Genomic DNA, 144179 nt, shown 5'->3' with positions numbered 1-144179 from the left:
TTGGCACTTAGGGCCGGCGGTGAACTGTTGAAGTTCGTGGGGAATAACATTTGGATCCTCGTAGTAGCTATTGGAGTGGTACTCCTGAAGAAGATGAAGGGTTGATCTTATCCTTGTGTATTACTGGTGGCTTATCGTCGTCAGGCATCCGAGGCGTCCTCGACTGGGGATAAGTAAAGATGGTATTCGCGCCGCCTTGATAATGCGGAACTAGCGGCAGCACGCTCATGGTGCTAATGGGCTTATGATTCCAAGTAGCATCCGTTGGAGGATCTTTTGACGGGGCGGCATTTATCCGAAGGTAGGCAACGTCGTTGGGAAGAACCTGAAGCTTCGCATATTGACAATTGGCTATCATGTGAAAAGTTACCGGCGTTAAGTCTTCTCCGCTTCTTGGAGGGGGTTCCGACGAGAAATGGGCTGGGTTCCTGTCGTTATCTTTTTTTCTGTAGGGTAGTAATGGATGGTTATTCTCATCAACGATCCTAAACCCGACATTACACGAATACCCCGTCGAAATGCTAATGGTACACATGATCAATCCCAGGCCCCCAACCTTCACCCACAGCCCGGTGTCATGCCAATGCTGTTCTAAGTAGTCCTTCTCCTCCAAAAAATGTAGAAACCAATCTTCCTTCGCGTGTGGGTTCATATATTTCAAGAATCAAAGATCCTCCTAAAGGCTCACCACCGTAAGAGTGCTAATGGTCTTGTGATTATAAACCGTATCTCTCTGATTTTCTATACTATTTATGCAAACGCTCCCGGTGTCATCTACGCGCATTTGCAGCTTTACCTTCCCACGGCAATCGGCGACCATGTGGAAAGTCCAAACCGATAGATTTTCGGCGCTGGCTGGGTTGGGCTCTACGGAGAAATGCGCAGGCTCCCTGTTGTTTGTCTTATTTCTCATAGGCTGCAGTACGCCATTCTCATCCAGGAACCTAAAGCCCACGTTGGCATGGCTGCTCGTACCAATGCAAATACTACAAAGGATCAATTTCTTTCCTGAGTAATTCAAATTCACGGACATGCCCGTGACATCAACCCAAGATGCCTGGTTGTATTTTTTCTCGCCTGCGTAAGTCGTATAGACACAATCTACTCCAGCTACGTAGGGGTTGTTCATCGCCATATATAATAACTCAGACCAACGCCTGCAGCGGCTAATCCGGCTTTTAGTAAGTTATGGTCATATTCCTCAGGTATCGCAGGCATAACCTTCTTTGATGGTTTCTTAACTACAGGTAGCTTCGTTTCGTGCGATTTTTTTGGCTTCTCTACGAAGTGAGGAATGTTCCTAACAGTGTCAGAGTTCACGTCATTCACCCCAAACTTCATGTCCTTAGTAGCTCGTTGAAGTTTGTTGTTGTATCCTACTACAGAGCCAGTATTTATAGATAAGTTACTAGGCATTAACCAACAACCCGGGGCTACTGCATAGTCCAACCTTGCCTTAGAATTTTGTATAGCTAGTTGGTAACGCTGTACGCCCTTGCTAATTTCGCCCTCCAAGATTGAACTTTCGAATAGAATCAAAGCTTCGGCTCGCGTCTCTTCTGCGGCACCCGTATTTCCGATTATGCTGGATCGGGTGTTTACCTGAGCCCCAAGGATAGAATACACGTAAGCTTCTATGCTGCGGTTCAAACGGGCAAGACCAGCTCTAGTTAGTCCTTTACCTTCTGGAGATATGAAATTAAGATATTGCTTCGTTTGCTCGTCGTTGGTAATCTTAATAATCAGTGGATTGGCCCCTGCATACTTACCGCCCTCGTCTTTGAACAGAGGTCCGTCTCTGACTTCCTTAGTGGTCTTGGCATTTGGTTCAAAGAAGGTGCTACTGTCGTGAGTTTCTTTGTGATACCCAGTATTCCATCGTAGATTCAATGCATGAACTTCCTTATCACTTAGCTCGTGTCCACCAATCCCCCAATAAGCCCAAATATGTCCCAAACCATTGTTAGCACCGGCAGTGCATCTAAAATCCTTCCCTACAACACCGAACTCCTTACAAAGCCTGTTATAGGCTGGAACGTTGTATTTATTATCTCTTGGATAAAACGTGGCATCTCCCGGTAATGCAGTAACGCCCATCTCATGCAGTATTCTTCTAACCGTGAAGTGAAAATGAAACATAAATATCGAATTCTTCATCAAGTTTGCGCTTACCCCACAACCGCTGGTGGCACACCAAACCGCAAAGTTTAGTTGCTGCGGCCAATAACGCATGTTAGGACCACTTAACCATTCCTGAGATTCCTTAGTGGTGGTATGAACAATGGGAACGTTTTTGAAGATATCTCGCACCTTTAACGGAAAGGAATGGTTGTTAGAGATCCGCATGTTCAACGTTAGGTCCAAGCTTGGATGTTCATTAAACGTAACTGCGGGTATCGGATAAGTACTGGTACCAAGCAATAATTCCTTTGACCAACCTTGCACGGGTTTAGGCTTAAGATGCTTCAGCTGAGGCGTAGGTTTCAAATCCTCATTGCTGTACATCCTAGAGCCGTTATAGTAAATCCCATCGGGTCTTCTTTCGAACTTACTAGGGTCTGCATGCGGAAACATCTTCCTAAAGGCCCTCCAGTTCCAGTAATCCCGGTTGTCGTGATGTGGCTGCTCCTCAATATTATTCCCAAAAGCGTCGTACATTAGTATATATAATGGATGTTATACCATCAGCTCCTCAGTTGTACCCAGATGTTCCCAATTATCACACTACGGCACCAATAACGGATGCTGAAAACTTCAGGCTCAATAAAGCAAATTTAATCCTGGCTTACTTGGAAGGGCAGACAAAACACTACGAAAAAGTCCGAAAAAAGTACGTCAGAGCCCGAAGTACGCTACATAAGATTGCGATAACTTCAGGATCCATATCCGTTGTGCTAATGGGCTCCGGCGTTGCTACTTCGCTTACTGGGCCGGGAATAATCGTTGGAGTTCCTTTAGCCGGCGTTGGGGCAGCCTGTGGTATTATTTCTGTTGTTGCTACGGGCATTATGAAACAGTTGTCAAGCAAAATATCCAAGCATGACACGACAATAGCTCTGTCAAGGGCTAAAGTAAATACGATCACTGACCTTGTCTCAAAGGCTTTGCGTGACAGAAAGATAGACGACGTAGAATTCTCGCTTATTCTGACCGAAGAGGAAAAGTACGAGAAATTAAAGTCGGACATAAGGAATAAAAAAACAGTCGTAAAAGATCTTTCCGAGAAATCTCGCAAAAAGATCTACCAAGAAGCAAAAGAAGAGCTTCAAAGAAAGCTTGCTCAGTAAACATCTGCTTTGAAAAGAGCGTGACGGGATTCTATTTACATATCGAACGTCAGTTTAGAAATTACGCGTAATATAAATTCAGTGAATTATTACGCGTAATATAAATTCAGTGAATTATTACGCGTAATATAAATTCAGTGAATTATTACGCGTAATATGAATTATTTGGCGAATTATTACGCGTAATACGAATTATTTGGCGAATTATTACGCGTAATATAAATTCAGTGAATTATTACGCGTAATATGAATTATTTGGCGAATTATTTGGCGAATTATTACGCGTAATATGTTATTGTCGCCTCGAAATCCATCCTAACAGGGGGTGGCTGGGGTCTATTTCATAAAATATTTCGTAGATTACGTTAGGGTAATAAGGAATATCCTTATCCAGCCGACAAAACGTCCACTCGGCTCTGCTCATATCAGAAACCTCGGGAATAGACTTACCGGTAATTTCAGACAAAAGATAGGGAATAGCTTTGTAATATTTCCCTAGTTTTAATTTTTTCAGCGTTTTCCGTAGACTTTGCGGGGTTGGCTCTTCTAAGTGGTCTATGATTTTCTTCTTTACTTTGTTGTCTAAATATACCGGTCGATAACCTTGGATATGACTCATCCAGTCCCTAAAGTATTTTATTCTTTTGTATGGCGTTTTCTTACGACCTCCATTGGCGTAATACTGCTCTCTGGTAGCATTTGGTATGGCATTGCGAATATTTTTACCACACTCGTAACACTGTGCTGACGTGTCGTCTTCTATTTGCATTTTCTTACCACAACACCAGAAACCCTTGGGCTTGGGTATGTTAACTTTGGATCTTAGGCAAATTATACAGAAGTCATTGGCGAACTTTTTACATTCATGCATATATAAGACAAATATTCCTAACACAGCAGCAGTAAGGACTTGTCGCGCGGGTATTTCCCGCTGCCGGCGCCTTCCTTAAACCGCCTGTAAAACCCGTAAATCTTTGACATTGACCGCGAGTCCCCCTTACTGCTGCTTGTGTATAAAATCGGAGAATTATTAGGGTCCGCCACTTTGCATTTTAAATATTATGAGGACTCGTTAGTTGCGAGTAACCGATTTGAATTTGGTTTTTCACTGCCGCCAGTCAAAAAAAGGAACCGGCAGCGACTAATAGAGAGACAAAAAAAAAAAAAATTCCAGCTTGCAGGGCTCGATGCAGCTCGCAACAACCGAGTCCGCGTGTAAATTGCATGTTCGCCGGACATGGATTCATTTGCTGGAAAAAGATGCGTTCTAAAAGCTTCGACTTCGTATTTTGAAATAAAAACAAGAATCAAGAATAGGTTTGATCTTAATAATTTGCTTCAAACTCTGATAAATTATTTGGAGACTGAACTTTCCTCTAGCAAAATACATATATTGTGTAGCATATTGAACTTTGAAGGTTTAAATTGATGCGGTTAGGCCTCCTCACAGCGATAATAATTTGAGGTCAGTTTATTTATAACTACAGTACATGTAGTTATAGAAGTTTATGGACGAACTTCCAAGTATTTCCGACATTTCAATTTCGAGAATATTCGAAAGTTTCAAACTTCCATATTAATAGACTATCTGACTAAATGTACGTACATTCGGTCGATGATTATGCTACGTTTTTCAGAAAATGCTGCTCATTTGATTAAAAAGTGATGTCTAGTTTTTGGGGCACTTTCACTGCAAATGTACTCGGCACATGTACTGTAAATGCTACGTTCTATAAACCGCAGTAAGAACGAAAGAGCGTATTGACCGCGTCCATTCGCGTCCATTCCGCGTACAGTTTGCGTTCACCGAACGCGGTAAAGACGCGAAACAAACGCGTTCGCATGCTGCAATGATTTCAGGCGGTACTGTATATTTTAGAAGCATTTTAAATGGAAATACCATGTTTCGACGTTTACGTAACGTCATCATAAAGTCAAATATGAATAAGAAAATACGAACTATGCATATAAATCATGAAACAATGAAACTAATTACAAAAAGAAGCTATATGTACAAAAATAAAAGATAATAACAATGGAGTAATGACATTAATAAAAGCAAAGGAAGGTAAAAATGTCATTAAACAAAACGTTTTGCATTAATGGAATCACTTGGAACATTAAGAGATGTTTTAAGATTCCTAATAAAAATAAATTAGCCATAAAATATTTTAATGAAAAATATAAAGTTATGGTTCTGATGATAGTATTCGTTTTCTTTCGTGGCTGTTCGTGGAAGGGTGACATGGCGTTGTCATGACAAGAAGTATAGTGATCTTGTGCTTTGGTGCTTGGTATGATGGGTGATGCAGAACTTGTGATTGAAGGTGCTTGAGAATGAAGGCATAGCAGTGGCGTAGCTTATTTATTACATTCTGGTTGAGACGGCCAGGGGAGTCCAGTTAACATGAAAAGATTGTGACAGCTGCTTTTAACTTGATGGCACAAAGAATGATAAAGACGAATGACATGGTGCAGAGAGCAGAATGGCACGGAGTTTGAGCAAACGAAAATGCCAGGGAGCAAAGAGCAGTTTGCCATAAAAAGTGGCTTGAAGTCATACAGGACCTTGATATAATATATGGTAGTCGAGGATTCGATGGTCCAGTGGAAGGGTAAATGGCAGAGATCTTGGAGGTGGGATGCTTGACTAATGTGGCTTGAAGTCGTACAGGATCTTGATATTATGTACAGTGCAGTCCATAAACATGTGTACATTTGACCGCGGTCAAATCGCGAGCAGATCGCACCACATGCTCGCAATTTGCACGCATTTTGACCGCAAAATGATCGCACCTTTCTCTATTGTTGTTCGCAATTTGCTCGCGATCACACCGTGCTCGCGTGCATAGTGCGCGAGCAAAATCATGAAAAGCTAAATATCAGAAGAATTTCAGAATTCCTAATCAAAATCATATTTTCCATCTTCGTATTCTTTTTTCCAAGCAGTTGGTCGTGTTAGGGCAAATTCGTAAAGAAACGTTCAACAAACTCCGCCAAGAAGGAATAATCATAAGGCTTTAAAGCTTTCGGTGTTTACATTACATTTAAAAGTTACAATATTCTTTCCAGGGTATATTTTCTATGGCTTCCGAGATTTGCGGTACATATCTTTCTGTAAACGCAAGCAAACAACGCCGCTTTAAGTTTTCAGATTTCTTCGCCATAAAGTAACGCATACTTTGCTTTCAGTGGCTAATCTTTATTATAAGCCTACTCTGCATCATTCTCTTTTTCATTTCAGGAACGTTTTTATACTGTAAATAAGAGGGCGATGAAAGTTCGTGAAACATCACGATCTAGCATCCCTCCGAAACAAATGCAAGTTGTGAGGTTTCTCGACTCGCCAAGTGAAGCCGAGTTTTGTTACGAATATTCCCTTGCTTCATTGAAAAGATTGTTTATAGAAACACAAAACTTAATATCCAAGTTAGTTTATTTAAACTGGAAGGTAAAATTACGAAGGAAACCAAATTGTTCAAATGCTAAAAAGCCGACCAAAGAACTGTTGTGTGGTGTTGTTGTGTGGCAATACGAATGTTTGGCATGTCAAGCGAAACCACCGATCAGCCGGATGGCACTTCGATTTTCATTCATTTATGGTTTAGAATTCTGATTTGCATACGTCACAATTGGTTACCTTGGTGACTGTCAAATAACTCTATTTACAGTAATGGGAGTTGACTGGTTTGTTATAATAACAAGTCTGTTATTATTGCGATATTGTTCGGTTTGGCGGTCAATAAAACTTCGAAGTAATTACTGAAGACTGCAAGATTTATGTAAAAACAATTTTATTACAGAAAATGATGTTTTTTTTTTCATCTAATGTAAATAAACATCTTATGATATAACATTAACCCTAATTTTTCTTATTGAATCTCCTTAAAAAAGAATCCATTGCCTTTCGGCATTCAGTCCACAATTATTCCTGTTCTACAGGGGCAACAGGATAGTACTGCATTACTAAGGGCTTAATCTTAGATACCTTTTCAGGATTCATTGCCTCTTTTCCGCGGCATCCAGCGACATTTCTGCCCTTCATTTCGTCATTCGTAAAAAGTTTACGCAATAGGCGCACAGCAAAATTCATGTGGGAAGAAGCCATACTTCTTAAGATGGCAGGAGAAAGCTCGTTCTCATCTGGTGTTGCGTTGTTGTGAAGGAGGTGTGAAATGAGCCGTTTCGAACGTTGTTGTGAAGGTGTGAAATGAGCCGTTTCGAACGATGATGGTGGACACATCGGAATTGGCGATTCAGGTACGTTCTGTAATCTATTTCCTAGTATTGGCTTGAAGTCATACAGGATCTTGATATAATGTATGGTAGTTGAGGATTTGATGGTCCAGTGGTGGGGTAAATGGCAGAGATCTTGGAAGTGGGGTGCTTGAGTAATGTTGACACATGGACTTGGTGGTGTTTGATGAGAACGACAAACATAAAAACATTGCCTAGAGAAAGGAAAAGCTAATTTAACATAGCTAAATTATTTTTAATACACATTTCGATCATAGGGGCAAGAAAAAAGGCTGATGTACAACAACATAATAATAATAATAATAATAAATATTTCTTATATAGCGCCTCTTCCATAAATGTCCAGTGGCGCTTTACAATAAATTCAAAACTAAATTATCGTAAAAAATACTAGACCTAAAAAAGAAAAATTAAATCAAGAGCTAAAGTACCTTAAAATTACTTAATAAAATATTAATAAAATCGCAGTAATATCCCTAAATAATTCCTAAAAATATATAAATAATCAAAAAGTGTTCTAGTTTTTGACGTGGCTTAAATAAAATCGCTATATACCGATTTAAACAGATGCGTTTTCAATTTAGACTTAAAGCATTCTAAAGATTGGCATAGTCTTATATTCTGTGGCAGGTCATTCCATAATATAGGCGCAGAGATAGAAAATGAGCGTTTGCCATACGATTCTAAGTTATAAATTGGAACTACTAATTTCTTATCTGATGCTGATCTTAGAGTACGCCTAGGTGTGTAAACTTCTAAAAGATCAGTAATATACTGTGGTGCTAATCCAGCTAAAGCCTTATAAGTAATTAGCAGTATCTTATACGTAATTCTTTCCTTGATCGGCAGCCAATGTAGCTTGAACATTATAGGTGTTATATGGTCTCTTTTCTTTGTTAGGGTAACTACTCGTGCTGCTGCATTTTGAACCTTCTGAATTCGCTCTAGCAGAGTGTTACATTACAGGTTTGACTGCTTACCTTTACCTGGGTTGTGTCACCAGTATTACTGGGGCTTTCGCTCTGTAGAGGACACCCACACAATTTCATTCCATTCATTTTATTCCAATAAATCTCAAGTTAATCTCACAACTATCACAATCTTATTCTGAACTCAACTTGACTAATAGTTCCTATGCATTCTTTTTATAGTGATTATTATGAAAATCAAATTGACAGGTCAGAATTATCCATTATTAACCAAGAATTTCCTCATCAAATCAGCACGTCAACTTATCACCTTAATAGAAGTTATTCTAAAAAAATTGTTTAATTTGGTTTGCTTCAAAGTAAGCAGAATTATGAAGACATATCAGAAAAACATCCCTGGAATAAGCTCAGTTTTTGGCAGGCACCAAGAATTAGACATTTTTAAAAGGGTAAACTTAGCTCACTACTTTCTCTAAAAATTGAAATTAATCCAGTTTAAGAAAAAAAGACATGACACAAAAAAGACTAGGATGTTGGCTTAAGAAATATCCATATATTTTAATAATTCTGACGGTCAGATGATGTGTGAAACAGATTTCAATAAGATGTAAAAATCGTAAAAATCAGCTGTTTGTGATAACTAAAAAAGTACGATAATGCTTGAAAAATTCTCAATCGTGAGTGATGAAAGCAAATAAATAAAAAAATGATCTTATTATCCTCCTTAACATGTTTTTACTTAAATTTGGCCCTATAATTTTGCTTTCCATGGCATCCAAAACTACCCCTTCCGTAGGAAAAATTGGATTGTGTTTCCTCGCTTAAAATGAAAAAAGAGACAAATGCACGAATTTCATCTATCTGATAAGTTATTTCTTTGGTAGAAATTTGGTGAAATTTAAAGAATCCGCATTTTCCGTGATTTTGTCAGGTCTTACAGTCAACCCCAGTCAAGACAAAGGTCATGGTCTTTTTAGCTGGGACAATCGCACTGACATCCAAAGCAGTTTTTCTTGATGAGCTTCACAATTTGCTCGCCAACTGTATTTGCATAGTTCTGCAACAACAGGTCCTCCATCTTATCTCGTCTCTCCTTTCCCTCTACCTCATCACAGCTTGAGATCTGGTTTCTTGCTCTTGTACTTTGTTTTTATCTTTCTTTGAGCTTCATGTACATTTTCCTTTTTCTTAGTTTGGTTTTGCTTCTCGTTCTCTTTTTCTTTGTATCCCTTCTTCTGCTGTTGAGAACTTTGGCTTTTGATGAAGTTTAGTACATGGTCTTCAATTTCTGTGTAGTGATCATTAAATTTTCAGAAGTCATTCAATTTGATGTACCAACATTGCCCAACGGTATTCTCAGCTTCTTCCTGGTTTGGAGGTGAATCACAGTCTCCAATAAATATTTTCTTACTGCCATCTTCATTGACAATCACCAAGGCATAGAAATCTTCGTGAACTGATGAGCAAGTGATTCTGCTGGTCTTGATCAGGCTTTTAAACTCCCCTTTGCATTAAAATATATTGAGGAGTTGATTTAATACCGAGTTGGCTTAAGTGGAGTACAACAAAAAGTTACGGAATAAATCCTTTGTTGGGGTTTATTAAACTGGACCAACTTAAGAGGGCGTCTCTGTAACAGCGTGCCACTCGATCTGGGCTCGAAAAATAGATTTCTTTTATATTCCTACCATCGAAAGTACTATCTATCCTCACTACAAAATTGCAGTTAGAATTGTTCTAAATTCTTTTTTTCACTCGCTATGCGAATTTTTGTCCATCGACCCCAAATTAGTGAAAGACGCCGATTTTCGAGGTCGGCCGAGGGCTATTTTCAAAGTCTGTTTTCTCGGGTTTCTCTGCACATAAAAGCTAATTTTTCTATCCAGAACTTTAGTCTAGTGTAACTTCTGCATAAAAACAGTAATAGTTGTTTTTGGAATGCGCGAATATTCTGAAAAATAATCCTAACTGATCGAGACTACTGAAAGCGTGACATGGAAAGCTAAGATTATGAGACCTCGAATATTGCATATTTCTCATTTGTGGCACCTAATCTAGCCCTAAAATATCATTCAACCTTGAGATAAGAATCTCTTTTATAGATGTGTGCAATAAAATTTGCGGCACTTTGCGTTTCTACGAAATAAGCTAAGGTTCAAATTGTTCTATTTTCAGTAATTTCCTTGCGTGACACGACAGGTCGTTGGGTCTGTGATGGCTACTTCTTTGCTCATTATCCTCAATACCATTACCTAAAATATAATATGATGAATTAAACCTTAACTTTACAATAATTGTTCCATTATAAAAGATTTCAATGATCTACGGCTTCATTTAATAGTGTTTCAATAAGCTGTTTTGAAATTTCACCGCACAATAATTTTTTTTTATTTGCATATCTCGAGGTCGGGAGGTCAATCGCTGTTTGTTTTTTTAATTGTAGTAAATAAATTCTCGCTTTATCTCGAAAGATACTAAAGAGATCCAAAAATGAGAAGTGTTCTTACCTGTAGAGCTGAATATTTCTAGTTTTTTTAGATGAAGGTAACATATCATTCATATCATTGTAAGTAAAGGATGTACTTGCCCGCGTTAGTAGCGTTATTCACTGTGTTATTGATCAACTCTATACTTATATTTGTAGTATTTGGAATACTGAATCTATGTCTTTGTACTAAATATCAGTGAGTTAGACTAGGACGTCTAAATTGAAGACTCTTGCAAAAATAAAATAACACAAAATAAAATAAAACAAAATAAATAGCTCTTATTAACCTCGTTTGCTCGGTCCGTACCGTAAGTTATGGACCGAGTTTTTTCCACTGCCTTATGGCCCAAGCGCGCACCGCGCGGGCCATAAAAAAGTGGAAAAAACGAGGATCCATAACTTACGACACGGACCGAGCAAACGAGGTTAATAAGATATTTATTATATGGCAAGGCAAAAAGAGGGGAAGATCAAAAAGGGGCGAAACAACAAAAAGTAAAGTTGACAGCGCATGTCAAACGAGAACTGCATTGGAAGGGCTTCCTGTACGTGCCAAAAGTCATGTAGTGTTTGAGGCGCTCAAAAGGCGAAGTTTTAGTTTACTTTGAAAGAATTTAGCTAAAGTTTAAAGTTTTCCGAAATACTAGTTAACAAAAGTGAGGCTTTATTTTGCAAAACATATAAATGCAAAGCAAAAAAGGCATCAAAAGAAGACCTCAAGAACTCAACATGAGATTGAGAAGAAAACTGTCGTACTTCAAACTTCAAGATATTCACAACCAAGATGAAAAATACTACAGCCTTCCGCTTGTTTTCCTGCCTTTTATTGAGAAACAAAACTCAAAAACTGTCTCCAGAAATGAATGAGAAGCTTTGAAAAATTACGGCTGGCTGAACATGGATAGTTTTCGTCAATTTTCAACGTTTTGACTGTTTGAAGCGGGCCGCCATATGTACAATGGCTGAAGTCATGAAGAAGGCACACTTTCGACTCAATTAAAAAAGGTACTGCCAACTCTCCTGTCTAAAAATACATTCAAATTCAAGTGGGGGTGAAATATTACTGAAATATGGACATACTTCAAGAGCGGATGAGCCTAGAAAACTGCTTTTAACGTTTACGAAAGAAACTACTGGCTTCTTCACCCGATCAGATAAGTTCAAACTGGACGTTGTTAGCTCACTGAAATAACAAATTTACGTTAATTCTACGGTAAACCTATCTTTATTTCATTTACTGAATTAGCCGCTGTTCGCCACCCTTTAGTTCGTAGTTTGACATAGTATTAGCTTTAGCATAGTTAGTTTTTCTAGTTTTTTCTAGTCGTACAAAATCGCTCAACTAATGCCGTGTAGAGCCTTGATCGAAAGAGTTTCGCTTGTATGAAAGAGTTGTCGCTTGTTTGATAAGTTTTACATTAAATGCCAGTGACTTTCAGTTATCTTTGATTATTTATTGAAGGTTTTCCGACGATTTTCATCCAGAAATATATTTTTTTGATAAAGATTTGAATGTTTTAAAAGATTATAAGTACGTACACTCAGTGAACCATTTCATTTTTCGGTCCGTACCGTAAGTTATGGACCGCAAATTGACCAATCATAGCGCGTGAAATTACCTTGCCATATAATAACAATGCATAATAATTGTTTAAAAATATACATCTTTTAAATATAATACAAATAATCATTATTACAAATACAAATATATATTTAAGAGCGAAATTCAGTCAGAGAGAAATGAAACTATATACGATAGGTTCCGCCGAGAACCAGACGAAGCTTCTTATATATCACTTGTTCAAGAGACACCTTCAACACTTAGCATGAGCTGAGCTCTAAAACCAAGAACCGGATCGAGCTGCTCGTTTTACAGAAAATGTGCGGTCGTATTTGACAGCAAAGTTTAACCTGGGTGAGAGGACTGGTAGAAAAGCAGACCCTGAACAAGCGCGAGAAATGAGAACGATGAAAGGCGCTTTGAAAGAGAAGAATGGCTATCGAAGACCCAGATTGCAGGATTCTTTTCACGTCTTTCCACTTCTCGAAAAAAATCCACAGTACGAGATATTACCGTGACCAGTCCTGAGAAAAATGTACGATCTTTTGTAGAAGAGGAAGACATTCAGGATGTAATACCAGAGTCAGAACGTATGAATCTGTTCAAGGGCGGATGCAGGACGGGGGGGAGGGGGCAAAGGGGGGCTGAAGCCCCCCCCTTCAGCAGAAAAAAACGATGCTTTTTTATATTGTTTTCCGTTGTGTTGACGGAAGAAACTCAATTAGACCCCCCCCCCCACCAACTCAATTAGCCCCCCCCTTGCTGTTACGAGAAATTGATCATGAGCATAGCATATTGGCCTGCAACACCCCATTATGACACGTACGATCTTTGCGCCTACTATATCAAAGAAACAAGATCTCAGCCTTCAATGTTGCAATGCTGAAAAAAATACTTAATCACTTTGAAGTACAGTTTAGATCTAAAGGCCTTAAGGCAGAGCTCGTGCGTTTGGTTGGCGAAGTCATTAAGGAATGCAAGTGTTCTCCGCAGTAGAATCAGTAGTGCTAGCTAGCTATACCGCAAACCGGTTGGCTCAGCTAGTTGGTTGAGCATCGGGACTTTCTTGCGGGAGGTCGTGCCTCGAGTCCCAGCCGGACCAACACTCAGGGTCTTAAAATAACTGAGAAGAAAGTGCTGCCTCTGTAATTACATCTGCAAATGGCTTTCAAGTGGCTCGGATGACCACTTTAAATGGCGGTCTCGTCCCTTCACAATCATCATTACTAACCAACATCGGAGGGACGTAAAAGAACCACTGAGGACGTAAAGGAACCCTGGCAGTGACCAACCTCAGTGCCTACACTTCATACTAACCATCTCTCATGCTTGTAGATTGCACAAAAAGCAATCTGTCATTAACAACTCAATGTAAAGCGCCTTTGATCATATTCATATAGAAAAGGCGCTATATAAATTCATAAGATCATTGTAAGCATTTAATCTTAGTTCAGTGAGTACACAACAGGCGCGGCCGAAGCTGAACATTAGAGAGTTTTAGATTGACTTTTTTTTCTCCCCGCAAAAGGCAAACGTGACCACGTTTTCATAGTTTTCCTTTATTTTACTTCACCTTTTACAAACTTTCTCACCAAGCGCAAATACTCTTTTGTTTTTCTACTACTTGGATTTTTTTGCGATTCTTTTTCAGTCATTTAAAAGATTTTTTTACTGGTCAACTGACGTTTCACGTTTGCCGTGAACGTAAATCTAAAACTCTCTATTATCCATTGGAGGACTTGGAGGAGCACGTCAAAACAGACTGTACTGATTGACTGTTTTAAAATCGCCTTGAAAATAATGTTAGTTCCGAACTCATGTAGATAACCAAAGAATTTGCTTTTGTAATGAAGATGATGATGATGATGATGATAATGATGATGATGATGATGATAATGATGATGATAATGATGATTTATTAAATTATAATAATAATAACATTAATGATATTTATAATAATAATAATAATAATAATAATAATAATCACAACAAAACAACAACAAGAGAAAAGGCCGTCCACCAAAGATTTCAGGAATATCAACCACCACAGATTCTGAAAGAATGCTTTAGACGCAACCATAATAGCTTGGCTTCAAAGTAGTTGAACTTAATCGAGTAGAGGGAGAGCTGAATGTTTCTCTAAGAGAAATGAGCAATACATTGATTCATTGATTGAATAATGATAATAATAATAATAATAATGGTTTATTTGAAGCATATATCTACAGAGTAGCTCTATGTCTTCAAAATTATTGGAGGAGCCAGTACCCGCAACCCCCACTTCCGAACCGCCGCCCCTGTATGATCATAATTTTCACTTGTTCTGTAGTTATGAATGACTTCATACGTTTGATTGCACCTGTTGCAAAAATCGTCATCTCAGCCGAAGAACAGTCAAGACTGCAAAGTTTTTTTCGACAAAATGATAGTATATGGAGTTCGAAAATATCGGAAGGACGAAATACCTTTTCACAATAGAAAATGATGGATAATTTATAAAGGAAATAAACGTTGAGAATGTTAAATGACTAATGACAAAGATATCAATGATATATTTGCTACAACTTAAAAAAAACTAGAAATATTCAGCTCTACAAACAAGAACGGTTCTCAGGTTTGGATCTTTTTAGGGTGTTTCGAGATATTACTAAGCGAGGATTTCTTTACTAAATTTACTATAATTAAATAAACAAATAACGATTGACCTCCCGCGGAGCTCGAGATATTCAAATAAAAAAATTATTGTGCGGTGAAATTTCAAAACAGCTTATTGAAACACTATTAAATGAAGCCGTAGATCATTGAAATCTTTTATAATGGAACAATTATTGTAAAGTTAAGGTTTAATTCATCATATTATATTTTAGGTAATGGTATTGAGGATAATGAGTAAAGAAGTAGCCGTCACAGACCCAACGGCCTGTCGTGTCACGCAAGGAAATTACTGAAAATAGAACAATTTGAACCTTAGCTTATTTCGTAGAAACGCAAAGTGCCGCAAATTTTATTGCACACATCTATAAAAGAGATTCTTATCTCAAGGTTGAATGATATTTTAGGGCTAGATTAGGTGCCACAAATGAGAAATATGCAATATTCGAGGTCTCATAATCTTAGCTTTCCATGTCACGCTTTCAGTAGTCTCGATCAGTTAGGATTATTTTTCAGAATTCGCGCATTCCAAAAACAACTATTACTGTTTTTATGCAGAAGTTACACTAGACTAAAGTTCTGGATAGAAAAATTAGCTTTTATGTGCAGAGAAACCCGAGAAAACAGACTTTGAAAATAGCCCTCGGCCGACCTCGAAAATCGGCGTCTTTCACTAATTTGGGGTCGATGGACAAAAATTCGCATAGCGAGTGAAAAAAAGAATTTAGAACAATTCTAACTGCAATTTTGTAGTGAGGATAGATAGTACTTTCGATGGTAGGAATATAAAAGAAATCTATTTTTCGAGCCCAGATCGAGTGGCACGCTGTTACAGAGACGCCCTCTTAACTGCCTTCGAAGTTTACTCCCATTAAAGAGTGACTTTTACTCTATATGAAAGTTGTTTTGAAAGTTTTTACAGAGAAATTAACTCTTACAGAGTGGTTATAATTCCAAGTCACCTTTAAGAAAAGTAAAAGTGAGACCTTTTCTAGAGTATATTTCTTCCTTGCTTTTTAAGATGCATCAACTCCTACTGTTCGTTTTCATACTTAGATACCTCTCATCTTGTAATAAAACCTCTGAACTCAAATGTCATGCTGGATGACTTTGGCGACAGTACGGCCACCTTAACCATGCCATTTAATAGCTCTATCGTAGTTGAGCACGCCACCCCAACAAACCAGCGGTGTTGTGATGAGCTTCGGATAATTTGCTAAGAAATGTACAACAAATCTTGGACTGATCACAACATTTTGATAGATATCTTTTTTATACAAAGTTTTTTGTAGTCTTTTTTAATTTTGATCGAACACTACATAGCTTTTGGATGTATGAATTGATAATGATAAAAAGTTACATGGCTCATCAGTCAAAATACAGTACGTCGAGAGAACACTGAGTTAACAAAACCTCTTACATATATTTCGTATATGAATGCTTTATTAATCCACTTGGATGAAAGATGTTGATTTGAAGCCAAAATCTTTGCAGTACAAGATTTTTTATGCTGTCCACAATATGTGAGGAGGCTCTTGTTAAAACACTGTATGTGAGCTATTCGTACGGCAGCCGATTTCGTTCTGTAGTTCTTAAGTATATTATATTAAAAAGTGTTCAAATTTTAACTATCCAGTATCTTCGCTTTTTAGAGAATAGAAAGCGAATAACTTTGCAGACTTATAAACTTATGGCTATCAAACAAGCACCGGATAATTCAATGATCACGACTAGCAGAGTCTCCTGACACATGGCTTCAAAAAAAGAATTCTGCGGTGACCAGCATGAAAGACCATAAACATTAACTAAGCTTGTGTGAATGTGTCCTTACAACAAGGGGTTGTCTCTGCTGCGATGAAACAGGCTATTATTACAACTGTTCTCAAAAAAACCCTTCCCTTAATCAAGAAGAATACAGCAATTACAGGCATATATCAAACTTAATGTTGCTGTCTAAGTCTTGCGAGAAGGTTGTAGCAGCGCAGCTTACTCGCCATCTGCTGAATAACAACATTCAAGAGCTCTACTAATCTGCATACAAAACGGGACACAGCACTGAAACTGCCCTTCTTAGAGTCTGGAACGATGTTCTGGGAGCAATTGATAATGACAGATGTGTTATCTTGTTGCTACTAGATCTTTCAGCTGCTTTTGATACGGTCAACCACCCTATTCTTCTTGAAAGATTAACAACACCAACTGGAGTAGATGGTACTGCACACCAGTGGTTCGTTTCTTATCTGTCAGATCGCCAGCAATATGTCTCCATAGAGAAGTCAAGATCTTTAATCCGAAATTTATCCTGTGGCATACCCCAAGGATCAGTGCTGGGGCCATTGCTGTACATAATCTACACCCTTACTCTTGGGTCCATCCGCCATCGACACGATGTTTCCTTGTCGTCTGTATTTGATGATATGGAAAGACCTTGTGCCAAAGTTGAAGACTGCCTGCGTGATATCAATAGCTGGACGTTGCAGAACAATTTAAAATTAAACAACGGCAAGACCGAGGTATTGATCCTCCACTCAATGCATCAACCAATGCCACCACTAAAGTGTGTTGTAGTTGGTGATGCATCTGTCAACTCCACTGATAATGCACGAAACATTGGTGTCTTATTTGACACGACGATGAACCTTGAGAAACATATTAATGACATTTGTAGAGTTTCGTTTTATCATATTAGAAACATTTCTCGTATCAGAAGATATCTTAGCTTTGAGTCTGCAAAGGCATTAGTCCACGTATTCGTTACATCTTGTGTTGATAATAACAATGCATTATTATATGGATTACCAGATTATTTGATTAAGCGTCTTCAACATGTGCTCAACACTGCTGCAAGACTAGTAACATTAACACGTAAGACAGACAATATAACGTCTATTCCTTATGAGCTACATTGGCTCCCAGTAGAGCATCGTATCAAATTTAGGATTTTATTATATACTTATAAAATAATCAATGATGCTGCACCTGAATACCTTAATGTCCTTTTAAACCATTATGTACCTAAACGTAGTTTAAGAACACAGCACAAACTTATCTTAGAGCAGCCTAGCTATAAACGTAAATATTATGCTCCCATGCTGTGGAACAAGCCTCCAGTTTATATTAAAGAGAGTTCTTCCTTAGCTATTTTTAAAAAGAATATAAAAACTTATTTGTTTAAGGATGCCTTTAATTTGTAGCTCTTTAACATTTAGCATTTAGGTATTACATAAACATAGGACAGTTTGATTCAAGTTCTTTGAATTACCAAAAATTCGACTGATTAATCAAAGGTTTACAATATGTTTACGTTTGTTTGGCCGTACGAACGGTCACTCCGTTTCTATCTCAGTGGCTTTTTTAAGGTAAAAGCAAACTTTGTTGCACAGATACTGGCTTCAAACAAATCCCCTGTCCTCCATGTGGCTTAAAAAAGCATTTAGTTTGAATTTCTTGCTACAAATTTAAGGTATTAGGATACGAAAAATGACGATTTGCTCGAAAAAAAATTTTTTCTGAAATTTCGTAACTTTAAACTTTTGTCTTTCATGTGTTAGTGAAACTTCTTGCAATATTTGATTGGAAAAACCAAAATGTTGAGACAAATCGAAATCGTGACTTTATCAAGACCAGAAATGACCCGTCGCTTGCAATAACGTTGAGTCCAAATGCTCCTTTGTCCTTGCAAAAAGATCACGCATTGCGATCGTCCTGAACAACAGATAATTTGACAAGTGATGACAAAATGGAAGGCTCCAGGTGTTTTGGCCAACACCATCGTGGCTCCCTGCAGCTTCCGGCTCCAAACAAAGAAATACAATTTTCTCGAACTCTATTTGCCGCTAAAACTTCAACTTCGAAAAGCTAAAAGGCCCTTGGATTTCATTCGATTTTTCTAAAATTTGGAGAGTTTAAAAAGAAACTCATAACCCAAAAAATGGTGTCTCCGATTTTTGAAATTTAATTTCTTTCCAAAGTTATGACGCTTTTTACTCTAAACAACACTCCAAAAGCAATCGTCGAACTTTGATCAAAAATAGCGAGAGATATAAAACAGATATCCAAAATCTGGGACACCCTTTTTGAGCTTATTATCTCCTGAGTATGTTAAGACATTTTCCGCAAACATAGCTTAAAATGTACGTGTCCGTTAACGTTTTTACTGAGGCATGGTCAAATTTCGCTTCGAGGACAATAACGTGAACAACAATTTAAAAAATCGTATTTTCAAGATTACTTTATAAACTATGTTTATTCAGCTCTCAGAAAATGTATACTTTGTTTGTGTTATACTATAAAGCCAGCGCGTTATTTACGTTTGCGCGCATAGTGGTCGTAAACGTATCCTAATACCTTAAGCAATTGTGTAAACTGGAATGTTCTTTCTCAGTGGCTTTTCTGCGGCAAATTACGAATTTCTGCCTTCAAAACACTGTTCATTCATCCAAAAGGTATGTAGTGTTTGACCATGTTTAGAAAGACGAAAAAAATACTTTGTATATCAATGATATCTATCAAAATGTAGTGATCTCTTGAAGATTTCTAGTAAATTTGTCAGCGAATACTTTGAAGCACGACCTGATAGCCTCGTTTGAATGATAACTTCATAGAAATGCCACTGGTTTGTCGGAGTGACGTGCTCAAATGAGATAAGAGCTATTGTGCATGGCAGGGATATGTCAAAATCTTCACTCAGAGAACTGGAAGGGTCAAGAAGAAGCTGGTGCAAATGACGTATAAAAGAATGACCTAGCATCAAAACCTGGGGCTCGGCCATAACTTTTTGAAGAGAGAACAGTGGCATAAGAAAAATTACCTAGAGGAAAAGTAGATGCATCTAGGTATCTTAAACTACATACAAAGGTGGTGGGTAAAATGTTTCAGTCTTGTTCTTCGTAGAGCTGCTGAACTTGAGCGAAAGAAAGTAGCGAATGAGGGCATATAGCAAAACTTCACCCTTAGTACCCTTTCAAGTCACATGTCGCAAATTACGTTTCACAAAGAGCACGTGGTAATCCTGCCGTAGTTAAGCGGAAACCGCAGTTTACCCCATCCTGTGATAATGTACAATTTACAAGATAACATATGACGCTTATGGGATTAGCAAAGGTATTAGCGCTGCATAAAAATGCCATTATATTTGGAGTATAATGTTTGGTTTTTACACTCTGAACAGTGTCTAGTGTGCAAATTTTTAATGCAAGCAAAGAAATCTTCAGGATTTGGTTCTACTTCATCGTTATCAACTACAATTATGTTTCTGCACATAATGCAAGTTCCTGTTTTCTCAGAAAATAAAGCAAAATAGCTACTTTATTGTTTCCATAAGAGGAAATAAGAAAACAGCTATGTATTATTCTTTATGATCCGAGCAGTCATTTTCTCTATTTCTTCTTTAACAATTTTTTTTACAAGCCTCATTTTCAACAGGTTCTGGTTTCAACAACCAGGGCTGGTTTAGCGTATGTGAAGTATATAGACAAATACCGTTTAGAGTTGCCAAGTTGATTTGCCAGCTAGGATTTCTATTTACTTTGACCATTCGCTCATTTCTGTATACTTCTCTTAGGCGGTTGATCTATTTGTAGTAATGAAAGATTGAGGCAAAATGAGGTTCAAGTAGAGAAGCACGAGTGACTTGAACACATCGTAAAACTTTAGTTTTTTACTTCTGTAAGATACTGATGTCTATAAAATCGTAGCTGATCAATAAGCACGTGCCAATTATCTTTCTTATGTTCAGGAACCGCGAGACGATAATTACCGCAGTTTATTAAAAAACTATCAATTCTGTTACGTAATTCTTCTTTCAATTCTAAAGGATCGTGATTTCTAATATTTTCACGAGCATAGATTTTGCTGTCTTGGTAATGGCTCTAAAAAGTAAAAAAAAAAAAAAAAAAAAAACTTTAACACTGATATTGAATATTTGTGATTGAGGATTCCATAGCTATATGGCGAGAAAAGGGAAGGTCAGTCGCGGCGAGAACGTTTATGTATGTCATGAAAGCGAGGTTCCGAAAATAAGTGGGTGGACCAATGGACGAAAAGGACGAGTTAGTGTTTTATTGGTAGCGGATAAGTATAGTGCTGATGTCAGAATCTCCCTTATCATCCAGTGGTGACATTCTACTTTTTCCTTATCTTGTCAAACTTTAAGATGTCATCCAGTGGCCTCAAATCTTTATGTACTGTTGAAGATTTATTTAGCGCCAATTTCCTTTCTTTGCATACACGATCTGTATTTGCTGCTGACGCACTTGCTTCTCCAGGAACGTATTCCCGTAATTTTGTAATTTTATTTTTCTTTTTTCTATTACATTTCAAAACAAAAATTAATCTTATTCAAAAATCTTAGTCCAGAATTGCTAACAAAATGTTCGTTTTACCCAATTATCATAAAATTAAAAATTCTTCACTCGCAAAATGGCATCTTCCAAGAATAGATGAACTATGTCTACAAAAATATTGTTGCTGTAGACATCGTGTTCAGTTTGGCTTGGTGTATCGTATTTAACATGTTAATATGATCAACTGCGCATTAAATATAGGTACACTAAAATACTAGGCATAAAATCTCTAAAAATAAATAAATAAATAAAAATTCGCGATGAAATATTTGAATCTCTATTTGTATTAAAAGCATTTTGATTTGGAACATTTCCTGATGAATTTAAGAATTGCGTATCATGATTACGTAGAGGTGTGAAGTGTGGAGTTGTGGTTTTAGGGGGTGTTGAGGAAAGAGGAGAGGGGGAAGGGGAAGGGGAGGAGGGCTTAGTGGAAGTTTCTTCGCTGGCTAGGGAAGTAACTAATAGGGAGAGTTGGCGGTCTTGGAGTGTGGTTAGAATGTATGTTTTGGATTTAAGGATTGCTTGTGCAGTGCAAGTGTTCTTGTGAAAGGTGAGTGAAGTGTCAAGTAGGGTGAGTCCAGTATTGTGTAAAGTGGAAAACTAGGTGTTGAGGAGTTCTGGAGGAAAGCATTCATTTCTCGCAAGAGGGGATTTGGTTACCCGGGCTAACTCGACTTTCTTCATGATGGGCTCGTCTTGTCTGGTGTATGTAGTCATCTTTTAGTCAGAGATTCGGTATCTTTAGGCTTCTCTGGAGTTAAACTCCAAGGGTTAGCATTTTTGCGAATGAAATCATAAAGTTGTCCCAGATTTCTTACTTTTCGAGCGCAAGGATTACAGCACCGATTGGAATAATGGTTGCTATCCTGCACAAGTTTAATTCCAAATCCCAAATGTTTTTACATAATTCAACTAATGATTTAATTATGTGATTAAGAATCATGACTTCATTTTTCAATTCTTGAATAATTTTCTCCTGATTCGCCAAATCAACTGCGCTAGTTTTTTTAGATTTTTTTATCGCGCGGGAAGGTCTTCCTGGCAAATACAATCTCTTGTACTATTTTCTGTTCTTCTCTTTCGAGCCCTTCTGCCAAAGCCTTCCTTACCTCTGAGGTAAAGAACAAAGGAATTGTTCCTATGATATCTCTGATCATCCTTATTTAATAAAGAAATGTACGTAAAGATGAGATTCAGGCGACAATTAAAAATAATAACATTAGTTATTTTGCATTTAACATTCACTTGCATATCATATTCATCATCTCTACATGTATTCTCCATTTTTTTCCTTCTTCAACCTTTGTATTTTGTTAATCACAGTACTGGTAGATGCAGTAGTTTGCTACACTGAAATACATGTCTATCCTTATATACATTTTTCCAAGTATCCTGCAGTTCAGAGTTTTCCGCATTTTTGAGAATTAACCAATGAGCTTGCAAATTCCGTGCATTTTTTGTAGTAAATAGTCCAAATATTTGTACTATCAACTTAAAATTCTAAGAATGGTATTGAAGAATTTGAAATATTTATGAACGCACTATTTAGACATATACTATATGTAGTACGGGGACCATACTATCCCCCACAATTTAAGCTTCAGTGACATCACTGTAGACGTTAAGTGACGTAAGACTCGCCTCGATGTTGATAACGTATGGCGCTGATGTTTTCTTAGAAATATTAGGCATTGAATTTCCAAATCCTAGCATTACGGAGAGACTTTCTCCAAACATCACGGAGTAACCTTGCATTAGTGTTATGGCAACGCGTCAAGTGTGAAAGCTATGTCGATGCTATCTTTAACTTTCTTGTCATCTATTGCAGTTTTGATCCCTTCAATAATATCATCAGCCGAATGCAGAGGAGGATAAACTAGTATCCCAAGTTACTTTGCGAGTTTCGTTTTCCAATATGGCGTCGCTTTATTCTCGTCTGTAGCGGTGTGCGACTTCCACTTTCCGTAGCAGCCGTTACGTGACCTGTACGAGGCAAAAACTCATGAACTTGTATTGTTTATTAAAAATTCTCTTAATCTACATACATATTTGTTTGGTTTTGCGCCAATTGTAAGAGTTATATCGCTCGAGTTCACTTTGTCACAGCGGTGTCATATCTGATGTCATATTGGATTTTATATGGTACATCAAGTAAATGCTGCTTTTCACATATTTGAGTATTTTAAGTTTAAGCAACAAATATGTGTAATTCAGATATTTAAGAAAAGCAAAACCTTGGAATGACCAAAAGTGACCCATGATTTATAGTCTTTTGGACAGTCACAATTGAAGTATATTTACGACAATTTATCGCAAACGCGACTCGTAAAAGGTGTGATAATTTTTGCCTATTTCATACAAAACAAAAATATTTAATAAACCTTACTTACTCCTATACTAGATGTAGAAGTAAGGCGAATAAGAGCTGGGCTACGGACGTTATTGAACAAGTAATCCGTCGAAGAGTTGTCACTCGTTGTTGTTGGAACAAGAGCGACACGTCTCTCTCTCAATTTCTCCAAAAAACCGACGTGAACGAGTCTAAAAACGACTTGTACTCCTTCAAGGCCAGGTAAACAAACAGAAAAATCATCTTTTGAAACGCAATGAACATACAATAATGAAATATCTTGAAAAGAATTTGCCGAGTATGAACACCGCCATCTTGTTGTGCACTCTAAGCCGGTCAAACCAAAGTGATGACGTCACGAAAAAGTGATAATATAGTATCAAACACAATGCATTCTGGGATACTAGTGGAACCTCCTCTGAGCCGAATGGTAGTATCCTTCCTCCACGATGTACACAGTCGGAAAACCAGTTGGATCGGTGATATAAGAATGATTTTCTTTTCTATGTACATTATTCCAAGATCGTGGATATTGAATTTCTCTCAAACCCACCTCGCATTCTCCTGAAAGCTCTATTGGTTGTGGAGGTTGTACACTGAAATTCGCCAAAGGTTTCGCCAAATAGCCGGCCCGAAGTACTCTCATTATTGCGTTAAAATGATTCAATGAAAATGAAACTTTGGTATTATGATGCTAACATATTGTGGTTAATGTTGCGAAAATTAGAAAAAATTTAACTTTCTTTATTACATTTGTTCTGTTTAGGGATTACATGCATCATGTCACGTATAAATTTTGTTCAAAAAGTTACGATTTTTAAAAATATCTATACAAAGTTTAAGATCGTATTTTCAGTTCCCCATTTCGAGAGTCAGATTGCAAACGAGAAGAAAAACAACCAGAACTATTGTATTTCAATAAATCCTTTGGAGGCAATGGGGTCTCAATTTCTGCCAATGTATGAGACCATATCTCTCCTAATTTGTCCATATCTACACTAGCAATGGCTTCGTCTAAAAACATCTCCAACTGTTCCGTGTATAGTGTAAGGATGAAGATACCGTGGTCTATCTGACTTGTTTTATCAAGCTTGCAACCATAACATTCAAGTTGGACGATAATACCAATTTCTTTATCCACTGCTTTAGAGTAGATCAGCCATAGGTTCTTCTCAATCTCTACCTCAGTGATTTCAGAGTCAAAATTCAATCTTCTCCTGGCTTTTGGTGGAGGGATCTTTAGTCTCAGATCAGACGGTTCGGTCTTTCAACGCGTTGAATTTCATCATGATCATCTCGTTGTTGTTGTTGTTGTTGTTGTTAACGTTGCTCTTCGACTTGTTCTTCATCTACTGCTTGTTCTTGTTCTTCTTCATCTTCTACTTCTTTTTCTTCTTTTTCTCCTTCATCTTTCTCGTTTTCTTCTTCTTCATCCTCGCCATCTTCTTTTTCTTCTATCTTTTGCCGTTTACTGGTTTCTGATAGGCTGTCTTCTTTATCTCCGTTCTTTCTCTTCAAAGTAGTTGGAAGTGAAGCGCGTTGAAGGGAAGCTGAAAGATGACTCATTAGAGTACCATCAGGGTTGCATTCGAGCATCAATCCTTGATCGTAATCGCCAAAGAACAGTGACTTACTAGCTTCGTCTTTTACTTCTACTGAAGCATAGAAATCTTAGTCTACGTAAATCCACATTTTTCTTTATCGTACTTCCTCTTGCTTTCTCTATTATCGAGTGATTGCACTTTGCCCTCTCTTTCAAATTTTATATTCTAACACACATTCCAAAGTATGTATCCAAGTATTTATTAAGATTTCAATTTTATATTTATCATTGTTATTTAGACATTGTACATTTTCATCACTTGTAAAATCACACTCGAGTGATTGCGCTATGTGCCCTCTCTTTCAAATTTTATATTCTAACACACATTCCAAAGTATGTATCAAAGTATTTACTAAGGTTTCAATTTTATACTTATCATTGTTATTTAGACATTGTACATTTTCATCACTTGTAAAATCACACTCGTTTGTCAATTTTTCTAAGTCCTTTGAAAAAAAGAAGAAAAAAATGATAATAATATTAATGATGATACAAAATTTATATCGCGCTATTTCCTGATGCTCAATAGCGCTTTACAATATATCTAAAACTCATAAACGTTAACATAACTAATTTACGGGAGCAGTACACGTTAAATTAAAAGAAACCACAAAACTAAAAACAAGAAACTAATCAAAAAACTGTTTAAAAAGATGTGTTTTTGTATTGTTCTCAAAAGTAGGCAATGAGCTGCTCTGGCGGACATGATCTGGAAGAGCATTTCAGAGTTTCGGTGCTGCATATGCAAAAGACCTGTGACCATAATTTACCATTCATGCAGGTGGTTGTCTCAGCAGATTTTTAGAAGCAGACCTCAGGTTCCTTGACGGTTTGTATGGCTGTAATATTTCGGTGATGTAATTAGGTGCTAAGCCATTAAGCGCTTTTTATGTCATCAGAAGGATTTTGTAATTAATGCGCTGAATAACAGGAAGCCAATGAAGCTGCATTAGCACAGGTGTTATATGGTCATACTTTTTAGTATGACTAATAAGACGTGCAGCAGCATTTTGAACATTTTGCAGTGGGTCAATTAAGAATTTAGGCAATCCATATTATAATGAGTTGCAGTTATCTAATTTTGAAAACCGGAAGTCACGTGATTGAAAAAAAATAAAAACCGGAAACCAGAAAGCAACATATTTGAGCGCGTGTTTGCAAAATTCATTCACGCGTTCTCTTTCACGAAACATCAGATTAAACATGGTATCTTCGCGATTTTCTTGTTCTCTTTGACACTTGGTATGATAATAAAGCACTTATTTACTGGGACCTCGGGAAAGCAGTATGTTTGCCTCGGGAAACATCAGCGGTCTCGGGACCAAAAAAACAAAATGTTTCCCTCGGTCCCAGTAAATAAGTGTTAATTATATTCTTATTTGACTGACGGAATGCCGATTTCCATGTCGTGACTGTTGTCTCGATCAGCGCGTAGCAACGAAAATGCTAGTAGCGGTACAACAACATTCCTGCTTCTATATTTTAAGGAGTATAAACAGGACTCACCCCGTTAACTAAGGCAGTAATTGCAAGTTACTCACTCCTAAACCTCCCCTTCATGAAAAATAAGCGAAAATTTACATTTAGCAAGAAAAAAGTACCTGTTGACTGCTGCAAGGGAAAGATCTCTGTCCCATGATTCCTTTCATTAGTCGCCAAGTCTTCCTCGTTCGATCGGGAAGCGGGAAATTTGCCCCCGACAACTCGTTCCCAACAACGCGTGACCCATATCGGCTTCCGTACATTTTGCTCGTCATCAAACTCGACTTTTTAATAAATCATCGATTAGGGTGGCTGACTAGTTTAGCAAAATGTTTTTTTTTTTCTATAAACAACTTCTCGTCAACAAATTTAATGCTGTATGTGTCTAGTGTCAAAGGCTGTGTAAAAACGTACGGCCTAAATAGATCATATGGCAAAGAAATGTAAAGGTAAGATTTTTGGTTAATTGATGACAACAAAAGCACGCCTAAGGCCTTTTCTTGTAACAAAGGTTTTTGAAAACCTATTTTTTAACTGTTGTTTCTGGAAGTGCAAAAAAGGTCTTACAAAATTTTAGTGTCTTTACTTTTTACTTTTACTTTTATTTTATTCAAGAAGTCAATACGAGATAAAATTACACATAACCTGCAAATAGCTATGGCTAGTCATAACAATACAATATTTACAACTACTGAATAAATAATTTATAATATATAAGTGTATACGCGTCTATGTCTTTGGAAAAAAGAAAGGTTATTGGAATAAAATATTTACAACTACTGAATAAAAGTTTTATAATGAATAATTAAGAATGGATTTTATCTCCTCCTGCTCATGTTGGAGCATTCTCACTTGGACAGACAAGTTGCGAATGGCTTTGAGAAGCTGACCGTAATCGATTGACGTTGCCTCCCTTTTATTTGAAGTCGTGGTCGTCTGATCCAAGTCGTCATCAGAGTCGTCGGGAAGTAAGACTTCGCAATTCTTACCAGGAGGGCCGAACGAGTGGAAAGCTGTTGATAGTTTACAACCAGGGCAGGTACTAGTACGTGTCTTACGTTTTGAGGCTTTGGAAGACATTGTAGAGAAATAAACGCGAGTAAACGGAGAAGATAATAAGCGATGTGAACGATCGGACGCAAACAACGAGAAAGAACCACGAGGCCGAAAAACCGGGTATTCACGTACTCTACCATTCCACATTAACTTATATTTAATAGATATAGAAATATAGATAGTTATAGTGCCTTTACTTTGAATACTACATCTAGACTGAAGAACCAAACATTAAATTGTTCATATCTGTGGAAAAGGCACTGGACAAAGAACATTGAATTATATGTAATTTCTATGTAAACATTACAGTGACAAAGATTCAATTTGAACAGTTCAAACTTAGTTTATTATTGCATATGGATACAACTCTTCATAATACATTTGTGTGAAACATGTAGTTTTATTCTAAACAAATGATATAAATTTTATTTTGAAATTATGCAGTATTATGCTTGTTCTAATCCTATGAACTAGTTCTAAGCAGACATGGTGTTGTTAGTACCATTTACTAGCAAAGAGGTCAAATCCATTTCATGGTTTGGGACAAGCAATTTATCATCATTTAACTTCATTATTTCAGCATTTTTCTCCAACACTGTTTCCCATATATGGCATGGGATAGGTAAATCACATAACTATGCAATAAGGGGCCCCCTAAAGTTACTTAAAATAAATGAAACAGTCCAGAATTGATTTACTGATCCTGCCATAGAAAGTGGGACAGTTTTTGCCCAAAATGAATCCTCCCTAATTCTCTTAATGGCCCTTTCTACATGCACTCTAAGCTTAGCAATATCTTCTGTCTCCTCTATTTCAGTTGGACTAAACTGACCTTTCGAACTCAAAAAAGGTGGGATGTTTAGAGTAACACGTTTTTCAGCTAGAGCAGCTTTGATCGTAAAACCTTTATCAGCCATGACATCATCTCCTGGCTCTAACAAATCTAAAATACCACTTAATTTAGTAATAGCAACATCAGATATTGAACCAGTGTATAAACTAGATATAAATGTAACTGCTCCATGAGGGGCAATTCCCACAAGGGCTTTGAAGGTGTTGGTTGATTTATATGACGAATAAAGCTGTGACTTTAATACAAGGGAAGAAGGTGACTGAGTTTTAATCTCAGTGCAATCTAAAATGACTTTGGTATTGGCATACTCGTCTTTAAAGCATGCAGGCCTTCTTTTTTCAATTTCTTGCTTAGATAACCAAATGGGAATGCTTCCCAAAACAAAATATAAGAAGTTGACCCAGGCAATAATTAGTCTACTTATAGTGGGAAGTGAAGCATGAAATCTTACACTAAGGTCATACTCGGTCAGACCACACCTTAGCCTACATAAAAACATAAACAATTCATCAATAAGTTTTAGAGTCCTTGGTCTACCTGCTCTACTTAGATAATTTGAGGCCTGGACATAATATGGACTTCTCATTTTAGATGCAGATGGCTTGATAAAATTGTAAAAAATATAGAAATACTTATGACTGGGAAATCCAGTATAGTGCTGTATACTTTTGTTATCTTTACCAAATCTTTCTATGCCAAATTTTTCCATTGCCAGCTTTTGCTCCAATTCTTTAATTTTAGCTTCTTTCTCTTTAACTGTCTGTTCTAGTTTATCTATCTGATTTACTTGGTCTTCTTCTTCTACAGCATGGCTTAAGATACAAATAAAAACAACACATCACAAGACATGTAAAAATAAGTCTTCTTGAACTTGTTCAAAACAACAAATAGATAAGCTTACACTTTAATTAAAAAATATATCAAAAATTACCTATCACTAGTTGGATCATCATTTTCACATGTATGGAAATCAGTATTGTGAGTAACAGTGTCAGAGGAAGGCTTTGGAAGGTCAACTTTAATAATTGGACGACGTTGTGGCGGAGGAGCTGTCCAAGGAAAGATGCTAGGCACTGCTTCCGATTTTAAAAGTTTCCTATTAAAGGTTAATCTAAAATCAGACTTCTGAAAGTGCCTAGAGCACACATAAGTCTTAGAAGTTATCTGTAATAAAGAAAGGAGAAAAATAATTGACAAACAAATCTAAACATATTAAGATGGTCATTGAACTATATTATTGACAAAGGCAACACTCGCCAAGAACCAAAACAAACAACGAAAAACACGTTTTAAAATTACCTTAAAGTCCGGACCGGGGTCTCTTCTTATTTTTACAATCCATTTTTTTCTCCTATTAGGTTCTGGGGGGATTTGATGAAAGGAAAGCTCCGGGTTTCTCCTTTTATCCCCGGAGCATTCAGGTACACAACAGTGTTCGGCCGCCATCTTGAATTTCCGAAGCGGGAATAGCCTCGTTCTCATGCTGCTCATTAATATGCGCATAAATATTAAGAAGGATGAATGAGACGCTTCATGATGACAGATAAAAGGTATCCCGTTTGTGTTTACTTTTTTTTTTTTTCATCTGGACATCAATGTTTTATGAAATAAATCATAAATCTTGAGGAATAAAGACAAGGGATGGCGTTCTATAAACTAGTTGTTACTCCTGTGATTAATGGTGTGTGACAGGATTAGCATCATTGAAAGTGAAAGTGTTGTTTCCTAATTGGTAAGTCTCGGCTCTTTTACCTGCCGGATCTTGCATACAAGTCATTCACTAGTAGCATGTCTAAGCGAGTAAGACCTTGCCCGGGATTTTATAAATCCATCGTTCCGAATGATTTCCTCAAGGCAATTAAGGCACGGCTTTGACCCGAATTTAACCCCCAGCAGAGTATCGCGGCCAAGAGGCCTGGAACCTTGTTGTCTAGCAACGAAATGCCAAGCGAAAGGATCGAGTCGGCGGCTGGTGAGGCTGTCCAAACGCATGGGATTTTTGTTTATAAGTTTAAACGTTTTAGATCAAAAGGAATTATGTCCTTTCAAGACAAATGTGTGGATTTTCTTTGTTATACTGTCTGTGTGATCTACTGTGGATTGGAAAGCCGATCTAATATAAGAAAGGTGAGTTATTATGAGCTTTAAATGTAAGCTTTAATACGTGTTTGTTCGATCTTGCATGCTTATAAGTCTTATAAGGTTGAGGTCTTGTAACTTATATTTAAACTTGTAGATTTAAATACACTGAAACATTAAAACTCACTTTAATTTTCTATTAACCAGTCTTTCTGGTCGTTTGCGAGCATACCATCGACACATTCTTCTTCAAACGTATTTTTACATATTAACTTAAGTAGCGAAAGTCGACTACAACATCCCGAACGGCATAGTATTAAGTTTACTTAACTTAATTTTATTAAGATTATTTGTACAGTTAAAAGTGCTTCAGGTATAGCTCACGTATGATCGAATTTTCCACAGTCGATTCTCTTCAGGATCGACTTCGCACGCCTTTTATATAGCAGGAGGATCTCGAGTTAATAATGTCTTTATTAAGCTTATGTGTTGTTACTTGTTTTATTTATAACGATTGAGTCAGTATACACGCAGTTACTTCGATATAAATCAAACTCATAATAAGTACTATACATTATTAACATCCAATCTCATTTAAAATAAATAAATATAGCCGGATTGATATCAAAATCTGACATTTTGTTCATTGTTTTGATTATTGAAATTATTTAATTTCTAACATAAATACTATGCATGGATACCTGAATTTAATATGTACAATATAATAAATGAATTGGTGTATATGATTCTCTTCATATAATTATGAAAAGTCAATTTTCCATTGCTTGAATAAGGCTTTTGCATACTTGATTTTCTGTAATAAAGAACTGGCTGTTTTGTCTGCCTTCATTACTTCGTATGTTGGTGTACAGAGGTCATTATAAAAATATTGCTTCTCCCACTTTTTTAGTTCTTGCTTTGCTTGGGTGCTTTGTGCTAGTACTTTGGTTTGTATTTGTGCCAGCATATCTTTGAATGTGGATTCCAACTCCTTTTTGGTATCTGTGGGATAGCTGTTGTCACGTTGTGCACTTTTCAGTTGTAGATATTTATTTTCAAACTTAGAAACATCATCTATATCTCCAAGAACGACTTGTACTGCTTTCCCGATGCGACTACTTATCACTTTGTTGTCATAAGACTTAGATAGGTTCTTCTCTGGTGTTGTAGTAACTATAGTGTTTGTCAGTAATCGTGTGTCTTCTCCTGTTATTTCATGTGCTTGAGAAGAAGGAGCTAATGCTGAGTTAAGTGTAGGATCAGTGTTTTGGCTAGTAATTACATGTATATCATCTAAAGCTATAACTTCATCAGAAGCAGGTGCTATGTCTATCACTTGTTCTTCATAAATGTTATCATCAGCAATGTCCATTGCAGGGTCAGAGAGTCACTGCAGTCATTAGAGCATTGGCCACTTTCTTCATTTATGGTTGTAGTAGTAATTATCATTTCACTTGCATTGCTGTCTTCATCATCAGTGATATCATCATGAGTACTGTCAACATATTCAGGAATCTCATCAAGTTGCTCATGATCATGGACACTATCCAAAAATCTAGTGTGTATTACAGTAGTAGTTCCATTAGCTTCGTCAAGGCGTAGGATGTGTGTGGGTATTTGGATGTTCTGTTGGATGCATCTATACCAGCATTCCTTGAGGTAGGCTGCTTCTGATGCAAGAGTGCTGGATCTAAAATGGTGTAGGGGAGGCCCAGTTTCATTTGCAGGGGGCTGGATAGAGATGTCATAGAACTCAATGGCATCATTGCATTCATTCCACCATTTCCCTTTCCCTTCTAAGAGGAAATCGCTGATTTGTTGCAGATGCGCTAGCCATTCACGGCTGTGCGTTTGTATGATATCCAAAGGAATCTTTGTATTTGAGGGCAGGGGCAGGCATGTTGATAGTGTACTGATGGTTGATTGCTGTATGGCGACAGAGTCTTCTAAATCTCCCATTTCTTTTTCTGCTTTAAGGCGAATTAGCATATTTGGAATCACATGGCCAGGATGGTAGTTGCTGGTGGACTTTGTTATTCTTTTATGATGGTTGAAAATTCGTTCTTGGTTTTCGGTGTGTGCAGACTGGCCTGATATGATTCTCAGCATTGTCGCAGCATGCGCAGACAGGTTATGGAAGTAGACACCATACAGCTTTCGTAGGGTAAGTTTCTGAGGGTTGGCAATTAGGTCTTTAAGGAGGATGGAGTGGTACCACACTTGGTTGCAAAAACGGAGTATCGTGGAAGGGGATCGGTTTTCATCGGGCAGGTAAAGGATTCTCTGGATTTCTACTAAGGAGTCGAGAAGACTGAGAACTTTTTCTGACATTACACCAGACTGGTGTGCATATCCAGTGGTCTTGATTAGGGCAGTACGGTAGTCCACTGTCCTTTTGCTTTCTTTGCTGGCAAGGCATGTCTCAATGGATTCCTGCAGCACTTTAGATTCTTCAGGAGAAAGATGGTGGGGTAACTCTGTGAGGACATTATTAATGTGGTTTCCAATATCATGTAAAGGCTCAGCTGGTAAAATTTCATATTTGTCAAGTCCAAGGTGTTGAAGTGAAGCTAGTGGAGTATTAAACAGCAAAGCTGGTACACGCTGCATTCCACACATTTCATCAGTCAGTAGGGTTTGCATTTCCTTTTTTGTCTTTCCATCATATATGCGGCGAGAACCCAACTCTTCCTCTAGCATTTTTTTTGTGAGATCTTATAGTGGCTTGGCTTTTTTCTGAAGGGATTTCCTTTTGGCAACGCTACCAGATAGAACTTTCTTTTGCCGGTCTTGTAGAGAATTCAGTTGACAATTCAAAACATGGTCAAGATCATAGACCATGTTAAAGAATACCCCACAGCTTGAGCAGAAATAATTACCACCTTTTTGGTGGCCAGCTTCAAATGCTCTCAGGGGGCTGTCACCATGACAAAATCATACTCAATATTCTCATAAGTTATATTTTCTTTAAGTTCTTCGATACACTGCATTCTGGTTTCTGAGTACATCAACTGCTCACAGTCAGCACTACCACATCGAGCTATAAAGTGTACCGTTGGTGTTTCGACGATATCTTGCACACTCAGGTCTTGGCCAGTTTTCAAGGCATATTCGTCATTAGTTAGGAAGACAGCTGGGTCATAGAGACAGGTGATGAGGCAGACTAGATACCCATGATTGGCCACTGAAGAATTGTCCAACCATACTTGTAAGTTACGGGTCTTCTCCATTGTCTTCAACTTATCCTTCATTTCTTCTTTAGTCAGCTCATTTAGCTCATTTATTGCATCTAACCTTTTCTTTAGATCTTGCTCTGATAGATTTTCATAATTGAGTTGAGTGCTCTCCAGTGCCCTGAGAAATGGCTTGTGGGCTTCGAGCATGTTTTGCCTTATCTCCTTGAGAGGAATTTTTCTACCATAGACAGTAAACTCAGATTTGATGATTTCTTTTTTTTCGTTTAACACAAGTTTGTCATACTGAAAGAAAAGAAAAAAGAAAAAAAATATAGCTTAATTGAAGTATGATTTATATTGCATGCATATAAATGTATAATGTATTTAATAATAAGTGTGTAATACTGTATGCCTCCTTCGTGAAAACATTGTATATATTAGCCATTTATTTTTTATTCCATTTTTGTTGATTGTCTTAAGCTTGTGTGTTTGTCAATAAATATTACCTTTCTTGGGACAATCATTTCACCAATGGTGTACTCTCCAGATTCAAGTTTCTCGATAAGTTGTCTTTTTATGACTTCTGGGTGTACCTCTGTAGGTAAAGATGTTTCTCCTCCAGCACCTCTTATCTTCCTCCTTCTTATAACAGGGTTGGTACGGCCTTTGTGTTCAAATCTACTTATATCGACGTTATTCGACACCAGCCATTGTTTAACAATCTGCCCACCATTTGCAGCTAATGTTCCATTTTTGTTCTTCACATTGTAGCGGGTAGCTAGTTCTCTCCAGCTTACTTTATGATTATCATCATAGCCTTCCACCTCTGCCTGTAGACCTTGTTTATCCCATTCCATTGATTCAATATTTCCTGTATGGTCTTTTTCTTTCTTTTTCTTTGCTTCTGATGCCTGGTTCTTCACTTCTAACAGATGTTTTCTTTCTTTTGCAGACTTCTTTGTTTCAAATGAAAGAGCCATACGACTCCGCTGCCAGCTTTTCAAAGATTGTCTCCCTCCGTAACACCTGGTATTTTAATAAATAGAAAGAAAATCAATTTAATTATTCTAAATTAATTGTTAAGTTAATAAAAATAGAAAATTACAAATTAATTAATTATCATTAATCTATAGCTGATATGTAATAAGATGACGAGCAGTTTAAAAATATACATTTATCACTGAAATCTGCATCATGCATATGATTATTTGACATTTCAAAAACTCATAAATTGTTTATAAACAATTCAAAAGAATTCATGCATGATCTTGATGAGTGCTACAAAGGCCAAATTACATAATAATTATGCATTCATGAATTGTATTTTTGCATTTAATGTAATTTGTCCTTTAAATTTGTTTTACTAAGAAACCATAATTTAAAGAAACCATTTTGAATAGTAACTATAGCTGTTTTGATAATTGTAATCCACATTATGATACATGTATGTCAAAAATGCCACTGAAGCTTTTCAATCTGTATAATAAAATAATATTATAAGTTACTGAAAGTCAGAATTATGCTTCACTGACATATAATTGTACATGGATGCTAATGATCATTTAAAGAATTATACACCAGTAATCATGCAAAAAATAAATAAACTCAGATGTAACCTAGCTTATTATGAATATTGTGTAATTTTTACTAGTGCTTACTAATCTGATCATTATTAAACAGTCAAAACTACATGCTGTATATGTGATTAACTAATATTATTTACCTTAAAAATGATGTATCCTTCATATGGTTTTCCATGTTTTCTTTGTCTCTTTTGTACAATTTCCTTAACTCCAATCGACGTTGTACTTGTATCTTATTTTGTAAGCTTAGCTCAGTGTTTTTGGACAATGCTTGGGCAAATGTTTGTTTGAAAATACTCTCAAATTGAGGAGCAACTGCATCATAGATAGCTTTGGCAGCACACTTTGCATCATTTTGTGTTGGTTTAATCACAGGTTATGGATTTCTCAATTTTTCACTTTCAGTATTTGCTGAAAATACAGCGCTTAATCGAGCTTTTCCTAATAATCTTACTGTCCGTACAGGAAAAAGTGCTTGTATGGCAGCAAATCTGATAGAGCATCCTTTGCAGTTTGAAAAGGTGTGCTCCTTCTTTTGAGAAGATGAGAGAGAGCACCAGTTTTTGAGTGAGAAGTGTTCTAGATACCTGGATTTTTCGTGCAGTTTTCTAGTGTTCCATTTGTTAAATGCACCCTTTAGTGATGGTAGATGTTTTTCAAAATGTGCAGGGTTTACTTGTAGTTTTCCTTCTCTAGTATCAGTAAAATAGCTTTGGAATAAATTATATTCTTCTGACTTCACTCTTCTTTTGTACCTTGTAGGGCTTTCGTTCGGTTCTTTCGAGCTGCTTTTACTGACTTCTCGTGAAACTTTTAAAGCCACAACTTTAGCAAATCCACATGTATTTGGACATAAAAATGTCCCAGACATGACAATTAGTCGTTCAACTTGATAAATTTTATAATATTTTATGTTTTCGATCGAATATATATGCTTTAAAGACTACACTATTCCACAACTACAAACGCAGTAAAAACTTCCCGCCTGAATGAATTCTAATCTCCCGCCTTTTAAGAATGACATGCGCAGAATTCACAATATGTGTGGATTTTATTACACATTAACATCAAACTTTGAAAATTTTAGAAATACACTTCCTTCGCTCAAATGCAAGTTAAAATCGATCAGCTTATACTTACAATCACATTGTTTTCTTCTGAAGAAATGTGTTTCTGCTTCAAAAAAATCCTAAGTTTACAAAGTCCACTTTAGTATATTAGATGTTGAATCATTTTTAAGTCGTTGAGAACGATTTTCTTTGAGATACAGCTATTAATTGTACAGAAAGCTCTTCGTTATGTACTATTTCTGACGGCCATTTTGGTTTTTCATCCACGGTAACCGTGGAAACGTATGCAGACCGCTGGATGATTTTGTATGAGCCGCTGTGTTGAAAGAATCGAAATGGCGCCCGAGCACTTCACGGAACGGCATTAAATACATGGCTTTGAAAAGATGTACATTTAGCACAAACGTCTTACTTAACCCTTTTTTTTAACTTAAAATACAATGAACTACCGGTGACTGATTAGAAATTTTGGTTTTTATAGCTCAAAGAAAGACAAAACTGCATGTTTTGTTGGCATATAAAGGAAAATTGTTTCAAATCTAATTTAAACGCAAAATTACACCCGTTAGCTATGACAATACCGTGTTTTCTAATCATGTACCTATAGCCTCATTTATCTTGAAGTGTATGGACATCAAACACTATAACTTAGAATGGGACAAATATTTTTTCACACCCCTTCAAAGAAAGACGTTTATTTGTATAAATTAAATTAATTAATAAAGTCACGTGACCTCCTCACCACAAATTTCGCCTGTACAATTCAAGTCCTTATCTATATCTACCCTTCCTGCTAGATTTCTTTGAGACACGATGTATACAGGATTTTGAATTTATTTTTTAGTGAATTAATTCATTTTTTTGAGCATAACCATGCCTTAATACCCCTGAGTCGGCGTTTTCTGCACCAAGTATAAACCAAAATCAAAAGTTGTTGTGCTATCAGAGAGCTACGAGGTTGAACGAGTTGTAGCAAGACGAAGCCTTGGGCCCCGAAAACGCGAGTACTTCATAAAATGGAAGAACTACAGCTCAACAGATAACACTTGGGAGCCAGAAGAACACCTTCCCGAAGAACTCATAACTGCTTTCACCCAGCCAGACATCGACCCTGTTCGAATTGACGAATGCAGAGAACGCTTGGCATTGCTCCTCGAAACATCGCTCAAATCGAAAGCCATGGAATGCAACGAAGTCCTCGTAATGAGACACGAAGTCGTCAGATGTCTTTTTCCAAGCGTCCCGTTAGATCTCCAGCACAAGCCACATGACTTAAGCGAACAAGAGCTGATAGACGCTGGTTTGGGACCATTTTTAAGAATGTTCTTGACCGTAACTGGAGGAGGTTGCAGCGTTTCCACACCATTACAACTCAAGTTAATGATCGGAAAATCGCCATCTACAAAAGACGAACGTGGCAAAGACAAGGCTTCGAGACCGGTCGAAAAGATAAAAGTTTCCTTTCTGAAAAGATATCATACAGCAGACCGCGGATAACACTCTCGATTTATACAAAACAACGGCTTTTTTCAAAGCCAAAACCTAGTTCAGAAGTTCAATGACGACTATTGCTTGATACCTTTAAGTTACTTTAATAAAATGCTATAAATTTTACATCCTTTTTTTTTTTTCTTCTTCTTTTTTTCTAACATATATTTCACTGTCTTTTTTGTTTCTTTGATGGCGGTGGCGGTGGCATTTCATTCGTCTTGGTTGTTTCTATCAGACAATTTTGAGATTTTAGTATACATTGAAGTCTTTCGCAATACATCTCTCTGAAACTAAAGATAATCTTACCTTGGGGAGGAAACTGTTGAGCTATGAAGACAAAGTTTCTCAATAACATCAAATCCCTACAAAAATGGTTTCCGTAATACGTGGTTAAGGTCTTGCCTATACATGAAACACAAATTAAAATGATCTTACCATCTCAATTTGAAATTTACTTGAAAAATTCTGATGATGACAATTATTATGCTACTCTATTTTGTAATGGCCCACCCTTTTTAGTTGTCAAATATTATCAACAGCCCATCCCTTTGAAGGAGTTCAAAATTATGTGACCCACCCCCTGATTTTAAAAAAATGAACAGTTCCCAGATTAAAAACAGTGTTTTCACCAATAGTTTTACCTTTTTTTTCCCAGGAAGTGAACTAAAGTCCCTTACCCAAATGTTAGGGTTTTCTTTTGTTGAAGCTCAAAACATTTTACAGTGCAACCCGCAAAAGAATGACCACATTTGATGTATTTGCATGATCGCATACTTCCATGTACTGGCTCTTGGCTACCAAACCGGCAGCTTTCACACTCCTTTTATTTGGTAAAGCCAACAAGCTCCGCATCGAAATGTGTCGGTTTAACGTACGAAAGCCCGTGTATAGAAGTATGCGAAACATTTTATGTAGTCATACTTTTGTGCCTTGCACTGAAACAAAAATTGATTATAAAACATGACGGCCATTGTGGTACCGTTAACAATGGATACTAATGAGAAATCTTTTGTTAAATGGTACCAACATGGCCACGATGACGTAACGTGCAAAAGAAGAGTAGATACTAAATAGGGCTCACTTGTATTAAAAGTAAAATAGACCGGGGTAGGATAGCAAGAAAGGTTCTTTTTTTTTTTTTTTTTTTTTTTGCTCTCGTCTGAAGGTAAATTTGATTAACTTATTAAATAGAGTAGTCGCTAAGAGAATAACGCCGGCGCTGCTTGGCATGGATAGAACAGCGGTTAATATTCATGGCGTACGGCTGATTCAAACCAGAAAGACAGTTAAGGACGTTTACTGTTGTAAGTGAACCCTATTTAAGATCTCTTTAGGAACAAACATATAGAGTGCGAACAATTAATCCGTGAAACACTAATTACTAAATAGTACAGAATAGTGTTAATTAAACAATAGAGTGCAAACAATATAACCGTGAAACTTTAGTAATACTAAACAGCACAATTTCATGCAAATTTCATTGTTGTCTATTGTTTAATTAGCACTATTTTGTACTATTTAATAATTAGTGTTTCACGGATTAATTGTTTGCACTCTATAGTGTGCAAACAATATAACTGTGAATCTTTAGTAATACTAGACAATAATAATAATAATAATAATAATAATAATAATAATAACTCCATTAATGTCTCGAAATTCTTCTAGCCTGGCACAAGCGCCCTACTAATCGGGGAGACAAAAATAGTTCAATTTCATACAAATTCCCATTGTTTTCTATTGTTTAGTTAGCACTATTTTGTACTATTTAGTAATTAGTGTTTCACGGATTAGAGTGCAAACAATATAACCATGAAACTATAGTAACACTAAATAGCACAATTTCATGCTAATTCCATTGTTTTCTATTGTTTAATTAGCACTATTTTGAACTATTTAGTAATTAGTGTTCTGTTCTGTTCTGTTCTGTTCTGTTCTGTTCTGTTCTGTTCTGTTCTGTTCTGTTCTGTTCTGTTCTGTTCTGTTCTGTTCTGTTCTGTTCTGTTCTGTTCTGTTCTGTTCTGTTCTTGGTTGAAAAGCATTTACCATTAGCTTCCCTTGTTATAGATCAACCAACACGGCGCTCGTTTCATTGTTACGTTATTAATATATCGAGGGATTTTAGTCCCATGGCTGCACAAACTGTATATGGTAGTATTGACTGGTTTCTTATACCGACTTTTGAGGGGCATTTTTTATAAATACGATAGTTTGTTGTCCTTTACTGCACATGAAAACTATTGTGTTTATGCAAAGTAACCTTCCAATAGACGACTCGCACTAACGGGTTACGTGACTCTACCTCCCTTAAAACGAGCAAATGGGTCAAAATTAACTCCAGAAAGAGAAATAGCACCTAAAATGTAGTAAGAGAGCGAAGTTTCAGCTCGAAATGTTGACTTTAGAGGAAATGTTATTCATAAAGAAATCAATATTTTATAAAGATTTGTATGGGAAAATATGCTGGGTTGCAAGAGGTTGCAAGCCAACACTTTTCCCCTACGAATCCTTATAAAATAGTCTATTTTATATTTAGTGCCATTTATCCTATGTTCAATATTATGAGCTAAATTTTCGCCCTTTTACTAAGGTTGAACTGCTCTATCCATTTCTAAAGTTCGTTTTGATACAAATAGGTCAAAACCAAATGCTTTATGGGTCGTAAGAAACCAGTGAATTACCTTAGAAATCAAAAAGAAAAAGTTCAAAACTTCATTCTTTTTTAGGGTTTCCAAGCTATACGATAGGCCATTTTCAAGATATAATCACATGACTATTACTGGATGGCAAAAAAATTAAACTTCCTTTATTCAAATAACTTTTGATGGATTACTAATGTCATTTTCAACACCATCTCAAAAATGCTTCAATTCCCCCTTTATAATATACTTTCGATTTCAAGATATCAAGCATTTCAAAGTTTGTGTGCCATCCAGCAAAGCCTTCCCTAAGGGACCTTTGGCTGAATTGATTCGTTATCAAACTGATATATCAGCACGTGACTGCTTGTTGCAAATGGCCTATTTGTCGACGTAACAGCGGCCATGTGGTTGTATAGTCTGAGTTTCTTGGTGTTTTGAAACCCCTGATGAAACGTTCTCGTTCGTTTGCGATCATAACCAGGGATACCACAAATATAGTACAGAATTCCAACTAAGTGAAAAGCATAATAGTCGATAATAGACAGCACTTAAAGGCTCGGAAAAAAGACTCGATGATCATAGGTTTTGGTATTTGACTTGGAATTTTTCATGAGACTACGATTTCAAGATCTTAGGTGTCAATAAGTTTACAAAGATACTCAACATTTCTGTTCGTGTACAATGACCTTGAGTAAAAACAAAAATAGTATTTCTTTTTCAATGTGACAAATGCTGCTATGTTTATCCTCGGCTGAAAAGGGAAAAACATTGTCTGGATTTTTTTGATAACGTCAACTAGAGGTTTGATGAGAGCCATTTTCTGGGGAAGAAATAATATAGCCTATTTACACGACACATGAAAATTTCTTTTTTTCTTTGGTTCAGTCATGAACATTTCCATAATTACAACCAGCTTTGTCTTATCTATAGGTTTCATAGCAACCAAATACAGTCAATGTCATTAACGTTGTCCACCGAAAAAAGAATTTACACATTTACACATTTAGACTAAATTGAGCCAGAACTTTAAATGTAAAATTAAACTCGTGATTTGAAAATCCAGAATGCCTCGACCATTAACTGAGGATATGAGATGGAGAATTGTACTTCAGCGTTTGATGCCAGTACGTTCGAGGAAACACATGATATTTCTTTTAGTCTAAATGTCTAAATGTGTAAATATCTAAATCTCTTTTTTCGGTAGACAACGTCAATGACATTGACTGTATATCTATTTATTTAACTAAAAGGGGTAAATGATAATCAGAATATTTACTAAGGCTGCGTTTACAGGGTACCGGACGAATGTTTAACCGGCCATAAATTTGACCTTTACATACCCTTTATACAGAACAGTCTCTTTTGAATCGTAAAACAAATACGTTCTTTTTACATTTAACCGGACCCAAATTTGCATTGCTACGCGTACGAAGCTTTGTTTGGACAGCGCAGTCCTGTGTGAACAGAATACCTAAACGTACAACTTTGACTGATCAAAAACCGGTACCCTGTAAACGAAGCCTAAGTCTGTAATGGGAGTTATATTCTTTTCAACTCAAATACCTGCGTACTCTGAAAATTGGTTCAAGCCTTTTAACGTTAGTGTTTCTTCAACTACAGCTGGTCTTCCAGAGAGCTGAAGGTGTGCACTTCACCCCTCTCTCCATTTTTAAGACTATTCAAAATTCATCTACACGGATAAGAAACAGACGTGGAGATCCCGAGAATTTGAATTAGAAACTAAGTATAACGTTCCCAGCATACATAGCGTTCCTGGCCCGCATAGCGGCCCTTTGACATCCTCTCATAAGACTCGTCAGGGTTTCTCCCAATAAAAATTCGCCACATTCAAAAAAACTCTTTATTAACCAACCAATCACGGAATGACAAATAATGAAAATACTTATTTATTCTCTTGAAGTTTGGATTTTTATACTAGTCTTGTTAGGACACTCCAAGGGAAGGAACACGCCAAGTGCAGACTGTGCTTCTTAAAGGTAAAATTAGCTTTTAGGATATTCTATTGAGGCCAATACTGCTGTAAAGATTTGCAATATCTAAGCTTATATGCATCAGAAATGAAGATAGAAAAGTAAAAATGGCCTTAATAGGATATATTTTCTCTATAGATTACTGGCACATGCTGCTGAAGAATAACTTTACTAGATTGGCTTTTTCTGATTTTGTACAATGAAGAAGTATTCCTTGCAAATGATCGAATGTACATGTGCATTGTCTCTGAGTGCGTTGACCGTATTCTGTCCCAATTTGTTTCATTTGGATTTGATGTTTGAAGAAAGGGGAGATTTCATTTAACATATATATGGCAACCACATCGAAAGGTTCCTGACTCATAACATCAGCTCTTGTTATGATTAAGCCTTAAATTTTCACTCAAATGCTTGTTGTTTGTTATCACTATTCACTACTACAATTACGTATTGCGTTGGCGCAGCTCAACGGGGTTAAAGTATCTATCAAGACTTACATGCTCTCTCGGGTTGATTTCAAAGCCCTTATACGTAAACACAGGATCCTCGTAAAGAGATAAATAACCACATAGAGAGTATCTATAGCTCAAAATGACTGAAACGTTTGGTGTTGTCATAGGGCATTATAACCAGCATAAGCATACTGGTCAGAGAGGTGACAATCCTCTCTCTATGGGTGATAATTCCCTAGGCCGCCGAGGGGTGATAGTCCCCTTCAAAGAGAATAGCTTGGTAAAGGGTGGTCGTAATTCTCTCTCTAGGGGTGATAATCCCCTAGGCCGCAGTGGTTTGGAAAGAGAGGTGAGAATTCTCTCTCTAGGGGTCATTTCCCCTTGTCCGTAGTGGCTTGGTAAAGAGGGGTCATAATTCTCTCTCCAGGGGTGATAAGCCGCAGTGGTTTGGCAAAGGGAGGTGAGAATCCTCTCTTAAAGGGGTGATAATCCTCTAGGCTACAGTGGTTTGGCAAAGACAGGTGATAATCCTCTCTTTAGGGGTCATAATCCCCTCTCTAGTGGTGATAATCCCCTAGGCCGGCGAGGAGTGCTAATTCCCCCTAAGGGTGTTGATCTCCTAAGTGAGCCTGATCGTTCCAATGGCCACCAAAAGTTTTTGGGACAAAGAGTGACGCTGTTTTAAAGCAGTGTTTCAATTAATTGCGTATTTTTGATTTACTAAATGCACAAGAAGAACTCATTACACAATATAGAAGAGGATACTCGTAACGGCAGTTGAAATACAGTAAAATGTTCACAAAACACAAAAAAAGTCTTGGCGTTAATCAAAACCAAAATATTGTGTCTGTCGTACCGGAAAGCAGTGATTAAGCTAATTTAGTGAAAATACGCAGGTGATTATAGAAAATCTCGCGCGCCGATTGGTCAAGAAACTCGCACTATCACACGATAATCACCTCGAGCGAAAATCCAAAATGGCGGCAAGCCGCTTTGTTGCTGTTACCGTTTTCTTTTTTTTTCTTTTCATAGAATCACCTGTGTATTTATACTAAAACAATTATTTGCCTCAGTCTCAGTTATTATTGGGGAATATTTACCTCGCCGCTCGAAGAGTCGCGTCTCGGTAAATATTCCCCGATAATCACTTCGCCTTCGGCGAATAATTGTTATATAGGCCCCTTGGAGGATATTCCCAATGAAGCCCAATTCAGAGAACAAAGCAATAGAATCTTACTCTCACGAGAACTGAAATTTATTGTTTTTTTCCCCTGAGTTGAACCGAACTATGGTAACGACTTGAATTGTTCCCTTTTTACTAAAAACCGCTTCATAGAATTTCTTTCAAACTTTCCCACTTTGTAGGCAAAAATTTGGTTTACAATGTCTAAGAAATCGTTATCAAAGTTTAGGTTTTGATTTCGTAGTAGCTGCTGTGATGTAAAGTGAAGGACATCACAATTCCGATGCTAGGAAGAAAACTCCGAATTCAACCAAATTAGCATCCGTGTAATGTACAATGTGATTAGTTTATGTGTAGTAAGTGTGCGAAAAATCATGTTTAATTTTTAGCCGTTTCAACTCAAGTACACGCGTACACGCACTTTAAAAGCTGGGTCGAGCCACCTTAAAACAGAGCATTGATAGAAAAAGGGGATAAAGCGCGCATGGTCAGTTCTCTGGAAAACCAGCTAGTAATGAACACTGACTTGCAATAAGTCAAAAATCATGTTTAATTTGTAGCCGTTTCAACTCAAGTACACGCGTACACGCACTTTAAAAACTGGGTCGAGTCACCTTAAAAAAGAGCACTGATAAAAAAAGGGGGTAAAGCGCGCATGGTCAGTTCTCTGGAAGACCAGCTTGTAATGAACACTGACTTGGAATAAGTTCTTTGAGTTTACGTTTGTATTTTTAATAAAAAGTCCTGGTGTTCTACCAATAGCTTTCCCGCTATAATATGAATGAATGAATTATGAGATGGTGAGATAAATACGACTAACATTTTCTTGTTCTCTTTAGGCTATTCACATACTTTATCTTTCCGTGGGGAAAAAATGATTTCGTTACAGTCTTGGGTCCTCATCTGCGTAGTCGGTATTGCAGTCATGGAAATCAAAGGTACCAAAAATTTTCCATTAATAGTGTTAACGCCACTTATTCATTGCTACACAACATTATTGACTATCCTGTATCGACGTAAAAGCATAATTTTCTAAAGGATGGTGCCTTCAATTGTTAGCGTGCATACATAAGTAAGTACTGCGCATCTACATTAAATTGTTCCCTCGAGATGTCAAAAGAAAAAATCGCAAATGAACAGGGACTACAATTCAGATGGAGATAGAAAGTGGAAAAAACAATACGATATATTGAAAAATTAATCATTATTATTTAATTCGAGGTGAAGATTTGCACGAAATTTTAAAATAGCGTGGGATGATGGGGATTCCATTTTTCTGCGTGCACATCCAAATTTAAGGAACTTGACGGGCCACTATACCAGAACACGAGTATTATCATGCATTGCTATGACATTTTTTTTTTCAATAAAAATTTATCAATTCGATTATTTTCCCCTTTAAATATAAAACTGTCTTCTCAATTTTACTGAATTTGCGTTTTCAGTTTTGTGGTCCATCATGGTCTATTAACATTGGTTTCCTATTAGTTTGCACCATCCTTAAGAAAGTAAAGCTCAAGTTTTGCTTAATGCCTAAATATATTTTTATACAATTTTGCTTAGTGTGCTACCAATGAAAAGTCGCACAAACGTCTAGCACAATTCCTAATTAGCTACGCCCACGGTCTAGATGTAAAGGTTAAAACGCTAGGGCGAGGCTTTCCATTGAAATTCACGACCGAGGGATAGGGTCTTTCGTTTTAACTGGTTTTAATAAATAAATAAATAAATAAAAACACGCCCTATTTCTATTGTTTGATTTTTTCGATGGAAAACTTGTCCCAGGTTTTAAATTATTAATATCAATGCCGCCCCATCTTTAAATCTAGTTTAAATCTAGGTTTTCCATCGCAATAGTCCACTTCACAGTTCCCAGCGCCATCTTGAAAGGTTGCCGTGCCTTTGCATCGAAAAGAGACGAACGGTGAGCTTGCAATGATAGAGACCTTTTTTAACACCTTGGACAGTTATTCACATGACTCTAGCATTGTAAGCTCACCGTTCGTCTCGCTTCGATGCAAAGGCACGGCTACCTTTCAAGATTGCGCAGGGAACTGTGAAGGGGACTATTCAAACCAATAGAAATAGGGCGTGGTTGGTTTTTGAAGCTTCATTAAAAGCTCCTAAATTACACTCTCCTAAAGGATCGTACAATTACACAATCTTTCCAAACATCACTCGTACCTATCTCACCTATCATCAACAAAGCCCTTTCCCATAGAATACGTTCTTCAGTAGCAAATAATCGACAGATTTGACAGAAGAATCTGAATAGGCGTTATTTGCAATTTCACTGTCAGTTTCGTATGCATCTATGCCTTCAACCCTGCCGAACCAAACCGTCACTATTGGAAGTACAGTTGAATTCAAGGCTACGGATAACGACGGCGGAAGGCGTTTTATGTGCATATTTGGCATTTCGTATCCCGGTCGATTTCTTCCAAAGCCAAGGCTTTTAACGGTACAAAACCTTGGCGCTAAACCAGTTTTTCTGCCTGGCACCGAGAATGATAACAGGGTTTCGTTCATTGGAGATATGAATGTTGGCAAAGTTTGGTTCAGGATAACTGATGTTAAAGAAGAAGATAGTAACACATACAAATTACGCTGTTCAAACTCCGAGGGTAGGGATCATGTAACAATGGGACTGAAGGTCTTGTCTGGTAAGTAGCACTTTTGAGTAATATATGCAGTTATGAGTGGCTGTGTTGTATGCGATATATACAACTAATTGAAAAAACGTCGGTTTCAAAAAAAGGTTATATCATCAAAGCTAAGACCGAAGGGGAGCATGTGAAGACCAACTAATTTCATGCGTATTGCAATTTTCCCTTCCTGTGCACATTTCGTGCATCATGGCTTTGGCATGTTGTTTATGTTTGCTCTACTGTGCATTTTTACATGTCTATATGCAAATATAATACACATTTTGGAGTAAGCAAAATCCTTTTCGGTCTTAGCTTCGATGATATTCTCTCTCTCTCTCTCTCTCTCTCTCTCTCTCTCTCTCTCTCTCTCTCTCTCTCCTCTCTCTCTCTCTCTCTCTCTCTCTCTCTCTCTCTCTCTCTCTCTAAAATTATATTATTTATGTTTTTCTATTAGTTGAGAAGAAGTGGGAATTGGTTGGCTGCTACGAGGATAACAATGATCGCGCCTTGGTCTATTTGTATATCATTTATTTTCTCGATTGAACCCCTATTAATAGAAACTTCAACAACTCAACATGAACCCTTCCACAGTACAATATGTCTTTTATATTTCTATAGATGAGAAGGAGTGGGAACCGCTGGGTTGCTACGAGGATAGCAGTGATCGCGCCTTGTCGGTTTATCACGGACAAATCAAATTCGATGATTCACCAGGAGGTTTCAAAAGAATGTTTGAAGAGTGCAAAAAAATAGCAGAGGAGAAAGGGTTTGAATACTTTGGAATACAGCACAAGACAGAATGCTGGGGGTCACCTAATGGACAAGAAATAACCTACAACCTTCACGGTTGTAAAAACAACTGCTTGCGTCACGATGATGGATTTGGAGTTGGATCTAATTGGTCTAATTTTGTCTATCGCCTGAAAAAAGGTAACTTTCAAATAGATGTCTTAAAATGTAGACTTTATTGCGAGGTTGTACTGGTATGGTACTCCATGTATGGAACAAACCGATGCATCACCAAATACATTTGTTGGTAGGGATCAAAATAATGCCTCTATACGACGTTCCTATCTTATAGCAATAATAAGATAATTTTGGTAGAAGTCTTAGTACGTTCACTACTGAACAACTTTATAATCGAACCTTCAACATCCTATCTAATCTTTTTGAGGTTTAATGCAATGGTGGAACATTTGACTAGCATTCCTTGCTAGAATTTTAATATCTCAAAAGTGGCCAGTTGTCACTCTTTACTTTCTGCTATCCAGTTATTTATCTTTCATTATAAAATGACTGTTATAAATCTCGCGTTCTGATTGGTTGGCCGCGCGTGATTTATGGGAGCACACAGCACGCGCGCGCTTTTTCAGCTGCGTCATTCCTATCTAAAATAACGGTTTTCGAAATTTGTATTTCATAAAAGAAATAAAAAAAACTTGCGCGTTTTCTATTTCTTTCTTAATACTTTTTTACTCTTTTATATAATTATTTTGATTTCGTTTCGATATGTTCCATTCACGTTCTTTCGAAAGCATGTATTTTAAATTTTGCAAAACTAATTTTTGTTTACTTAGATTGGAGCGATTGCAAAGATGGATTCCAATACAAACTCGTGTGCAAGCAAGATACATGCTACGAATGCCCTCCCTACAACGTTAAGATAGAAAAGTCTGAAACTAAAAGAGAATGCTAAATGTCCAGGTAGGTTTCATTCCTTAATGTAGAAAAGTATGAAGCTAAAAGAGAATGTTAAATGTCCAGGTAGGTTTCATTCCTTAATGTAGAAAAGTATGAAACTAAAAGAGAATGCTAAATGTCCAGGTAGGTGCTAGCAACATGCAACATTGCATGCCACAAATTTGAAATTGAATCGCGCTCTACTCTTGCAACTTTGCGCGCAACAGATTTCATCATTTGAACATGGATGCAACATTGCGTGCAACAGTTTGAAAATTCCAGCCAATAGACTTGCATCGCTGACCAAATTTCTTAGCATAGCAGACTAACACAAGCGATGTTGTTGATTTTGTGTATCACCCCGATTCAAATTTTATTTGCTGCGTGCAATGTTGCACCGTGTGTCCGCAGCTTAACTTTACAATAGCTTCAACTGGTTTATTTTTTTCTTTCAGGAAAAACGCTCCAGAGTTGCAGACAAAAAGGAATTCCTTAAAGAATTGGCTTTGAATACATAAAAAACAATAGCACAATTATTAACGCTAAGACTGTCATAAGGAACAATATTGGAAACTATTAAAACTGGTAGAATTGATTGTTACTTAAGATGAATAAATTGAATTAAAAGGTCCACGTATCATTGCTTAGTTTTTGATCTTTCTTCACCCGTTTTTCTTCTTCTAGATTGACTTAAGGTGGAACCAAACTAATTCAAAGCGAATTTGGGACAATTTTATTCTCACTCGCTTCGCTAAAACTAGTATGTCATTTTAACTGGATTTTTCATATAATGTGCTTGGATTATCCTAGATTCTAACAGTGTATTTTATTTTAAGATTTTTAAACGTGTTTAGCCTATTACGGCCGAAAATCAAGCAGTGCTATTTTTAGTTTTCGCTCTGAATTAGTTTGGTTCCAACTAAATTTGTCTCAATACCATGTTGAAATGTGGTATTAAGCGATAGGCGATGAGCAAACAAGATAGGTCATTCCAAGATCAAAGAATAAGCAGGAATGACTTATGTTTCTTTAGTTATTAGAGTTTTCCGATTTACCGGTACAAACGCGGTTTTGGCACTAATAGTACTAGACGATAATACCAACTTTAAATGTTTCAAATTATAGCACCTAAAATTATCTGTTTCTAGGTCGTTTTTAAGGTGGCTGGACCCCCTTACGCTTGACCGCTACCTTCCACGTTTGGAACGCTGGTGCATAAACGTCTTTTATCCGATTGCAAATCTTTTTTGCACATAAGTCACATAAAGATTGAATCAATGTTTGATGCAGTTTTTAATGAGATCGGACGTCATAACACGTGATTATGATGGAATATTTGTTTTCGTTTAGAGAACAATTTTAGCCTAGCAGAGCGTTCAACACTAAAATGCTTCTTACCACATAATTATATACTAGATGCCTCCATTTGTAGGGTTTTTTGAAAAAATCTATCTAGCTCATGCAATATATATTTATCTGCTACGCGGTCCACATATTCTCATCTTTGCATCATTATTACCGCGACCTAACATCTATTTCACCCCGTCCTGCTCTCAGTCTGACCTCTAGCTCAGCTGTTAGGGCATCATAGATTATAAATCAGTTGCTTTTAAGCTTTGAAAATGGTGATTTTGCATTATGCATCTCATTAGATATTTGTATAAATGTATACTACGTTTCTGCAATCGAGTGTATATACAGTCAATTCAAAAAATGTTGTCGTCGAGCAACTCAAGCTTACGCGACTGGACCGAAAGGAACTCTGGGTAGTAATCATTGAAGCCGAGTTGACTCCATAATTTTATCTGATTAGTTATGCCTGGTTTACAGCACGAACCTTCGTAGGCGAGCGGGAAGTGTTGAAGGAGACGTTTTTTAAATGCCTTCATATATTCGAAATTGTGAACTGAATCATAAGTACTTTGTTTTTGTTTCCTTAAACCCAAAGACATGCATTTGATGGATTTGATGGATATTTTGACAGTCATTGAATGAAACAAACAATAAATAAAGCGATTTTTCTGTTTTGCATATCATTAAACATACTGAATAAATTAGATATATGTATAAATGTATACTACAACGTTTCTGCAATCGAGTGTATACATATATATATATATATATACATATAGCTCTTCCGCATAAGATATGATAACGATAGCGGCGTCAATTTTATTTGTCGTCCAAATTCATTAAAGAGCATATTCAGTAAAAAGTTTTGACTTTAAATCATTTCGAAGTGTAAAACATGGAGGTAAAAGGTAACAAGACAGCTATACTGACAATGAAGATTTCAGAATAAACATTAACAATATTTATATTTAATCCGCATGTGCGGGTAAACTGGCCAAGCTACAATGAGCAAAATAAACTAAAACCCAGGACCTCGGTTAACTTACTGGTAGTTAAATACCACTTAACGTTCACTGAGCTGTCTGTATTCTAGTTTTTTTATTCATTGGAGCTTGAGCTGGAATCAGCAATGGTATCTGCCCATTTTTTAATGGCCTTGGAATGCTGTACGGCAGCCTCAGTTGCTGCCGAAATCAATCCCGTCAGCGACTCCAAAACCCCTGAAAGCTTTTCCTTGTTGTTGCTCTTTCTAATTCTTGGGCAAAAATAGAAAATTTTACCTTTGTCGACAGAACATTTTGTTGTATATTTTAAAATTTAAGTAATTACATTATTACAATTTTTACTTTACCTCTTGGAGGTACTTTCCCTTTTGGAGGAATTAGATATAAGCTATCATCTGAACGTAGATTATATCATGTATGTGTCCTTTACATTGATTAGCTCGCAAAGGTACCGTGGTGCGAGTCCATGAATAGCTTTGGAAGTCATTACTATTTTCTTAAACTGAACACGTTCCTCTACTGGCAGCCGTGTAGTGACTGCCAGACCACCAGATATATACATTTCTCGTTTCCTCTGATCTAGCTGTTCTCGGTGTGTTACTCTCACATATCTCTCGGGTCTACGAGATGAATATGGCTAATTACCTTTGTTCTCGGTATGTAACTGTCACCTATCCCTTGGACCTGCGGGATGAATACAGTAAAAACCCGCGTGGAAAGAAATAGATTTTTCCAAGTTACCCTAAAATTGTTCTTATATATATATTTTATATATATATACAGCCATTTGCAAAAATTATGGCCGTTTCAAATATACACACAAATATATCAAAAGTTTATCAGACACGTTGGGATATCTTTCTTGATATTTTTTCAGAAAACCCCCTAGTGATAGACAACTCGGGAAAAATATCAGGGATGATATCCCATAATTTTTGATATATTTTTGATATACTTGTATGTATATTGGAAGCGGCCATAATTTTTGCAAAAGGCTGTATGTATATATATATACAGCGATATGCAGAAATTCTGATCCAACCAAGTATATAGTATATAACTATATCGGGTGCATTTAAAAAAGGGCAGCTCTAGGGGAAACCCCTTCAGCCTTAACTGCACTCGAATCCTTCAAAGTAGGTTTGGAATTCTAAAATCAAACCGAATTCCTGACACCCTAGGCTCTTTCGAGCAAGTCCTGGACCAAGAGTGAAGAGTAAGTTCTGGGGGGGATGGGCATCCCAGCATAATGACCTTCTTAAAAAACAGGTTAGATATATATGTATATATATATATGGCGTTTACTGCAAAATTAGGCTATTTAGGTTCTTATTTATCTTCTTACAGGTTCTTATTTTCTTAAGAATAAAGCGACTGGTTTTTGGTAGTAGTGGTCTCTTGTTTCTGTAAATTATGCATACATTTTCACCAAATGACTGCAATATAAGCAAATGCAAACCCTATATGCAATTTAAAGCTATATAGTGTGTAATTTACTTCGTAGAACTTATTTTCTTATATTTTTATATATTTTTGTTTTGAATCTATTTAATAAAATAAGAACGTTCTTTGAAATTCTAGCCTAAAACAGATTCCTATGTAAAGGGGGTCAAAATGGTAAATTTCCTGCAAAAAGATTGAACTTTTAAAAAGAATATGTAACGACGTGCTAAGTATCACTAAAATAATGTTTTCATTCATTAAGTTTTATTTATTTTTATTCATTTTCTTTTTGGTCATATTTTCTTTCGTACCTTTCTGATATTCCGTTTTTCTTTTTCCCCTTTTCTTCTAATTTTCTTACATTTAAAATCGGGAAGATATTTCTATTTAGATGACATGACAATTTTGATTAATTAAGGTTTAAATAACAGTTCAATTTTAGTTAAAACTGTTTTGGTGTGTGCAGCTGTAAATTCAATATTTATTTGACATGAATATCACTATTGCATTTGAAAACCGATATCTGAGAGTATGAGTCATTTTAGTAAAAATTTTGAGATTTTAGTGAGTTTGACCGAGAAAAAGCCATTTTAAAGTTGAATAGAAATAAAGAGTTTAGGACGTCTCTTTGGTAATGGATTATTTGCTGTCTTTCTTCATTAATTTTGAATTAATTGTATTTTAAAAATCTCTTGTGCTCAATTCGGAAAATGACAGAATAAGAAGAGAGAGAGAGAGAGAGAGAGAGAGAGAGAGAGAGAGAGAGAGAGCAACTTCTGAGAAGAGAAAGCCATGGCGTACATAAAACAAGCAATCATAGTGCTATTCTTGATTTTCTTGCATATAGCTTTTATCAAAGGTAAGAATACATAAAACAAGAGAATTCGAAATAAACTATTACGAATGAAAGGCTAACGCTTAAACTAAATATGCTAAAGAACACCTAGCTGTAATATCGTAATACAATCAAAGGTAAGAATACATAAAACAAGAGAATTCGAAATAAACTATTACGAATTAAAGGCTAACGCTTAAACTAAATATGCTAAAGAACACCTAGCTGTAATATCGTAATACAATTAAATACTTAGTTTTTCTAATATATTTATTTGTATAGGTAATAGGACTACATGCTGTCCAATTTGGAAATAATTGGATGAATCAAATTCCGAGGACAAAATTGGAAGAGGCCGATCCGGTCGAGTCCAATGCAGAGGAAGTTTTTGAATTCAATTACTTCCAAATTGGACAGACATGTAGTCCTATTGCAGATTAATTATATCATCCCTGATGGCTGATCCCACTAAGTTATAGTTTTCGCTCGAAAGAATGCGAATGGAAGCGATCCAAAGTAATCTTTAATTGGGCAGGAAAGAGAATTTGAAAATAATAAAATATTCGCTTACTTGGGATTATAGAGTGATGATACAATTAAGTGGGTAATTAGGGGTACAAAAACCTACATTTTTGCAAGTTATCCTAAATATATCAAATAGGTTATTATATATCGAGTGTTTAGTGTGTAGTTTGCCATTTTATTTTAGTCATCGGTTTTAGTGTTTCCTATAATGATCTTAATAGTACTCTAAACCTATTATTTTACCCTGTCCAAATTATGGTACCCTGCTGGCAGTCTCCTTGAAAAAAAAAAATAATAATAATAATAGATAATATAATAACTTTATTTTTATATAGCGCCATTTCCATTTCTGTCCAATGGCGCTTTACAAATTACGCTTTACGAATTAATTAACAAAAACGTGTAGAGTTATTTGCTATTGTTTGCAATGTGTTGCCCGCGCTCAAGTATAATAACCACTGTTTTGTACAAAAAAAAAATAAAAAAAAATAGAAGCATATAGCTGCGATTAGACATTCGACGCTGGGCTCGAAAAATACGGCCGCTTTCACTCGTAAAATTAGAAGGCTGTGATAAACATTTGGCAATGTTATAACCTCCATATATTAAGAAATAATTTTATATTACTGCATTTATATTTAAACAAAACTGGATAATTTATTTCTTTGTATAAAGTAAAGACTGACCTTTTTGATATTACTATATTGGTTTACAGTAAACCCTGCGTTTGTTTGCGTTGTTTGGGCACCGCAATCAAGCTCGAGGGATATCTTACTCCTCGAACGTGTCCAGCGCCACAAAATTTATTCTCAGGTGCCAATCAGATCTATCTTACAAAGACAGGCTTGTCAAACTTAACCTACTACTACTGTCTTACTGGCTTGAATATTTAGATCTCCTATATTTTTTCAAGTGTCGCCTTAAGGTTAATAATATTGATCTATCTAAAAAAGAAAATCTACTAGCTTTAGCTGTTGTATCACAGCGTGGGACAATCACAACAGAGCTAGGCTCCAAACTAGGTGAAAGCCCAAAGATCGAATTAGAATTTAGTAGTTGATTTTTGAGGAGGGAGGAAAACCGGAGAACCCGGAGCAAAACCCTCGAAGCACTGGAGAGAACCAACAAACACTCTAACTCGGGTCACATTGGTGAGAGGCGGCACATTAGCAGCGCACGCCACCGGTGCTTCCCATATTTAGTTATGTTACCCCATGTTCGCTTTCATCCAGATCCACAAGAAGCACTATCCGTACAGACTACAGGGTTAATTCATGCAAAACGTCTACCTACAGGGATTCCTTTTTCCATCGTATTGTAGTCTTGTGGAACTCGCGGCCCTTTATGATTAAGTCTTCTAATTTAGTTTCGTCTTTTAAAACACTGCTGCGATCTCACTATTTTTCTCTTCCTTTCCGCCGTTTGATCATGATTGTATCAGATCTTATAAAACCGTTTGTTCCAAATGCCGATCCACTAATATCTCTGCTGTTTGCTGTCACTGACGCCTCTAGTATATATTTCTTGTTTTAGATTTACTTTCATTTTATATTTTAATGTATTTTTGTCTAAATGTAGTTTATATGTACATGTATCTTGTCTCAGGCTGAGCTCGCGTGGACTTCGAGTCTTTTCCCAGCCTGTGCAAAGTTACTAAAAAAAAAAAAAAAAAAAAAAAAGAGCCCAGCCTGTGCAAAGTTACTAAATAAAAAAAATATAAAAACCTAGATTTTAAGAACCTGTAAAGTTAGGATTTTCCATTTAGACTCCTTTAACACATAAGAACCTGTTTTAGGCTAAAATTTCAAAACCATGTTCTTAGAAAATTAGGAATAAAATAAATAAAGCTCTACAAAGTAAATTCCATACAGAGTAGATTTAAAGTGCATATCAGTTTTCGTATTTCCTTAGAATGCAGTCATTTAATGGAGAAGCTTTTAATGCTTAATTTATATAAACAATAAACCACACGTAGCAAAAGCGAGTCGCTTTTTTCTTAAGAAAATGAGAACCTGCTTACGAACCTGAATAGTCTAAGTTTGCAGTAAACACAATTTATATGTGCTTATTTCAATAAAGTTAGTCACCTGAAAAGCTATAAAGCTGAGGCCGACAAGGATTATGGGTAGATTCACTTTACACGTTCAACCGCTTGATAACTGTTCATCGACTTGCAAATCTTTTACCGGTTACAGTCTCACCTCTTCTGAGCATCATCGAGCTGCAGTTTGTATTAAAAAAGCTTTGTATATATATGCTTTTGTGATATGAAAAGTTTTCCATGATGCTCAGTGATCTCAGCTTGAAATAAATGTATATACTTATTTCAATAAAGTTAGTCACCAAAAACCTAGAAAGCTGAGATCGCTGAGGATCATGGGAAACAATTCATTTCAAACAAGTAAAGCTTTTTTGATACAAACTGCAGCATGAGGATGCTCAGAAGAGGTGAGACTATAACTGGTAAAAAAATGAGCAAGTTCATCAACAGTTATCAAGCGGTCGAAACATGTAGAATGTATCTACCCATAATCCTTGTCGGCCTTAGCTTTATAGATTTTCAAGTGACTAACTTTATTGAAATAAGTATATGAGAACCTTTTAAGGCTAACTTGGAAAAATCTGTTTTGTTTCAAAATTTAAAAAGCTCATATTAATTCTTATTTGTTTTTGTTCAGTTAGGTGTATATATCTGCTGTGGCCTGTTATTTCTTATTTTAGCTTGGTTTCGTCGTAATTTAATTCTCGTCTAGTTGAATATTATATAGTTTGAAGATCTTGTAATTATCATTTTAATCTCTTATGTATATTTAACAAACACTCATAGATGTCCAGCTTCTGTCCTCTGATTGATCATAAATGACGTCTGACGTTTTTCTTTTTCTTTAGGAGAAACGTGCAAGGAGTCAGAGTTTATGGAAGAAAAGCCTGGCAGCTACCTCCGAAGTCACGTCAAAGAAACCTTTCAAACGGAAACAGCCTCACTGTGCCGAATCATGTGCTACCTTGATGGCGTATGCATGTCCTATAACTATAACCAAACATCCGGTCATTGCGAAATCAATGATTCTGATCACTTTCTGTATCCCGAGGACCTGGTCAACAAAACTGGATATACGTATGTTGGAACAAAAGGTAACTCTTCGACAATATATTATGCTAATCAATTGAACTAATTTGCTGAGGGAAAAGTAATTTGTTGAGCATCGTTTTAAATAAATATATTTACCATATTTAATGATGTGACTCTATATGGATTTATTATTCTACTGTCTTCCTTTTGCGAGTTTCAAATCATTTTGTCCCTTTTAAAGTATCTATGAGATGAGCTACGTCTTTCTTCGAATACGGATGTTTTGGGAGAAGGCGTAAATCAGTTGTTTAGTGCGCGTCCTCCAGAGCTAGAGTTCCAAGGTTCGATCCTCTGAAGCTCAATAACTGTTCCGTCTTCTCCATGTTCTGTGTAGCTTTAGCTTTAAGGACGGTGCCTACTATTGTCAGCGCGCACACTTACTGCGCATCTACATGAACTTAGATTCCCGTGGGTTTCAAAAGCAAAACACTCAAAGATACAGAAAACGTCGGCTTGGGACGAATTTAAACGAAAAAGAACTGCAAAAATAACTATTTATTTATGTAGTCAAAGATAGATCACAAAGTAATCTTCAAGAATTCGAATGTTTTTTGACGAAAAATCATATGTTTTTACTTCCTAGAAAAGGCAGTATCGATCGCCTTGGATCGGTGAATAATAAAAGAACGTTTTCAATATTTCCATACAGATAAGCTTAGTTTGTTTTAAAGTTAAATGAAAATTGTAAAGGCATCACACATTACACCAAATCTCAACCATTCATTTAGGTTTTCCTACAAGTATAATTAAATGAAATGAACTTTTGTCGTTGAAAAGACCTCGTATTATATAATGTCTTTCAATCGCTAAAAAATATATACTTATTTCAATAAAGTCAGTCACTAAAAACCTAAAAAGCTGTGATCGCCGAGGATCATGGGAAATATTTCATATCGAACAAGTAAAGCTTTTGACACAAACTGCAGCAGTTGAGGATGCTAAGAGGAGGTGAACTTGTAACTGGTAGAAGATCTCAAGTCCATGAACAGTTATCAAGCGGTTGAAACATCTAAAACGCATCTACCCATAATCCTTGCCGGTTTCAGCTTTGTAGCTTTTCAGGTGTGACTAACTTTATTGAAATAATTGTATTCAACAACGTTCACGCAAAAGTATATACTGACAAAGAAAATTATTATTTTGATTTATCAAATATGTCTCTTGCACTAGTGAAGTTAAAAACTAAAACTGAAGCTAAGTTTTTATTTTACGAAAGTTTTTGCCTGGTTCTTGCTTTGCATGCACGACTGCCGTGAAACATTCATAAAAAGCCGTCCTTTTTCCGACTTAAAAAAAAAAAAACTTTAACATACCATTTTTTAAGGAAATCTTTTCTTCTACACAGGAAGTAATTATTAATTATTATTACTAGAATTGAATAAGTTTTCTGGTACTTTGAAGGCTTGAAATAACGCTTTTTTTCAGTTCTGCTTGTAAAACCACGAAGAGATGAAGGACCTGCTGCAAACACGCTTAAACAGAGCTGGTCATGCTATTTCGTAACGCCGCGTCACGCTTGTCACGCTTTTAGCACACGATTTATACTCAAAAAATGCTTTAAAAAACGATAAAATTTTAAAACGCGTGGGTATCCCCATTTTTTTCGTCTAAATTATAAGAGAAATACTCAGATAACTTTTTATACCAAAATTTCTAAAAATAAAAATGGTGTTGGATGCAAATGTAAGCAAATTTGTATTATCCCTTCAGAACCATATTTCACACTTTTGAGGGCAAAATTTGGTTTAAAAAATGGTTTCTTATATGATACATAAAAGTTTATATAATTGATATAAAGAACACAACTAGTTGTTTATTTGAAACAAGTTTCAGATAAAATCTATCAAAACAACTTCGAAATATGATAAAAAAAGATGCGTAAAAAAGTGTTCGCTTATCTCGCTTAGATGCGTGGGTACGGCTACCCCCATTTTTTTCCCCCGCATTCCAGTGGCCTCTTGGGTGAATTAAATGATTGGCACAATTTGAAAATAATAAAAATGGTTAGCGTATGGTCCAACACTGATAAAACTAGCCTAGATCGTCTTTTGAGGCTTCAGAAACGCGGTGCACGTATAATTCCCAAGAGAAAGGTTAGGGATTGTAGTTCAGCCAGTTTACTTAAAGAATTGGGTTGGGTTTCTTTACCAGAGTTTTTGTTTTGCTATTTAGGTTGTAAATGTACCTATGATTACTTTATGAGTAGTACCGCTTAATATCGTCACGTTTGCTGCCTACATCAAACTGACACAACATGACTAAAGTCTAAGTAGGAAACTCATGTGGTTTATTTAGGCTCTAGGCATTTCCTTTCATTACAACTTATTTTTAGCTTGATTTAAGAAAGGATTTTCTCTCTTTTCAATGATCTATTTATATAATTTAATGTAATTTAACATAAAAGGAAATGTGAATAAAGATGTATTGTATTATTGTATTGTAGGGTGGGAACCGCTGGGTTGCTACGAGGATAGAAGACATCGCGCATTGTCGGTTTATCTCGGACAAATTAAATTCGATAATTCAACAGGAGGTTTCAAAAGAATGTTTGAAGAGTGCAAAAAAAAAAAGCAGAGGAGAAAGGGTTTGAATACTTTGGAATACAGTATAAGACAGAATGCTGGGGGTCACCTAACGGAAAGGAAATAACGTACAATCTGCACGGTTGTAAAAACAGCTGCTTGCATCACGATGATGGATTTGGAGTTGGATCTAATTGGTCTAATTTTGTCTATCGACTGAACAAAGGTAACTTTCAAATAGATATCTTATAGTATCGCGATTCACTAAATAGGTTCATATATTTCTCAGACGACAATATTTTGTGGTATTGTCGTTTCAAAATTAAGGTTTCTGATAGGTTAGGAGCGCGTGCTTTATGAGATCACACAGCACGCGCGCGCACATTCAGCTGCTTTGTTCCTATCTAAAATAACGGTTATCCGGTTAACAGTTTATGATACTCTTTTATTATTTTGATTTCGTTTCGGTATGTTCACTTAGATTGGAGCGATTGTAAAGATGGATTCAAATACAAACTTGTGTCGAAACAAGGTACAGGCTACGAATGCCCTTTATACAACGTTAAGATAGAAAAGTCTGCAACTAAAAGAGAATACTAAATGTCCAGGTAGGTGTCTTTCCTCGGCTACGCCTCGTGGATCCACACTACTTTGACAATGTGATGACGAAATTTATCGTCGATAAGAGGACAGACACATAAAAAACTGGTGTCTATTTGTTTTTACAATAACCTCTCTTTTATAGTGATCAAAACAACAAACACAAAGAGCGCGCGCTCGTTGACGTCAGCTTTATCTGTGTCTTCTTATAGATGATAAAAAATAACCTATCAGCACGCGAGAAATTTGTAAGTTATTGTAAAAAAGAGAGTGGTAAATTGCCTAGGTGTATTGCGCTAAGATATCAAACTGAGTGTGTATAAACACGTTTACGCGTCAGATTAGAGTTTTACGCCACTGATCGGACTAGATAGCTCAGTGGTAGTATACATAGTAGTCGCGGTAGGTACTATTCGTGAATGGCTAAAGGCACGTACACACGGTGCAACATTGCACGCAACATTGCAGGAATGTTGCAGCTTGTGTCTACCCGTGAAACGTGTTGCACGCAACATTGCATGCAACAAATTTGAAGTTTAATCGCGCTCTACTCTTGCAACATTGCGTGCAACATTTTGAAAATTCCTGCCAATCAGCTTACACCAAATGCACAACCGCTGACCAAATTCCTTATCATAGTAGACGTACACACTCAGCACCATTAAGGCATGGCTCTTTTGAGGAAGTGATGGAAAATCAGTTATTTATTCATATCTTTGACAGTTTACTATGAATCTTTCTCAAATTTGGCTCGTAGTAGTAATTCTTCAAGGCAAGCAATTACCGCATATCTGTTACAATGGAAACCAGGTCACGTGACCACAAGGCCGCCATCTTGGATTTTTTAAACAAATCGTTTGTAGTCGTATTGAAACTACTTCAAATATCCTGAAAATCCATATTCCTTTTGATATTTGGAATACCTATATGGATCTAATTGGATATCTTGGAAATTATATTAAGTTTAATTTCTAGAATATTTTTGATTTTTTGGAAAATACAGAAAATATTCTAAAAATTAAACTTAATATAATTTCCAAGATATCCAATTAGATCCATATAGGTATTGCAAATATAAAAAGGAATATGGATTTTCAGGACTTTTGAAGTAGTTTCAATACGACTACAAACGATTTGTTTAAAAATCCAAGATGGCGGCCTTGTGGTCACGTGACTTAGTTTCCATGGTAACCAAGGCTCTAAGGTTCCTTCTTTTCACAAAAGACATTAACTTGCCAAGTTTGGGTAAGATTCGTAGAAAACTGGCTATGGTATAGCCAAACAGTTTTTCATCTGAGAGCCATGCCTTAATCATGCTGAGCAAGCGATGTTGATGATTTTGTATGTCACCCCGATTCAAATTTAATTTGTTCCGTGCAATGTTGCACCGTGTGTCAGCACCTTAACTTTACAATAGCTTCAACTGGTTTATTGTGTCTTTCAGGAAAAACGTTCCAGAGTTGAAGACAAAAAGGAATTCCTTAAAGAATTGGCTTTGAATACATAAAAAACAATGGCACAATTATTAACGCTAAAACTGTCATAAGGAACAATATTGGAAATTATTAAAACTAGTAGAATTGATTGTAACTTAAGATAAATAAATCGAATTAAAAGGTCCACGCATCATTGCTTAGTTTTGGTCATCGTCACTCGTTTTTCTTCTTCTTGATTGACTTAAGGTGGAACCAAACTAATTCAGAGCGAATTTTGGAATTTTATTCTCGCTCGCTTCGCTAAAACTAGTATGTCATTTTAACTGGATTTTTCATAATGTGCTTGGATTATCCTAGATTCTAACTGTGTATCTTATTTTAAGTTTTTTAAAGTGTTTAGCCTATTACGGCCGAAAATCAAACAGTGTTATTTTTAGTTTTCGCTCTGAATAGCGTAGCGCAGCCGTGACGTCATAAAAACGAAGCCGACAAAGGCGAAATTCGGACAAACAAACTTACAAGTTTACTTTCAGCAGATAATTTTCACAGCCGATAGCAGTTGATCTTAGTTCACATGGGTTATTATTGTAACTTTAAGTAAAAATAATAAAATCGGTTCGTATAATCCTCGTAGCGGTTTAACAGAATGCAATGTTGGTCCGAATGTTTAAGCTATTTTTAGAATGAGCGCGCTGAGCTATTATTAGTTTGGTTCCGCCTAAATTTGTCTCGATACGATGTTGAAATGTGGTAATAAGCGACAGGCGAAGAGCAAACAAGATAAGTAATTCCAAGATCAAAGAATAGCAGGAATGACTTGTGTTTATTATTATTATTTTTGTCAATAACACAGAGGCCTAGGTTGCTGTTGAGGTAGTGTTTTTTGTGAGAGGAAATCACTAGTATACACGACTTTCAAAAATGGCCGCCACACTCGGTTGGGACTAGGGACAATTGAATGGAAGCGAGGTAACTAAGGCCACATTAATAAGCAAAGTCTACTCTGTACGATATTTTGTGTCAAAGTCATTCACCCTTACTTCAATAGACGCTTAAAAGAACTCGAATTGGTAAGATGAATGACTTTGACACAAATTATCGTACTGAGTAGACCTTCTGTTTGCTAATGAGGCCTTACTTACCTCGCTTCCATTTAATTGTCCCTAGTCCCAACCGAGTTTGGCGGCCATTTTTGAAAGTCGTGTATGAGTTTAGATGTATGCCCATCACAGTTCCTTTTGGTCATGCAATCGCCAATCGCCAATCACCGATCCCTATTTGCGGTTTGTCCCGCTTCAACCTTTTTTAAAAATAGCGATATAATATATGGTCATCGATGAAATACAATGTTGGTGGATTTTTACTATTTATTGCCATGCCTAAGAATTCTTACCAATGGTGTTATTTTCACATGTGAGGCTATCACTTCTTAGTAATAGAGTAACATAGATATTTCATCGATGATTATGGATTCAGTGAAACATGAATATTTAATAGAGAAAAAAGGGGTTACAGGCTTTATACCCGTTTTCATAACTACTCACTATCCGGATAACTTCCTCTTAATCCAGTCGTCTGGGTTTCCTTCTTCCTTCAATGGGATTTTCAACGGTCTGAGCTATAGTAAATTCTTGATTCACGACAACCAAAAACCCAGCCGTCATGGGCCGTGTTGGTCGCGTGATTATGAACATGAGTGTAAAAACTTAAAAGTAACGGGAAAGCTTAGTTCTATAGTTTTCATTTGCAGTTTCCTCATATGAGAACGTCAGCGCTCTATTGAAAAATTTTCCATTATTGTATCAGTTGATATAAACTATTAGAGCTGGACAATAAAAGCCACCATTCAAGTTCCAGGTCAGTGATTCAAAGAATAGAAATAAGTTTCTAAGAATTACGTCATATATATGCCATTCTTATACTTTATTGGTTTAATGTTACATCACATGGCATGCATTTCACTCGACGGACATGTACGGTTCTTAATTCAGCTAAAAAGCGAGAAAAAGATTTATTGAACGATTTTAAACACCAAGACGAATGCCCCAGTTACTAAGAAAACTGCTAAAACTGATGAACAAGCTATGAAGATAGTAAAACAAGTTTAAGGTTTACAATCGAGCTTAAGACACGCAAAGCTAATCTGTCTAGCACGATAGTATGGAGCGTCTCGGCGTGTTTGTATGGATATTGGTAGTTACCACAACTCATTTATGTGGAGGAAGTTTGTTGAAATCTTGTCAGGAACTGTGTTGTTTCACACCCTGGAACAAAACAGTATTTGATCTTCACTTTGAGGTAAGACAAATGAATTGTAATATGATGTCTGCAGGCCACGAAAAGTCAAAACAAACCAGAACCATTTGAAATCATAAGCACTGAATAAGAAGTCGATCTTACAGAGTTTTAATAGGTGTATGGTTGGTTAAGTGAATATATATTATTTAAGTGGGAATCTCTGAACGATTTGTATGGAACGAAGCTATTTTCACGCAGCACCTTTTTTTGGACATGACTAAAAGCGTGCATACGCCGTTGAGCTGTAGTCATGGAAATAACCCTACAACGATTGATACGTGAAAACATTCTACTTTCTATCCCAAATATCAACATAATTTCATTGTAAGTACACGGGAAGAGAGCTCTATTCTATGAAAGAGCTAAACTATTAACAGTTATACAAACGACAATTCAGTTCAAAGCCAAATGTCACTGATTAGTATGCTATTTATTGAAGTGCCTGATTTACATCTGTTTTTCCAAGAAAAAAACTAAAAACTTGTGATAAAAGTTTTCGTCTTTGCTATAATACGATTTATTGATTTGACCTTCAAACAGTGTCGTAACCAGTTACCACAATTATTTCGAGTAAATGAAAGTCAATAAAGTAGCTTAAGAAATCGTTCGTCTGGAGTACATGAAATATAAAGTAGACGCTGCATTTAGGATGACTGGCGTCAAGAGATTGTGTGACGGGTGAGAAGTTGTCATTTCGACTCTCTATACGGAACTTGGAATATAATAGATTTAAAGCTATTTTAATCTGGAGCTTTATTCAAACCACTTTACAAACAGATAATAATCTTTATGTGGGAAACCAAAATAATATGTTATCTTTTCAAAACACCATTACATTGAAAGACTGTGCAACGCGAGGGATCTCAGGTCTGTCGAGCCACTCGTTTTATTGAACCCCGTCCAGTCTTAGACGAGTTTATACAAGATGAGTGTCAGATCTAGCTACACAAACTATAGCAGAGTCAGGTTGACCAGAAGGACTTTCCTTAGTCGGTGTGGCTGTCAGTCGGGATTCCTTACTCGGCCACAGTCCTTACTAGGTCTGTACCTTCCAGTACAACCCGAAATACGACCTTAGACTTGTTCACAACTAAGTGAGTACAAGATTAAATGCACAGAAATGGTTAAATTGCTCGTCCTTTACAACCAGGTAATCTGATCTGAATTTTTTTTTACATCACGTATCTAGACAAGTTCAACTTTAGTGGTTTGAATGTTTAAGTTAATCTGAAAGAGACTTGTAGAACACGAAATTACATTTCGTAGAGCTGTCCTCTGGGTAGCTCATCATAGTCGGAAGACGGCTAACACATATATTGAAGCCTGAAACAACCGTCTAGGCTGACCATATTTAGGCATTGCTAATTCACAGTATGAATTGGAATTTATAGCGTGTTGGATTCGCAGAGGGATGAAAACTGGAGAACCGGGCGAGGCTTAACTATAACAACGTATTACTGTGCTAACATGTGATGACGAGTTCAGACATGCATTAATCAACCCGAGGTTGAATTTGGAGTTGCAGTGCATTTTCGGGCGGTTTTAGTGGACAAATAGACGCTAGTATTGGAAATATGTCCCCTAAAACAGCCCCAAAAATGAACTGCAATGCAAACTCGATCCAATTTTCCCCTCAACCTCGGAATGGCAAATTGCCCTATAACACTATGACGAAACATCAAAATAATCTATTGTTTTAACGCTAAGGATCATGGTCACCAGAGGGGGCAAAATAGCAGCAAAACGAATTAAATCACAATAAAAAATGGTTAATTAGACGTGGAAAATTTGTACTAAATATCCCGAACGATAGAAAATTTCACCTAAATTCCTATCATTCTTGCCCATGTGAACAAGCGTCATAATGTTATAGGTCAATTGGTCTTGTTCGTTTCTTATTGATGTCAGTTGATGTTATTATTACTATTGTTTTTTAATTTTTTTAAATTTTTTTTATTTTTTTAATTTTTTGTCTGTTGTTGCTGTTGTTTATTTGTGTGTGCTGTTTTAGCTATTCGGTTTGTTGTTTTTCTTTATAGTTATTTGATACTCAATCTATTTATTGTTAATGTTTCTCTCTAAAGATTGACCACTTAAAGCCATATCAGTATCGAAACTTATTTTAAAGTGCAAATCGAAAAACCATGGGCACCTAGAAATATTTCAAGAATGTTTTTTTAACCAATCAGAAGTGTTATTGTAATCTTTCGTTATCTTGAGGTTAGAAAGTAAATTCTGATTGTCTAAAGAACAAGAGAACATTTCTGGAGTATTTCTAGATGCCCACGGTTTTTCGATTCTCACTGTAATCGTTAATAAACACTGAGTTAAGACAATGAATCCGAGCGCCTTATCCCGACAACGTACTAGAATTAAGAGTTTACTAGTCACCTTTCTATCTTTTACATATTCATGCATTCTAAAGCTATTTAGAGCTTTTTAAAAACATATGACGTATTTCTGTCTTCAAATAAACACAAAAACTGCTAAAATAAAGAGGAAAATATTCTGCTCCTCTCCTCTGGAACTCTTTACCTTCTCCAATTAGAGATATTTCCAGTTTATCTTTATTTAAATCTAATCTCAAGACTCATTTATTTAAGTTTGCTTTTTCTTTATAATCATATTATCTATCTTATCTATTTATTCCTTTAACGTTATGTTACTAAGCGCTTAGAACAGACTTGTATAAGCGCTATATTAGCCATGTATATTATTATATATTTTTATTGTATATATATTATAATATTCTCAGTCATCTAGCCTGGCCTGAAATAATCAAAACTCTAGACAGCAAAAGAAAAACGTAAAAAGAGAGGAACTAAGAAACTTTTTATCGCACTGCTGGTGACCGGGGAGAAAAACGGTTTTTGGCCTTTCGCCATAATAAGGACAGCTTTACGTATTTAAGCTCAATACTTTGTAAACACGTTCTTTTGGAGTCAAATTAACAGCAAAATATCAAATGCGACAAAAATTTATTGAATGCGTATTTGTACGGTGGCCGAGAGCGACAATGAAGAAAGTCAAAGTCAAAAAAGTCAAAGTGATTTAGGACCATATTACAAAGTGAGTTTGTCTTTTTGATCAATTTCCTCTTGTTATTTTGTCACAAGACATTTTGACATTTCGTCTCAAGCGACTTTGTCCTTTGTCACAAAACATTTTCTCTTTTAACGTTTTGCTGTCGAGCATTTTGTTATGAAAGACTTTCGCTTGGCCGTTTCCCTTTGGCCTCCGACATTTTGTCTTCACGTAATTTGTCGTAAGGGCCTAAAGCAAAACAGCGAAAAGTCAAACTCAGATTCAATATCAAGGAAAAAAATAATCCTATTGTATTTTTAATTAGTAGTTTACGACAAGTTAATTAATATCTAAATATGTCATCACCTTTGAGCGATGACCAGCGCAGGCGAATGGTTCTCAGATTACAGATCTGCACAGATCTACGACCGACAACGTTTTTTGAATAAGGTCTATGAGGGAAAGATCAGAGAATCTGACTTAGAATGAAGTTCACTCCGTATTGCTTTATTTGCAATGTTTTCTGTCCTAATTTTACAGAAAGGAAAAAACGATACTACAAACTGCCAAGAATGTCTCAAAAATCAAAGTTCAGGTAAATGAAATGAAAATAAGAAAAATACATGAATAGTAGATGAAATGTTTTTGTTTTGAAGTTTATAATCACATATTAGAGAGCTTAAGATTCTCGTTTACGGACAACGTGAACCGTCAGTTGACCACTAAAAAATTCTTTAAAATTAGTGAAAAGGAATCGCAAAAATCTCCAAGCAGTAGATAAACAAAAGAATCTACTACTTTTGTCTTTGTCGAGAAGGTTTGCAAAAGGTAAAGTGAAATGTAGGGGAACGATGAGAACGTGGTCACGTTTGCCGTTTGCGGGAAGGAAAAACGGGAATCTTGATCTAGCTATTGAAAGATAACGAACGAACGAACGAATAAGCTAAAGTGAATGATTTTTTTTTATTTCATTCAATTTGAGGGTCACAGAGTTATCAGTGTTTTTAACTACTGTTATGTGTTTAGCCTCTGGAAATAAAGCCTATTATTATTATTATTATTATTATTATTATTATTATTACTATTATTATTAATCTTTTCAGATGCTAATGTAACTCTGCAACAGTTATGCCCCAAACAGCAGATCAACAGAACAAGTACGAATAAAGAGATTGACATATCACGTAAGCATGCTTGCAAATTGTTCTTAGAGCTTTTTAGACAACGATATTATTGCGATTTGAAATTATAAAATAAATTAAATAGTACGCACGCTGTGATTGGTTGATAGCCATGTTTGCATGAGGGTATGCAAACACAGTTTTGACGTCACAACTTTCGTGTTTTCCCGGTACAAGTTCAAAAATTTACAGTTTGTTTCGAGGAAAAAAAGCCCCCAAAAATGTATTTTGAAGACGAAGTTCCAAATTTTGACTTGTGTCAGGGCCACAGGCATACCCCTATGGTCTCATGCAGGTCTTTCTGATCGTAATATCATGACAATCTCTCGTTGGTCACCGCAAAGAGAATTCCCTCAGGAGCTACAACACACGTCCTTCGTCAGGACAGCTTCGGTTGTTCAGTGACGTGCTTTCTCATGATTTAAATGCACCGCGCCCGATAAGGAATACAACTATTTCAAGGAAACAGTCAGCAGCTTCAAACTTTTTCCAGCGATAGCTCTTCAGCTCCACAAAATATCTTCTCGAAGCAAGACGAAACATTCAACTTCGCTGCCATGTTTTCTGGCTGTCAAATTGAGCAAAACCACGTTTCTTTCAACCGAGAATTCCAGTCACAGTGACACTCAGTTATCTACTTTTGATCACTTTCGTAAAGATAATCAATTCTGAAATCTTTTATTAAGATTTCTATTCAATCTTTGAACATTTCTTTGTATTTGTTTTAAAGTTTTAGAATGATAATTGTTTAAAATAGCTAGCGATTCTTTCTCGCTTCACATTTGCCTCCTTGGCATTCATTACACGAAATTTGATTGGCTAACGATTGAAGTTGGTGATGTATGGAGAATTTGTATTTTGATATGAGAATCAAATTCAAATAAAGATTTATTTTCTTGCAAGTGGTAATGTTTTCCCTTAGTATTTATTTTATAAAAGCAATAGAAAACTTTTTCTCTGTGTTTACATAGCCTGATAGCAACACTCGGGGGGTTGGGAGAATTCTCGACAGTTATGCAAACCCTCGACTACGTCTCGGGTTTGCATAACTGTCTCGAATTCTCCCAACCTCCCCTCGTGTTGCTATCAGGCTATGTAAACACGGAAAAAGTTTTCTATTGCTTAAATATTAAATAATTACCACTCAATAAGAAAGGTTCTTTAAGTTAACATGGTACTCAATTTACTTATGTCATCCCTGACCAGCCCCTTATCTGGGAATATTTTGACTCGTGAACCGACACGAAGTCAGCTTTATCTGTCTGTCCTCTTATTCATGATAAAAAATAACCAATCAGCGCGCGAAAAATTTGTAAGTTATTGTAAAATTGTTAATGGATGATGGATGTTCCTAGTAATAGGTTCCTGATCTGGGAATATGCTGGCTCACAGACCCAGTATGGGAGATGGATGCTCCTAGTAATAGCTTCCTTGGAATATGCTGGCTTACAGATCCAGTATGGGAAATGAACTAATTGAGTATGTTTCTTCTTTTAGTTTGCCAGGAAATGTATGACAAGGCATCAAATGACTTTGTTGGTTTAGTGAAAGGAGTCAAGGTGAATTTTCATCATTCAGAAAACTTCTGGTACATCAACATAACGTGGGATGCACTCAATGGTAAGTAAGTCCAAAACATATAACAACGATATGAAGAATAATTATAAACAAAAAGACGTTCATTTGACCGGTATAATGTTTTCTATTTTCTAACTTAAAAAACTTTGTCGTAATTGATAGCATGCAAGTGCTAGGTTTGCTTGCTTGCTTGCTTGGCCATTTGGTTGATTGATTTTTTGCTTAGTTGCGCGCCTGTTGTTTTGCTTGATTGCTTCCTTACTTGCTTGCTCTCTTATCCATTCGAATAATTTATTGAAATGCCTTCATAATACTTAATTTCGTTATTTCCAGATCCTAAAATATCCAGGAACTGGACTCACTATGTCATTCAATGGCTTACAACATCGCCAGAACTTGTTAACTGTAATCTGATATCCAAGGTATACAATAGCATATACTATTGAAATTAAAAAAGAAAACAACTGATATCTTGATGTTGAACCGATGATGGCGCAATTTTTTTTCATCATTTATCATTTTTTCTTCGTGCACAGAATCGGACGTTCTTCATTATCAATGAAACAGATTATGGATGGAAATACCCTCAAGCGATTAACTTAAATGTAAGGTTCATGCAAACCTTCATCTTAAGCTTTCATCAAACTCTGAAGCACCCTATTGGCTCATCAAGTCGTGGAACCGTTAACTCACAGATGGGATTCAGGAATTCATTTAATAGGGATTCATTTTGTTAGGTTTTGCGATGAAAGGAAAATCCGGAGAAGACTCTCGAATCAGATGAGAACGTTTGCCTCTCTCCGCTGCGACCCGGGTTCAATTCTTGAATTCGGTGTCATACATGAGCTGAGTTTGTTGTGGATTTTCTGGTTTTCATTCCTCTGCAAAAATCAACTTCTAAATTCCAATAGGTATTCTCGATATGGTTGACGTGCCTCGACGTGCCTACAAAAACAAGCAATTCTTCGATTGCGCGTTACGTCATCGCGGCCTCTCGTGGGAGCGTTGGTGCCATTTAACAAAAGATTTCTTATTAGCATCCATTGTTAACGGCACCACAATGGTCGCCATGATTGTGTCTTTTGACTTTTTTGGGAATGCTTGCACCACAGATTCAGAGACCCAGACACAGATTCAGTGGATTAGTACAATAAGTCTCAGCTGTAAAGACTGTAGACTATTAATGATTAATAGTCTACAGTTTTACAGCTGAGACTTATTTTACTAATCCACTGAAATTTCTTTCATATCAGGTGTCCACGTATCCGTTAAAGAAAAATACTGGGTATCGCTTTGAAATAACAAGTTGGCTTCCGCTATTAAAGGGTACGTTCATAGAAATAGCACTTCCTACAATCGTTGCCGTTATTGTTGAAACGATCGCTGAAAATTGAACGCGTGCAAATATTTCAGTTGGATCATGATTTGATCCCCCCCTATACAAATTGATCAATGTAGCAAATGGCACGTACGTGAGCAGTCGCGCTATAGCTCAAACAGATAAGCGAAAAACATTCAATAGGGAGAGAGGGGGAATTGTGTTAAAAAGGTGAACTACCGAAATGCTAGTAGATATGAAGTGCCGGTTCTGCATCACTCGAGTGAGGTACCATTGAGGTACCATTGAGGTACCCCCCCTCCCCCTCAGGGTCTTTACAGAGATGACGTTATAGCTATTCTTATGTTTTTAGTTGACTGGATTGCACCACATCCTATATTTTACGTCAAAGTTTAATCCTAATAAAAGTTTCTAATTATTCATAAAATATAGTTTTTCTATCTCAAAGCCTTAAAGGCTTAGTTAAGGCTTTTGTTTCATCCTAATTGAGTTCTACGGATATTGTCCTTTGTCTTACTACCGCGATAACATATTGAATACTAAAGATTTTGAGATTTTATGCCCAACTCTTTTACTACCGTCCAGTTCTGCACCCGGTGCCACCGGTGCGAACCGGTGCTCTCCCCCAGACCCTAGTTTCCGGGCCCGTAACAACGGTGACGTATTCTGAATGAGGTTCCAGTGAGGTTCCAATCCTGCACCCGGTGCCACCGGTGCGAACCGGTGCCACCGGTGCGAACCGGTGCTCTCCCCCATACCCTACTCCGGACCCGTAATAACGGTGACGTCATGGCTATTCTTACTACCCCGTGTTTCTAGCCATGTCTATTCTTAGTTTGCTGGATTGCACCACATCCTATATTTTACGTCAAAGTTTGATCCTAATGAAATGTTCTAATTATTCATAAATATAGTTTTTCTGTCACAAAGCCTATTGTTAAAGGATTAGACTCTTTTTACTTTATGCTTTTGTTTCACCCTAATTGAGTTCTACGAAGTTGACTCATCGAAAAACAAACAATTAAATGACTTGCCCAAGGAAAAAGAGCAAACACGTTTTTCAAAAATCTTTTTTTAAATTAAATTTATTCATAAAACGCTTAATGCATGTGAATACAAAGAAAAGTTTAGTTACAGCTCTTTTCATTTTTTAACTAAGTATTATGTTTTGATTGTCAGTATATATTTGTTCAATAGAAACACCCGTCACTTGAAACAATAGAGGACTGTGTTCTGCAAAATTTGCGAGTCAAAATAACCTACTAGATATCAAGACCACGTTTGTAAACAATAGAAGACTCAACAAACACAGTGTTTTGATTAATTTTCATAGTTCAGTCACTACAGCTAAACTCCGAACTGCACATTTTGCCAGTCGGGTATCGACTTGGCTATCGCTCTCAATCGTTCTGATCGTCGCGGTGGTTTTAAGATTTTACCAAGATATTTATCTGTAGTGTGGAATCTAGTGTAGAATTTAGTGTAGATTCTAGTGTAGATACAGTGAAACCCCTCTATACCGGACCCTCAGTATACCGGAGTTCTCTCTAAACCGAACAAAATTTTTGGTCCGGAAATTTTTCCCATATATCTTTTGTAAAATAAACCTCAGTAAACCGGAACCTCTCTATTCCGGAAACCGGACGATAATTTCGGTACTAAACACTATTTGACAATAGAATTCAACCCCGCTAGTCCGGAAGAACGTACCTTTGTTTCGGAACTACTGTCACTAGCGTATTTGCGGGTGTATAAATGAGTATACAGGGACAACGTCTAAACTCACAAAATCATTGAAAATTTTCTTTAAATAGTAAATCTTGTTCACAAACAGACATATAAAGACTAATTAATTATTTTCAATATATAAATGTTCAAACAGAATGCATAAGAAAGGTTTAATAGTGTTGAGAAACACTAAAGATCGAATGGTTCGCGAAGTTGCGGCCGCCATGTTTTTTCATGTCACATGGCTTTGGGGTCATTCCCAGTCCATTTTAGCGGGGATTTTGTTCAGATCGTATTTAGAATGTTTCTTCTTGGCGTTCTTTTGAAAAAAAGTTAAGAAATTTCCTTACTTTTTGATCTTATTGTTGTATTTTTACTTGAACTTTCGTTTACGTTTGTTTATACTGACGCCAAACGATAATACACAAACATATTTTCAATAGGTGTGATATCGCACCTATTCAAATCAGAAACAAAAGTAATTTGCAAAAACCTCAGTATACCGGAACCCCCGCTAAACCGGAAATTTTTATCGGTCCCAGCACTGTCCGGTATAGAGGGGTTTCACTGTAGTAGATCTAGTATAGATTCTAGTGTAGATTCTAGTGTAGAATCTAGTGTAGAATCTAGTATAGATTCTAGTGTAGATTCTAGTGTAGATTCTAGTGTAGATTCTAGTGTAGATTCTAGTGTAGATTCTAGTGTAGATTGACATCCACCCTGAGCGATTTTGAATTAATATGAAGCGGATGGATGGACTATCGATATTGCATTGGTTAGGGCTTCATTAGCCCTATTCTCCTGGGCAATGGCTCGGACTGTGGGTTCATCTTCGTGTAGTTTTATCCACTTCATGCTACCTGTAGATCGGAGCCTTATCTTGACAGGCCAATAGTTTTCTCCATCAATGTAGACACCAGGATGGTTAGGATCGGCTCTGTTACGCGATGTTCTATACATTTCTATAATATCGTATCCTTCTGGAATGTTTCGCAATGCTGGTGCTCCCGAGATGTAGTTTTGCCACACTGGGATAGCTGCATTCGACCAGATTATAGAACGAAGTGCGAGTTTAAGTCGTTTTCTTTCTGGTTTTGTTTCGGTGCCAAACACTGGTGCTGACTCGACACTACTGCTCATCTTAGTATTGGTGGAGAAGAGATAAACTTGACAGCTTCCAAATATGTCTCCAAGAACTTGCTTATCGGCTGGTGTATCGGGTTTGTTATCCACCAATAAATATCCAAATGGCCTTTCGGTCTCTCTGTGGTATGCGGACATAAATTGGTCTCTATTCTTATCAAACATTCGCTCTCCGACGATTCCAATTTGTTTTCTGTCACTAGGACTTCGAAAGAGGGCCAGATATTGAGCATTTCGACTTATATCCGTATTAAACTTCCCCTTAGGAAACATGTTCTGAAGCAAGAGGATAACGCTAGCGTTTCTATGACGACCCTGGGTAAATAATCGAGCTACTATAGGACTGTCTGTCGCTTCGGCCATCAGATCGTCCAGAAAGATTATGTTGTTGTACTTGGGATTAATCTCATTTAAATCCTCGGACAGCTCCGGAAGACCCCTTCCGAATCGAATGCTTTTTCCAAGGGATCTTTTCAAGACGTCGTAACGATCTTGCCATTGATTATAGCACCATAGGATGTGGATATTTTTCTGCTCTTCATACACGATACGATTCTTTTCTAAAATCTGTTGGACGAAATAGGTCTTACCACACTGAGTGGGACCCACGACCAAGAGAGAAAATTTATGGCGGAAGTTGAATTGTGGACAGGGTGCAGTAGTCAAAGACAGCGATACTTTTGGTGCTTTCGTAGATTTGAGTACAGAGCTTGTTCTTTTTCGAACGCATCTGATTTCTTTTAGACTACGTGCTGACCGTGCCGGTAGCAAGCTCGAGATGTGGTTTTGTGGTGCTGAGAACCTTGCAGTTCCTAACCACTTTTTCCTTTCATCCCCATATAGGTTATGTACTTGACGTAAATGATCACTCATAAACTTAAGATTAGGCTTGTTACAGACAGGACAGTCACTCTTATGCTTGTAGGGCATGTTGACACTTCGAAGGTTCAATCGTAAATGGTGCAGTATATAGTGTTTAAGTAATTTAAAGATTTTTGGACGACGTGTGCTGGTCGATGTGGGGTCGATGAGAGGTCGATGTGGGGTCGATGTGGGGTCGATGAGAGGTCGATGTGGGGTCGATTTGAGGTCGATATGAGGTCGATAAGAGGTCGATGTAGGGTCGATGAGAGGTCGATGTGGGGTCGATAAGGGGTCGATGTGGGGTCGATGTGGGGTCGATGTGGGGTCGATGAGAGGTCGATGAGAGGTCGATGTTGGGTCGATGTTGGTTTTCACCTACGTCATCATGAATTTCAAAAGCTTAAATTCGCATTATAATGAAATAAAAGTTTTATATTCTTGCAAAGCGGTCCAAACTACATATACTGGCCAAATTTTAAGGCTGTAAAGCATTTCGTGGCGGAACTATAGGCAAGTAAACATGACGCAATTTTTGGTTAAAATGTATGGAGCGGCCATCTTGGTGTTCCAAGTTGGTACACCATCATGGCGGACGAAATTCCAAAGGCTTAAAATGATGGAATATTTCATATGTTTGGCTATATTTCAATTAAATATACTTTATATAGATCTTTACAACGTGTCTAAGGGAAAATCTTTCAACTAGAGTAAATTATTTTAATATTTTCATCGCTATTTAGATAGACGTGACGGTATTGCGTGACACAAAGTCAACCTTCATAACTCGGGAACCCAACATCGAAATGACTCGAGATTTTTTCTTGTGACTTATAACACTGATTTCTAAAACATATTTGAGAAATGCCTTTATACGATCTATAGTTTAGATTTTGATGTTTTGATGACGTCATGTGAAAACCAGCAATACTAGATCTACTATCTACACTAGAATCTACACTAGAATCTACACTAGAATCTACACTAGAATCTACACTAGAATCTACACTAGAATCTACACTAGAATCTACACTAGAATCTACACTAGAATCTACACTAGAATCTATACTAGATCTACTATCTACACTAGAATCTACACTAGAATCTATACTAGATCTACTATCTACACTAGAATCTACACTAGAATCTACACTAGAATCTACACTAGAATCTACACTAGAATCTATACTAGATCTACTATCTACACTAGAATCTACACTAGAATCTATACTAGATCTACTATCTACACTAGAATCTACACTAGAATCTACACTAGAATCTACACTAGAATCTACACTAGAATCTATACTAGATCTACTATCTACACTAGAATCTACACTAGAATCTACACTAGAATCTATACTAGATCTACTATCTACACTAAGATCTACACTATATATAGTGCTAAGCTATCAGCTATCAAGCTATCGGCTATTGGCATGTACCTGGCCTGAAAGTCTACACCTGGCTGAACTCATTAGTGAATAAAAAATTTGCACTAATTATTTTTAAAAATTGGACGGTTTGTTTCGTAAAACTGAGAAAGAGTAGATCGTGGTCTTGATATCTAGTAGGTTATTTTGACTCGCAAATTTTGCAGAACACAGTCCTCTATTGTTTCAAGTGACGGGTGTTTCTATTGAACAAATATATACTGACAATCAAAACATAATACTTAGTTAAAAAATGAAAAGAGCTGTAACTAAACTTTTCTTTGTATTCACATGCATTAAGCGTTTTATGAATAAATTTAATTTAAAAAAAGATTTTTGAAAAACGTGTTTGCTCTTTTTCCTTGGGCAAGTCATTTAATTGTTTGTTTTTCGATGAGTCAACTTCGTAGAACTCAATTAGGGTGAAACAAAAGCATAAAGTAAAAAGAGTCTAATCCTTTAACAATAGGCTTTGTGACAGAAAAACTATATTTATGAATAATTAGAACATTTCATTAGGATCAAACTTTGACGTAAAATATAGGATGTGGTGCAATCCAGCAAACTAAGAATAGACATGGCTAGAAACACGGGGTAGTAAGAATAGCCATGACGTCACCGTTATTACGGGTCCGGAGTAGGGTATGGGGGAGAGCACCGGTTCGCACCGGTGGCACCGGTTCGCACCGGTGGCACCGGGTACAGGATTGGAACCTCACTGGAACCTCATTCAGAATACGTCACCGTTGTTACGGGCCCGGAAACTAGGGTCTGGGGGAGAGCACCGGTTCGCACCGGTGGCACCGGGTGCAGAACTGGACGGTAGTAAAAGAGTTGGGCATAAAATCTCAAAATCTTTAGTATTCAATATGTTATCGCGGTAGTAAGACAAAGGACAATATCCGTAGAACTCAATTAGGATGAAACAAAAGCCTTAACTAAGCCTTTAAGGCTTTGAGATAGAAAAACTATATTTTATGAATAATTAGAAACTTTTATTAGGATTAAACTTTGACGTAAAATATAGGATGTGGTGCAATCCAGTCAACTAAAAACATAAGAATAGCTATAACGTCATCTCTGTAAAGACCCTGAGGGGGAGGGGGGGTACCTCAATGGTACCTCAATGGTACCTCACTCGAGTGATGCAGAACCGGCACTTCATATCTACTAATGCTATTAATTTGCATGTTCATATGACATCGTACGAGCTACAATGGCAAAGATTGAAGTTTCTGATTCACTTATTACTGGCCGATTTCACTTCATTTCACAACATTTCCATTCTCATGCGTAATGTTAATCAGCTGAATAGTTCTGAATGGACCTTTTTACTGATACGGCGGCCATCTTGAATTATGGAATGCCGAAGGAACAAACGTTTCACCTTTATGAAGCATAGAGTCGCGGGACTACGCTTTAAAATAGTTTGAAGTCTTGGTGTTTAGCATATCGTTCCAACTACCAGCAAATTCAATTACTTTTTAGAAGTGCTTCTTGTTGTGTTTTCATTATACAAATATGTAAATTAGTATAACAAGTGATTATTCAGTTAATAAAGAAGGTCGTAAGTGAACACACGACAGTTAAATCACAAGAGGTTGACTAACACGGCACTTCTCATTCAAAAGCGCAAAGTTATATAACAAGACACCCGAAGTATATGGAGTCTACAAAATTTTCCAATAGTTGCTTCTTTAGTATTCTGATACCGATTTATGCTAATGTTTTCATCTGCATTTGTAGGCATGAATAAGAAATATGTAAGATTGTCTAGCAAAGGTAAATGATTTTTTGTTTTACAGTCTTCCGTCAATTCTCTGTTGCTTTACTCTGCTTCGGACCCGCTGAATGAGCTGAATAATGAGTAATACAAATTATGCGGTCATTATTATCATCATTTTTGTCGTGATCGTCACCGTCGTAGATCGTAACTGTCACCATTATTATCATCATTATTAAGATTATTATTTTCATCATCATCATCATTACCACTACCTTCATCATCGGCATTAATATCATTGCAAATAGTCCGTTCGTTAAAGTTTGAAAAAAAAAATAGGCGTATTTTGTGATACAAGGCGGAATTTCTCTAAGACGCTTGATTGCTTTTCTTTCAAGTTTCACCCGGGATGGTGGCCGCTATCATCGTCGGTTCCTGCGCTGGTCTCATTCTGGTGACCATAGTGATAGTTGCTTGGAAACTAAAATACCCGAATGGATGGAGAGCAAAGTACAGAAACCGTATGAAATCTCTATCAGAAAGTGAGTAACTAACGACAAGATTCTAAACTAAGACTATAACTAAATAGCTTAGCAGTTAGTTGAAAATACTTTTAATCTGAAGACCAATTCCCTGAAAGTTTGCCTCTAGAAATCTTGTGATAGTCCATTTTCTCATTCGGTAAATACCGCTGTGTCTTAAGACTAAAGACTCATCTACACAGGCTTAGCCTTGTTTAAGAGAAAATCATTCGCAAACTATGATGCAACGAATGTGCAGTTTGAACAATACCAATGTTGTGAATAGCTGATTTATATTAGGGCTATGCCTTTGCAAGTTCGTCTGTGATCTTCAACAAGAGCCGTATACATCGAATGCGAAACATGGTAGCTTTTCTCGATGTTTTCATCATTTTTAATACATGCACGTAACATTCTCTTGAGAATGAGCTTCCTTATTTACATTCATGTAGATGTATATTCGCTTTAAAGCGTAGCTCATAGCTTATGAGGAAACGAAAATAATGCAAACAATACAAAGGGTGTTGAGAGGTCTCAGCCATAGCACTGGAAAAATCTATTGATTTGAGATGTTAGAAATATGTTTAGTGGAAGAATAATTGTAGGCTAGTCAGTCCTCCAACCTTTTGGCCAATTCAGTGGTATGAAAAAATGTTGTAAATGTGTGAAATACGTTGTGTGTTGAAAATATCATAGAAATGCGTTGAAAGTTAGTGATGACGCGTGCATTTTAGAAACTTGTGGGAAATATATTTTTTGAAATTTTGTTGAAAATATTTTGGAAACCAAATGTTGGAAATATGTTAAAAATATGGTGGGAGTACTGGAGGGATGTTGGAAATACATCGGAAACTTTTTGGAAGTTTCATTTCTAAATATATTGGAAGTATCATGTCGATATTTTGGAAAATTCACGGAAATATCATGGAATTTTATAGTTAAATTCAATTCAAAAGTGCTTGACTCGGTGTCTTGGAAACCTAAGTTTTTTCCACTTGGCCACGATTTCAGGAAATTAGCACAACAATGGCCATGACAACAAAGAACCAGATAGACTAGATTATTTTCCACTTTAAGTCGACGTGCCAGTGCGTGGCAGAGTGCAAGGGATTAGCTGTAGATATGGTCTGGGGGCCGGCTAGTCTCTCCCCTGATGCTTCGGCTAGAACACTATCATGCGTAATCCGTACACCCAAGGGCAGAGGGAAATAATCGCCGTCATGTCCGAAGTCCATACGATGACCCAGCGGATGACTAGCTCGGGGTATGGCATGAAGGCACTATCTTTTTCTTCATTCGGAATAAATCATCTAACTAAAGTTGGTGGACGTGGGTTCAATTCCCACCGTATTAAGATTACGTTTTTCCCCTTCTTTTTATCTAGCCTTAGATTTTTAAAAATATTTATTTATTCATTTTTATATTTATAAACGACTTATATTAATTAAAGAAAGTGAAAATGATTCTTAATTCTAGCCTTAGATTTTTTTAAAATATTTATTTATTTATTTTTTATATTTATAAACGACTTATATTAATTAAAGAAAGTGAAAATGATTCTTAATTCTAGCCTTAGATTTTTTTAAAATTTTTATTTTTTTATTTTTTTTATATTTATAAACGACTTATATTAATTAAAGAAAGTGAAAATGATTCTTAATTCTAGCCTTAGATTTTTTAAAATATTTATTTTTTTATTATATTTATAAACGACTTATATTAATTAAAGAAAGTGAAAATGATTCTTAATTCTAGCCTTAGATTTATTTGAATATTTTTTTATTTTTAATTTTTATAAAAGACATATTAATTCAAGAAAATGATTCTTAATTTTTCTTTAAAAAGAAAGTAGACATATTCATATACAGTCAATTCAAAAAATGTTGTCGTCGACCAACTCAAGCCTACGCGGCTGGACCGAAAGGAACTCTGGGTAGCAATCATTGAAGCCGAGTTGACCCCATTATTTTATCTGATTAGTTATGCCTGGTTTACAGCACCAACTTTCGTAGACGAGCGGAAAGTGTTGAAGGAGACGTTTTTTTAATGCCTTCATATTTTCGAAATTGTGAACTGAATCATAACTACTTTGTTTTTCTTTCCCTAAACCCAAAGACATGCATTTGATGGATTGTTTCTTGCCATTATCTTATTACTAGCGGAAACAATTGATTCAGAACGAATATTTAACCGCTTCAGTGATTTTTACCCATATTCCTTTCGGTCCAGTCGCGTAGGCTTGAGCCGGTCGACAACAACGTTTTTTGAATTGACTGTATATTCATATCTATATTTAGCATTGACAGTTAAGCAATCTTCATCTGGAAAAGTCGAGCTCTACTTTCCTGATTTAAAAAAAATTGTCTGCCACAGTTGACTGACAATAGCTTTTACTAAACTTGGAATTTTAGTATTTTATTCTATACATTCCCATTTTCTATTTTAAACGAACTTTAAAAAAACAAATTAAATTCGTCGTCGTTACGTGGAGGAAGTGTAACCCGAGACACAGGTACGTCCTTAATAGCCTTTGTCAGAGACGAGAAATAGAAATATGCTTTAAATAGTGACTTCCATGATATTTTCATACCATGGAAATGACATGAGAAAAAAATGACGCGTGCCCTTTCATGACTTCCATGGTAGGGAAATGCTGACTTCCACGATATTTCAATGGTTTTTTAAATTCCATGGTATGGTAATATTTCTATTATTTCGAGTTCGCACGATTTTCCCAATGTAAGGGGATGGGGGAGTGGGGGGAGGGGGTTTGGATGTATCATCTGCCAGCTAATACACACGCTTATGATTTTCAATCAAGCTTCAAATGGCGTTCTGTTGAGGACGCCAACTACATACGACAAAATGCGCTCGCGCCATCGCCTTTTGACTTTCGCGTCTTGACGCTAAATCACTCTTATATCAATTGCATTGGCGAACACAATATCAAAACACTGCGAATGTCTAATCTAACACCAATCAAGCTGGTTTTCAACGGAATATTTACTCTTTACAATTTTCTTGGTAGAAATATCGAGTTGCTTAGCCTGTTAAATTATCACACCTTACTTACTAAAAAAAACCAGACTGCTTGAGCGACGGAGGAAGTTTTAAATAGGTTTAAGAATAAGTAATTTAGCTATTTATGGGTTTTCCTGGGATTGAGATCGTTGTAAACAGATCTGGCTTGTTCAAACTAATTATCGTAGTGGTATTGCTCTTTATGGGTTGCCTGTGTTGTTTGGATGTAACGCACTTTCTAGTAAGCTTGCTCGAGTGCGTTACTAACTTGAACTTTGTTTATTTACACACATATAAATGTTTACAAGTAAGCATATAAATACAATACAATTTGAAATAAAATGAGAGATGTCAACCGATCCCAAACCACAGGAATCCCACAAATCTAAAATTTACATACCCTTAGAAACCCAATACGAACTTCTAAAAAGATACAAACCAACCAATTAGTAGAGAAAGTCGGGTTCCCTGTGGTCTAACAATAGCATTACTGCAGTCTTCGATATTCTGCTAACTCGGTAGTTGCAAGCTACACGATGGGTTTTGTTTTTCGCTGCCGTCAATCAAAAATAATCTGTTGGTATCTTATATTTTTGACTGGCGGCAGCGAAAGGCTAATTTCGAAACAAGTACCGTTGAATGTCCGAGTTCGCAGATTATAGAAGATAGGGGAACCTACAATCTTGGACAAAAAGAGTTGAGAAAATTTCATTTCATCCGTTAAATTGCCCAATTTTCCTTTAACAATTGTGTTGCATCATCGTACCCCCTCCCCCCCGTGACAATGTTGGTCCCATCAGGTAAAGCAGTGCTCTCTCCATGGCAACAACATTGTTTGGGGGGAGGGGGGGGAGGGGGTAGTTTTAAGGGGAAATTTTCATGTTTTTCATGAAAACATTCATTAAAAATAAAAAAATTTCAACATTTTCGTCCAAGATTGTACGTAGCAAGCAAGCACTTGATGTAATGAAATCATAAAAATACCCCAAAATTACCCTGTCAAGCGAGACATTTGCTCTGGTCGCCTCTTTTTAAATGACTTTGTAATATTTGCTTCCATTCTAAACAATTTTCACCAATTCTAGTCATAAACCACAGTAACAGTGCACTCAAAGCAAGCATTCACATCGGATAATCCATTGTTGAACTGATAGAATTTGTCAATATATTATTATTTTCAGATCAAGGAAACTTTGAGTACGACGCATCAATCTTGTACAGCAGTTTCGATGAACAATGGGTAACTGAAGAGCTCATCCCATTACTTGAGTCAGAAAACAATTTCAAGTGTTTCATACACTTTAGGGATTATGAGGCTGGTAAAGTCATTCACGAGAACATGGCTGATTCCGTTTACAAGTGCAGAAAAAACCTTGCAGTTGTTTCGAAAAACTTTTTGAAAAGTGGTTATTGCAAAACAGAGTTGGACATGGCACTGGAACGTGTAAATCGATGTGGGGACTATTCACTTATTGTCGTAAATTTGGATGGTGTTTCCATTGACCTCCTACCAAAAGCATTGAGAATAAGAACGTTCGTGAATCTAACGAGTTCTCAAGAACAAAAGACATGGAGAAACCGGCTTGTGAAGCAAATAAGCGTAGAGGAAGATATACAACGCGGCTTAAAAGTGAAAGCAGATGAGTTGTTACACGTGACTTCAGAAGGATGCCAGGTTATCAGTCATATTAATGACATAAGTTCAAGCAGTACAGAAAGTGTGTAGAGTTTTTAAGTTGTGACGTATTTCGATGTCCAATATAGCTTATTAAAACTATTATAAAACAAAATACTCCACCAAAATCAATTAGAACTTTGGGCAGCGAATCTGGTCATGACTGAAATTATTATTTTTAAATACATATCAGTACAAATTCAAGGTAAACCAATCAGAATTGAGGATTCAACATTTTGTTTTGATTAGCATTTGTCATGATTCTATAATGGTGTAATGGTAGTTGGACAACACGAAATGATAGAGACCTTTTTTAAAGACCTTGGACATTTATTCATAGGTCTCTATCATTGCAAGCTCACCGTTCGTATCGCTTCGATGCAAAGGCACGGCTAGCTTTCAAGATGGCGCAGGGAACCGTGAAGGGGAGTATTGGTGGAGGCGAACGACTTGTACAGTGAGGTCTAAAATATTTTTCAAAAATAATGTGCCTACTTTCCCCCTTTCCCCTAGCAATGTTGGTCTATGTATTTTTTTTAGCCTATGAAGCGGTTGGCTGGTAAAATGCATGCGAGACAACAATTTATGATCAATATTTCATTCATAGTTTTAAATTATTGAGTTTGAAGGACAAGGCAACGGTAACTAAGGAGAGGTGGTGTATGGTTAGGATGGTTAATAAACACCAGAATATCTTGGATGGTTTTATTCCAACACTTGACCATCCATGTGACAGCCATTTTACTTCATCATAACTAAACACAGGGAACCCATACACGGAGTTTAAGGTTATTACTTTACAGACGGAAAATCGATGCTAGTAGCGACAAGAACAGCCATGAATTAGCTTACTATGAATCTTAAAACTAAAAGTAATACTAACTAGTTCTCACTCTCCTTTTTTTGGACATTTTTAGTACGAGTGCGAACCACTGCCGTGGAATATTTGGCAAATTTTTCATTATAAAAAAGCTAGATTGCAAGCGCCATGACACTTTTTAATGGTAATACCGCTGATCGCTCGTCACATTCCCTATTCCCATTCCTCATTCCCCATTCCCCATTCCCCATTCCCGGTCATTCCCCATTCCCCATTCCCCATTCCCCATTCCCCATTCCCCATTCCCGGTCATTCCCCATTCCCATTCCCCATTCCCCATTCCCGGTCATTCCCCATTCACATTCCCCATTCCCCATTCCCGGTCATTCCCCATTCCCCATTCCCCATTCGCGGTCATTCCCCATTTCCTATTTCCCATTCCCGGTCATTCCCCATTCCCGGTCATTCTCCATTTCCTATTTCCCATTCCCGGACATTCCCCATTCCCCATTCCCGGTCATTCCTCATTCCCGGTCATTCCTCATTCCCGGTCATTCCTCATTCCCGGTCATTCCTCATTCCCGGTCATTCCTCATTCCCGGTCATTCCTCATTCCCGGTCATTCCTCATTCCCGGTCATTCCTCATTCCCGGTCATTCCCCATTCCCGGTCATTCCCCATTCCCTGTTTTAGTAACATCCCAGCGAAACTCGGTCTATGGAGCAGCTTTTGCTGTCTAAGCGATTAAAGAATTAGGGAATTTCCCAATCTTGAGAACCAAGAAAACAAACTCATTGTTTGACGTTTGGCGAGATACGAAGCATGTGGAGGAACAATAGGGATAAACACTCCCACACCAACCTTTCCACACATTATTTATAAAACCATGCTGGGTAAAAAGTTTGGCGGAAACTTTAAGGTAGTACCGGGAATAAGAATTGACTTGGGAAATTTTTAAAAATCCATTCATTTTTCAAGATTTTCAGTTACCTATTCAAAACCGCAGGAGGAAAATGTGGGTCACCGCATTAGTTTTCGAGTTGTAAGATATCGTGTTAGGGGGTAATTCCAATTATTCATATTGATCTTTCTCTATTATATACGTATTCAAAGTTTGTGTGTAATGTAAAGGCTTTTATCGATAAAAAAGTCTTGACTATACCAAATGACCAATTTTAAGTTTATCTAACATATGATAAGTAGTTCCTTGGAGAAGCATAATAATAAAAGGACAGCTATAGGAAACATATAGTTTCTTACCTCACGACGTTTCGTTGTCATCATGACTTCATTAAAATCTTTTTTATACGAGAAAAAATACCTTCTCTAAATGTTCAGTGACTCTATCAAGGCCAAACTATTTACATAACAATACCTTTTGTTTTTTACATGTAATTATATGTTAATTCGATTGATCTTAAACTACTGTACACTTGAAATTCACTTGATAATGGAGTCATGATGACACCGAAACGTCGTGAAGTAAAAACTATATGTTTCCTATAGCTGTCCTTTTTAACCAGCATATGATGTTATAAAATTAATTTGAGGAGCTGTAGGTAAGGTTCGAAAAATATCTAATCAAAATTTTAAAAACGAGGTACGCGAAATGGATGCGCAGTATGAATGGTCCCAAACTACTTTAATGTTTGGTTTGTGAGAATAAAAGTTAGAAAATCCCTGTGCAGCTGAATGTTTCTATCCATGATTTTATTGATGAAATCCCTGAGGATGGAGAGAAAGTTGGCGCCAAAAAAGCGCGTGCTCCTACCCAGTCCACTGATTAAGACGTCTTGCTACGTCACTGGACAAAACTTCAGCGATAGCAATGTTTTTTTTTCTTATTTAGTTTCTTTTGTTCTCTTCTTATACTAGGTGTGTGTATACAAGTATTGAGCAACAGCAAGTAAATTTATTAATTTATTGACATACATTCAAAACCTATTATGTATTTTAAGAATTTATGTAATAACTACCTTTATTTCTTTTTAAGAATAAATCTCTCATTTTATTGTAACTTGTCTTTAAAACTTTTCCAAAAAATTTATAACTTGTACTTTTTTTTTTAAACACCTTTACTACTTAACACTTATTTAAAATATACGAAGTCTTCTTCTTATGTATTCTCTGTTGCACAGGGTTCTGTGAAAGTTTACAAATCAAAAGTGTTTGTTATCTTGTGTATTTGTATGAGTTTTATATTGTTTTAGTTTATCGCTGCTCTTTTTGAATATTCTGACGATGAAATGAGGTTAACATTGAGTGAATGAGTCTGTAATCAAGGAACACATTTACAAACTCAAAAAGAAACAAAGCAGCAGGTCCTGGTGAATATTCTCATAAATTATGAATGTATACCTCTTAGACTAAAGAGTTGGTGAAACTGTTTGAAAAAATACCTTGTTAATGATTTGACTCGTCCTCCGGCTGCATTACGCGATGGCCATTTGTAGTATAGCCAGGCAGGGGATCCGTCTACAGACAAATTCAGACATTTTACGTGAATTATTTTATAATATGGAGAAATATATCGTTTTAACTATAAGAATGGTATGATAAGCTGGATGTATGATAAGCTGGAGGGCTGGAGGGCTGGAGGGCTGGAGGGCTGGAGGGCTGGAGGGCTGGAGGGCTGGAGGGCTGGAGGGCTGGAGGGCTGGAGGGCTGGAGGGCTGGAGGGCTGGAGGGCTGGAGGGCTGGAGGGCTGGAGGGAGGGTGGGATATATTATAAAAAGTGTTATCCTTACATCCTCATGTTCTACTGGTATGTTCGGCTGAAAAGAAAGAAAGCATGTATACGTCAACACTCAAGATGACAGAAAAAAAGGCCTTGCGTAATATCTATAAGATCAAAATTACAAATTAAAAGTATTTTAGAATTTACTAATCGACGTCGTGTGTCAAGAGAAATGCAAAGAGGGGCATTCATCAATACTCAAAATGACAGTTAAATATAGGTATACCCAATTTTATATTGATGAAATAAAAATAACGAATAAAAAGTACAATTAAGGTGGTTGATATGGATAAAATGCACTTGATTTTTTTCACTCAGATCACTTTACATATGATATCTTAACAATTATGTCCTATAAGTTCTTTCTTTTTTTGAGAAACGGCATAAGAAAACAATAAATTTATCGTAACTAAGACCGCCATTTTGGGTTGCCATATTGAAATAAGATACCATGCAATTGCAATGAGCATGCGTATCAGAGAAATAAGTTGTTTGATGTGTCACATGATGGAAAGAACCTATGAGAAGACGTCGTTGTTATGACCTTGCACGTGAAAACTTCACACCTCTCTTCTTGTTCGCTGCTCTTCTCGCTTGCTGTTTGAAGCTTGTTACTCTAACTTTGTCTCAAAATATGGCCTCTAAAGAGAATGCGTTGTTGGTTTTCGTAACCGAATTTGAAAGAGAATGGTAAGTACTTTGCAATTGAATATTTTCAACTTTCGTTGTACCGTCATAATAATCGAAATTTTTAAAACGTTTTAGACTTGTGATACCCGAGGGTCTAGTGCGGTTGCTCAAAGGATTCTCTATCAAAAGCGGGGAGAGCAGCAAGAACATGAGGAGCCGCATTTATCGAGGGCTTTGGTGCCTCAGGTGGGTAAGTAACTAGTATTTTATTTAAAGATATAACTAGATAAAAACTAGTGTGAGCTGCGTCGGTGTTTCTAATGAAACAGTAATGATGAAAAGGTAAATTATACACCGTGAAAAGATGAAAAAACTTACTGACGTTTCGGACGCTAGTCCTTCGTCGGAGTAAAAGAGAAAGAAGTGGTAGAAAGGAGTGTATATATGATAGAATAAGACAAAAGAAACCAATGAGAGCAAGGTAGGCAAGGAAACAAAAACAAACAATCAAAAGACAAAAGAAAAGGTTAGTTGAAAGTAAAGCGTTCATTAATCCCGTTGGGACTAAGAGTGCCCAATAGGTGAATAAGCCGCATTTCTTTGGTCTTGCGACAATCATTGTTGCCGTTAAGCAAAGAAAGACCGAAAACAATGAAGTCAGAAAGAGAATGGTTAGCTAGATTAAAATGGCGGGAAACTGGTTTGGTGGGATCGTTATTGCGAATATCATACAGATGATTGCAGATGCGATCACCAAGACGGCGGCCAGTCTCGCCCTCATACAAAAGATTACAGCGGGTACATTTAATACAATATACAACATTAGAAGTGGCACAAACAAAATGGTCAGTGATTTTAACAATTGATTTAGGACCGACAACAGAAGTGTGATAGGCTATGTGAGGACAAGTATAACAACGTTTACGAGAACAGCGAAAAGTACCAGGTTCTTCGTTAGAGGGAAGAACTCCCTTGACTAAGAAAGAACGAAGATTACGATCAAGTTTATAAGGATAAAGAGGGCGGTTGTTGAAAATAGCAGAAGTGCGAGTATCAGAGTCAAGCATATAACACGTCATCATGCCTGAGGTCTATTACGGCTACCCGGTAAGATAAGGTAGCGATAGGGAAACGTAAGGTACAGAGACAGAGCAGAAAAACCACAAGGCTGCTACTTTTTGGAATTATCGGTTTGATCATGGCTAAGATTCATTCAATCCTGGTCATTTTTGGGGTACTTTTGGGATGTTTACACCAGATTTCAAAATAGTGCGAACTCTCGGGATTTCCAGTTTCGGTCGATCTTCGACACTCGACCGACATCACTCGACGGCTTGGTAACCAGGCTAACCAGGCGGGTTACATATCTATCAATGGCAGTCATGACGAAAACCAAACTCGGGAACTGATCATGAAAGATATAAATCAGGTTTTGACAAGACCATAGACTTCAATATACCATTTTCATTGTTTGGAATGAAATTTAGAATTTACAATATTTTATTGGCTGTGTTCCCGACTAAAATTTTGAAGTAAACTAACGTAACCTTACGTATAATAAGCTTATACTCACATGTTAGCAGTCGATACCTTCCTCGTCTTCCAAGTGCTTTGACATCTCGCTGCTGTTTATATAGCTTTCTTATTTTACACAGGAATGTCTCGCCAACGAAAAGAGCCCTGCATGTTTCTTGAATTGTGGAGCAATAAATTATCTGATGATAGATTACCCTCCATCGCAGATCAGTTGATATGGTTTCCATGATCAGTTCCCAAGTGAAAATGGCATATTGATGGTCTTGTCAAAACCTGATTTATATCTTTCATGATCAGTTCCCGAGTTTGGTTTTCGTCATGACTGCCATTGATAGATATGTAATACGCCTGGTTAGCCTGGTTACCAAGCCGTCGAGTGATGTCGGTCGAGTGCCGAAGATCGACCGAAACTGGAAATCCCGAGAGTTCGCACTATTTTGAAATCAGGTGTAAGGTACTATTTTGCTTTTTTTTAACGATTAATTCTTTATTTCAAATCTAATTTTCTGCGTTCGGCTGTCGATAAGCGTTTTACAAGCTTTCTCATCATTGATTTGAAAAGTACGTAACCTATCAATAGATCACACTGTGTTTCTCTAAGATTGACAACTGATAAGAAATTCATAATCCAGCCGCTTTCGAATTGAATGCTTTGTTGCTCAGGGTTAGCCTTGAATGTTGTACACAATTAAATATTTCTTATCATTCAGTTATCATACATATGATAATGAAAAAAATAATAACGATCGAGAGGTGCCGATGAGAAGCAACTCAGGAAAAAAATTAATCAGAATTCCAGATTGGATATCAACACACGAACTTCCCGCGTAATCTAGTCGGACACTCTAAACACTGAGAAGTCTAATCTTGAGCTACGGTCGCCTATTGCTTATAGTGAACTGCAATCCAGGGTTTTTATCCTTTTACTACAATAGTTTCCATCGATGTTTTATATTCTATTGCTAAATAATTATTTACTTTTGAAATTTTTTTGACCACTCTTGAAATGTGGTGTGCGAATAGGCCATTATATGGCATGCACAAAAACACCAACAATTTAGTCACTAAATATACTGTTGCCATGGAAACGGCAAGTGTTTTATGAGTCCTTAATTTACAATTTTTGGAATAAACTAAACCCATTCGAAGGTAAAATTCAATGCTGTGTTTCTCATACACGTTACAAACTTAATTTCGTTAAAACTTTCGTCATTTATAAAGTATCTTTTCTAGTTTATAAAAATACAAATTGTGAATATTGAATGGGTAGAACTGTGGTGAAATAATGATAGATGTGTTGATCATCACAGTGAATGCTGTAAAGAAAGATTTGAAAAATGATTTCAAGCTTCAACGGGAATCGAACCCATGATATGGGGTCGATGTGGGGTCGATGAGAGGTCGATGAGAGGTCGATGTGGTGTCGATTTGAGGTCGATATGAGGTCGATATGAGGTCGATGAGAGGTCGATGTAGGGTCGATGAGAGGTCGATGTGGGGTCGATAAGGGGTCGATATGGGATCGATGTGGGGTCGATTTGAGGTCGATGAGAGGGCGATGTGGGGTGGATGTCAATCTACACTAGAATCTACACTAGAATCTATACTATATCTACTATCTACACTAGAATCTACACTATATAGAGCTAGACTATCAGCTATCAAGCTATCGGCTATTGGCATGTACCTGGCCTGAAAGTCTACACCTAGGCCTGGCTGAACTCATTAGTGAATAAGAAATTTGCGCTTATTATTTTTAAAAATTGGGCGGTTTGTTTTGTAAAACTGAGAAAGAGTAGATCGTGGTCTTGATATCAAGTAGGTGATTCGCGTGATTGACTCGGCAATTATGCAGAACAGAGTCCTCTATTGTTTCAAGTGACGGGTGTTTCTATTGAATAAATATATACTGACAATCAAAACATCATACTTAGTTAAATAATGAAAAGAGCTGTAACTAAACTTATTTTGTATTCACATGCATTGAGCGTTTTATAAATAAATTTTAATTTTTTTTAGAAAACGTGTTGTCGTTGTTCCTTGGGCAAGTCATCTATTGTTTATTGTTTGTTTTTGATGAGTCAACAATTTGACAGGGAACATAAAAACAGACGCTGATTGGCTCATGCGTTTGATCAAGCCATAATTAGGACTATTCTAAAAATAGATGTGACCTATCCAGGAGGGTGCTCAGAAGCGGCCCTGATTGACGAACTATGACGTCATAATAGGGGTTGTTCTAAAAATAGATATGACCTATCCGAAGAGGAGGTGTGACGACACTATGAAGGGTATGACGTCATTTCATAGGGGTGACGTCATTGCAAGGGCTGATCCGCGATCCGCCCTGATCCGCCCGACGCAGAACCGCTATTCTGTATACTACTATCAAGCCCCCATATGTAATAATAAGTGTGAATATTGAATGGGTAGAACTGTGGTGAAATAATGATAGATGTGTTGATCATCACAGTGAATGAGCGATCTAAGCGAACGCTGTAAAGAAAGATTTGAAAAAATGATTTCAAGCTTTAACGGGAATTTATAGAGGAAGCCATTTTGGATTTTCGATCACTTAATAATCACTTGTAATCAGCAGCATACTTTGAGTATTCTTAGTTTACTTTATGCTCTTTTTATTGGACCTTGAGATATGAGATTGTCCTATTTATCATCACGTTTGAAGAAGAATCCGAAAACAGCCTGGTTTGTCATATATTGGATCGATTAGACTCGGTCCAGATAATCTCAATTGTAGAAAAATTTCGTAACCAGAAATCCGAAAAGAAAGGATTCTAGCCATTTTTTAATAGATTTTATCATATATAGTGTATTTCTTTCTTTCTTTTTATATATTTTCTTATTTATATTTGTAATCTTTATATATATTTATTTGTAAACTTAAGTATTTCAATTTTATATTGCGAATTAAGTATAAAATAAATATTATCTTATCATATCTAATCAGAAGCCAATAATTTAAGAGAAAATTCTCTTCGTATTCAAGCAGTGAGCGCCAAAAGCTATTTTCTTGAAGAAAGGCTCTTGTACAAGGCTAAAATCTCGTTATTCAGAAAGTTTAACTTGTTCAGTGGAAGTGAGATGACCGATGAAAGTGGAATCACAGTGGTAACCCAAAACAAAAATTTTATTTGAAAATGAGGTTTAGGCCTTCATTTGCTTATTTCCCATATATTTTCTATAAAAAAGGCTGAAAAAGCAAGATTCTAATACAAATGCTACAAAACATCTTTGTACGATTGAAAATATCGGCTTCAAACAGGCATTTTATCATAGTACATCAGTTTCTAACTGTTTAAAAAAGGTTTTGAGTGTTAACCCAAAACGAAAATTGGGATCAAAACTCATACGAAAGTCTAGTTTTTGGTGCTTTTTGCCATTATTGCTCATTATTGAATAAAAATCCTCTTAATTGATAAAGACAACAGTTTGTTTGCACAAAACATAACTCTGACTATCACCTTATTCGGGTCTCAATACCCTCAATGAAATGAGTCACCAAGTGTCATTTGTTATCATAGTTCATTGGTACTCAAAAGGCTTCACGAGATTACCATGGGTATGCCTCTGATTCTCTATGAAAGTCCAAGGACGGGACGAGAAAAAAATGTAGGGGGGGGGGGGGGGCTAATTGAGTTTAGGGGGGGGGGGGGGGTTATTGAGTTTCTTCCGTCAGCACAACGGAAAACAATATAAAAAAGCATCGTTTTTTTCTGCTGCAGGGGGGGCTTCAGACCCCCTTGGATCCGCCCTTGAAGTCTGTAATTTCTCTGCAGAAACACTGGAAAACCTCTATTGCATGCTTCGAGCTCCATTTGAAAACTTTTGTACTGAAAATTCATGCAAAATATTTGCTCCCGCTTTGTTGTTTGTGATTGGTTCAAAATATCAAACCACCAGCGTTTTTCACGTTCTGATCACGTGCACTTGTTTATTTTCACCATTGGTGTCACGTGCAACTTATTTCCTGACACGTCCAACTTATTCGAGTCAACTATCGAGTATTTGTTTTTGCAGATTAGGTAAAATTCATTTCAGAGGTTAAGAGGCAATGTCCACAAAAATCGAACAAATGGTGGCAAGTGTCAAAAAATCAAATTCGCTCTTCTTTTGAAGTTAGATAGGCCATTATTAGATATGAATCCCTGGGTAGTTGGTTTTCAAAAATATTATTTTATAAAAAATAAACCATCTATGACAATTTTTGAACTTTCTTCTTAATGTATCGCCCTTTTTCGTTCATTGGACTTGATTTCAAGCTTATTGGGAAAGGGACGAATTTTTGGCGAGGGAAAATAGGAGGCCTTTGTTTACATATGCTAATTAGTTGCCTCAAAAGAAAAAAAGATTTAATTATGGGCAAGTTCTCTGATTGAAATAATATTTATGCTGCAAGTTGATAAAGAATAGATTTCTTCAAAACTTTAAAGATTGATTTGGGGAATTAAATTCTGACTGCATAGAAACATGTTGAATTTGGTTGAAATACCGATACGAAAATCACGCTTCCCGAATCAACCCAGGACTAAGGATTTTCGTAAAGATTGCCATGAAATTTACCCTGAAAATTAAGAAATTATTGTTCGTGCCGTTGTTTGAAAGTTCAGTGTGGTTTGGTAAATTTAAGCTCCATTAGAAGGGTTTTGGGATTGTCGGTATGTGAGCAAAAAACGCGATCTTTGGTGATTGCGTGACGAAGTTCCTCTTTACTTTAGAAGTTTGATTACGGTAACATTCACGCTAAAAATTACGATAGAAAAGTTCTTTAAATAGCTTATAATCTTATTTTAGTCGAATAAGTTTTGGGTCGATAAAAATGTGGTTTCAACAGTTAGTTTATATATGCATAAATCACGCCGCCTAATCATTACTTGACCCAAGGTCAATTATTTTTAGAGCAGTTATCGTAGATTCGTAAGCTTTACACTGTAATGAAAATAGAAACTGACGTTTCGGACGTTAGTCCTTCGTCGGAGTGAATCCGACGAAGGACTAACGTCCGAAACGTCAGTTTCTATTTTCATTACGGTGTAAAGCTTACAAATCTACGATAACTGTTAACGTTTCATTAGAAACACCGACGCAGTCCACGCTAGTGTTCACTAGCCATCATCTACATATTTTTAGAGCAACTGATTGCAAATGTTGTTGAGTTGTTTGTCGTACACATTAAAACCATGATGTTTAAAAACAAACATGCAAGAGATTTTCATACTACGTTACTCGATGGCAAAATTAAAGTTGGTACAGAGAAGAGGAAGTGAATTCGCAAAGTAGTATCAAATTGCGAAAGTGGGAATAGGCAAGGTAGATAACGGGGAGATGTTTCCGGGTAACAAAACAAGTAAGCAGATTGCAGGTGTCAAGATGAAATCTAAATAAATAATACATGGAATTTTATTGCTATTTGAACTCGACATCTTAGAAATTTTTATATGGAAATTGAATGGGCAGAACTGTGGTGAAATAATGATAGATGTGTTGATCATCACAGTGAATGAGCGATCTAAGCGAACGCTGTAAAGAAAGACTTGAAAAAGTGATTTCAAGCTTCAACGGGAATCGAACCCATGACCTCCGCGATTCCGGTGCGATGCTCTACCAACTGAGCTATGAAGCCAATCATGTTGGCGAGCGGTCATTTTTGTTGGGTTCTTCAAGCCCTCATAAATAACAAGTGTGGAAATTGAATGGGCAGAACTGTGGTGAAATAATGATAGATGTGTTGATCATCACAGTGAATGAGCGATCTAAGCGAACGCTGTAAAGAAAGACTTGAAAAAGTGATTTCAAGCTTCAACGGGAATCGAACCCATGACCTCCGCGATTCCGGTGCGATGCTCTACCAACTGAGCTATGAAGCCAATCATGTTGGCGAGCGGTCATTTTTGTTTAAATTTTTATATCGACGAAAAAAGCCATACATTGACCTTAAAATTTTGAAAAAAGTGGTCAAATGAAATCGAGAAAAACGGCCAGTGGGACCAGCCCAAGGGGTGCCTTTGTCAAAAAATTCAGCTCTAATTTGGCTTTTAAAGAACATTTCTAGTTGTAAATATAGTATAAAAAACATTTTGATAGATGGAGGAACTATGTAAATATCCTACTCGAGTTAAATGAAGGAATCATTCACAAATGAATTAAACATGGCAGTGAATCAATGTCACATAATTTTTAACCAGGAAACATTTCTGGTTAACTTCTAAACATCACAATTAGCTACGGTTTTTCTCTCGGCTTTTTCATCGACCCAAATCTTATTTGGGAAAAATGAGATTATAAGCTATTTAAAGAACGTTTCTATCGTAATTTTTAGCGTGAATGCTACAGTAATCAAACTTCTAAACGTAAAGTGGAACCTTGGTCACGCAATCACCAAAGATAGCGTTTTTTGCTCATATACCGACAATCCCAAAACCCTTCTAATGGAGCTTAAATTTACCAAACCACACTGAACTTTCAAACAACGGCACGAACAATAATTTCTTAATTTTCAGGGTAAATTTCATGGCAATCTTTACGAAAATCCTTAGTCCTGGGTTGATTCGGGAAGCGTGATTTTCGTATGTATTTCAACCAAATTCAACATGTTTCTATGCAGTCAGAATTTAATTCCCCAAATCAATCTTTATAGTTTTGAAGAGATCTATTCTTCCTCAACTTGCAGCATAAGTATTATTTCAATCAGAGAACTTGCCCATGGTTAAATCTTTTTTTCTTTTGAGGCAACTAACTAGCATATGTAAACACAGACCTCATATTTTTTCTCGCCAAAAATTCGTCCCTTTCCCAATAAGTGTGAAATCCAGTCCAATGAACGAAAAAGGGTGATACATTAAGAAGAAAGTTCAAAAATTCTCATAGATGGTATATTTTTTACGTGCGCTCTGTTCAAAGTATGTCCATTTTCTCACCTCTTGAGCGTCTCTTGCTTGGGCTTCGGTCGAACCTCTTCTGTGGCCGTTTTCTCGGAAATAAAATAATATTTTCGAAAACCAACTACCCAGTAATTCATACCTAATAATGGCCTATCTAACTTCAAAAGAAGAGCGAATTTGATTTTTTGACCCTTGCCACCGTTTGTTCGATTCTTGTGGACATTGCCTCTTAAAGCCAGCTCAAAAATCACGTCATAATCACAATCAAATCATATAGCTAGGAATTATGATCTTATCAAAAGCCCAGAGCCAATGCATAGTAATAAACCACGCTCGAAAATAACGTAAAAATCCTATTAAACTTCTAACGGAATTTCGCGGTTATCGAAAGCTAACATCGTAATAAACCACGCTCAAAAACACGTCAAAATCACAAGAAAATACCAAAAGAATGAAGCTGTTATCAAAAGCCAATGGACCTTAATGAACCACGCTCGAAAATCATGTCAAAATCACAATTAACACCTATAGGAATTACGCTTTTATCAAAAGCATTTGGATTAAAAAAAACCACGCTCGAATATCAAGTCAAATTCCGCACCATCAAATCCTTATGATTTTTTCTACTTTTAATGTGGTTGTTTTAGTTTTTGTTTAAAAACCTATTGAATGGGGAATATTTTAAGCATAGTGTAGTTGTACTTGCTAAACGTTTAGGTTTACAGCAGTTACAGCACCCACCTGCTCCTTATTGGAACTGGAGATTGGCAATGTTATTATAAGTCTTTTAAGACTTTTCTTAAAAGAAAATCAAGGCTAATAAAGCAGCTGGTCTCGATGGGATATCAATTGCTATTGTACGGGATTTCTCAATAATATCGTATCAAAAAGAAACCACTGCCATAGTTGAGTACGCAAATCCTTTTTATTCTTGCACTATTGAATCTGGTAATGATCTGGTCAACTAAAATAAGGATTATCTATAGTTAGCCTATTGCTCTGTTTACAATTGTTGTTACTTATTATGGGAAAATGATTCACAAGGTGAAATACACAACAAAGTAATCAGTTGTGCTACAGATTAAAAGAAATACAATAAGGTTGAGGACTTACCAACGTTGGCGGGTCAGTTAAAACAATTACATAAAGATATTAATCCCGAAAGTTCGTCTTACTTCAAACGAGTGTTCACAGTGCGAAATCTTCAATTTCAGTGTACGGAAAGCTGATGGAATCGCAAGGATAAGTTAACGTTTCCGTTGCTTATTCATTTGTATAAGTTGACGTAAACGTGTCGTAATCTCATGTTTCCGTTTTACCGTAAACTACGGAAACGCACTAAAAACCGCACTCTATTTCCGTTGAGTTTAAGTCATCTGGAACTCAAGTATACGAGTAACGTATACTCGTGTTTTGGTAGCTTATACTTATGAACAAGAGACTTATACTAATAATAAGAAAGGCTTATATACGCATCAATAATAGCCGTATTGATTTTTTATCGAGCCGCTACTTTTCATGATTGTGTGGTTTATTTACTTCAATTCACTATTCACTTTACTATTCACTTCATTCATATCATCACGCAACTGCTGCAATCCGTATTTAGACATTTATCCACGAGGGGATTTAAAAAATATATATTTTATTAAATTTCATTTTATATATAAATATTACAATTGTATAAATTAATAGTCAATCAATAATGCAATAACTACTTTAGATTTAGCGATAACTACAAATCAAGCTTACAAATTATAGAAATCAAAATTGAAAACGAAAGAAATAATAAACAAATACGCGATATAAGTACAAATTGCATTAAAGAAAAAATGAACAAAAAAGAAAAAGGAATCACAAAAGCAAAGTATGCGAGGAGAAAAACGGACAATTCAATTCTGATGAATGGGCACTGAGTTTAGCTTCTGTTATATAGTGTATGTCTTCTTAATTATGACAACATACTCTGACATACTTAAAGTATAAACATCAAAAGCGTGGATCATAAACAGTAATGTATAGTTATATTTTTTGCCAATTATTTGACTAAACCATTTAATTATTTGACTGTGGACATTTAGTAATTTGAAGATCGCGTCCGGCTGTCGAATGTTTTTTCACCTCGTAATTATTTTGTTTTCTATATTTTAATTTGTACCATTTGTACTAAATAGTGAAAAATTTTGCAAGCTTTTAGGGTTTGTACATGTACTTTAATACGATAGAAACAATACAATAGAGCGATATCACATAAGCAATGTTTACATGCAAATGAGCTGCCCTGTGAAATAGCATGCTATTGAAGTGTGCACATGCTGTTTGCACTACTGAGCTTGTGGCTTTTATGGGCGAGAGACGTGTTGAACTTTTCTAACAAAAATGATAATGAACAAAAAACGGCTTTACACTGCTATATTCAATTTTGTTTAAGTCCTTGAAGCACAGCAATATTTTTTGGATGTCGTGAATAATAAAAATTGCACCATGCATAGTATAGGTGGGAAAACAGTCCGATATTCACTACTGTTTAAAAATGAGATATGCGTGAATCATACAATTTTCACCGTATTAGAAAACAGTTCAAGTCCTATCGATCTTTAGTTTGTCAAAAATAATATTTCCAATACAAGGCAATTGTTGTAATGTTTTAGCTTACAAAACTCATCTGGTTCACTTCATTATCATGCTATTTCAATGGGCAGCTCATTTGGATGTAAAACATTGCTTATGTGATATCGCTCTTATACAATCGTAAAGGAGAAGACAAATCTGACTTCATTCAATTCATTCATTGCCTTCTCTGGCTGCCCAAGAAGGTATTTCCTTAGGCTTTGTGCGATTCGATTTCTCAGTTGCAATGATGGTCCTGGAACTAAGCCGTTTTTGCGCCGCTGTTAGATTCTTTTCGATATGATCATCAATCGCTTTTTAGATGTTATGCAATCGCGATCTTTCCCAGGACAGTCTACGAATCTTTCGAGGCTTGGGACTTGGGCCAGCTTCCATTTCCTCATCGTCACAGCTCTCCTCGCTTGACATGCACTCAAGTGCGAATGGCCCCTCTATCATCTCTTTTGCTTTTTCCCTATCGCCGGTAGACAGCTCAACGGAAGCAAGAGCTTTTCTTCGTCTTTCAAGTTTCTGTGCTAGGAAGTATAGAACTATGTATTAATAAATATCAGCGGTGTTTTCAAGCAAGACGAAGGGAAAACATCTGATGGCACTCATTTACCCGTTTTTTCCGTTGTTGTTGTCGTAGGTTATTCCTATGCTCCATAAACTTCTGGTTTTTCCGTCTTGTTTGATCGTCCCTCAGGGATTTCCAGTACCGGTGAATATAATCTGAACATATTATGAACAGCAACTGTAAGATTTACAATTGAAACACATATATATCGATAATTGTTAAAAATTCGCTGGATCCAATGCATTATACTTTAATTTAAATTGGCATTGACCCTCAGTGCATTGCAGTTGAGTAGGATTCTATTGGAGTTTGAAATGGACAATGTTTCGGCAGATATAAACACTTTCAAAAGTTTTGATTTTTTTAGACCATAATGATAAAAGTAATTTAGGTTCGCGCGGAGTTAAAAATAGGGATTTCTTATCTGAGGGCAAGGAGATGGTGCTTTTTAATTCATAGCGTCTTGTTTGCACTGCATATTTTCAAGTACCTTGAACAGAATTGTACAACTCGATACAAATATAAACATTAAATTAACCTTTTAAAGCGGATTTCTTCCAAGTACCATCTCCGTACAGACCTCTCACTTCTCTTCTAAGTTTTGGCGAGGTGTCCCTGTTGCTATCAGAGAAAAATCTAGGGGGAAAAGTACACGGAAAGACAAGAGAACAGAATTCAGCACAAAACATGCATGCAACGTAAAGAATGAAAATGCACAGATGACTTACCGGAATCGTCGATGCTGTTCTGCCATTCAAAGACGGCTGAACTGCACCGACTAGCTTTCCGCTCAATGACGGATGGCCTGTCGAATGAGACAAACTATGCAATCTATTGATGCCTACATACACATGCTCTTCAATTAAAATGTCTCAATGCTGTTCTGCCATTCAAAGACGGCTAAACTGCACCGACTAGCTTTCCGCTCAATGACGGATGGCCTGTCGAATGAGACGAACTAACTTATTTCATATGATTTGTTGAAAACGCTACTATACCCTTCTTGAAAGCTCCATTCACTAAAGTCAGCATTCTTTAAGAGCTGACGGTACACTTTGTGTACTGCTTTCTAAAAAATAAAACAACAAATAATTGAATGACATAATATAGGAATAAACACCTTTTTTTGTTTTGGGACAAAACTCGCTTAGTTTTACGCTGAAAAATGTACGAGATGGTATACACTCTAGCGTGATATGCAATATTTTATTTTCAAGAAAAGCGTTCGTACTGTCAAATATATGTCACATCCATGATAGTGACTTTGCAAAGATGCAAAAATTATTATTATGTTTTTGGTAAGCGTCTTGGCAAAGAAATATATTTGAATTTCCTTTCATCGCATATCCGACGAGACTAAAACCTCATTTCATTCCAAATATTCGACATAAAAAATCATATTTTCGTTAAGTTAGTAACAACAATCAGTGTGATCTTAAACTTTGCAGTCTTTTTGATGTCAAAAATTTGATATCAAACTGATTTTCTCGAAGAGAAAAGAAAATTAACGTGATATAGAAATTATGACATTAATCTTGTTGAAGTGATGAAAGACCGTTTAACAGTCGTCCGTAGGTAATTGACCACAGGAAACCCAAGTATAAATACTCTATTCTCTAGGTTGACATGATTATATTTGTACGCCAGTCATAAGAACTATGGTTTTTACTGTACTGTTTGATTGTAATGATTTCTATAGCCTATCGAGATTTTATAGGCCCGAATTGATGTCAAACATTGATTACTATTGACTTTAGTATGTTCATAATGTATGCGCAATTGAAACGGCTACTGATTAATGCACTGCATAAATTATAGATCTTAAAAAGCGCACGAAATTTACCCAAGTAAGCACATTTTAATTGTAATCTAAAATAAACTCACTTTCCTCCTTAGCATATGTATCAATCGCAGAAATATAGACTGCATACAAGATAACCAATAAATTAGTCCTTCCACTAAGTATTGCAACAATTTAATTTACTTACAGAGCAGTCATGGTCGATGTTTTGCTTCTTGCTTGTTGTTTGCCTTCGCGATCGTTGATCTTCTATTCTCGATTCTTTGAGGGCTTTCATCTCTCCTTTTAGCAATTCCACCTCTCTCCGTAGTTCTTCAACAGTTGTTTCATCCTCAAGACCAATCATTTTGACGAAAGATAGTTTTAGTACAGAGAAATATATTTAGAAGCACGAATAAGATATTACCGGTACGTTGGTCTGAAACAACTGCATTTCCCGCCTTTTCTCGACGTTTGACGTCATCGGTTGTTAGAGGGTGGTACACAATTCCGGATTGAAATAATGCCCAATTACCCTATGCGTTCTCAGATGATTTACTAGTGTTATCATGAAACCAGTCAAGAAATACACGCGTTCAAAGGAGAAACGGTCAGTGCGCCGAAAACATTTAAGGAAAAAGCAGGCGTTGCGACGTGTACAGGAGAAGACAGCTGTCGTACAAAAGAAATCTTCAGAAAACATCAGTACACATCAAAGCGCACTGGATACAGTACAAGAGAGTGAAGACAGCGTGGTATCCAGAGCAAATAGTACTACACATCAAACGGGTAAAAAAATCAAACCCGACAAAGGTTTTGTTCTCAATCCGAACAATAGCCGTTTATTGGGTTCTACTTACGCAGGAAAGGTTTTGTTGGCAGCTAGACCAGAAATTGGACAATCATCGGCAAAGCTGAATAGAAACTTCCGTTTGAATGAACCTCATCCTACTCAGCCAAACCCCACAAAGCCAACATCTTCGCTGATCAGCCCACTTCCGACAGACTCATTGAACCCCACATTGTTACAAGAATGTGACGAGAATAGTATTTTAGGAGAAGGAAGATTTGGTATCGTTCGACTGATGAGGTACAGAACTAATTTAGTAGCAGTCAAGACAATAAAGCAACAAAAGTACTGCTATTTGATTGAGAAAGAAGCGCAGTTACTTTCCAACTTAGATGATCATCCAGGCTTCCCGTACTTCTATGGAATTTGTGAAAAGAATGGAAATATACTGCTGGTCATGGAGTTTTGTGGAGAGAATGGCAAAGTGTTAACTTTGAATGGGGCTTTGCTAACAAGATTAATAACAGATGACAGTTGTTGGCCTACAATTATTTACTCGTTAGCAATGTCAATAGCTCATATGCACTCGAAAGGGTTTATCCATTGCGATATCCATGGCAGTAACGTATTAATGTTTCGAAGAAATGGTGTGTGGTGCCCAGTTGTTGTAGATTTTGGAAAAAGTATTCACACACATTCAATGCAACCACGTTTCCGTAACACAGATAGGGATCCGGAAGATAAACAAAGATATCCTCATATTGCCCCGGAATTGTTAGATGGCACAGCAATAGCAACTGCTATAACTGATGCTTACAGTTTTGGACGGTTAGCTAGTCGTATATGCCGTAAGGTTAGATCATGTAAAGTGTATGAAAAAATTGCTAACGAATGTTATACCGATGATGCTGTAAAGAGGTTATCAATCCAGGGTTTTATTAACAAATTCGATTCATTGCAAGAGAAGTAAAAGAACATTCAGACAGTTCTTTACACAGAACTTTGAACTACTGCATGAACTATATTAGATTTTCTACAAAAAAAATTATTTTCTTTATTGTAAACAGTCATTGCTATATGAAATAAAAGTAATATATTTTTTTTTAAATTAAACGCGGGTGTGTTTATCTGGCAAATATCAAAATACTACACCTTTTGCTGTTCCTTAACCGCAAAGGAATATTCATTGGAGCGAAGAAGCATTGTCATTAGAGCGAACAGGCATACAATAAGGCGAACGGAGGTGGGATGGAACTTTCATTAAGAAATTTAGCATTGAATTTGACAATCATGAATATGTTTGCGTAAGTTCATTAACGTTTTCAAACTTTCATTAGCGTTTTGGTGCAGACAATAAACCACAACACACATTTAATACAGTGTTTTGGACATTTATTTACGCAATACAATATAAGTATATTTTCCACTAGGAATTTTAGGATTTTAACTGTCCTTTCATTTTATATTTTTTACAAGCCGTGAATATGATTTCGTACAAACAAAGCGCCCTTAGGTATAAATATCAGTCAGTTTTGAGTTTTTTAATCCCTCTTTTTTGGATATTGCAATGGTTCAACAAATAAACCAAATTCCAAATGAGTCAGACTAGCGTCTTTTGAGTGCCTATGAAGATCCACAGAAATGCATACAATGGTACAACCACATGTAAACATATCGTCCAAGATGTTTAAATAGAGAGCAAATTCACTTTTTTGTCTTTGAAAATGTACAATCGTAAAAGCACAATATACTTATTTGTATTGCGTAAATAAATGTCCAAAACACTGTATTGAATATGTGTTGTGGTTTATTGTCTGCACCAAAACGCTAATGAAAGTTCAAAAACGTTGATGAACCCACGCAAACATATTCATGATTGTCAAATTCAATGCTAAATTTCTTAATGAACGTTCAATCGCACTATTAAGACTCCGTTCGCCTTATTGTGGCTGTGTTTTCACTAGGACAATTTAAACTAGCTTAATTACGACACCGGAAATAAGGCAAAGTTAAACTACCTAGCAAGATGGTTTAAGTTGTCCTACCAAATAAATGGGCCAATCACAGTGTTATTCTTGAAAGGTGGGAGTCGGATTAAAACACCTCCAGGAATTTTACGCAAGTTAACATTTCTAGTGAAAACGCAGCCTGTATGCCTGTTCGCTCTAATGACAATAGTTCTTCGCTTCAATGAATATTCCTTTGCGGTTAAGGAACAGCAAAAGGTGTACAGTGACATTTCTGTCATCACCTATGGGTCAATAGAACATGTATTTAAAAGTCTTTATTGTATTTTTGGCGTGTTGTGAGAAATTTTAAATCGAGCTCTGTACTAGCTTTTGATTGAGATTCGCTAAGAGTTTTTGACTTCTAGCTTTAAGTTCCATTACGTATACACATAAACCGAGCACTAGTTTAACCGATGTCCAGTAGGGCTTCAAAACGCCCTTCCTCTGGAGGTGGCCACGTGCAAAATTCAATTGATTCCAAGAGACGCAAATGTGGACATTGTCAAAAAATTCTCAGCAAAAGACAGTTTTTTGAACATAAGCGAAGATTCTACGACTATGCGAAAAACATTTGGACGACGGACGTTGAAGAGTCAGCAGTAGATAATGAGGGATCTTCTGTGGCATCTAAAAACAGCGAAGGCTTTGAATGTCCTCATTGTGGACAACGGCTCGGTAAGAGTCAGTATTATGAACACAAAAGGCGTTTTTACGATGCCAGTAAGAATATGTGGAATTTACAAAAGCAAGCAGTCACTAGTGGAGTTATTGAAGATTTGCCTGGTAGCTCAAGTGAAGGTAATGATTTTGAAAGATTGCGAGATCGATTTGCGCGGAGCTGGCCGAGCGAGTTAATACTTAATCTATCAAATGTATCGTTGTCAGTAGTATATCATTAGGCCGGTATTGGGGAAGAAAAGAGAGGAGAATGATTTTGGATTGTAATCAGGAATTCCGATTGAATGATGTTTCTTTTGAAAAGCGGGGTACGGACTTTGTGTACTTTGAGAAATCGTGTTATGTTCAATGCTGGTATAAAAATGCCAAACTAAAAAGTAATTCAATAACAGCAGTTCATGAGTGTCAGTGTTGGACTACCCGTGGAGTACGTAGAATTAATTTGAGGAGACTTTTCATAAGTTTTACCACTAACAAATTCTGGGGGGAAAATGCGGAAATTTTAAAGATAAATATATCTAAAATCTTTAAATTCTTCTCTTTCAATCTTCTTTCAATTATTTTTTGTTTCAGATGGGACCTGTACACTCCCAACAGAAAATAATGCTTCTAATTACGACCGGACACTAACTTCAGGTATATTAGTATATTCTATTCTATTCTATCCTATCCTATCCTATCCTATCCTATCCTATCCTATCCTATCCTATCCTATCCTATCCTATCCTATCCTATCCTATCCTATCCTATCCTATCCTATCCTATCCTATCCTATCCTATACTATCCTATCCTATCCTATCCTATCCTATCCTATCCTATCCTATCCTATCCTATCCTATCCTATCCTATCCTATCCTATCATATTATATATTATATATTATATTGTATTCTATTATATATTATATTAGTAATATCTTCATTTTAAGCGGATTTAAATAAATCATGCATTACGTGCGTACATGCCTAAGAACGGCCTATTTTAAGACCACACAACATCCGTACAGATTCAGGTACTGATAGATAAACTTTTGTTATATGGATTTGGAAAAGAATCCAATCACTGATTATTCATGTATCAATTATTTTTGAATACTAAACCAGATTATTTTAATCATTACATCAATATATGACATCAGGATCAGTCGCGGCATCGGACGACTCTTCAAGCGAAGAAGAGGTTTGTTATACAATGAAACACCTTCGCCCATGTTGCTATTTAGCAAATTATTTACAAAGTGAATTAAAAATAACATAATCAAAACGGAAACAATTTGCAAAATGGAAGTTTCGCTCTGTTACTTGCGAAACGGTTATTTTTAAGTGAATGTACACAAATTAGTAAAAACTCTTGTTCCGAAAATCGGACGAAAATCTTGATTTGTGTCATATACAAGCTTTCAGTCATTAGACAATTTTCGAAGGCTTCATTGAAAACGTCAGTTCATTTTTGCCTCAGTGATGACTTTCTACATCCAGTTCTGAGATTAACATTCGATAATTTTGGCTTATTCAACATTCATGAAACTAAACTAAACGGGCTGATAATAATAGAAAAAACGTTTGTTTTACCTACTTTTAGGACGAGAGTGATGAGGACAAACATGATTCAGACTCGAATGCTGATGAAACGCCTGAACATTGGGATGAATTAAGTGAAGAAGATTTGCGCGATATCATTGATGAAGAAAATTCCGATGGCACTGTAAATCACGTCACGGAGGAGCAGTTTAGTATCAACAATAGGCAAAAATCACGCACATTTCTAACGTGGCTCCTATATTTTATTTTTCTTTGGCAATACTACAATCTTATCAGTGACAGAGGTATCGAAGGTCTTTTGAAGTACCTAAGTGCACTACTTTCCAAAGTAGGCGAAGGATTACCAGCAAATGCAGGATCTGACCTGAGACGATATCTAGGTATAGACAGGGACAACTTTCAAAAATTTGTGGTTTGTGGAAAGTGCACAAAGTTATTTAAAGAGCAGGACTGTGTCAAGAAGGTAAATGGTAAATACCAAGCAAAACTTTGCGACAATGTACTTTTTCCACACTCTTCAAGACGAAAACCCTGCGGAGGCCAGCTAGTTAAAAAAGTTTTCCTGAATAATGGTTCAGTCAAATTTTACCCAATATATACTTATTGCTTTAGGAGTGTTATAGATTCGTTAGAGACGATATTGAAAAGACCAGGATTGAAGGAAAAATGTGAGGAATGGCGTGAACGAAATGTTAATGAAGATACATATGCAGACGTTATGGATGGAGACGTTTGGAAAACATTCCTAAAGTATAAAGGACGAGACTTTTTAAACCTTAAACACTCTTATGGTTTAATGCTGAACTGTGACTGGTTTCAGCCATTTAAGAGACGCAGTGATTATTCTATAGGAGTTCTGTATTTGGCTTTGATTAACTTACCAAGAGCTGAACGTTTTAAGAAAGAGAACATAATATTGGTAGGAATAATACCTGCATTAAATAAGGAACCAGCAACGCTTATGCATTTTTTGAAACCTATGGTGGACGAGTTATTAGCTTTATGGAAAGGTGTAAAAGTCAATGCCCATGGTGCACCAGAAGGTGGAATAAAGATAAGAGCTGCTCTTCTCTGTTGTGCATCTGATATTCCTGCTGCTAGAAAATTATGCGGATTTCTATCACACGCTGCACACAAAGGATGTAGTCATTGCCTAAAAACCTTTCCTGGGGGTTTTGGAGAAAAGAAGGATTACAGCGGGTTTACAGATCGGGACAACTGGCCAAAAAGAACAGATGAGCAGCATAGACGAGATGCTCTTAAAACCACTAGATGTAAAAATAAGACTGCACAGAAACGAATGGAAAAAGAACTTGGAACAAGATACACCGAATTGTTACGACTTCCGTATTACGGTAGTATCACAATGTGTGTGATTGATCCGATGCACAATTTATTTCTGGGTAATGCTAAGCACCTTTTTAAACTCTGGAGCAATAACGAGCTTTTTTCAAGAGAGAATATTATTGAAATCGAGCGACGTATACAAAACATTAATTCCACTTCTGATCTTGGTAGATTAGCACATAAAATTACAACAAACTATGGTGGTTTTACAGCTTCTCAGTGGCAAAACTGGATTCTTTATTATTCTTTGTATTGTCTCGAAGGAATTCTCCCAGAAGAACATTTGAACTGTTTACAAACTTTTGTAATCGCCTGCCGGCTACTGTGCAAGACCTCTATTTCGAAAACTGATATCTTTTTAGCTGATAGAAAACTACTAGACTTTGCAATAAAATTTGAAAATCTTTATGGAAGAGAAGCCGTTACTCCGAATATTCATCTACAAATGTATTTAAAGAAATGTGTTGAAAACTATGGAAGTGTGTTTGGTTTTTGGTGTTTCAGCTTTGAGCGTTATAACGGATTGTTAGGCAACTTTCACACCAATAACAGGTTCACTGAATCACAATTAATGAGGAAGTTTATTTGCATGAGCAGCGCTGCAGACTTGCAGTATACATTGCCGAAAGAGTACAGCGAAGTTTTCTTTCCATTTTGCAAAGCTCTTCTGAGGGATGCTGTAGTGGATAATATTCAGGAGGAAATTAATCAAGATAGACTTTCTAAATTTAAAATCGCAATACGAGGATCAATAGAAAGCCTTACAGATGTGTGGACAGATTTTAGTGACGTAGCATTGCCAAATAGCTTCGTGATCTCTTCGTTTGACAATGACGACTTATTCAACCTAAAAGAAATGTATAGGAAACTTTATCCAACAGTGAATTTTGACCGTCAGCGAGTGAACCGAGCCTTTAGAAAGTATAAGTCAGTTACAGTATTCGACGAAAGACTAGGTTCAAGATTTAACACACGTCTTGATTCTTCAGGAAAGATCATGGCCTCATGGGCAGGTAATGGTGGAATAATTGAGGCAACATCTACTGGCAGACCCGGCTTTGTTTTGTGTTATTTGTGCCATACTATTGTGATCAATGGAGATCAATTAACTCATATTCTTGCAGCCGTTCAATGGTACCAAAAGAATAATCATATCACATCATATCGCAATCCATTAAGTGTTTGGGAAGCAAAACATTTTGAGGAACCAGGGCCAGCAACATTCATTCCAGTTCAGAGAATAAGCTCAAGGTTTGTCTACGGAGAACACAGAAGCGAAAACCAACATGTAATCGTTGTCTCACCCCTGATTAGACACATGTTTCAGTAATAAAAATTATTCAAAAAAATACAAAATAAATGTTTTATTCATTAATTTATTATTCAGTCTTTCTTTCTTTCTTTCTTTCTTTCTTTCTTTCTTTCTTTCTTTCTTTCTTTCTTTCTTTCTTTCTTTCTTTCTTTCTTTCTTTCTTTCTTTCTTTCTTTCACAAACTGATCCATGCCTCAGAACACTTTGTTTAATTTTAAACATACTTGATTTACGTTAATCCAAAGGTGCAAGAGCGGATTGTTATAAGCCGCTTGCTTCGCTTTTTCGGGAACTAATTTAGTTGGAAATTATTTTTCAATGTTCAGTAAATCAAATCAAAATTAAAGAAATAGAACCTCTGATGCTTTTTTATGGTATATACTATCACTTCATTTGTTCTTCTTTTTCGAATAAAGGTGAAGACCTAGCATTTGATAAATATTGCACCGAACTTCAAATCCTACACCACTGAACATATTTTTGAAATAGCTGCAAATTATATCTGTCAAAATTTGTAATTTCTCTTGCAAAAATATAACCCTTTCCTCGAAATCTAATATAAAGAAAAACTTAATTAAATGGCAATGACACAAAATAATGTGTTTTAAGTTGTAGTTCGCATAAACGAAGTTAAAAAGACAAACTCAAATAGGACGAAACAGCGCTGCTGTTCACCAAATACTGGCTATTTCTGCATGGCTTTTTGGCAAGCCGTTTTAGTTTCTGCCTAGTATGATTCAGTTATTCAAAATATTTTATGATTTTCACTTTAGCTGATTAGATCTTACATAGATCCTTCGTAGACCTTCTGCATTTTCTTGCACGATATCGATCCATGCATATTTTATATTTACATTTAACTGTTACATTTTTTCTAAGTGTTCACAATTATATTCAATTTCCGTGTGCCTTAAATGGAACGGAAACATGTAGCAATGTGTATACGGCGTTGTTTCCCTTAAACGCTTAACGGAAATGTGAAGGAGGACTGGCTTTCAGAAAAGTGGATTTCCGTACCCGTAAATTTGACGGAAATTCCAAACTATCAAATTTCCGACAATATTTCCGATTTCGGAAATCTGTAATTTCGCACTGTGGTTACACTATACTGAATTAAAAAGGTAGAACGCTAAGGGATTAAGTTAATCTCTTGTCAATCAAATAATTGCTAAATACGCTGATTACTATGGAAACAGCTACATGGCTCCCCTAAATTGGTAACAATTTACAAAAATACCTAAATCATCAAAGTTCTTTAAACATATAAACCGTAACCAATTATAATATGTAAATGAAAGAAAAGAAAAGAAAACATGAGTCCTGTATAAAGTCCCTATCCTATACTATGATGTCGGCTTTTGTGGACACCACCGTGGCTTGCGCTGGTTACTTGGTTGGCTCCTCGACGGGGATTCCCGGTCTGCTGTTTTCTTGTTTCTGAAGCAATAGCACTAACTTCTGGATATCGCTCGAATATCAAGTCAAATTCCGCACCATCAAATCCTTACACAGGTACACAGGGTTACCGTGAAAGGTTAAGTGCACACACCTAATGATATGCATGTTTTATGCATATCAATGACTTTCACGAACCGTACGGATCGTGAACCACACTGACGATCCGTATCAGTTCGACAGTATTGGACAACCCTCGTAGTCTTAGTACTTTTCGTAAGATAATAAATGTAAAATATAAATGTAAAAAGATCGAAACAAACGTAAATGTCAATATTCCTCAATTTTCGAGTCTGGAAATCGATACAAAACCAAACTTTTCTAGAAACATTCGTTGATATTTAATAATACATGGTATTTTACTCCGTTGCTCTGGGTATTTTATTCATGAATATTCTAGAACAATAAAATAATAAGCAGTGAAAAGATCCACAATTTCTATACAAATTTCTCAAACTCAATAATTTTTAGGCTCTACAACGAATCGGTACATCGTATATGTTCAGGTGTATAGTATGAGTCTTAATATCAGTTGAAACATTGCTAAGAACCCGACTCAATACCCATTGGAGTATGATGTGAAACTTTCGTATCTTCATTTGCATCTCTACACCTATACCTTAAAAATACTTGACTTCATACTTTTGCATAATAATTGACTTTTTTAGGCTTACGATTAAAGTGAAAGCCTTAAACTCTTAAAAATTCTCAATTGTCTGTAATATCCTTTGATCAAAACAGAGCTTTGGATAGAAAGTTTTGGAACTTCAAAGTTTTAAATAACAAAGTTTTGAACTTCAAAGTGTCCAAGAAATGTAAAAATGATCCAGATTTCAATTTCTTTTGCTGTGTTTTCCCCAATTTAAAATATTTTGTTCTTTAGTTTTCTTACAATTCTATTTCAAGTTTCTGGGAATCAATTGTGGCATAACCGATATTGAATTTACTTCTGGGCGTACCTCATTTTTTCCACGGTTTTTCTCTAATCTCGGATTTTCCTCCCTCATAAAACCTACGCTCTGTGAGTTAGGGTTGCTCTGACTTAGATCAGCCCAGAGGTTGTTCCAGGGTTCTATCTGTGAGTTAGGGTTGCTCTGACTTAGATCAGCCCAGAGGTTGTTTCAGGGTACTGATAAAATTACAAGCTTAGACGATATATTGTTTTTCGTGTAAAATATTCCAAAGTATGTTTTAGACGAAAATATGTCACTGCTGCCAAAAGTGGTTGTTTTCCCTTCCTTTTCGTTTAAATGAAATAGTTATTTGAAGAATAATTTAATATACTTACATTTGATTTTGTGCTTTACAGATAATTTTTTCTTTTACATGACTGCGTGGAAAAGTGGAAAATGACGAAACATTTTTTCCATCTTAACATGTTCAACTAAACCATACAAACTGAAAACTCTTTGAAACTAACTTATTTACTTCTTATAAAGTTGGCATAATGTCTCTGGCTTCATGACAAACATTTACCCTTTAGTCAATTAATTGTTCTTACCGTTCAACAACATATTAAGTGTTGCCAGCTGAGAGCCGTGAATATCGGAAAATACTTACCGAGACGCGAGTCTGTTGTATTTTTAACAAAAGTGAATTTTGAGAGAGTTTTGCTACATTTTTCAAATGTTATTCATCTCTGAAAGCGGCACAAATCGAAAAACGAGCATGCGTGTGCGCGCGTTATATCTACCTGTCGGTGAATATAGCAGCATAAGACGTAAATTGTAACCTATAAGTGCTCCGGTTTTTTTTATATACACTTGTGTAAAAATACTAATTATCTTTATTATTTAATTGCGAATATTTTGAATAGGCAATGCGCTTGAGTTTTCGGGAGATATATCGCATTAATGGAACAAGAGAGGGCAAAATTTAGAAGAACGTAGGGAAACTATTGAAAACAAAGCTAAATTCCTTCATTTAGTAACCGAAATAATTGAGTGAGTAACGTTTTTGATATAAATTTATGGAATCATTTTGCGAAGTAAATTGAAGTGAAAAATATTGTTTAATAATGTATGATGTTCAAGATCTGACTTGTGCGACGCTTTAGTTAATAAGCACCAGTGTTGCTACACACACACACACACCTACCTACCTACCTACCTACCTACCTACCTACCTACCTACCTACCTACCTACCTACCTACCTACCTACCTACCTACCTACCTACCAAAATCCAAGATCGAATGACAATCATTTAAAACCATTTTTTTAAAGGAATTTGATTTTTTTTCTACCTTGCGCGCAGAGTCTCCTTCTACCTCCTCTACGTGCGAAAGAAGGAAAGGAGAATGTCGAAATCCTGTCTCTTGTTATTTGAGCATGCGTGACAGTTGCTTAGAAACGAATTGATTTCCATACCCTCTCGGACAGAAATATTACTTCCGTTTCCGGTAAATTTCGCTGGTGATAGAGACGTGGGGACAAGCCCGCTTCTTGTCTAAAATGCAAACCTACGCTAGCGATGAATACTGTAAAATAATCACACAAATCATCTTTGAAATCATCACTTAAAAAAGAGATGCTGAAAACTGTCAAATGAAGTGCAGTAGTTTGTCACTTCAAACCCAATATTTTTTTTGTTCAAAAACAGACAATTTTAAATACCATATCCTTGAAAACTACATTTATGTAACTTTTACAAAATGTATACTTTTATGCAAAATATTGTGAAATCTGTGCTATACAATCTGTCCTGATACCTTAACGTATGTGGTTTAAAATGTATGTCATTTTTGACGTATTTTCTAGGTGGCCGAATTCTCTGTCAAAATACTGTAGTATAATGTATAATAAATATTAAAATATTTATGGGGAAACACGACTTTTACCTTCCACATCTCACGGCAGGGGTCGTTCAAGACCATTTTTGAATATTTGGTTTTCCTTCTTTATTAGTGTTTAATAGACGACTGATAATCATTGGTTTGAAATATCAACTTGTTTGTGCACATCTTGTCATGGGTATGCACATAAGAACAATCGGCTTCACCTGATACTAATTTTTAAAAAAACTTCTGGCATTGCGTTATGCAAACCTCTTTCTTATTATATAAAACCTAATCATAAATAACCGATTTTCGGATTTGTTTAAAAAATATCGTAATATTATTTTCCTGACTTTTCATTCATCATTAACAAGATACGATTAAACTGTGAAATATCAAATGTGTTTGAGCATCATCGGTTAACTAACCACGCTTAGAGAATATATATTTGAGTAGAGACCTTCGTAAACTACCATGGTTTTTGTTTTTTGCGCGTTAAAGACGGCTTAAATCCACACAAGAAAAAATATTTACCTATAAAAAGATCATTACTATACAACTGTGTACTTTGGTTGAACACAATCCGAACGACTGAGTGATAAGAGTCCTGTAATGTTGCCATGGTTGCTTAGCAACCAAAGGGAAGTCCTAAATGTTGACCGTAAAGCTAAACTGATTCGGGTATTTCTTTTTTTATGTTCAAGTAATGTTATATACTTTGAATTTCTGTTAAGTCTTGTATGTTGTACAATATGTTAAAAGTGTGGAATCAAGCGGTGGAAAAACTCCGTCTAAACCCTAAGAAATCAGCAACAACGGAATAAGACTATACGGGAACACTTATAACTATTACTTTTTCTGTGTAGAAACAAGACTACGATTTTCTGGATATTATCAGTAAAGATCGAGAAAAAAGAAGAACCACCGCTTGACAGTTTGACAGTTCAAGTAATATTAAGCGAAAACCCTTGATTTTTTTCACTTATTTGTCGAAGAGACAGAATAACATTTAACAAGCAATACAATATCTTAGCATTTGTATACAAGAGAACTACATTTCTTGTAAATAGCATCGTCTAGAGAAGACAATTCAATCCTACAAAATGCTGCACGATTTTAAATGTCATGCATCTATTGCAGATTGCTTGAAGGTGTCCAAAATTTTACTAATTCTGAATGCACCATCGTTTTGCAAGTTCGAATTGTTTTGCAAGTTTCCCTTAGAAACCATTACTAACCTTACATATCGTCCATCAGTTGTTTTCGCACGCGAAATAAAATCGACAAAGCGACGAAAGTATAGTTTCCTTTTTAAATGGTTGAGAAGCGAAAGCACAGAAGTTCGATAGCTTCTGGAAACTCATTCGATAATTGTTGCGATTCCTTTTTTTTTTAATAACACTTGGATATTGAGACCGAAGCGGTAAATAATACAGCAGTTTAATTTTTTTCAGAACAATTTAGACTGAATTTGTATATATATATTTTTCGCATTTTAATGTGCAAGTCACAGCTTGTGCTTTGACAGAGCAGTATTACATGTAAGCAGCAGTAAGGGGGACTCGCGGTCAATGTCAAAGATTTACGGGTTTTACAGGCGGTTTAAGGAAGGCGCCGGCAGCGGGAATAAGCCGCGCGATAAGTCCTTACTGCTGCTAGTTGTCGAACCGCAAACGGAGGTTAAAATATCCTTTACATATAGATGGACACCATCACAAGCATTCCAAATAAAACTGTGCGCCGACTGCGAACTCAGGTGTTGGATCGCCTGGATGCTGACTTTGCCTTCACAACATTTATGGAGGGAGATGCGGACGAGACGATGACAGAAGAAAGGGCTGAAAGAATAATTAACTTAATACCCGAAGGTAACTACCGGTTGGAGCTAACGTTCATAAAGTATTTAGACGGCGAGTGGATGATAGAAAAGGGGCGCAATCCTATCAGGGCGTCTGGTAAGAAGGACCTGTTTGTCTTAAACGAAAACACACGCCCGGGAGCATTGGTAGGAATAGACATGCTGTTCTACGAGGTTGCTTACCCTGTTACCGTAGTCATTTACGGTGCGTACAAGATAAAGACGCCAGACGTTAAGAAGTTGAAACCGATGCGACATCCCGGTAATTGCGTAGGGAAGTTAGTAAGAGAGTTCTTTGAAGACTCCTCTCGGGGCGGTAAACTGACTTTAAAGAGAAGAGAAGCCATCAGGAAATGGGAAAAAAATACTAATAGGACCGGAGGGTCGATAGACAACATCAAGAAGTTAGAAACGGCGCTGGAGAGGCGAATCCATGTGAAAGATATCACCGACGGCTTTATTTACTCCGGAACACACAAATATGGGGGCCGTGGTGCGCCTATAGTCATCTACCAGCACAATGGGCACGCCTGGCGCGAACTGCGATTCCCAAGAAAGAAGGAAACGAAGGTCTATAAGAATTCTCCATTGGCAGAGTTAATCCATGAGAATTCTATTTGGTTGATGGATTCAGAAGGAAGTCAGTTTATGACGCAAGACGGCACTTTGTATCGACCCGAAATTGAACAACAGCGCATTCAAAGCGCCTGTGAGACCTTAGGGGAAGACTTCTCTGACGAGGTCCTTAGCAGTCGCAGCTTGGACTTCTTAGCCGCAAAGAAAAGAAATGGATGGAAACCTGCCCCAAAAGAGTTCGGAGACATAGCCAAAGCCTGTGTAGAACACGGTCACGGTGGTCTGTGGAACATGGAGTACGACAAAGATGAGTATGTGTCGCTGGATATGAAACACTGTTACCCTGCAAGTTTTAAAGGTCTAGGGGATTGTAAGGAATATTACGACCGTTACGGACATCCAGACTCCCAATTCTTCCGCGTTTCGTTAGACGGTCACTACGACGCCCCAGCAACTGGATTCGTACGATTAACGTCTTGGAAGTTGGCTAAAGACTTACATCCCATAATTTACGCGTGGTACGGGAAGCATCTACAAGAGAAAGAATGGATACCCGTACCTCTATTGAAGTTCTTTGAAGAGCGCAAGCTTTTAAAATACACGGCGCATGAAGCCATACTTTGTCATGGCGCCTTTACGCAATGGCTCCCAGAACACAACCCCACAGCACGCGTTGTCATAGGAAAATTCACGCAGGGCGCTAAGGAGGGCGAGAAACACATGCAGCGACGCCTGATAACAGACGAAGGAGAGTTAAGCTTCCTTATTAAGCGCGCCCACGAACAAGGAACAATGGTATCTGTGGAGAAATGGGACTACTTCATAGAAGGTCAGAAAGAACAGAAATGGAATGCACTTTGTTACTACCAAGACCACAGGCCGCAATATTACCACCTGCGTGCGAGTATGTTAGCATATGCGCATATTAACCTACTTGCGATGCTCCTACGGTTTGACAAAGAGGACGTTCCGCGCGTAGCCACGGATTCCTTGTACGTAAAGCCTGAAGTGTTAGAGAAGATGAAAGAATTCTACACCGAAGATGAGTTGGCGGAAAGTGGTCAATGGCGCGTTAAAGATGAGGAGATAAAAGCATGGAGAGAACGTGTAGAATATCACGGAGAACATCTTTGCGGTAGCGTGGAACCAACCGGGGAGCCACTGCCTTCGGTTGCCGACCCCATTTCCTACCAACGCTTCTCTTACCTCTACGGTACAGGAGGCAGCGGTAAGACTACGCGTGTGTTAGAACTCTTTCCTAAGATAAAGGTGCTAACGCCAACGCATCGTTTGGAAAGAGAAATCTGCGAAATGGGTTACGACGCGCAGACCTACCACAGCTTCTTCCGTTGGAATGGCCAAAAGTGGGTACCAGAAGCCATCCACGACATACCTCCGGTGATACTTTGGGATGAGATTTGCACCGTTCCTTTAGAAATCCTCAAAGAATTCGTAGAATTCCTCCGTGGAAAGTGTCAAGTAATATTCGCCGGAGATCCCTGCCAGCCTCCTCCAATAGCCGGAGAGATGCCCCACGAATGGCTAAAGGGGTTCGTAGACTACTCTGAAGAAATTAACGCCGACTACCGCAGCAAGGATCAAGTAAGGAACCTGAAAGCGGAATTAAGGGGCCTCAGTGACGCCGACCAATGCAAAACACTGCGCAAACGCGTACGAGCGAAGAAATACGAGGACTTCCTTTACGCATGGCATCCAAAGGATCTGGTGCTGAGCAGCAAACGCGCAGCACAGTCTCGCATACAGAAAGACTTACTCAATATACACCGAGAGCGCTTCCCTACGCATCCCGTACCTGTTTGTTATAAACCCCACGACACCCGCATGCAAAAAAGAGACGTCTGGGTACCTGGTACCGACATCCAACTGCAGAACGCGGTAACGCATGACAAAGCCTGGGTACCCATAGAAAAGGTGGAAAAAATAACCTCCCATCCAGATTGGCGCTTAGGCTATTGCATGACAGTCCACAGCGCGCAAGGGCTTACCATAAAAGAAACCTTATGGATCATAGACCAGCGGCTGTGTTGGAGCAACCTTATCTACACTGCCGTAAGCCGCGTAGAATATGCCAAGCAGTTAAAAAGAGCCTGGGGTCCGCAACTGCGCTACGACCGCACCCCAGAGGACGTAGCCAAAGAGAACATTGCTAAGAAACTCCTTCGCTACAAAAGACACGACGAAGAAAAAAATATGACGTTCGACCTATGCGCGGACGACGTCTATAAGAAAGGGGCAAGGTGTGCCAAATGTAACATACCTCTACTATGGAGGTTTGACCCAAATGACGATCAGCAGTTCTCCGTGGATCGCATAAATAATAAACGCGGCCATTGTAGAGGCAATGTAAGACTGACATGCCTAGAGTGCAATCGGGCGCGTGGTGCTGCGCTACTCTGAGTCTTTGGGGACTATGAGCAGCTCTTCCATGACAAATCCGCGACTTGGGCCATTTAGGTAATACAACACGGGTTGCCCTTCCTTGGTGACGGACTTCGAAATCTCATACGTTTCCAGGGACCAGTTAGGATCCGTGGCTCTCTTACTGCCACCTTCGAGTTCCCCCGGCTGATAGAGGTATCTGACCACTATGTCGCGGGGTAGCTTTTTTTCCTTCAGTCCGACCGCCCTCGAACTTCTGACATAGGACTTGTGTTCCTCGTGTTTCTTTTTTATGGCATCCTTGGGTTTCATCCCCGTAGCCCTGGCCGCCTCGTTATTCAAAGCCGCGATGACCTGGGGGAGCCTCTGAGTCCATTCCCTGTTGCGTTTGGAGGGATCTTCCAGCTCTTTCCAATACTGGTACCCAAAGAGACGCTCGGCCAGGGTCTTATTGAATCTTTCGACGATGCTCTGACCCCTGTGGTACTCAGCTTCGGCTCTCCTAATCTTAGTGTCGTGGTCTTTCAGGGTCTTAGTAACCACGCCCATGAACTCTGTCCCCGCATCCACTTGCAGCAGCTTGGGCCATTTCAAAACGCGCTTATAAATCCTACTCAGGGCTTCTGCGACTTCCCCAGAATCCTTGCTGGTTATGGGTTCGGCGTCCTTGTATCTGCTTGCGATATCAACTACGGTCAAAGCGTATCTATAGGTCTTCTTTCTCACCTTGTCGTGCGGCAAGAAAAGCAAATCCGCCTGATGAACTTCATTGGGGGTATTTACGGTAAAGCTGGGCCTGGGAATGTACTTGGGCACGGGAAGATAAACCTGCCAGAGGGTTTGTTTTCTTAGCCAGTTCTTAGCCGTTTCATCTGATACCCTGGCCGCGGTCGCGAGTTTCTTGATGGCCGACGCTCCTTTCCAATAGCCTTCAGGCCCATAGTAAATCCTCTTGAGTTTGTCCTCTACGCGGCCCATTATATGAATTCCAGGACGAGATTGATCTTTCGCCCGTTGAAATCCACCGTCTTTCCGTCCACTTTAATGGTGATGTTTATGCTTTCTACCAAATTAGACAAGTCATAGCTCAAAGAAATGGGGGTGTATTCTACTGGGTCAAATGGATTACCTTTGGGCAGAAACTTGGACATAAGAGAAGACTTTTCTCCATTGTTGTAACTATGGACCAAGTCGCAATAGACTTCGTAAGAGGATGCGACTTTCCATTTCACGGGTATGGCTGTGTCGGTAATTGTCTTGCCCGAGGCACATAATAAAGATCCCAATGGGTCAGACTTTCCAAAAGTTACTGAATAGTTTGGCATATTATGTTTGAAGGTCATTTCGTGCGGCAATCCTGTGGTGAGCGTATAACCGTGTTTTGCTAATTCCTTAGCAAGGGTGATTGGTGTGTAATGTCCATCGGGCAGCAATACGCCTTGATAATTGCCGCCGCCTTTATGCTCAGTGACCAAGGCATTGACTAAATTATACCAAGAATTGTACAAAGAGCAACTAACCAACCGAACTTTATGGGCTTTAATGGGGGGATTCAGATAAGTGGTAAAGTCATTCTTGTCGCTTTCCAAAAAGACGATCATATATTTCAGGAAACACAGTTCCCTTCGTTAGAGCAGATACGCCAAAGCTACGCCTCCGGCCAGCCCTGCGACTCCTACGAAGACCAACTCATTGTCTTTTTGTTTCTTAGAAGGCTGATAGTAATTCTTAAACTGAGGCCTTTTTAACCCCGTTAATGCCGCGGGGTGTGCTTGCGCATAGAGCTTAAAGGCGTAGTCCGTGTTTTCGAAGTTCTTATCCGCCTGCATCTTGTCTTGGTAGTTCTTATCCAACCAATCCCTGTAAGCTTGTCTTTTTTCATTCCAAGCTGCCACGTCTCGCTGATATTTCTCCAGCGCTAAGTCGTGTCTCTTCCTTTCGGCGGCTAAATCTCCGCTTTTGTCGCCTCTGACTAATCTATCCAAATACTGACCACCATAATTAGCTCCAGTGAATGCTAAAGCTGCAATAACTCCACCTGCGACCACGCTAGCCATTTATACATTAGGAATGTACTTTTCCTTCTGTAGGTAATTCTTTGCCATGATAGCCCCGCCTACGGCAGCGGTCATTTTAGCAAAATTAGCGAAGCTCTTGCTTGGGTCTTCAGTAAAGTCTTCTTTGAGCACTTTCTTACCTACCCAACCAATACCCGCAACGATGGAAGTAATGATAGCTGCTTCTTCAACAGTTTTCAATAACGCGGTTGACATTATATTACAGAGCGAGAAGGTTATTACTCCATTTCAGGGATCTTACTTTTTCTAACAGCCGGCTCCACAGGTGCGTGCACGGGCGCGTGATATGTTGGTGGTTCTACCTTTTTCGTAGCCCGCCATTGTAAGTAAAGGCTGCCTGCTGCTATAGCAACTCCTAACGCGCCAATGACGTACCCAGGATTAATGAAGGATTCCTCTTCTTTTTCCTCCACCTTTTCTTCTTTTTTGGCTTTGTTCTTTTTATTCATCTCCGCGAGCTTCTTCCCCGCGGCAACTCTGCCTGGAGATTTAGCCTTGGTAATCTTTTGCTCCTCTTGGGGCTGCTCTACCTTCGACTCTGGTTCACTCATTTATATCTAAGGACTTGAAGGACTTGATAAGTACTTGAGAATGACTTAAGTAAGTACTTAAGGACGACTTGACTAAGTACTTGAGGCGACTTGATCAGGTACCTCAGCAAGTGCTGCCTGGAAGACCTTTTCGACTTCTCTGTCCTTTTTGAAGTCCTTCCAAGACATCGTAAGTTCCTTCAAGTCAACGTGCTGAGCTACGTGAAGTGCCGCAGAGGCGACTGCCATTAACTTACCGCACTTCAAAGACAACCACCCGCAGGTTATCTTAAGTTCTTGGGCGATGACATAGTCATCACTAATGTCCTTCCGTAGTTGCTCCACGTCGTCTATGGGCAGCGCAAGTCCGAGAAGCTTGGTGGCCAGCTTAATGGCTGAGTCTGCTACGGCGTCCGTGGTCTTACTTGCAAGGGCGGCCTCGTACCTCTTATGGAACTTCTTAACCTCCTCTTCTGACAACTTATTAACCTGCTCATGGGTAAGTTCCTTGCCTATCATTTCTTTGCACTTCCCAGATGACACAAGGATGTTAAGTTGTTCCTTGAGGTTGCTTTCATCTAGCTGCGTGGGGACTTCATCTAAGAGCTGCTCAATGTCCATATATGTTAATGGAATACGGAAACCTCAAAAAGAAGATCATCTTGGAATGTTGGTGCGTTTGTAGGTGCCGCATGTATTCGTGTAACTGTTCCTTGGATATCTCACCGCCGTAGTCGCTTAAGATGGTTTCCAGGTCAGACTTGCTCGGAGTATAAAATACGACAAGTGAACCTATGTTTTCCCTGAAGGGCTTAGAGACGCTGGTAAGCTGCTGCGAGAGCAACCAAACGCTGATATTGTCGTGTCTACCGCTGAAGGCGAGTTTAACGAGCTCGGAAGTGCGTCTTTTTACGTCGTCCCCACGGCAATGTCATCCAGTATAAGGAGGGTTTGCGTATTCTTGGGGAATTGTTTGTGCCAAAACTTAAGATGGCCGGATAACTCGTTAGGATCTAAGATATCTACAAAGAAGTCGTCATCTTTCACTCCTATGCCCGTCCAGGTGCGGTTATTCACGTAGGTGGGGCATAATAGCACGACGTAGTCGAAACGGTATCTAAAGGGTCCTAATAGCTGCTCCACTACGAATTGGGTCTTTCCGCAGCCGGTGGGTCCTACTATCAGGGCATTGCAGGGAATATGGTTCGGATCCATTATATATACGATGGACCCAGTGGACGCAGTAAGAAGGATTGCCGGCGACGCAAAGGATAAAAGAGACACCATAGAAATGCAAAGGGAGGAGATCGATCGGTTAAAAGAGCGCGTGCAGGAATTGTACGATGAAATGTGCGGCCTGAAGCGCGCGGAAAGGTTTGGTGCGCTTTTGACGATGGCCGGTTGGGCTAAGGAGTCCGTTAAGGACTTCATGCGATATCCCCCGTAGAATGTTAACAATAAGGTTAAATCTTTGTTAAGGATACCTGGAAACTATTTCAAAGAGTGTCTCAGAATGTTGACAGTAAGGTTAAATCTTTGTTAAGGATGCCTGGAAACTATTCCAAAGAGTGTCTTAGCTTTACTATTTTGAATCCTGCAAGCGCCCTTTAAAGGGGGTCCTTATTTTTTTTATTATTATTAAATATCCTTAATTATTCTTAATAATAATAAATAAAAATAAGAATGGGATTTGAGACTCTTTGCGCAAACCCTACTTTACTATTTTAAGCCGCCTACTAACCATTACGGGCTTTCCAGGCATCCTTAACAAAGATTTAACCTTATTGTCAACATTCTGAGACACTTTTGAAATAGTTTCTGGCTGTTAAGGACTTCATGCGGTATCCCTTATAGTGGTTATTAAATCCTTATTATATATGGAGTGCGTGCACTGCAACAAGGAGTTCAGCTCGAAGCAAATGTTAAAATACCACGTTGAAAAAAAGGTGTGCGCTAAGAAGGCACGCGAAAGGCGTTGTAAGGAGTGTAATCGACTCTTTAGCAGCGCGCAAATGTTGGATTACCACGTGGATAACCGCGTTTGCCTAAAGAACGTATGTGAGCGCTGCGAGGAGGACAAGAACGACGAATGGCATCGACATCGGTGCCGCGGCAATTACGACCTGCTGAGCGTGGCTTGCGAGGAGCACGGCGACGTTGCTGCACGATGTTGCCCAAAGGAAACCCAAAGGAAGTTAACGCGCCGGAAGAAGGAAATTGACCAGCGCTTTGCGGAGTTTGACTGCGTCGAAGGCGTAAGGTGGGAAGATAGGGAATATTGGGAGGCAACCTGCGAGCGTTGCGGCTGTCAAAGAAGTGACCAGCATATTTGGCAGTGCCTCTATGACGGTCAAGGCGGCTTTAAGGAGTACTTAGATCGCTTTGAGGCCTGGCATGCCGGCAATGAGGCGGCAAGGAAAGCCCGTAGAAGTTAGAAAGGACCTAAGATAGTAAAGTAGGGTTTGCGCAAAGAGTCTCAAATCCCATTCTTATTTTTATTTATTATTATTAAGAATATTCGATAATAATGAATTAAGGATATTTAATAATAATAAATAAAAATAAAGACCCCTTTTAAGGGCGCTTGCATAATCTAATAATAATAAATAAAAATAAGGACCCCTTTTAAAGGTATATGCTAGCCTACGCAGCCGCCTTTCTGGGAGGCATTCTAATTACCCTTTCAATATATGGACTGTATTACTTGCGAACTACCTGCCGACTGCATTACCCCTCGTAAGCCGCGTAAAAAATACACCTGCCTTCATTGTGACAGGGTATTCTCCGAAGGATCCTTTGTGGGGCATTGGTGCTCCGCGGATCCTAAAGCGCAGCGGACTTTAGCAGACGCGCTTAACTACAAAGAGGAGATGGAGTGACTGTTCTTTCAATGTCAAACTTCCATCGGCCATTTACCTTACCATAGCTGCGTAAGTGGGTGAATTCCTCGCCCTGAATTACGTACCGCACGCAATCCGGCGCCCAAAGGGAATATTCCTTGCCTTCTAAGTCTTTGAGGACTAACCGTAAACGGTCGATGTCTTCGAAGACGACGTAATTTTTTATTTCGTATGCTTTACCGTGGACAAGATCACGCCAGTGAGTCAAGCTGAGCTTCATTATACCTATGGAATATCTTTAGGTGCGTTTTCAAAGTGGCGTAGGACTTAAACCGCTTTACACAGCCCTTACAGGGAATACGAATGCCATCCGCGTAATCCATCAGGGCACGGCAGATAATGTCGTAATCGTTGCTAACCATCGTTAGGTAACCATTTACGTCAAGCTGTGAGATTTTCTTAGATTGCTTCGCGGATAAGACGCCGTTTCCTTTTGGGGTTTTCAACTCAATACACAACCCGCGGTATTTCTTATGCGCATTTAGGATCAAAAGGTCGGGTTGACCGGCTTGGTAGCCTTTTCGCCAGCAGGTTATTCGCTTGCTGTCTGAATCTTGAAGTTCGCCAAGACCCGGCGCTATGATGAAATCGGGGTAAAACCTACGTGTGTAGTCGACGACCTTCGCGTGTAGGTCGGCTTCATTTTCGATCTTGAATACTAACTTGTTTGGGCCGCCAAACCGCCTTTCTATTGCATATTTACCCGTTTTCCTTAGCGCGGGTAGGACTTCCTCAAAGACCCAATCACGAAACTCCACAGCTTTGGGTAGTTTGGAGCTAAATATCAGTTCGTACAAACCAGGTTCGGATATAAACACGGCATTTGGTTGCGTAGTAAAGGAGCGGTGATTCGCAGCCCCTTGTAGATCAACCCATTTTTTCTGGTATTTCTCAGATACGTGTGCTCTAATTGCATCTCTAGGGCGCTCATAGCCCAACGCCAAAGCCACCTCCTTTGCTTTGAAGTACAAAGTTTCGCCTTGCACTATGCATTGCAGTTTGGTTTCGTTGTTTTCGAATACGCGAAGCATTATATACCAACGATATTTTTTTATCAAAAGGATGAGCGAGTGGATCAATAGGCAACGCTCGTTAGCTGATTCATTTCTACGCTCAGTTGCGCGTCAGACACGACGAAGACGTAGCAGTTTATTTTGTCGCCGTCACTCGCACCGGCGTTCTTGGTGCGCTTGATCTCCAATGTTATGCCGTCCTGCGTATTTACCAACCGCAAACCCTGGCCATGTAGGTCTTCGTCGTTAATGGTGCGCATATCGATCCACAGCGCATACTTATCATTAAAGAATTCTGCGGGGGATATCTGATCACCAAACTTGCGCATTGCCTCCCTGTACACGTCTGCGGGCTTTATTCCCTGGGAGTAGACCTTGTTTGGAACGCCGTTGATATTCACGCCAACGTTGGTAATGTTGGGGTTGTGAAAGGCTTCGGAGTTGCGCTTGCCGGCTTCGTAGGGTTTGGCAAACACCAGCATTAGCCCCGTGAGACTTCTTCGGGGGAGGTTAATGCTTTGGTTGATAACCTCATCCGTCTTATCCAAGAAGCTAAACGTCTTATACATTACTACGTGGTCGTATAAGAATGCCTTCCCGGAGCTGTATTCCATGCCAGCGCTACGGGCCAGCTCTTCGCTGTACACCGTTTCGTACTGTAGCTCTAAGTTGGTGATAGAATAGGGATCCACGGCTCCGCTAATTGCGCTGTCCAATCCTCCTATGACGTTCGTAGTGTCCGCCAAGGTTACTTCAAACTGTAACTCGGATAACTGCCTGGGGTAGTACACACCATGACTCGTAATTACTTCGAAATCCAAAGGGATAACGTACTTGCTACCATAGGCGGTCTTTACCCTTGTTGCGTCTGCTACTGCGGTTGCTCCACTGGAGTCCGTAGGCGCGGGGTTAGTATCGCTGCGAAGCTTACGAAGAATAACGCTTCCAATTCCCTGCTCTATCTTTTGTGCACGGTCAAAGGCTGTTAGCCACAGATCCTTATACGTGGTGTACAGGTCGTACCTATTCAAATCCAAGAGGGATTCCCCTGCGAACTTGATTCTCATCTTAGAAACGAGGTTCCTACCCACGTTATTGACGGTATAGCGCTTGTCCTTGGTGGTTGGTTGTATTGCTAGGTCAAACCTTAAAGCCAAGGTACCAGGAACCAATACTAGGTTATCCGTTAGGCGGGGCACGCCTACGTACAGGGTTTCCCCTGGCTTTGCGCTGCTGGGGGTAAAGGTGACCCGGTGAAAGGTGCGTTCTGCTTTCAGTCCGCCAACCTGCTTAGGTAATACGTTGGGACTTAACTTTGAGCTTATCATATATAATGGAAGTAGAAGGAACGGATCCAGACTTTGACCCCACCACTGAGGAAGGTCAGGCTGACATTAACGACGGTGACGAAGAACCGCTGCTTCCCACCCAACAAGTCGACGATTCCCTAAGGGATAGGATTGCAAAGGCCTTAAGACATCCCAAAGCACGCGAGTACACGTTTCCGCGTGAGCACATAGAGCTTCAAAACATGGGCGAGCCGGAAGCAGCCGCACGGGAAACCATAGAGTGGGCGACGCAAGAGCTAGAGCTGCGCTACGACAACTTTGATGCTGACGACGTAAAGCTCACGGAAAAGGGAAACAAAGTCCTCATAAGCGTCCAAGACTTAAGATTTCCCGACAAAGACCGCTGGACAAAACCGCAAAACCTCTTTGATGAGGAGGGCAACGTTAGGGGTGACGTCTTGAGATTAAGAGGCTTTCAGCGTGCTACTAGAAGCCTGTTAGAAAGGCTGCACAACTTAACCGAAAGGACCAACGCGGAAAAACGTGCCGCGGATCTGCAAAGGGAGTTAAGAGAAAAAGATGTAGAATATGCAAAGCAAGGTCAGCTACTTGCCGATGCTGAAAAGAAGTCCGCCCATCAAGATGAAAGAATAAAAGAAATAGGAAATCAGGTGGATCAGGCCCTGCGCGAATTAGACAAAGCACGGGAGGACTTATTAGAAGCCCAAAGCTCTGGCACCTCAGTGGAAGCACTGCGGGAAACGTTGGAAGAAAGGGAGGAAGAATACATGAAGCAAAACCAACGGCTTGTCGACGCACATAGGAGGGAAGTCGAATTTACAAATCAAGAAATAAGGGAGCTGGTAGACCAAAGAACCCAAATTCGACGTGAAAGAAATCAAACTCAAAGGGCTCTTAACCTCGCCCTGCAAGAGTTAGACTTAATTAAAGACGATACCGATAACCTGCAAACCACCATAGCCGGCTCTTTAGTGGAACGGCGACGGTTGATGGCTGAAATCAATGCTAAGGAGGAACAAATCCGGCAAAGAGATCAGGCCATCGAAGACCTGGAGGGGCAAATAGAGCGGCAGCAAGAAGTAATCGAGGACCAAACTCATACCGAGGAAGAAAGGGAAGCAGCTCAAAAGGAAGTAGATACGCTCGAAATACGCCTTGCGGAATTGCGGGCTCAAAAGGAAAAGCTGGAAAAAGAGCTGGGGCTTACCACCAAGGAAAAGGTAAAAAGAGCTCTGGTGAAGTATGGTATTCCGCTGGCGTTTGCGGTTGCTATTAGTACCGTAGTAGGAGTCATCCTATCCACGCTTAAGGCTACAGGCGCGGGCGTAAGCAAGTTAGGTAAGGGACTAACGGACTTGGGAAAAAAGATGGCAGCCGGTCTTCCTGGGCTGCTGGGTAGCGTCCTTAGCCTGGTTCTTAGGACCGGCGGAGAACTGTTGAAGTTCGTGGGGAATAACATTTGGATCTTGGTCGTCGCTATTGGAGTGGTACTCCTGAAGAAGATGAAGGGTTAATCTTATCCTTGTATGTTATGTCGGGCTTATCGTCGTCGGGTGTCCGAGGCGTCCTCGACTGGGGATAAGTAAAGATAGTATTCGCGCCGCCTTGATAATGCGGAACTAGTGGTATGGCGGTCATGGTAGAAATGGTCTTATGATGCCAAGCTCTATTAGGTTTGTTAATCGCACTATTTACGTAAGCTACATAACTACCGCGCGAACCATCTGGGTGAATTTGTAACTTAACGTAATTACAATTAACCACCATTTGAAACGTAGCCACGTAAAACGCCTCGGAACTAAATGGATATGGCTGCGTCGAGAAATGAGTAGGCTCTCGATTATTGGTTGACGTTCTAAAGGGTGTTAAAGGCTCGTCATTTTCATCAACTAGCCTAAATCCCATGATACTACCATACGCCTGGGTAATGTCAATGCTACAAATGATCAATGCAAGGCCTCCAACTTCAACCCACATCCCAATATCGCGCCAACCGCGACCGGTGTAAGTTTCATCCCTTAAGTGATAAACGTAATGGGTTTCCTTCCAATGTGGATTCATATATTTAAAGGCTAAGCACCGTAAGAGTGCTGATGGTTAAATGGTTATAAGCCGTGTCCCTTTGATTTTCTATGCTATTCACACAAACGCTCCCCGTATCGTCTACGCGCATTTGCAGCTTTACCTTCCCATGGCAGTTGGCAACCATATGAAGAGTCCAAGTTGTAAGATTCTCAGCGCTATTCGTTGGCGGCTCTACGGAGAAATGCGCAGGCTCCCTGTTGTTTGTCTTCGCGCGCATAGGCTGCAGTACGCCATTCTCATCCAGGAACCTAAAGCCGACGTTGGCATGGCTGCTCGTACCAATGCAAATACTACAAAGGATCAATTTCTTTCCTGAGTAATTCAAATTCACGGACATGCCCGTGACATCAACCCAAGATGCCTGGGTGTATTTTTTCTCGCCTGTGTAAGTCGTATAAACACAATCTACTCCAGCTACGTAGGGGTTGTTCATCGCCATATATAATAGCTCAGACCAATGCTTGCGACTGTTAAGCCGGCTTTTAGTAAGTTATGGTCATATTCCTCTTCTTTTTTAGGCGCTCGGTATACTTCTTTTGTTAGCTGCACTTTCTTAGGTGGTTGCGTATGGTGCACTTTTTTAGGCTGTTCAACAAAGTGCCTTCTAATAGTGTCAGAGTTCACGTCGTTCACCCCAAACTTCATGTCCGTAGTAGCTCGCTGCAGTTTATTGTTGTATCCTACTACAGAGCCAGTATTTATAGATAAATTACTAGGCATTAACCAACAACCCGGGGCTACTGCATAGTCCAACCTCGCCTTAGAATTTTGTATAGCTAGTTGGTAACGCTGTACGCCCTTGCTAATGTCGCCCTCCAAGATCGAACTTTCGAATAAGACCAAGGCTTCGGCTCGCGTCTCTTCTGCGGCGCCGGTATTTCCAATTATATTTGATCGGGTATTTACTTGGGCTCCAAGGATAGAATACACGTAAGCTTCTATGCTGCGGTTCAAACGGGCAAGGCCGGCTTTGGTTAGTCCTTTACCTTCTGGGGGTATGAAATTAAGATATTGCTTCGTTTGCTCGTCGTTGGTAATCTTAATAATCAGTGGATTGGCCCCTGCATACTTACCACCCTCGTCTTTGAACAGAGGTCCGTCTCTAACTTCCTTAGTGGTCTTAGCATTTGATTCAAAGAAGGTGCTACTGTCGTGAGTTTCTTTGTGATACCCAGTGTTCCATCGTAGATTCAACGCATGAACTTCTTTATCGCTTAGCACATGTCCACCAATCCCCAATAAGCCCAAATATGCCCCAAGCCATTGTTAGCACCGGTAGTGCATCTAAAGTCTTTTCCCACAACTCCAAACTCCTTACAAAGCCTGTCATAGGCTGGAACGTCGTATTTGTTATCTCTAGGATAAAACGCAGCATCTCCCGGCAGCGCAATAACACCCATTTCATGTAGTATTCTTCTAACCGTGAAGTGGAAGTGAAACATGAATATTGAATTCTTCATCAAGTTTGCACTTACATCGCAGCCGCTAGTGGCACACCAAACCGCAAAGTTTAGTTGCTGCGGCCAATAACGCATGTTAGGACCACTTAACCATTCATGAGATTCCTTAGCGGTGGTATGATTAATGGGCACGTTTTTGAAGATATCTCGCACCTTTAACGGAAAGGAATGGTTGTTAGAGATCCGCATGTTCAATGTCAAATCCAAACTTGGATGTTCATCAAATGAAACCGCGGGTATCGGATAAGTACCGGTACCAAGCAATAATTCCTTTGACCAACCTTGCACGGGCTTATGTTCGATATAACCAGAATTCTTCAGTTGATTGTCTATCTGATCGACCAGCGTAGGTTTCAAATCCTCGTTGCTGTACATCCTAGAGCCGTTATAGTAAATCCCATCGGGTCTCCTTTCGAACTTACTAGGGTCTGCATGCGGAAACCTCTTCCTAAAGGCCCTCCAGTTCCAGTAATCCCGGTTGTCGTGATGTGGCTGCTCCTCTACGTTATTCCCAAAAGCGTCGTACATTAGTATATATAATGGATGTTATACCATCAGCACCTCAGTTGTACCCAGATGTTCCCTATACTACACCTAACGAACTAAACGCCGAAAACTTTCGCCTGAATAAAGCGAACTTAATCCTGGCTTACTTGGAAGGGCAGGCAAAACACTATGAAAAAGTTAGAAAAAAGTACGTTAGAGCCCGGAGTACGCTACATAAGATTGCGATAACTTCAGGATCCATATCTGTTGTGTTAACGGGCTCTGGCGTTGCTACTTCGCTTACTGGGCCGGGAATAATCGTTGGAGTTCCTTTGGCCGGCGTTGGGGCAGCTTGTGGTATTATTTCGGCTGTTGCTACGGGTATTATGAAAAAACTATCCACGAAAATATCCAAGCATGACACGACAATAGCTCTGTCTAGGGCTAAAGTAAATACTATTACCGACCTTGTCTCAAAGGCTTTGCGTGACAGAAAGATAGACGACGTAGAATTCTCGCTTATTCTGGCCGAAGAAGACAAATACGAGAAATTAAAGTCGGACATAAGGAATAAAAAAACAGTCGTAAAAGATCTTTCCGAGGAATCTCGCAAAAAGATCTACCAGGAGGCAAAAGAAGAGCTTCAAAGAAAGCTTGCTCAGTAAACATCTGCTTCGAAAAGAGCGTGACGGGATTCTATTTACATATCGAACGCCGGCTGTCTGGTTCATATGCAAATTAAATATAATAATTTTCACATACATAAGCGTCCAGATGTGTCTGGCGTTCGCTTGTGATCGTGGACTTTGGGGCTGGGGAGGCCTAAAGTCCCGAGTTCGAGCCTCGCTGTAGATGCATTTGGACCGGTTGCTGTGAGTGAAAAAAAAAGCCTCCCCCACTCACAGCAACCGTGGGGGGAGGGGTAGAAAGTGCGATTCAACCCCGCGATGGGGGGTTTCGCGAGGAAAAGTTGGAAAAGTCAGGGGGTGTCTCGGGACGCTGTCCGGAGTTCACCCTCTGGTGGGTCGTAAGAAAGATATATGTGTATGTACTAGAGGGCCTCTGGCGCGGGATGAAATAAGCCCCGTAAGCCCAAAATGCAAAAAACCCCACTGGGGATAGCTTGGTGTTCTGCGCGATGCATTCCCCAGTGGGGTTTCTGGCAAAATAAACGCCAGTTTTGCATTTTTATTTTCTCGGAATCCATCCTAACAGGGGGTGGTTGGGGTCTATTTTGTAAAATATTTCGTAAATTACGTCAGGATAATAAGGAATATCCTTATTCAGCCGACAAAACATCCACTCGGCTTTTGTCATATCAGAAACCTCAGGAATAGACTTACCGGTAATTTCAGACAAAAGATAGGGAATAGCTTTGTAATATTTCCCTAGCTTTAATTTTTTCAACGCTTTCCGTAGGCTTTGTGGGGTTGGCTCTTCTAAATGGTCTATGATTTTCTTCTTTACTTCGTCGCTTAAATATACCGGATGTAAACCTTGGATATGACTCATCCAGTCCCTGAAGTATTTTATTCTCTTATATGGCGTTTTCTTACGACCTCCATTGGCGTAATACTGCTCTCTGGTAGCATTTGGTACGGCATTACGAATATTCTTACCACATCCGTAACACTGCGCTGACGTGTCGTCTTCTATTTGCATTTTCTTACCACAACACCAGAAACCCTTGGGCTTAGGTATGTTAACTTTGGATCTTAGGCAAATTATACAGAAGTCATTGGTGAACTTTTTACATTCATGCATCGTATATATATCGTACATTTTTATAAACACTTATCTTTGATTCCCAACACAGCAGCAGTAAGGACACGGCGCGCGGCTTATTCCCGCTGCCGGCGCCTTCCTTAAACCGCCTGTAAAACCCGTAAATCTTTGACATTGACCGCGAGTCCCCCTTACTGCTGCTCATGTATTGGGAGGAAGAAAGCTGCTTTCAATTTTTTGTGTTAAACAAAAGCAAAGTTAAATGAATCCATAACGAGCCACAGCCGAACAAACTTTGCAAACAATACAGACTGAATTTTTACCAATTTTTTTCCCCCGTTATTAATATGGAAATGTCGGAATCAGCTTTAAGTTTAAGAAACAAAGCGAGATTCATGGGATGAAAGAAGCTTTTTTCAATTTTTTTGTGTTTTGTGTTTACAAAAGCAAAGTGAAATTAATAAAACAAAACAAATCCCCCAGCTATATTATGTAGGGATCCAGCAAAATTGAAAAACCTTTGGACTGACTTATTTTTTCTATAGCAACTATAGTAGATCTAGATTACACTTTTTATCAGATAGGAAAAATGAAAGATTAAATAAATAAAAAAAATGAAAAGAAAAGAAATAGAACTTCTGTCAGAAAATTGAGACCCGAAATGTTTAACTAATGTGAAATTGTTGTATTAGTAAATATGAAATTTTTTTATAAAAATAAATATATTATAAAAATTTATTATATTATTAATAAATTATTTTATGCTGCTTGTTTGTCTATCACAAACATTGCATTGGACTAGCTATGTTTGATGAGGACACAGCACAGTAATAAGACGCCAATGTTGGCAAACTTTTGGCCACGAGTGTGGCCTTTTATTAACATAACTAATACCACTGTATTTTGGGAGTTTCCCAAAATGATAAGTCCACTAGTACTTACAATACAATGTTATCATCAAAGGTGAGGGTCAAACCGCCACAACTGGCGGAAGGATCTACCATAAAGAATATTATTCGGGAGGTGGATGGGGTGGTGGAGGGAAAATACGCTCAACACTGATGTTGCGTGGGCGATCAGGAAGGCTGGGGTATTTGCATATCTTATATTAGGTCCCTCGCCGGTTGTACCTGAAGTCTTACAGGCGGAATTGAACCTCACTGATGCCCGCATAAAAACATTTAATTTATTTCTAAATTAAATTACCTTATTTTTCATTTTCCTATATTCATTTATTAGTTTTTTTTTCTTTCCTTCTTTCATGCGTTTGTTTGCTCATATCTTTGTGATTTTATGTAGTATCACAACGATACAAAGATATCATACATACGATATAAAATCATACAGACAGACAGACAGACAGACAGACAGACAGACAGACAGACAGACAGACAGACAGACAGACAGACAGACAGACAGACAGACAGACAGACAGACAGACAGACAGACATTTTTTACAAAATTTTACTACGCATGCGTCATGGTTATGACCGCTGCTACAACTGATTGCGTTTCATAAATCGCCGAGAAAATCGCAGAAAAACGCAGCACAACTACAGAAAGAATCGCAGTAAAATCGCCGGGTGTTCACACGCGAGATTTTGCGTCGCCGTGAAAATCGCCGAAAAAATCGCACCTCAAATCGCCGCAAAAATCGCCCGTGTGAACGGGCCTTAAGTCAACTTCCTCAAGATAAAATTCCTTTCAGATGTTTAAAATTAAATGACATTTTTGGTAGTTAAATCAATGTTTTTTTCAGAAAATCTATTTTAAACATAAGAGGATAAGATTACGTTCGTGAATCTAACGAGTTCGGAAAACAAAACAAATAAGCGTAGAGGAAGACAGACAACGCGGCTTAAAAGTGAATGCAAAGGAGTTGCTACACGTGACTTGCAAGGGTTGCAAGGTTATCAGTCATATTAATTACATAAGTTCAAGAAGTATAGAAAGTGTGTAGAGATCACAGGGAGCCCGACTTGGTGATGCTAGATTATGTTGATGACATTACATAATAATAGTAACTCAATACAGGTCGCTACGTAATAGAACACCAGTGTTTGTAACGCGTAACTTAATACCGTGATAAATTCAAATTCAAATACGTAACGCACGCGTTAAGAAGAGAGAAAGGAGAGAAGTCTCTCGTTTCTCTATTCTTAAGGGGCGTCTAACACTATTGCATTACAAGTTCTATTACGTAGTGGCCGTTTATAATAGGGGTGTATTGAGTTACGATTGTTATGTAATGTCATTAACACATGAAACGTGATTGTTTTACCGATTTAGCATCACCAAGCCGGACTCCCTGTGTAGAGCTTTTAAGTTGTGACGTATTTCCAGGTCCAATAGCTCATGAAAACCGCTTTTATAAAACAAAATCCTCCACCAAAATCAATTAGAACTTTGGGCAGCGAATCTGGTCATGACTGACATCAATATTTTTAAATACATATCAGAACAAATTAAAGGTCAACCAATCAGAATTGAGATTCAACATTATGTTTTGATTAGAATTTGCCTTGATTCTCTAAAGGTGGAATTGCAGTTCAGTCAACACGAAAAATCTACCTTGTACTAAGATCTTACTAGGGAAATTCTAACCAATGATAAATTACCCATATTTCTTTTCAGGGAACCAAGTCAACTCAGCTGGTAACTGTTTTTCGTTTTGGACTTGAAGTCGTTTTTCCATAGAATTAACGATACACTTAGAAACTTTTTAAAAACGCAGCTACGATGTTTGGTGCATAAATGGTGGGGGCAAAAAACGACTTGTAGAATAAGGTCTACAATCTTTTTTAATGATAATGTGCCCTCCCCCCTCCTCCCCCAACAAGTTTGGTCTATGACGTTTTCTAGCCTATGAACTGGTTGGCTGGTAAAATGCATGCAAGACAAGATTGCTACGTGGCGAGAGAGGGGGATGGTTCATCAGTATAATAGGTGGCACATTTTATTTTGCAGGAGATTGTAGATCCATTATGCTAGATAATTCATAGTTCCAGCATAAAGAGTAGTCAAACAATCACCGTTGCAGTAGTTTTGCCAATGGAATTAAAATCTTGTCCCACAAAAATCTATACAATATGTTTTAAAGAGTACTACAAGGGTTACGAGGCAATTTTATTTCATTATACAGTACAGCAAACAATAGTCCCCATCACAATTCCCTGCTCCATCATAGAGACATGTGAATAATTGCCCAAAGTTTTAAAAAAGGTCTCTATCATTGCGAATCGCTTCGATGCAAAGGCACGACTACCCTACAAGATGTCACAGAGAACTGTGAAGGGGACTAGCTATTGAAACAATTTATGATTAATGTTCCGTCAATTAGATTTTTAAGTTATTTTTAACGTCTCTGAAACAACATTAATAATACAGTGAGCGTGTGTGCAAGTCTTGAACGACATATTATAACAATATAGCTTTTTAGTGCACAGTTAGTAGGTTTGATATCAGAGTTTTAAAGCCGTTAAATGATTCAGTAATAAAGCACCTAGGAAGCACCCTAAACAATCAAAAAGTGTGAGAATACACGTCCTTCTCCTTACACTTCTTTCGTGCTTACGCCTCTTCCTGCATGCTTTATTACTGAAGAACGGAGTACGGAAAAAGCTCTTTTATTCATTTTTATCATATAGCAAGTATTTTTTTATTCGCATGCGGACGCACGATATCATATGGAAACTCGTAATGATAAAAAAAGTAACAATCAATTAAGTACATTAAGTACATGAAAGTACATTACACGGTATTGATACAACTATTGGCACAAATGAATGTACATTTTCTGTTAATGAACAGCAAAAGGTGTAATAATTTTGTAAATTATATTTAAGAGGTTATAGAGAGATTGTTACATTTTAACTTTTTTACTTTGAATCATGCAAATGTTTGTCGAACCACGCTATAGAATATAACCTTGACCCTCATGATTGTCCAAACGCGTTATAGATTATCAATGGTTATGCTAATAGCACTAATGAATTTTCTATTTTGGATAATTGATTGTCCATAAATGCAATCGTTTGTCAATTCGTGTTATTGAAGTTTACTTTCGTGCACAAGAAAATACATTCCATGCATATGAATGTACAAACGCGCTATTGATTGTCCATTAATGCCTATGAATGTACACGCATATTCAATTATCGTTATTGAAAGTTGATCCGCGCTAATGATGTTACTCGTGGTGTTGATGAAAGTGCATTACACGTTATTGATACAACTATTGGCGCAAATGAATGTACATTTTCTGTTAATGAACAGCAAAAGGTGTATTTACTATTGTCATTACTGCGATTTTCGATATTCTGTGAACTCGGTAGCTGCAAGCTGAATGCTGAAATTTGTTTTGTCGCTGCCGTCAATCAAAAACAGTCAGTCGGTAACTTTTAAGTTCTTGACTGTACTGACGGTAGTGGAAAACCATCTTCACAACAAGCCGTTGAGATGTCTGAGCTCGTAGTAAACCGTAGTAAACCTTTTTTAAAAACTTTTATTAACAATTATTATTATCATTAACTTATTCACTGTACTTAGAACTTAAAAATAAAGCTATTTCTACAAAAACACCGAAATGGTGCATGGGAAGAACGTTACTTAGATTTATCTAGTGCTATTCGTAGAATGTTCACAAGTTTTTGCACACACAGTTAGAACCCATCATTACCAACTAAGTCTGCACTTGTTATTATTGATGTGCTTCACGACGACCATTGCAAGTAGGCAAGAGATCCATCTGCAGTAAAAATATTTTTTTTACATTACTTAGTTACCGCAACAAGATTCTTAATAAACATCTAGTTATCTATAAGAAAGATTGAAGGATACGTGGACTGAAGGAGGGAGGAAGAGTTGTATAGATGAGCTGATAGTTGGTTGAATGTTTGGCCTAAGGGAGTGAGGGCCGGAAGAATGGATGGAAAGAGCGGGAGGGAGGGTTGTTGGATGTATGGGCAAATAGAGAGCTAGAAGTTATGCTGGATGTGGATAAAATAAAAAAAAGTGCTAATTGGATGGATACATAGAGAGAGGGAGGATGGTTGGACGTATGGAGAGATGGAGAGAGGGAGGATGGTTGCACGTATGGATAGATGGAGAGAGGGAGGGGGGTTGCACGGATGGATGGATGGAGTGAGGGAAAATGGTTGGACGTATGGAGAGAAGGAGGGTGGTTGCACGGATGGATGGATATAGAGAGGGAGGGTGGTTGCACGGATGGATGGATGGAAAGAGGGAGGGTGATTGAACGGATAAATGGATGGATGGAGAGAGGGAATATCGTTGCATAGATGGACGGATGGAGAAAGGGAGATTGGTTGAAGGAATGGAGAGAAGGGAGGGTATGAGATTTGTGGACGGGGGAGGGAGGCTAGATGGATGCATAAAGAGAGGGAGTTTCGATGGATAGAAGGGTCTATGGATGAATCCATAAATGGACGGATGGAGAGAGGGAGAGAGGGGAAGTAAGGTTGTATGCATGGATGGAGGGTTTGAGTAATGTAGGAAAGCATGGAAGGCTGTATGGAAGGAATGGATTAGGGATGGATGGCTGTATCGATAGATAGATAATAAAAAAGCGTTAAACTTGCCTCGTTATGCTCGATTGGTTGGTTCTGTCTCGCTCCACCTCGAATGTAAATGTTTGGCTGAAAAGAGAGAGAGAGAAAAAACATCAGCACTCAAAATGAAATTATATATGTATAGCCTTGCTATTTTCTATACAATCAAATCAAATAACAAATAATGAAACCATTGTTATCATGCTTGTAAGCCAATGTTGATCTCTGTGGTGTAGTTTATGATATCACCAGAACTTTGATTTAGCAAAATAGACCATTCTACTAATATTACATTATAGATGCCAAGGGAGCAAACGTAGAAATTGTATAAAGTACAGAGTAGCAGGTTTACGTTTTCAAAAAAATTTAAATCTTGGTGTTTTACATATTGTTCCAATTATCAGAGAATTAAATTGTTTTTTATTTGTTGTTCTTCAAACTGAAAAGCGCGCGTAACAGACAGCTTTGTCGTTGCGTCTATAAAATCTTGCAATAGTTACTCCCTTGGCATTTTTATATACCTTAATTAAAATAATATTAGATTTCAAGATGGCCACCGTATCGATAAAATATCTATTGCGAATTAGAAAACGAAATAAAATTTAGATTGACATTTAAGGCTTTAAAATAAGACACTTAATAAGAAGTTTTCTTTGAGCAATTGTGTTTTAAGCTTACCTGGTTTAGGCAATGAATTTCATTGAAATTCCCGTTGTAATAGGAAGGAGATGACGAAGAAATTTCAGCACTGTTGTTATTTGGTTCCTGTAAAAATGATAAACACATTATAAGTGAATAAAAAGGATCTGGCAATTAAATTAACAGAACTTCACGACACACAAGACATCTAGCGAGCTATGTTTTATTCAGCAAAGCTCTATTCGAAGTCAAAATGTTAACTTTTTAAAATACTTTAATAATGAACCAATATAATTGACATAAACCGGCTTACGCAAAAATAGAAAAAAAGTCTTTCTTTATCTTAACCAAAGCGTTTTAATGTCAAAATAACATACTAAGATACAAAACACTAAAAAAGGAGTTGTGTTGATCTGTCTGAATAATCTGCTTGCAAACATGATTGACTGCGAGAATTCCATTCTGAAATTGATGTAGGAAGGAAAGAAAACTTAGAAACATCCTCAGAAATTTTTGGCATCCTATATTTAAATGAATGGCTTTTGCGAGTTTTTTTATTATTATTTCTTTGGTATTAAATATTATCTTCAATCAATATCTACTAGATTATGACTTTATTTATACATTAATGACAGTCTGTTGTTTCTTTCTTCTTGTTTCTAATTTGTCCCATTCTAACTGTGTAATCATGCTACACTGTTACAATGCTGCACATTATGATATGTGTAGCCATGTGTAATCAGTCAAAGTATATAATTTGTTTTTACTTAAAAACAATCTAAAAAAAATTAGTGCGAAATTTCTACTCTTCAAATAGCTGAAAAAAAGGATCAATTTAACATATTTTTTCTTTAGTCAGAAAATACAGAGGTTGGAATTCCCAATGTTTATAGCTGGTGTCGTAAGGTGACCATATAAAGGAAGAATGTAGAGAGTAGAATTCATAACTGGGAAACCATGTGACAGAGTAGTTCTTTTAATACAGATATAAACATACACCTATTTCGAAAATCGTTGTCGCACCAAGAGCCTCAAGTAACAAGCCAAGGCCCCAGCGAACGTAGGTACTTTTAATTATAATTGATTTATTATATATATATATATATATAATATTTTCGACTTACTTCATCATGCTCTGTAGGCTGCTTCGGAAGCTCTTCGCCATGAATGTCAATGTTTGGCTTAAAAAAGAGAAGGAAAAAAAAAAATTAACAATGCAACGACGAGCACAATAGTTTATTTGCACCTGAATTCCTACGAAATTACAAAATAAAGTAAGAATAAATTTGAAATAGCTGACAGCTAATTATAATAACCGAAGGGCAAACCTGGATAATTAACTTATGAGAGTAAATATACATGTGATCATAATTATGAAGGATTACTAGACAAATCCAATATATATCATTTATAAATATCCTATACCTATGTATCTATGTAATTTATGCACTCGATTGCAGAACGGTTTGTTTTTATGCACATTTACAAATATCTAATAAAATGCAAAAATGGAATTTGAATGTAAGGTTTTGAAGTATCTGGTGTTAATTAGTTCTATTGATTTAAGTATTTTAACTTTTGGGCCTAAAAGAATCTTTTATATATATTCATTGATATCTAAAAGCGAACAAATCATTGTTTATTATTCTTTATGGATAAGAAGATTAGTCCTCTTGGAATCAATTATTCCTTTGAGATATGCATCAATGGGCACATATTTAAAAACTTTCATGTTTTTGCATATAGTTTTTTTCCCCCTCCATATATAAGTGTATGCTGAAATGTAGCAAGAAGAAGCCGGTCCAATTATTCTTTGATTCTGCTTTCTAGAGCTACTACTACTCTTCCATAAAAAGTAAAATAATAACAACTGTTTCGAATCAGAAAAATCCGCAATAGTATTCGAAATCTTACTAACAAGGACGATGCCAATGATATACGTTCCCAACTTGAACCTTTTATCACCTTTAATTTTATTCTAAAATATCTTTATTTCTGACTCGTGATATTTACAACATTTCCCCATTTACTCTCAAAATTCAAAGACAGGATATCTTACTTCCAGCTCTTTTCAAAGTATTTTTTCTAAAAAATATGAGCTAGGAAATATAGGAAGAGGGCTACTTTATTCTAACGCTGAGCTGTTGATAGATAGATTTATTTTTCGTTCGTGTAATTGAAAGTTTACAACTTTTGCTTATAGTACAGTAAATAAGGGTTTTAAGAAATATGTATAATATTTTACGTAATTAAAATCATTGAGCCTGAGGGCTAAGTTAACTGGGAAGTTTTCTAGTTATTCTCCAGTCTTTGTGTTTCTAATTATTGTTCAGGTTATGGAAATATACAAGAAGTTGCAAGTGAATTAATAAAGGAAAAAAATGAAGAATATACTAGTGTTACTTTGTATTTTAGATTGGTAGATGTTAAAAATTACTCAGAATACTATTGTGAGAGTAGAAAATATTTCAATTGTTTGGAAAAAGATAACTTGCTAGCTGATTTAAGCTGCAAGGGAAGGTTTGGCCAAAGGTCAATTGCCATGAAAGAGATTGCCTGTTTGCCAAAATTTTTTCGTACTTTTGTCTTATGTAGGTTTTGCCTGCTTGCATACCTTGTGTTGTATCTAAGCACACTACTCGCATATTTAAACATGTTATTGAAAATATCTGGTAAGGATCCATTTTGCCAGGAGTGCATAAACTTTATGACGTGCAAGCGGTAGATGTTGTCACCCATCTACTGCTATGCTTCATCCTTACCACATCTCCCTTTTGCATTGTTGTTATTCTCTTGTGCTTTGTCTATCAACGTGTTTCTTTCCTGTATTTCTTTGATTTTGTCTAGGTTTTCTTTGATCTTTGTTTGACTATTAGGCTTTAAGAGGTTTGCAGTTGTTGGAATTAGTGATGTTCTTAACCTTTGTCTCATCAACAGCTGAGCTGGAGACTGAGCTGTTTAGGACTTGAGGTGTATTTTTGTAGTTGAGCAATGCTACATTTATGTCTTTGGATTTAGACAACAGCTTATTAACTGCTTGAACAGTTCATTCAATTTTCCATTTCATTATGGATAATGTGGAATTAAAGTGGTTCGAGTGAATCCATAGTCCTTCACTAAGTGGGTGAATTCAACTGATAAAAATTATGAACCATCATCACTAATAACTTCATCAGGTATGACATACTGACTTTGCAAAGTGCTGCTTAAGAGCATAAGTTACAGCCTTGCTAGTTTGATTCTCGAGCTTCTCTACTTCTATCTATTTCCAAAAACTATCTACCGTACACAGCGCGTATCTCTGCTGGTTATACTCAAATAGATCAGTAACAACTATTGCCCATGGTCTGCTTGGTGGATCACGTGCCATTAGAGGTTCTATGGATTGCTGTCTTATTTTCTTCGCATTTGAAGGTCTTAACTTCAAGTTGTGAGCAAAGCCCTGGCCATAACAGTCCATTTCTTGTGCGCTGTTTGCACTTAACTATTCACCAATGTCATTCATGATTCTCTAGACATTCCTATACGTAAAGGTTGAGTTATTGTTAGCTTTGAGCCTTTAAACACTGGACTATCTATTACTAATATTTCATGTTTTTAATACCAGAAGTTTCAATATTTGCTGAGAGATTTGCTTTGTATCTTTCCGGTACTCTATCTATTAGCGCTTGTAGAACTGTATCACCTGTTTTTGTTAGTTGAAACTCGTCGATAATTTGAAACTCAAAGATAAAACATACTTTCTATAACTTCAACAAGTTTGTCTTTGATTTCAGGAAGTTATGAATTGCTTGCTAAGTCTTTGAACATCTCTTTTCTTGACTTGCATCTTACTTTCAGGTTATATATCTCTAGACTAATCGTCATCTTCTGTAGGCTCGCAAAGGTGCTTGATGTAAATTCTTGCTTAAAATGGAGCTTGTGGCACCCATACTCTATAACAAGAAGTTCTCAAAGATAAAACATACTTTCTATAACTTCAACAAGTTTGTCTTTGATTTCAGGAAGTTATGAATTGCTTGCTAAGTCTTTGAACATCTCTTTTCTTGACTTGCATCTTACTTTCAGGTTATATACCTCTAGACTAATCGTCATCTTCTGTAGGCTCGCAAAGGTGCTTGATGTAAATTCTTGCTTAAAATGGAGCTTGTGGCACCCATACTCTATAACAAGAAGTTCTTTTTTTTCTGTTTGGGCATAGTTCCTTTGTGCTGTGGTATTGACTTATCCTCTTGTAACAATGCTACTCCTTACCTTCTTTTACTAACATCTGCAGGTAGATAGTATAAACTGCTTGTTTGGATTGTGATATCCCAGTGCTGCTGTTGTTGTTGCTATCAACTGTTTGAGCTTGTTGAAGCGTGATTGCTGTGGCTCGTCCCAATGCCACTGTAGCTGTTTCTCTAACAACTGCCTTAGAGGAGCATTCTTTTGCTAATTTTCGTAGAAACGTTCCTAGGCATTGAACTACTAGACCCAGAAATGTTCTAGAATTGAAGGATGTTATTTGATGTTGTTAGGTGCAGACATCTCTTGCATGGGTTTGGCATTCACTGGATCTGGTTCTAGACTCTCGATTGTTAATAAGTGGCCTATATAAGGAATTTCCTTTTTCCTGATCTGACATTTCTTTTTGTTGAGCTTGAGGTTTTGCTGTCTGACTCTATCTAAAACTTTCTCATCCTTGCATCATATCCTTTATCGTTCTACCCCACACCAGAATGTCATCAATTATTTTTGCAGTGCCTGGTAGACCTTAAATCATGTGCAACATGTTTACCCCCGAAAGGGAGCATTAAACATATGGCTCTAGAGGGACTCGTATTTTTTCGTTTCAATACGGCTACCATACTGTTGATCCAAGATTTAGTGTAATTTTGTTTCTGTATCACTCCTTTTTTCTGCCGGTCCAATTATTCATTGATTCCGTCTTTTAGAGTTACTGATACTCCTCCATAAAAAGTAGAATTATAAGAACTGACTTTCGAATCGAAAAAATCCGGGATAGTATTCGAAGTCTTATTAATAAGAACAATGCCAATTTTATACGTTCCCCAAATTGAAGCTTTTTTCGCCTTTAATTTTATTCTAAAATATTTTTAGCTCTGACTCGTGATATTATTTAACACTTTTACATTTTTATAACATTTTTATAACATTTTCGCATTCAGTCTCTAAATTAATAATAATAATAATAATAATAAACTCTTTATTTACTGAGAGTAGCACTAAATAGCAATATGCTAACAAATCTGTGGCCCTCTAATATATAAACTATGAAGATATGTGAATAAAAAACTATAATATTATAATTACAAGATAAAAACCCCTAAACTAAAAACATATATATATATTTATCTAAAAGTAGCTAAAAAAACAAAAATATAGAATGAACTAGATTATACTATAAAATGATTTAAAGTATATTCAAAGACGAGCGATGTTAATCCCAACAAACGTGAGCTAGGAAATAGAGGAAGAGTGCTACTATACTGAGCTTCTTCGTAATTTCTGATTTTTACCTGTTCAAAGAGTTCGCTTCCATTCGAATGTCTATCGATGCGAGCATTTCTGTTACTTGGTTCCTGTAGAATAAAGTAAACTATGTGAGCTACAATCTACGTCATGCGAGTTATTTTGCTCAGCTCTTTACGAAGTAAACTTAATTCTAAATTGCCATAAACTGGCTTGCAAGAATAATAAAAAATGGTTCCTTTTTACCATGTTTCTTTACTTTATGTTGTGTTTAAGATATTTTTTTTCCTTTCTCACTCGTAAAGCAAATCAGTTCAATATGGATAGCAATGAAATAGATCGTGAGGGAACTGATAGTGCTCCAAGTTTTTTAGTCAAGGGAGGCCTTTTGATCAGCAAATTATTAACTGAATACTTCAATAACGAATCAATTAACATAAACTGGATTGTCAACAAAAAAATTGATCTTTCTTTACCATTTTTGTTCGCCTGTTAATGCTAAAATATCGTTTAAAACTCGAACTTGTCGTATAACATAAACCAATATGGCGGTTTTTTGCGGACCAAATGTCGGGCTCCAACCGAGCGTCAACTCATTTCCAGCCCTTTTTCGGCCAAAACCAAGATGGCTGACTAGTTGGGATATTTTCACTCGATTTACTGTAAATTTGAGCAGTTTTGAGCAAGAAATTCGCCTATTTAGTGAAGAAAATTAGATTCAAATTCCCAAATATGGTAAGTACATTCCTTAAATGGTAAAAGAAACGGCTCGAGCGGAACGACAACTTCTCTATGTGGAAAGTTTGATATGATCAGATTGCGAATTCCGTTTGCTGAAAAAGAATCAATGCCAATATGCAAATAGACCTTTGCGTGCCTCGAGAAGCAGGAAAAAACAAGATGGCATGTGGATCGGTAAAATCAAGTACATAACACATAGAATAGAACGTAAATATAAGCACATTTCTCAGTAAATGATGATTATTGTTATTTAAAACATTATTATACGTACATACACGTTACTACTAAATAGCAATTTGAGCATATTATCAAGTGTTCTTTGTTGGCTATACGAATTGCAAAAAAAAAAACACGGATAAACACACTTAAAATAAGCTTTTCAAGTATAATTTTTCTTGTACATAACTTGGAACACTACTATAGACTTCAAATGTGCAGCTACAACTTCTTATCTTACCAATATTTCGCACTGCATTTCAAGAGAATACATATTCAAATCCAACCCAAAACAAAATGGTGGTTTCCTCCAGTACTCTAGGCGCGCGGTCATGTTAGGGATTGATTGATTTATAAATTTATTTATGAGCTTGCCATGAGGCAGA

General features: G+C 37.5%; 5 protein-coding genes, 2 long non-coding RNA genes and 2 other non-coding genes across 12 annotated transcripts in view; 3 read left to right on the top strand and 6 right to left on the bottom strand.

Annotated features, from left to right (window-relative positions):
- Positions 1-28345: 28345 nt before the first annotated feature.
- LOC116305508 (uncharacterized) lies at positions 28346-30382 on the bottom strand. Its single transcript, XM_089027087.1, has 3 exons — positions 30165-30382; positions 29797-30029; positions 28346-29677 (listed from the first exon to the last, which is right to left on the bottom strand). Exons 1-3 carry the CDS (start codon positions 30366-30368, stop codon positions 28648-28650), a joined length of 1467 nt encoding a protein of 488 aa, XP_088883213.1. The 5' UTR covers positions 30369-30382; the 3' UTR covers positions 28346-28647.
- Positions 30383-45363: 14981 nt separating this feature from the next.
- LOC116305510 (uncharacterized) lies at positions 45364-61893 on the top strand. Of its 3 annotated transcripts, none has more exons than XM_089026737.1 (5): positions 45364-45470; positions 46833-47195; positions 47799-48110; positions 60157-60283; positions 61720-61893. In XM_089026737.1, exons 1-4 carry the CDS (start codon positions 45407-45409, stop codon positions 60273-60275), a joined length of 858 nt encoding a protein of 285 aa, XP_088882863.1. In that variant the 5' UTR covers positions 45364-45406; the 3' UTR covers positions 60276-60283; positions 61720-61893. The 3 variants fall into 3 exon arrangements, with proteins under 3 accessions (XP_088882863.1, XP_031571305.2, XP_088882864.1); XM_031715445.2 differs by lacking the exons at positions 60157-60283; positions 61720-61893 and adding exons at positions 48758-48884; positions 49316-49481; XM_089026738.1 differs by lacking the exon at positions 61720-61893 and having other exon boundaries at positions 60157-60284.
- LOC116305506 (uncharacterized) lies at positions 53450-60132 on the top strand. Its single transcript, XM_031715440.2, has 3 exons — positions 53450-53519; positions 56910-57155; positions 59597-60132. Exons 1-3 carry the CDS (start codon positions 53453-53455, stop codon positions 59800-59802), a joined length of 519 nt encoding a protein of 172 aa, XP_031571300.2. The 5' UTR covers positions 53450-53452; the 3' UTR covers positions 59803-60132.
- Positions 61894-63667: 1774 nt separating the features above from the next.
- On the top strand, positions 63668-83971 carry LOC116305507 (uncharacterized). Of its 2 annotated transcripts, XM_031715442.2 has the most exons (10): positions 63668-64009; positions 67574-67628; positions 68137-68217; positions 69712-69834; positions 70126-70214; positions 70329-70397; positions 71046-71118; positions 78043-78078; positions 78418-78561; positions 82743-83971. In XM_031715442.2, exons 1-10 carry the CDS (start codon positions 63872-63874, stop codon positions 83285-83287), a joined length of 1353 nt encoding a protein of 450 aa, XP_031571302.2. In that variant the 5' UTR covers positions 63668-63871; the 3' UTR covers positions 83288-83971. The 2 variants fall into 2 exon arrangements, with proteins under 2 accessions (XP_031571302.2, XP_031571303.2); XM_031715443.2 differs by lacking the exons at positions 78043-78078; positions 78418-78561.
- A 1812-nt stretch (positions 83972-85783) lies between these two features.
- Positions 85784-86873, bottom strand: LOC148912862 (uncharacterized). The gene is made up of 3 exons (XR_016119108.1): positions 86804-86873; positions 86456-86531; positions 85784-86198 (listed from the first exon to the last, which is right to left on the bottom strand). It is a non-coding gene; the product is annotated as an uncharacterized LOC148912862 (long non-coding RNA).
- Positions 86874-94527: 7654 nt separating this feature from the next.
- Positions 94528-94600, bottom strand: Trnas-gga (transfer RNA serine (anticodon GGA)). The gene has a single exon. It is a non-coding gene; the product is annotated as a tRNA-Ser (tRNA).
- A 171-nt stretch (positions 94601-94771) lies between these two features.
- Trnas-gga (transfer RNA serine (anticodon GGA)) lies at positions 94772-94844 on the bottom strand. Its single transcript has one exon. It is a non-coding gene; the product is annotated as a tRNA-Ser (tRNA).
- A 1920-nt stretch (positions 94845-96764) lies between these two features.
- Positions 96765-97047, bottom strand: LOC116305511 (uncharacterized). Its single transcript, XR_004198175.2, has 2 exons — positions 96972-97047; positions 96765-96822 (listed from the first exon to the last, which is right to left on the bottom strand). It is a non-coding gene; the product is annotated as an uncharacterized LOC116305511 (long non-coding RNA).
- Positions 97048-134244: 37197 nt separating this feature from the next.
- Positions 134245-144179, bottom strand: part of LOC116286576 (uncharacterized) — a 15240-nt gene continuing 5305 nt past the window's right edge. The window contains exons 2-6 of the mRNA XM_031693131.2: positions 142884-142946; positions 138486-138542; positions 137401-137487; positions 136753-136809; positions 134245-135899 (exon numbers count right to left, since the gene is read on the bottom strand). Coding sequence (XP_031548991.1) covers positions 135852-135899; positions 136753-136809; positions 137401-137487; positions 138486-138542; positions 142884-142946 — 312 coding nt within the window. The 3' untranslated portion in view covers positions 134245-135851. The remainder of the gene's footprint in view (positions 135900-136752; positions 136810-137400; positions 137488-138485; positions 138543-142883; positions 142947-144179) is intronic.

The sequence above is a fragment of the Actinia tenebrosa genome, unplaced genomic scaffold (genome assembly GCF_029948245.1).
Source record: "Actinia tenebrosa isolate PJP-AT-01 unplaced genomic scaffold, QUT_ActTen_1.0 PGA_scaffold10__47_contigs__length_13832649, whole genome shotgun sequence".
Lineage (NCBI taxonomy): Eukaryota > Metazoa > Cnidaria > Anthozoa > Actiniaria > Actiniidae > Actinia > Actinia tenebrosa.
This window is presented reverse-complemented; position numbering and strand designations above follow the sequence as displayed.

Bases quoted from the DNA above. Each gene is read 5' to 3' on its own strand.
- LOC116305508 (XM_089027087.1), bottom strand. From the start codon at position 30,368: ATGCGCATATTAATGAGCAGCATGAGAACGAGGCTATTCCCGCTTCGG. The intron at 30,030-30,164 runs GTAATTTTAAAA...TCTTTATTACAG, and splicing joins ACCCCGGTCCGGACTTTAAG to ATAACTTCTAAGACTTATGT. The intron at 29,678-29,796 runs GTAATTTTTGAT...TTGTATCTTAAG, and splicing joins GATGATCCAACTAGTGATAG to CCATGCTGTAGAAGAAGAAG.
- LOC116305506 (XM_031715440.2), top strand. From the start codon at position 53,453: ATGGCGTACATAAAACAAGCAATCATAGTGCTATTCTTGATTTTCTTG. The intron at 53,520-56,909 runs GTAAGAATACAT...CTTTTTCTTTAG, and splicing joins GCATATAGCTTTTATCAAAG to GAGAAACGTGCAAGGAGTCA. The intron at 57,156-59,596 runs GTAACTCTTCGA...ATTGTATTGTAG, and splicing joins TACGTATGTTGGAACAAAAG to GGTGGGAACCGCTGGGTTGC.
- LOC116305507 (XM_031715442.2), top strand. From the start codon at position 63,872: ATGGAGCGTCTCGGCGTGTTTGTATGGATATTGGTAGTTACCACAACT. The intron at 70,398-71,045 runs GTAAGGTTCATG...CTTTCATATCAG, and splicing joins CTCAAGCGATTAACTTAAAT to GTGTCCACGTATCCGTTAAA. The intron at 78,079-78,417 runs GTAAATGATTTT...TTTTCTTTCAAG, and splicing joins TGTAAGATTGTCTAGCAAAG to TTTCACCCGGGATGGTGGCC.
- LOC116305510 (XM_089026737.1), top strand. From the start codon at position 45,407: ATGATTTCGTTACAGTCTTGGGTCCTCATCTGCGTAGTCGGTATTGCA. The intron at 45,471-46,832 runs GTACCAAAAATT...TTTCACTGTCAG, and splicing joins TGCAGTCATGGAAATCAAAG to TTTCGTATGCATCTATGCCT. The intron at 48,111-60,156 runs GTAACTTTCAAA...ATGTTCACTTAG, and splicing joins TGTCTATCGCCTGAAAAAAG to ATTGGAGCGATTGTAAAGAT.